The sequence below is a fragment of the Oryza brachyantha genome, chromosome 1 (genome assembly GCF_000231095.2).
Source record: "Oryza brachyantha chromosome 1, ObraRS2, whole genome shotgun sequence".
In the NCBI taxonomy this organism is placed as follows: domain Eukaryota; kingdom Viridiplantae; phylum Streptophyta; class Magnoliopsida; order Poales; family Poaceae; genus Oryza; species Oryza brachyantha.
In genome coordinates, this window is record NC_023163.2 from 10,691,079 (window position 1) to 10,835,257 (window position 144,179).

The 144,179-nt window shown below is 39.6% G+C and overlaps 6 protein-coding genes and 2 pseudogenes across 6 annotated transcripts; 2 read left to right on the forward strand and 6 right to left on the reverse strand.

Annotated features, from left to right (window-relative positions):
* The first annotated feature begins 10,674 nt into the window (after positions 1-10,674).
* Positions 10,675-11,476, forward strand: LOC102721504 (BTB/POZ and MATH domain-containing protein 1-like). Its single transcript, XM_006645816.3, has one exon. It carries the CDS (start codon positions 10,697-10,699, stop codon positions 11,165-11,167), a length of 471 nt encoding a protein of 156 aa, XP_006645879.2. The 5' UTR covers positions 10,675-10,696; the 3' UTR covers positions 11,168-11,476.
* Positions 11,477-11,752: 276 nt separating this feature from the next.
* LOC102716633 (auxilin-related protein 2-like) lies at positions 11,753-19,868 on the reverse strand. Its single transcript, XM_015832730.2, has 8 exons — positions 19,093-19,868; positions 15,968-17,630; positions 15,747-15,876; positions 15,552-15,649; positions 15,364-15,429; positions 15,084-15,173; positions 13,021-13,197; positions 11,753-12,146 (listed from the first exon to the last, which is right to left on the reverse strand). Exons 1-8 carry the CDS (start codon positions 19,680-19,682, stop codon positions 12,108-12,110), a joined length of 2,853 nt encoding a protein of 950 aa, XP_015688216.1. The 5' UTR covers positions 19,683-19,868; the 3' UTR covers positions 11,753-12,107.
* A 4,976-nt stretch (positions 19,869-24,844) lies between these two features.
* Positions 24,845-37,891, forward strand: LOC102716909 (probable phosphoinositide phosphatase SAC9). Its single transcript, XM_040520216.1, has 12 exons — positions 24,845-25,046; positions 25,378-27,347; positions 27,796-27,903; positions 28,005-28,175; positions 29,831-30,073; positions 30,195-30,653; positions 31,065-31,838; positions 32,083-32,280; positions 33,841-34,275; positions 34,362-34,595; positions 35,196-35,485; positions 37,218-37,891. Exons 1-11 carry the CDS (start codon positions 24,983-24,985, stop codon positions 35,475-35,477), a joined length of 4,938 nt encoding a protein of 1,645 aa, XP_040376150.1. The 5' UTR covers positions 24,845-24,982; the 3' UTR covers positions 35,478-35,485; positions 37,218-37,891.
* A 1,562-nt stretch (positions 37,892-39,453) lies between these two features.
* LOC102721791 lies at positions 39,454-40,988 on the reverse strand (annotated as a pseudogene).
* An 11,585-nt stretch (positions 40,989-52,573) lies between these two features.
* On the reverse strand, positions 52,574-57,420 carry LOC102722071 (ubiquitin-like-specific protease ESD4). The gene is made up of 9 exons (XM_006645817.3): positions 56,532-57,420; positions 55,216-55,292; positions 55,020-55,113; positions 54,842-54,940; positions 54,358-54,444; positions 54,153-54,272; positions 53,740-53,843; positions 53,454-53,526; positions 52,574-53,333 (listed from the first exon to the last, which is right to left on the reverse strand). Exons 1-9 carry the CDS (start codon positions 57,294-57,296, stop codon positions 53,271-53,273), a joined length of 1,482 nt encoding a protein of 493 aa, XP_006645880.2. The 5' UTR covers positions 57,297-57,420; the 3' UTR covers positions 52,574-53,270.
* A 4,324-nt stretch (positions 57,421-61,744) lies between these two features.
* LOC102722354 (ABC transporter C family member 14-like) lies at positions 61,745-76,646 on the reverse strand. The gene is made up of 12 exons (XM_040519894.1): positions 75,084-76,646; positions 70,717-71,213; positions 70,370-70,628; positions 65,450-65,857; positions 64,718-65,350; positions 64,176-64,340; positions 63,802-64,096; positions 63,494-63,708; positions 63,053-63,358; positions 62,909-62,972; positions 62,431-62,670; positions 61,745-62,258 (listed from the first exon to the last, which is right to left on the reverse strand). Exons 1-12 carry the CDS (start codon positions 76,446-76,448, stop codon positions 62,158-62,160), a joined length of 4,548 nt encoding a protein of 1,515 aa, XP_040375828.1. The 5' UTR covers positions 76,449-76,646; the 3' UTR covers positions 61,745-62,157.
* Positions 76,647-98,109: 21,463 nt separating this feature from the next.
* On the reverse strand, positions 98,110-99,596 carry LOC102722634 (annotated as a pseudogene).
* Positions 99,597-99,885: 289 nt separating this feature from the next.
* Positions 99,886-106,860, reverse strand: LOC102717192 (thiamine pyrophosphokinase 2). The gene is made up of 7 exons (XM_006644097.3): positions 106,713-106,860; positions 105,243-105,433; positions 105,056-105,152; positions 103,652-103,724; positions 102,885-102,986; positions 102,487-102,736; positions 99,886-100,433 (listed from the first exon to the last, which is right to left on the reverse strand). The coding sequence occupies exons 2-7, from the start codon at positions 105,400-105,402 to the stop codon at positions 100,312-100,314; spliced, it is 804 nt and encodes a 267-aa protein (XP_006644160.1). The 5' UTR covers positions 105,403-105,433; positions 106,713-106,860; the 3' UTR covers positions 99,886-100,311.
* Between the last annotated feature and the right edge of the window lie 37,319 nt (positions 106,861-144,179).

Genomic DNA, 144,179 nt, shown 5'->3' on the forward strand with positions numbered 1-144,179 from the left:
AGTCCTATCATTGTATGAATGTTCCTTATTTTTATGAGTTTTAAAAAATAAAATAAATACATATTTTTTTAATCTAAAACTAAATTTTGTCATGAATAATGAATTGCACGGCAAACTCATAGCTATTAATAGTCTAATGAGATAAACTTTTATATTTTAAATAATATAATTAATAAACTTTTATGCTCATCCAAAGGGTAAAATGATCAATATTATAGAAATTAGACAGTCAACTGACGAGAAAGTTGACTAGAGGGGTTTGGAAGGGATCGAAATTAAATTTTGGGGATATATAAGGAAGCAACAAAAATTAATCAGGGGCATAGAAGGGATTAGCTAAACTTTTAGGAGTATACAAGGGATTATCTTTTTTTCTTATTAGTCATATTTTCCACCCATGGCCCATAAAAACCAGATGCCTTTGCAACCTGAACGTCGTCATTCTATGCATTGATAGATAAGACAGAAGAATGAATAGATAAATAATAACACAGGGAGACCTTATGTTGTTACATACGTAAATCCATTTAAGTATGAGAAATTAGAGTTTACATCAAAGAACAAATTCAAAACAAAATATCAGCCACACAGTTCATATATCTGCCTCAGATTAATTCATGCACAAAAAACAGCACCTACATCTTTTTAATTCCTGACAAAACTTTAACCACTAAAATAAAGAAGATGTAAAACTTTAACGACTAAATAAAGGATAAGATGTATCTTAAGACCAAAAAAACCTCTTGGCTCCACAATTATGTGCATTCGATATCTCCTTTTTTATACTGCGTGAAAAAAATAGGAATTAGCAGTTGAGGCGGTGTAGAGAGAGAGTTATTTCTAAAACATATTAATTTACTTCCCCGTAACATTCAACTTACTTTTCGAGAATTATTGAACTTATTTCTAATGCGGATGGGTTGAGGATATGATACCACTACGTCCCTGGGAGAAATCCCACCCATAAGGAGATTATATAGGTTTAGAGTTTAGACTGTGCGAAGGTATAATACCCTACTACTATGGTGTTTGTTTGGGTGTTTCATCTAAAAATCAAATGACATATATGCCAACGAAAAATAATTTATGAATAAAAATTTTAGATACGTATTTTTAGCGATCTAAGAGCCAAAGCTGGAAAATTAATTTTGGTGAAAAAACTCAATTTTAAGATTGTAAATTCAATTTTTGGCTTATAAGCTTAAGCATAAGAAAAAGATGAGGGTATTAAAGCAAAAATGCCCCCTTTCTCTTTGTCCACTGGTGTTGGTCCCTCCTCCCTTCCCCTGGGAACAACCCTCCTTTTATATTCTTAGGGGTACTATAGTGTCTTGGAAAGCAAAGCTACAAAAGTCTTATTAATGTGTCGATGGTCCATGGTGGCCTATGTCCATCCGTTGTTCATCATAGAAGGCAGTCATTGCACGATCTTTGTTGACGGGACTAGACAAGGGGTGCCCCTCTTTCTACATCTATGCAAGGAGATGTCACGAGCTGTCTCGTTGTATCTAACGCATAGCATGGGAAAGAGTGTGTTAGACACCATGCATGTCAGACCTGATGCACATGCAACATTGGATGCGGTAGCTGCAGCATGTCAGGGGTCCTTGAAGACTCTCTAGGAGGACCCCCCCACCCCCAACAGTAAGACTCAGGGACACACCGTACTAGTAGGTGTCAAGAGTCGAGCTGCCTATCACTGGTGATGTGAACAATGGTTTCTGATGTTTCCAAAGGTTCTGATAAACAATCGATTTGGTGGAGTCATGACCCAAGTCAATATGCCTTCTAAACAAACACGGTCTTGAGCCTCCCAGTCACCGCACCATGTCTTCTCTATTTATCAACCGTGCTAAAACCCGGTTAATCTCGCCGAAAAGGCTAATCCCTGCTTGCGAATCAAAGAACATAAATAGTTAAAAGAAATATTGCAACCAAATTATAGATAAATGATTAAGCTCACAAGTTCGGGTCTCATAAACCGAAGGATCAACGAAACTATTCTTGACAGATTAATCTAAGCAAAACTCAAACCTATAGGTGACGGTAGCTACTAATATATAGAGTTTAGGGTCATGCAAAATGCCCCTTGATGCAACTCTAATGGGCTCCAACACGATACATGGGCGAAAAGCCAATATTCGGTGAGGCAACATGGAACATATTCTGGAAGTCAACTTATTCGGTTGATTACCGATGACTCATAATAAATTTGAACATGGGAACATAACCATTGGAAAGTTTATCTTCTTAGCTTTACATCCATATAAAGAACGCCCCTATCCAAGCACATGTGCGACCTAGATGCTTATTTTAGTGCAGATTGGTCCTGTACTCCGAATCGTACTCGAAGTCAACTTGGTTTGATTCTCTATCTTGACTTGGATGCCCTTACTGGTCCTCCACGCCTCTAAGTGTCTCCTTGTCCTCTTTGTTATTGTTGATCATAATATAATCATTAGGTAACAATCTATTCTCAAAATCTAAAGAAGAACTTAGGAATGAGTTCACCTCTAAATTCAGTCGTCGTGCGTGAGCTCTTGAGATTGGACCTTGAATGACCAATGAAGGATTTTTGTGTATATAGATGGAGTAATGTCCTCATCAACTCGCTTGCTCTTCAGGGGTCAAATGTCACGTCCAAAAATTTACACCAATTTCTGAACAATAGCATGTATTAAATCTGGGTCCAGGAATCAACCCGAGTACACACTATGATAAATTAATACACAGTTCCACGACTTAAAAACATATGAAAACAATTAACTATCGAAATACAGCAGAAAAAGAATATGAACTAAACCATATAATCTTAAGCTTCAGCTGGCGATGATGGCTCCATACCACAGGCATTCTCGACGGCGGACTGAACCTCACTTCAACCTTAGGAACAACCTTCTGAGTAAAACTCTAGCACTTGCTCTGGTGGAGGAAAAATTAAGCAAGATTGAGTACAAACCACTGTACTCAATAAGTAACACCCAAGAGAGGAGGAATAATGAATGCAATGGGGTACAAGGATAGGCTAAGGATAAAATTCACAAAAGCAGAAGTATTTAGCAAGACAGTAGATAAAATAGAATAGAACGAGTAAAGTAAACATTTAAAATAATCGATCACTGTTCAACATTACACCATGTTGCAACAAACCCAAACCAATATCCATCGTTACACCACACTGCAATAGGGTCAACCCTCTGCCTAACGTTAAACCACGTTACGACAGACCCAAACCACTGCCAATGTTACACCACATTAAGCAGGGTCAAACCAGATTCCAAGATTAATCAAATTATTAAAGGTTCAACTAATCCCAGTGAATCTGTTAGTTCGCCCCATAACCACGGGCACAGCTATTTGAATAGTTTTACTCTGATCAGAGGTGTACAACTTTACCCACAAGACATGGCTCCACAATATGTTACCATGTCTCGATGTACCACCACGATACCTTAGTACGGAAACCATGATAAGACCTTTCACCTAACCCTCCCTAGACAATCGCATCACACTTCAGGTTTCGCCCCCTTCTTTACACCAAGTCGGGCAGCCCCCTCTTGTACCTAGGTGAATCCGGAAGCAGCAGAGGCCATCGTTACACCACGATGTTTCGTCCATACTCTATCATGCCCACCCTTGCCTGGGTATGTCGAATAGGGACAAGATAGACTATAAGTCTCACCGTTGCCCACTCTGGCTTGTGGTTAGTACCTGTAAGACATCCAGGGTTTCCTCAGAACCGGTCCTTAATTGCCATGGGCACGACACTCAAAAACATGCACCTACATCCCACCATAAGCAATGTTTTAGTTGTATTAAGTCCGCATCGGGAGATTAATCATGATCACAACCATTAAAGGTCTATCAAAGTGTAATCAATAATTAAATAATAATTGGTGAGCTAGTTGAACTAAGCATGGCTAAGCATTTCCTAAGCCTATTTCTACTCAAATTAACCCTGGGATAACAATAATAATGAGTGGGAATCAACGGATATATAAAGGTAATTGCCCAATAGATAAATAAAGTAAATACATCTAAAACCGATGCATGTTTGAATGTAAAACAGGGATTTTATAATCATAATCAATATGTTCAAGGATAGGGTGCCATTTGACTTGCTCTGAACCATGAGAAACTTCGGCGACGACTTTGGGAACGATCGGAGCTTCGGTGGGTGAAAAACCTACGACAAACAAGGCAATACAAGCAAAAACAGACTATAAAACTACTAAAATAGAGAAAGAAACTATTTTTAATGGATTCTTGGTATTTTTCTGGATTTAATGAAATTTTAATGGACTAAAACGGAGACTAGATGAATTAGTTATGAATTTTAGAAGATTAACTATGTTTTCAAGAAGATTAACTATGTTTTTATTGTGCAATTAATCAGAGGCAATGATATCAGCATGAGAGGAGAGAGGAAATGCTGACATCTGGGACCCACTGGTTAGTGAGATAAGGGAGGGGAGACACACTACCAGAGAGAAAGACAAAAAGGGGAAAGAGCTGATAGGTGGGGACCACCTGTCATGGAGATGTAGAGACTGACAAATGGGGCCCACGGCCGGGTGAGGGAGGGAGAGGAGGAGACTGATGCGTGGGACCCGCGAGGAGAGACAATGAGAGAGAGGCTGACAAAGCGGGGACCACAAGGCAGAGAAGGGAGTGGATGGCTAACAGCGGGGACCCGCGGGGAGAGAGGAGGCTGGCATGCGAGCCCGGCATGGTAGTGAGAGAGAACAGAGGAGAGGAGATGGCGTCAGTCGAGCAGCGATTGGCTAGATCGGCGATGGCCAGTGGAAGGCGGCGGCGGTGGTGGACAGCGACGAAGGCAACGGTGACCGACAAGCTACGGCGGCGCGAGGCAACGAACAGTGGTGGCGCGGCTAGGCACGCAGGGCGGGCAGAGCAACACGGCGGGCGACAGCGCTACCCGAGGGCAGCAGAGATGTGCTAGCGGCAACGGCACGACAATGCGAGGGAAGGAGAGGCAGCGGCCTTGGGTGAGAGGCAGCGGCAATGGCACGCGGCTAGGCAAGCAGCGACGCAAGGCAGCAAGCGACGGCGACAACGACCACGATGATGGCGCAGGACCACGATGGCTGGATGAGAGAGAGAGAGCAAAGCGGCGAGGGCAGGGGAGGAGCATTGGAAGACGGCGGCAACCGAGAAGAGAGGAGCACAACGGCCGACGACAGCAAAGACCGATGGCCGGTGCAACGACTCGTGCACGCAATGACAGCGCATGGTCGGTGAGAGGAGAGGATGGGCGGAGGAAGGGTGGCGGTGCTGGTGACGGCAGCATGACAGCGGTGGTGGCAAAGACCAGTGGGACCGATAGGAGGTCGGCGAGTGACGGCGTGAAACCGATAACAGGTGGCACGCAGGGAGCGGCGCACGGGTGCCTGTCAAGGAGAAGACAGAAGAGCAAGGAAGGAGATAGCGGTGAGCGCTCACCTAAGGTGGTGAGGAGGGGGGTGGAGGCGAGGCGGTGAGAGGAGTGGTCATGCCCGGGCGACGACGGCGACGCGGCAGCACGCGGTGGCGTGGCCGGCGGCGCACGGGAGCGGCACCACCCGACGGCAAGCCGAGGGAGACCGAGGGAGGATAGAAGGGGAAAGGAGATTGGGGCACACACCGGCGGCAAAGGAAGACGACGATGAGGACAGGGCGACACCGAGGCGGCGGAGTCAGCGCACGAGCGACGGCGGCAACATCGCGGGATCGAGTAGGCGAGGCGAAGGGGATCGAACGACCGGTACATAGGGCAGGGAGGTGGTTAGCAACGGCGTGGCCGTTGCGGGCGTGACGTGGACGCGGCGTGGCGATTCTGCGGCGGCGGTTGTGGATTTGGCGCTACACGGGCGGCGAAGCAACATGGGCGTTGCGCTGACCAGGAAAGGCGGGGGTGGTGGTTGCGCAAGGCGCAGGCGGTGACGGCGCAGCCTAGGAACACGGTGCAGGCGGGGATTGGCGGCGACGCGCGGGCAAGGCGCGTGGCACGAGCGCGGCTCGGCGACGGTGCAAGGAGGCATGGGTGGAGGGCGGCCGGCACGGCCCAAACCGGCAGAGCGACGGCCCGAGGGCGCGATTGGCGTCCAGCGGAAAGGCCGAGCGGCGGGCGAATGCGAAGGCGGGGACGTGGGCACGCCTGGCGAGCGTGGGGAAGCAGTGGGCGAGGCGGCACAGCGCGGCGCAGCGGCATGCCGGCGAGACAAATGAGAGCGGTGGCGCACGACCGGGAGCGACGCAATGCGGATGGCATGGCGGCGGGGTGGCTCGGTGGCCAGGGCGCAGAAGAGGCGGCGAGACCGACGGCATGACACAACGGCATGGGGGAGGCACGGCCGGCACGGCGAGGGCGCGACATAGTGCACAGCTACGGCGGCGGCGAGGAGCACGCGGCGCAAGGGAGCGGGAGGAGACAACCTGAGCGGAGGCAATGGGGACTTTTAGCGCGGGTTGGGCCGCGACTCGGGAAATTGCGAACAGAACGTGTACTCGCGAAACAGAATTAAAACATGCATGAATCAGAGATTCGCACGATAAACAGATCCGAAAGGCGAAACCGTGAACTATTAGTGGAACAACGATAGTATTGAACGACCCGTTAGATCAATATTTAACAACTCGCTAAACTAAAACTAAACAACTTTAACGTAAAATCAATCTACACTTACAAAATTGAACTCCACACCGTAGATCAATCTCACGCTAGCTAATTAGATTAGAAAATCTAAATAATTACACGGTAGATAGAAGTAGATTGATTCGCAAGAGTAAAATGTATGCGAACCTGAGATTTGGTGATCAGCGGCAGATTGCTGCTGTTCCACGCTGTTCAGCTAGAAAACCTAAACAATTAAACGGTTGATAAATTTAGATTGATTCGCAAGGAAAACAACATGTGAACCATAATATCAGCGACGGATTAGATTGGCTTTGGCTGCTACGAACAGGGAGCAGCAGGGCTATGGCTGAACAGGGAGACAGTGTGGGCTGCAGTGCGGCTGAAAAAAGAACGGTAAAAGTGGGGGCTTGGGGGTCTCTTTATAGGAGAAAAGCTAGAGATAAATTTAGGAATCCATCTCGTATTAAAAAGGAAATAGATAGAGTTTCAAAGTGATAAGAAATAGAGGTCCTAATAGATTAGCAATTGGTTTTGCCGTGAGGTGGAGGTGGGGCTCGGCCTGGGGGAGATGGGGGCGCACGGCCTGGCAGGGGGGAGGAGTGCGCGTACACAGGAGAGTTGGGAGAGGAAGATCAATGACTCATATAAATTACTTAATGGAAAATGTCCCGAAGAAGCCCAACGAGAAACTAAGAATCCTGTTATAGAGAAAAAAGTAGCTATCATTCCTTTTTCTGACGAATCACGTAATCCCCCAAGTTCACGAACTAATAAGGTTATCAAATGAATCGTAATCACAATTGAAATTGTTGAGAAAGAAATATGAGTTAGTATATGTTCTAAAGTTGCAAAAAGAAATTTTGGATTAATTTGGTTAATTATCCTAACCAAGATCGATTATTGGATTACAACAATTATTTTTATTCTGAGTTTTATTCTCAGATTCTATCTGAGGGGTTTGCGATCGTTGTAGAAATCCCACTCTCGCTACGAGAGTACGACAGGGGCAGGTGGGGTGGAGATCGTACATAGGGGTACATAGGGCGAAGGGGGAGATAGGGTTCGGCCAGGACGGGGAGAGGAGAGGGCGCAGGTGGAGAGAGGGGAAGATGGGTATGCGGCCTTTTGGGCCCAAAACTCGAGCGAAACTCAGATTTCGGCCCGAAAACGAAAACTTATGGCTAAACAAAGAACGGACGGATGACAGGGAGGACGGAAAGAAAAAGGAAGGAGGAAAAAAAAGAAATTGCCTCCGATTTTGCCGATTTTTATTAAGTTGATTTAAGCAAATTTTATTGACTTCAATTCAAATATAAATCATGTTAATGATTTAAAATGCTTTCGGAACATTTTAAAACATTTCGAAGAGCTTTCAATTAATTAAATTAAATTACACTGCTTTTCTCCTAAACTTTAATTAAATAAATTATTTTTAATGTATTATTTAATTAATTTTTGGCTAGGACTCAGGGCGTGACAAATCTACCCCCTAAACAGAATCTCGTCCCTGAGATTCGGAGGAGCTATTAAAGAGGTGCAGATAAGCAGCCAAGAGCTAGAAGAAACGTCTTCTTGGTCTTCTTCACTTCCACTTGCTGCAGTGTTATTGCGGTTGTTGTCGTTCCTTGTGTTCACCATCTCCGGAGCAGAAGGAGAGAACAAAGGGGAGGAAAAAACTAAGCAAAGGGCTTTTCTGAATTATTCGACTGTAATTTTCTTATCTAGATTAAAAGACTTAAAAAGAACACACAACTTCTGGTGGTACAACTATAATGCCACTACTTGTCATGGTGAACCGCTAACCCCAAAACAAACCTATACACACAAACTACCAAGCAACGACTAAAAAGACGATGCTAAGGTAACATCTATGGCTCAAAAACAGCTGCGACGACTGACAAAACGAAGCTTGACTCTTGAACAGCTTTGTCTTCATCTTGCAAGCAGCTCCTGGAGTAGCGAAGGTCAGACACTTCACTATTGGCTGGACTTGACTCTTCGGTCATAACACTTGATTGGCTGAAGTTGCAGACGACTGCTGTGACGAAGGCACGGGTTGCGTCGATGGGATGTCACACATCTAGAGAGATCAAGGTTTGAGAAGCAAGTATGCTCACTAAATTTTCAAAACCAAAAGACGCATGCCTTGAACCTAAGGGAACCCGAACCCTCCCAAGGAAAGTGAGCCTAGGTCCACATGCATCACGAGCTACTAGTATGTGTGGACCCTGGTTTCCATAACATCGATAATTTTTATAAAAGCTTTATTTATAAATTAATTTTTAATTGTTAGTAAGATATTTTGCATATGTTTATTTTAAGTGAAAAGATGATGTTGAGAAAATGAAAATGCTTACCTACAGATAGCAATCGGGCACAATAGACATCGATAGCACATACACATACCCATACCCGTGCATATATATACCCATCACTCATAATGGGCATTATATCGTGCATATGCCCGTTACCTATGGGCATCGTAGGTTCACCAGTATGTTTATCCACCAAACACATGTGCATACCAGAAATTGTTGGAATAAATTGATTTGAACCATTTTATTCAAAATAATTTCATTGACTCACTTTCTTTGTGAAACTACTATGAAAGTACTGTTAATCTAGATGGAAGACAAAGTCACACACACATTGACTAAAAACAAAGAAAGGAATTCAGGTGACCTGGGGTCCTAGGGTCATGGCTGAGAACCAGAGGAAGGAGTTCGAGTGTCCCGGGGCCCATGGTTCTGAGGCCAGGGCCCGAGGCCGTGACCTGAGCCTGGCGTCCCGAGGCCAGTGACCCAAGCCCACGATCCTGAGGCCGGGACCTGAGGCCACATGAGCCTAGGTGTTGTTTCAGTCAAGAACATGTCGAGCTCCTAGGGATCCGAGCGAGATCTCAAGACGTGGTCCTGAGGCTAGGACGGGTCCCAAGTCTAGGTCATGTTCCTAGGATCCGAGGGTGCGTGTGTGTGGTTTAGACAGGTTAGAGTTGATTCCGCATAACGGCTTGGCGCATTAATCACGTATTAATCCAATCATTAAGGGATTAACGGTCGATGAGTTAATGGCCCACTAATTCCTCATGCAAAACTTCTCTCTCTGCATTACAAAATGGGTGAGAGCTTTCACGGAAGACGGATCAATCTGTTCTTGCGCTGTAACATTGCTCTCTCCGGTTCCGCGCACCCGTGCGCCTGAGTGAGTGGAACGAGCAAACTTCCAAAGCGTACCTGCATGGTTAGGCATGCGATCAACTGGAAGTGTTTCGACGTGACTACTCTGGCTCCTCAAACCGTTTGGCATCCTGGTCTCGACACTCGGTTTCCTAGCTCGGCAACGGCTTCCGCTCCGGTTCCGTCCCCGACTCCGCGGCGCTCGGCGACGGCTTCCTCTTTGGCCCTGACCTCGACTCTGCAATGTTTGATGACGGCTACAACGACAGCTCCTTTCTAAACCTCGTCGTTCACGTCTCCACGATGTCTAACAAGACTCCAGCGCGTGGGGCCCCGGCGACGGCAACAACGACAGCAGCAACAAAAGCAGTGGTGGTAGTGGAGGAGACGCCAATGGAGTATACCCCATCAATAATAATATCCCGTCAAGTCAGAGAACAAATTATAAACATTCTTTTACTTATGTGCTAAATATGTTTATATCAGATGCTTTTACAGAAATTAGTATATTCGTGTTTGGCATAACCAAAAGATCAATATTTTTAGATGTCATGTTTAGTATTTTATTCCTCTGAATTAAAATATACTTATTTCCAACTGAAATACTAATTAGCAAGATATCATGCATCGCTTGCCTCATTAATTAGTTGATTCCCAGTAGTGCTGCTTCCCCACGCAGTCCCTGGCTGCAGCTGTTTCAACGTTAGTTGGAAGCCGAGAACGACGGTGTACTGCAGAAGAGCTCGAGGAGTCGCCGCCGCTCGCCCGCCGGTGCACCGCACGCGCGTCAACAATATTAAACACCATGAGTATAAATAACGCAGCACCCCGAAGCAGTATTTTGCCCAGTTCTCAGCCTGCACAGACGACGTGCAGGCGACGCATGCCAATGGCGGGATCGACGACGACCGGCGCCGTGCAAACCATGAGCGTCACCGCCGCGGCGACAGGAGTCTACGACTTTCGCTTCGACGGCTACTGCCTCACCGAGGAGTTCGCCGGCGCCACCGACTTCTACCAGTCCGAGGCCTTCTCCGTCGGCGGCCACTGCTGGGCCATCCGCTACTACCCCAACCGCCAGTTCTCCTGGGTGTCCCTCTACCTCGTGCTCCTGAGCGAGCCGGCGGATGATGCTTCCGTGCTCGTTCACGTGCACGCCACGCTGGTTGACATGTCCGGCCACCCTACATCGCCCAGGCATCAGGACAGCACGTCGCAGGCCTTCGACTCCGGCGCCGGGGAAGAGGCTGAGCTGCCGATGGAATTCTGGAAGAAAGCTGTGGCCAACGATAATGACTTCTTCGTCGTGCGGTGCACCGTGTCTGTTCTCAAGGAGCCAGTGTCCTTCGAGTAGGCTAGCACCAACCCTGCAGCGGTGGCCGGCCGACTGTTAGTATCCAGTTGTTTCCTCTTATCATATTGTCGTCGTAACAAATTGATGTGTTTGGATGGATCAGCTCCAGATTTTTAAGATAAACCAATAGACAGACATTGCACAACGAGACGGTTGATGTCCATGTTGATGTTGCTGTTAATTTTACTGGCTAGAAAGTGCTGCCTGCAATAACAGAAGCATTTGCGTTGTGACCGTTAACGCTAAGTCTGTGTACGTTATTGCCAACATTATTTATCAAAATTTAGAAAAAAATATTGCAAGTTAGTTCTTAAGAGTTAATACCGGTTTATTATGTTAGTGATATTTAGTTGTGTAAATGATTATACAATATGCATTATAATTAAAAAAATATTTAACCTAAAGAACCTCGACACACAGTTCGTTTAGAACCAGCCCTGCTCAAAATAAAGTTGTTTCTCCACCTAAGCTCTCGTCTTAACCAATCACAACAATTCTTCGTTTAGTTTTTCCACCTACATTCTCTTATTAATCAATCACAATATTTATTCAATCATTTCTGCCTATGTTCTTAATATAGGCGCCCAACTCATAAATGCTTACATTTTAATATGAGGGAGTAGCTATTTACCAAGTTTGACATCATACATGGTAGAACACAACATATATATAATACTTTCCACAAAATGGAATGTTAGAATTTACAGGGTTGTTTCTCTATAACTTTACTTACACGGCCATGGGAACCAAAATTGGCAGATACAACACACAAGCTCCAGGAAGCAAACTATGGTTACATCAGAATGAATGGAAAGAATCAGGGCAAAGAATAATAAGCAAAAAGGATGAGCTATTTTAATGATAGAAAATAATAGTAAAAGCTCTACTAGTATGTCATTTATGTCCTTTCCTGTACCACCGTGATTGCCAGATGGTGGGATTAGAAGAGTTCCTCCGAGTTGAATTTGTTCCATGCTTCCTACAAATTTGATAATAGAATATAAGACATGGTATTGCTGAAAGGGTCCATCAGGTGTAGCCGACTGGTGCTATTACATCACAAACCAGGAAACTCTAGACTCTAGATGGATACACGACATCCTGTTTCTGCGAATGCTTGAGATGTAGATAGAATTCTTGCACTGTTAATTAAATAAATGTCTGCTGGCTTGTCCGAACAAGTATGTATTAATTGGCAGCAAGTTGGCACAACGGTTGAATACATATATTGCTCAGTTCTATGAGAAGTGGTCGATATTCGTTGATATTTATTAAACAGTGGTTCCTGGAGTAGTAAGTGACTGAAGATATACAAAGGAGGTTCCGATTATTAGTCCAGGATCTGCCACACTAATGATGCTTATTATTTTGAGGCATCACAAAAGTGAATATAAGATGAGGGAGGGCAATTTAAGTTGCATGAGAAAATAAGTCCTGCCAACTCTGGGGCTTCAAACATGCTCCCAAGCATGGCACAAAGCCACAAACAAGAAAATGGGAATACAATTAGATAATGTCTGAATGATAGTGCACAGGATAAATGGTAGGCTGGTAGCATTTCCATTTTCAACATATTCTAAGTGAAGTTTTGATAGAACACAGACTAGACCAGCATGGCAGCATGTGACAGAAATAAATAGAAACTCAAAAGAGTATTTATGAAATTTACCACTATTCTGCAGAAACCGTAAAATCACAATTTTCAATTTCAGTTGATACTGAAAATTTTGTGCTGTAATACTATAGATGCATTTGAGGAACTGTTACAGAAGTCTGCTAAAATAACAGCTAAAGTGCATGGATAACCTAGTCTTGTAAGAACACTGGAATGGAATTTCGCAAACTAATCATACCTTTAGAAGGTCGAAAACCTTTTCTGCAATGTATTTCTGTTGAAGATTTGCACCCTTTTGCTGCACCTTGTCAGGATGGATGCATAATGTGGCTTTCCTGTATTCTTTCTTGACAGATGCAGCTGTAATTAAATCAGTCAATGATACAGGTCGCCACCCACATTCAGGCCAAAGAACCTGGATCAAATTAACAGAAGAGCATAAGTACTGCAAACAGATAGGGGTGGAAAAAATAACTTGAAGCTTGTGGCTAGGATCAGCTCGAACTCATAGTTACAATGAACTCATAGCTCATTAATAAGCCAACTCACAAGCCAATCATTTACTACCTTCGTCCTCATCCCAAAATATAAGCACTTCTAGATGGTTAGCAGGTATTAAGGTTGAGAAGAAAAAACCTAGGATGCCCCTTAATAAATAAGGAATGAATGGGAATGGAAGAGTAGGTGAGAATAAAATCGGAACAACTTTGAATAGGAAATGATTGATGGGACAGATAGTCCTATCAAAAGTGCTATAAATATTTATATTATGGTACAAGATTCAAATTCTATAAATGCTTATAGTTTGGAACGGAGGGAATAGTTGTCTAGTACAGAGGTCACCACAATCTTATTTATACTTAGTGCGTCTTAACTAGTATTTAATCTTTTATTGATATCCAAATGATCTGTATTTATCGAATTCTTTACTAGTTAGTGTCTATCGAGAGGAAATAAAGTACAACAGAGAGGTTAAATGAACCTCACCCAAACACATCCAACACGCACTTGCAGACTCGCTATACTTAAGAAACTTAGCTGACTATGACCAGCCCACCATCATCAAACTTACATGCAATATAAATGAGATACACTCATTAATGAGCATAACGAGTTTAACAAGCAGCTCACGAGCCAAGCTGGGCTGGGGTTTTAGCTCATTAAGGTTAATGAGCAGAGCATAGCCAAGTTGACCTAGGGTTTTAGCTTGTTATCCACTCCTACAAACAGATACAACAATGACTAGGGAATTAAAATTCAGATTGTGTTCACTATAACCCCATAGCATAGCTGCATAACTATTATTAACTGTACTCATTTATTTATTTTTGCACCATTTCTTATACCTTAGACAATTCTATCAGGCATAAATTCTAGCACAGATTAATGAATAGAGGAAACATAAACAGGAGATATTAAAGGTTGCCTACAAACATATCAATGCATGATTAATTATTAAACGTAAAACCCCACGTACAATGATTTGTTTCAAGAAACCACATGTTTTGAGAATAAATGTTTGAAGGAACTCCACATTTAAGCTTATATTATCTATTTGGCTAATATATTTATGCATAATAGTTTTAAAAAATAGTATTGATATTTCTAAGTATATATACACGTTAGCCGCATTTTCAACATGTGTTAGCTATCGATAGTATAACTTTTTTTATATATAATCAGTTAATCTATCTTAGTATTAGTAGTGAGGATTGTGATAAGTTTTTGCAATCCTGCATTGCGAGAGTAAGGAAGAAAAAATAGGTGGGAAGGATGTGCATTTTGGACCTACATATATGTGAATATATATTAAAAATACCGTATATAATAATAGAAATAAGTATTTTACAGAAACATGGGGCTCCTTGAAACATTTTACCCCACAATGTGGGGTTTTTTTAAACAAATTACAATAACCGGGGTTTTGCATTACATATGCCTCAAAATCTGGGGTTTTGTGAAATTTACTCAAAGATTTAATAGCATGGTTCAGAATAAGGCATACATTACCAGACAACAGTTCATACAAAACAACTAAATAGATAAAGTGGCAAGTATTTGTAGAAATGAAACCAAAACAATCTCAACTCTTAGCTTGGCAAAATAGGGAGACAAAAAACAAGCAAGCAAATGGCAACATTCATTTAGAACGCACTACATTTTTGGAGTCCCTAGGTTATACCATATTTTGTAGCACCCCAACATTCAGCCAGGGACCAGGGTGTCAGCAAATTATTACTTTCCTTAAAAGAACCAAACAAAGACATACCATGATACTAATATCAGAAACAGAAAACCTACATATTGCAACGTAGACAACAAGGCCCGTAAGTTGCCTTCCTTCCCAGCAGCCCACCTCTTTATCTCAAAATCAAATGTTTCACTAATTCTCTGAAAAGAGAGACCATGTCACTTGAGAAAATGAAGATACTGCAGTTTGAAAATAAAAGAAGGAACGAACACAAAATATATTGTTGTGTTAAGTGATAAATTAAAATTCATAGTGGTTGAATTGAAAGAAGCATAATGACTTATGGTTGTCCGATCACACTGGGATCTAACAGTATAGTTAAAATCTTACATGTCTTTCTTCCTGCTCCCGCTGAACTTGCAAATCACGTTCATTTTTCTCAGCAAGAGCTTTTGCCTGCAAATATCAAATTGGCAGCAATAGGATGCACCAGAACTATGCTCAATAAATACTGCTTTCAGAAATTATGAGGTGATAAAATAAACAGAAAGTATTAGATTAGGTATATGTCAGCATACCGCACGCTCCATGGTCCTCTGGTGGCGCTCCAATCTTGCCTGCCTTCTTTCTTCACTCTCTCCATCCACTTCTTGAAATACATTAGATGATGAAGGTGCTATTTATGAAGAAAATTCATAAAATGATCAGTGAAAACTGCAGATATTCGAATGAAGGTATGGTAACGACAGTTCAAAATCTAGTACTAAACATACCTCCAAATACAGAAGAGAGATCATCCATAAGATTAGTTGATGAAGGTTGTGTGAAGGGAGAAGCTGAAGCAGAAGAAGTTCTTACAGCACCAAAATCAGCAAACCCTTGAGGATGAACATCAAAAGGATTCTGAAAAGTTGAAATGGTGAGAAAGCAAACTTAAATTAGGATATCCTCTCTCTTTCTCTCTCTTGCTAAAACAATCTGCATAGCTGCTTACTGTTGTTGCAGTCTGTGACCTTGGTGCACTGCTTGATCTAGAAGGCATACCAAAGAAAGAGTCAAGATCAGGTTGAGCTGTTTTCTGCTGATTTTCTCTCGCACGTGCTTCAGCTTCAGCTCTTTTTCTAGCTTCATTGGCAGCTCTTTGTCGAGCTTCCGCAGCAACCCTCTCAACAGCTGCTCTTTCAGCTCTCCTTCGTGCTTCTGCTGCAGCTTTCTGAACAGCATCTCGCTCAGCTTTAGCTCGAGCTTCTGTTGCTGCCTTTTCTCTAGCTTCTGCAGCTGCCCTTTCCCTGGCTTCTGCAGAAGCTTTGGCTATTCTTTCCCTTGCTTCTGCTGCGGCCCTTTCCCTGGCTTCTGCTGCAGCTTGAGCAGCCCTTTCCCTAGCCTCCTCAGCAGCCACCCTTTGCTTCGCTTCTGCAGCAACCTTTGCAGCTCTCTCCCTTGCTTCTGCTGCTGCTCTCTCCCGTGCTTCTGCTGCTGCTTTCTGTACGGCAGCTCGCTCTGCTCTTTGACGAGCCTCCCTCTCAGCTCGCATGCGTGCCTCCACAGCTGCCCTTTCACGTGCCTCTCGTATGGCCTTCTCCACAGCGTGCCTTGCCTCTTTCTCTTTTTCACGCCTCTTTTGTTCCTCTTGTTCCCTTCTCATCATTTCTCTTTCCCTCTCATTCTCTTCTTCCCTCTCTCTTTGTTTCTTCTCATGCTCTAATCTCTCTTCTCCGTCTTTATTTTCCATTTCATAGGCATAGAACTCTGTTTTGTCATCAATTTCTTTTTCTTGGCACTGACTGCTAGTGAACATCGAATCAAAGTTCCCTTGGTTCACCCCTTTAGAGTGTTTCAGCTCAGCCCAATCCTTGAAACCTGCAGCAGATGTAGATGAATCTTGTCCAATCCCAACTATTCTATGGTTTAGATCTTGTGTGCAACCACTGGTGAAGTTAGAAGGCTTCACCTTGACAAATTCTTCCAATTCATCAATTTTGGATGTTTTAGAAGTGTTTGTTGAAACTATAAAAGGATTGTAACCTTCATTATGAGTATATGGATATGCACTATTAGTGTTGGATTCAGTAGGTGTTTGCTTGGTGGCAAGAGGAGGTGGAGGCCTCAAAGGAGGTGGAGCACTGGTAGGCTGTGTTACTAGAACAACATCTGAAACAGTTAACCACACGTCATCAGACATTTTGGAACATTGATTCTCCTCTGGCAACTCGTCCCTCAAATTTTGAGGAAGTGGATTTAAAGTATTGAAACCGATGGTTCCAGGAGGTTCATGGATATGCATCTCTGGCATTATACTGCCAACTTTTTTGGCTGAAGCTTGTTGGACTGGTTTTTCCTGAGGTATTTTAATGGAATGGCTCATGCTGTGAATGCCATCTAAAGATCTATTTTCACCAAAAATACTTTCTTTGTCAGATGCAAATGAAAATGATGGCATTGGTTCTGTAACCCCAGAAAAAATATCAGAATTATCAGACATCTCACTGGCAGTAGAAGGGGGCTCCAAGTTTGTGCTTTCCAACTTTGTGGGCATTCCCATGTTGTCCACGTGATCTGTAAACAGCCCAAGAGTGACAAAAGGATTGTCTGGCATGTGTACACTTGTTTTAATGGATGAAATTGATTCCTTTTCTTGTCTAGTTCTAGGCTCCTCCCTGTATCAGTTTGTTCACAAATGAACAACAAAGAGAAGATTAACTTATATAATTATCAGATGAACAACTATTTTTAATCGAAATTCTTAAAATCCCAATTTCCAAGAGATAACCATAGACTGTCCATAATTAATCACTGAAGTGACAAAAGGAAAACATGTCAATTGAACAGATCGTAATCATCAATTTAGACCTACAGGACCACCAAAAACCAGACAGGCAGGAAGCTAATTCAAGGCAAACTTGCACTAGGAAAACGGAAAAGTTCTGGTGAATCATCCACATTGAAACCAACTGGAAAGAAAATAGACATTTAAGAAGGGTATGAATGTTTCTTTCCTATGATAATAACAAATTAGTACTGAAATATTTTGTGCTAGCTCGAATTATTAAGAACAGCTACCAGAACAACATATAAATCAACTGTGCACTAAATTGAAAGCATAGGAATTGAACCTAGAAGGCTCGAAGGCATAGGAATTTTGAAGATCTGACATCATAATAACCAACTAAGATGTGTGTTTTCTCAGTTTCCTTGCTTCCTTGGTGGAAAAACACAAGTCACAGATAGACCAAAAGAGACTTTAACTATAATGACAGAAATGCATAAGTTAGTTAACATAAGTTAAGAATACATGTTGGTTTTGGTTGAGTATCCCAAGTTCAAGTTGACCATAGTGATCAGAAATAACAATGCTTGGTGCTTCCAAAAAAGATAAGAATTTAAAGGAATGACTCCTACAAGGAGTTTCAAAAACAAAGGAAAACATCAACATACAAGTCCTAGGCCATAAAATATGTGCCCACAAGATGCCTGCAGATCGTAGTAGAAGATAGATGGTAATAAGAAAACCATGCAGGGAAAACATATGCTTTCTTCAAGAAATCCACCGTCAGACATGTGAACACAAAATATCTACATGTTTCAAAACATGAAACTCAAAACCTGCTATCTAAGACAATCATTGTTAATAACTACAAGGATTTAATCCTTCGGAGAATCCGAGGCAAATGATTTAATAAGAAGTAGCCTCTGTCTTGCTTGCACACCTTAATTCAGTGAAGACATTCAGATGGCAGCAGCATTGAGATGAGAAACCCAGTGCATATCACTTTGCACTACTTTCCCCCATTTTCTCCTTAGTTCAAAAGTATCAGCAATGCCAGCTCCAACTGGTCCTGAAATCTATAAAATGCTATTGCACCACATCACAAAACCCAGTATCCAACCATCCAAACCTAAAAATGTATGAGCCAAGCTTCAACTTCCAGAATTTTAGAAGCCGACATGCATCATAGTTTGTTTTTAAACCAAGCAATGGGCCATAATTTGATCCTTGTAATGATGGTTTTAAAATTTTACTTGTTCAACAACACTTCACACTAATAAATCAAGATACTACTCTGTAAATAAAGTAGCAGAAGCTAAATTTGAAATTTCAGAATCAAAGCCTCCCCATACCATGGTGAATCGTGATGGCTCGTGCTTTCGCCAAATTCAGGGACCACATCGTCTTCAAACCCCATTGCCTTGGGCTTCACCTGAGGTGCTGGCTTCGTCGGCACCGTGCTTCCAGCGAACCACTCAGGGATAAAATCGTCGACCAACCCCGCCGCTTCCGGCTCCTGCTCCACCTCCCCCACCGTAGTCTTCGACTTGGTGCTCCCAAGCCCTGGGATTAAATCATCATCAAACCCCACCACCTCCGGCTCACTCACATCTGCCCTCGCGCCCTTCCCGAGGCTATCGAGGAAGTCCTCCCCTTCACCACCACCGCCGCCGCTGCCCACATCTCCGAACAAGGGAATCGCGTCGAATGGATCGGCGGCGTCGTGGTCGTCGTCGTCGAAGACTGGCCTGTCGAACACGGGCGGCCGCAGTGGCGACGGCGCGGAGGACGAGGGGGACGGCTCGGCGGGCTCCGCCGAGCGGTTGAAGTACGAGTCGAACATGTCGTCGTAGTGAGAGGCGGAGACGGAGGCGGAGGCGGAGGCTGGGGCGGCCGGGGGCTTGAACGGGCCGAAGTCGTCGACGAGGACGAAGTCGTCCATGGCGGGCGGGTCGGGATCGCCGGCAGCGGCGGCGGCGGAGGACGGGGCCGCCGGCGATCGCCGGAGTGGGGAGGGTTGAGGGGAGGGGATCCCTGCACGGGGTTTGGGTGTTTGACGGCTTCTCCGGCGAAGAGGAGGAGCGTGCGTTCACGGATTTTGAGTATTTTCTCGAAGAAATCCGTTTTTTGCGCGTGGTGCTGCTCTCGCCGGATGGGCGACCAGGCTCGTGTTAAATGTTGATTTTGTTTCATTGTTTGACCAGCTAAATATCCGCTACTTTTACCTTTTTTCTACGTTCTCTGGATTATATAGTATAAGTTGTTTTTATATTATTTAAATTTACCTATACATCAACATTTATGTTATATATATAAATTCATTAACATCCATGCAAAGGAAAGGCTAAAAATTTTTTAATCTGAAAAGGAGGTAGGTTGCGTTCGCAAACAAAACGAGGAAAATTATTAGTGTATGATTAATTAAGTCATTTGTTTCGTAATATAGTATGTTTGACTTTTTTTCTAACGTTTGACCATTCGTCTTATTCAAAAATTTAGTACAAATATAAAAAATGATAAGTTGTGCTTAAAGTTATTTTGATGATAAAGTAAGTCACAAGTAAAATAAATGATATTTTCATAACTTTTTGAATAAAACAAATGGTCAAACATTATAAGTAAAAAAGCCAAACATCTTACATTATAAAACATAAAACGGAGGAGTAGTTCGTAAAGCATGTGCATAGAAAAAAGATTAAAAAATAGCCCAAGTCAACTATTGCAAACTCAGCCGTAATATAACATAAGGATTTCAGGCTCATTCTATTAGGAGGAACATCCATTAAGAATAAAAAAATAAATGAATATGAAAAATAAATGAATAGAAATGAACTACACACTAATTTATAAGAATTTTTTTAATTGGGTGCAAGTTTTCTACGTTTTATCTCTGCAACTCATAGAAAATGAAATTTTTGTTTGGTTTTCCTATATTTCATTCATACAAACCGAACAAAATTAAATCTAATCATTTGATTTTTCATCCAAAATGAATAAATACTTCTAGATTCTAGATTATTTAGTAAATAGAAAGATTGGATCAAAAGATATCTTTTAGTAATTTCGATAGTCAATTTTTGAATTTTGTATGATAAGATTATCTTTCCAAGCCACTGGTTGGTTGGAAATCATTATATGAAAAATATCGATATTTTGAAAATGATGGAGTAGACGGTAAACAAAATATTGTGCAAAGTAATATTTTTATCAAATATATCATTGTTATAATTTAGTCTATGGAGTAGTTATTAGGAGGGGACGGACACAATGGTCTCTCCAGTGTTAGGGGAGCCTTTTGAAGACAAGAAAGATGGTTGGGCAAGAGCACTTCACCACTAGGGAACCTCGTAACCAATTTCCCATGGTGAATTCAATCATTAGAAAATGGGGATGGTTGAGATATGCCATCCATGGGTAATCAAATGGCCTCAATCTCATCCCCGTTAAGGATGGCGGAAGCGGAGACGGTGCACCACTCCCCAACCCTATTTCACATGATGACCCGTTTGCACTATAGAGGGGCCTAATATAGACTTTGGATATGGTTTGGTCAAAAAATAAAACCTACAAAACATGGTATATAAGCCTAACCAGCTAACCCTGACCCTAGTCAATTTTGGTCAGCACTCCACCGTTCTCCATTCCCGTGAGACCGTGAGTAGTGACCAGCACCAGCTCTCCACGTAGGCACCGGTGCCGGTCGTAGCAGATTCACCGTGCCAGCGCCACCCTTCTCCGCCCAACTGCCACTCCACCGACATGTCGGCTCCCGCTCCTCTCCGCTTGTCCGCTGGCCCACTAGCACACCGCCTCCTGCATTAGTCCGTCGGTGCGCTGCCTCCTTCCGCGCTCCGCCTTAGCCAATCGTTGCCCATGGCTTCAGTCTCTCCTCCCGTAAGCTCCGACGACGACGAAGCAAGGTGAGCACATGCATGATCCCCGGTCCCTTCTCTCTACTCCATAGACGCCTACATCCAGTTCTTCTCCGTCAAGTGTTTCATCTTCCATGGTTGTGTCATTGACTCGTTAATCCACATTCAACGGTCCACGTGAAGGGATATCGCCATGGAATTGGACCTACTACCAGTAGTCGTTGCCACAGCCACGCCCAACATTGGGCCACCTGTCAGACCCATCATGCTAGGTGTTACCCCTATGGTGTCGCATCGGGTACAACCTCTATGGTCATTGGGTCAGGTGTTGGGCCCTCTCGCCGCTCCAATGCAAATGCCCTTCGCATATCGTCTCCTTTGAAAAGGAAACGTCATCCTCCACCGACGACCTTCATCTATTAAAATCCATGGGGTTCGATTTCAAAGCACTTTTCCCCTCTTATATGTTTTAGCTCGTTTTTTAAACAATTTGTCTAGTGGACCTCCACAGCACCCTGGGAGCCTTTTGACACAAGCTAGGGCGATACAATAGGACGAGAGGATAACAACTCCTACATCGTGAGTTGACCATGAGTAAATGACGTGTTTTAGGGAAGGATGAAAACTAGGGTAAGGTGAAGATATTTTAGAGCAACTCCAACAGCTCCCCATCTAAACTTGCCATCTCTGTTTTTTGGCAAATTCAAAAAAAACCGCCTCCAACAGTTTGGTATCTGGGTTTCCAAATTTTAGTAACTTGTCATATCTTCTCGTTTGCGCGTATATATGGAAGTCCAGATTTCGCTTGCCATCCAGAAAGTACGACGGTAGGTTTTTCTCGCGCCTCCGTCTGAAAAATTCACGTGCTTCGTTGTTCTTTTCTGTCCGCCGTCTCATCACTGTCCATTGGCCGAGCCGCCACCGACTGACGTTCCGTTGTCGCCGCCCGGCGTCCCGCTGGCGCCGAGGTCCGTTTCCGGCTGCCGCCGGCCGCTGCACCCCGTGCCAGCTTGCTCGCCGCCCACACCGCCCTCGTGTCCCCCGGGCCGCACGGCCGCGGCCACCACCCGCGCCGCGACCCCGCGCCCACTGGCTCGTAATAGGAGGAGAGCTGAGCAGTAGTAGCAGCAGGTGCCAGCGATTTCGGGGAAGCCATTGCTGTTCCTCAACTCGTCAAGCCCTGCACATCCGCAGCTCATCTATGCGAGAAGGTCGGTGCCTTCCAGGTGGGAGGATGCAGAGAAGTGGCTGAGGCATGCGTCGTCCAACCACCATGGCCATCGCCATGGCAAGGCTTCCAAGCTGCAGAATGGCGGCCAGAGGAGAAGAAAGCGCCGATGAGGAGGTCGGTGGATGCAGACATCAATACTCTTGCTAAGAAAATGTCTCCTGCAGCAGAACTGTTCCTCAAAGGTGAGATTCTGGAACTTCTTTAGTCGATATTTGATCTTCTTTGAGCTCTTTGATTTTCACCGTTTGATGAAATTTTTAGTGAGGTAACCGTCAAAATCAATTTCTGAACTTCCTTGGTGTGTAATTTCTGCACTTTCTTGGTTCGTGAGCTTTTGTTTTGTTTTGTGTTTTTGATGTGATTTCTATAGTTCCTTCAGATGTCATGTGTATTCAAAGTTTCAGTTGTTTGTTCTGAATTTGATAAAAATACAGTGTTGGGACGGGGCGGCGTGGGGCCGCGGCGCTGGAGTCGCGGTGCGGCACGGGCGGCATGGCGCGGGGCGACAAGAGCGACGACGAGCTGCGATCTCCCTCCCCTTCCAACCGTTTTGATGACTAAATTTGTTTTTGACAAGTAGAATATCCTTAACTGTTAGAGATAAAACAATTTTTTCTTTGCCATATTGTTTACAAACTTGTTAAAACACCAGATTTGGGAAGCTATTTTGCCTAACTGTTGGAATTGCTCTTAGCAACACAAATTCAAAGCTACAAATGGCAAAAAAGTGACTAAATTAAGGGGTTTCCCTACAAATGTTATATCTGCGAGCCCTCCTAACAATGAAACAGATACTATCTCCATTCTGAAATAAAGTAATCTTTTATTCCCTTTTATTTATCCCAAAACAAATTCATCTTTGATTTATAAATGCATTGGAGCTTGTGAAAGTGTCAAACAAATATATTGGACTAGATAAAGTAATGGACACTTACATTAAGATTTGATAAAGTAAAGAACATTATAGTATTTTTGTTTTTATATCAATATGTGCGGGATGCATAGAAAATAAAGTTATTTGGGGATGGACTGAGTGGTTTTTTCAAGGTTAGAAGGTTAGAGGTAACATATGAGAATAAAACGAGTAACTTGTAAAGTTAGATAATTTTAAAATAGGAAGCGCCCTCATTTTAACAATAAAAAAGAAAACTACTTATAATGTTTATACTAATATTTAGTTTCCACATCTTAAAATATAGAAACCTACAACCTCATATTTTTGCTTATATTAACATAAGAGAACAACTTATTAATAATTAAAATAACTTATAGGTGAAACTTTTATGATGTTTTATTAGTAATTTAAAAGTAAAGATAAAAAACAAATTACGATAAAAGCCCCAAAATTAACTTCAAATTTAAGTTTTAAAATTTAAATGTTAGCTTATAAACATAATCATAAGTGAAAAGATGAGAATACTAATACCATAATTAATCTTGGCTTGTAAACACACGAATAATTTACGCATAAAATTTTTATATACATATGGATAATTACTAAAACAATAGCCATAAAACAAACTATGATTAAATACATAAACCAAGACTAAAATTAAACTTAAAAACAGTTGCAGCAACGAGATGATGAGAGGCATGGCCTCTGCATATACTGTGTTTCTGTTTCTGTATGATTCTATCAAATGCACAGTGAGATGTACGTCTCTTCAATTTATTTAGTCTTGCACATTAATCAACGTCTGATTTTAAGATTTCCAGTAATATATATCCTGACTATATGATCTCGTTCGTTTATTTTGTAGCTTTGACTTATAAATCGCTAAAATATATACATCGAAGTTTTATTTATAAATTATTTTTATTTATAAATATATCATTTGATTTTTTTAATAAACCAAATTACTTTTGCAGCTTTGGCCTGCCGCTTTGCGGGTGCTACACGATTCGTGCGTGACCCCGCCGATCGGATCCTCCCCCTCCCGGGCTGCTGGCTTTCCAGACATCGAGGCTGTGTCCCTCCCGTCCCTTGTTTGACGGGAACCTTTTCTTCCTCCAAACTCTCCACCACGCCCACGGCGACTAACGACCGCGCCTTCGAGATCCCGACGCCCGCCTGCCGCCCGGCGCGCGAAGCCACCCGCCGTCGCGCTCCCGCCCTGCCCGTCCCGGATCCATCGCGCGATGGCGTCGCGCTCCTACTCGTCCGGCTCGTACACCTCGGATCTCTCGCCGCCGGCCAACCCCCGTACGCCCCTCCCCCACCCTCCCTCCCTCCTTCCTTCCCTAGATCTTGTGCCTCTCTCTCTCTCTCTCTCCCTCCGCGCTTCATGTTGTGTAGCGGATCGGCGACTCGGCTTGATCCTGCCAGCATCGCTCGCGCGGTTAGTTGATTAGTCGGTTCTTCTGGTTTGCTGCACCGGCACCTGATTGGATCAAGCTGTAAACCAATGCCTATTACAGGTTGCTTCCTGTTCACGCGCCGCAGGAAATCATGGCTGGCTGCTAGCTACTCGATGCTGTTTTGTGCAGATTTGACAAACTTCCATTTATTTACAAACCATATTGGGTAATTGTAGGTGGTCGGCCCAGGGATACTTCGGTTGTCGTTGTCGTGTTGGAGACGAGCGAGGTGTACATTGTGATTAGTTTGTCAACAAGAAAGGATACCCAGGTAATCTATGTCGACCCAACCACGGGTTACCTGCACTACCTGGGGAGGCATGGCGAGGACCTGTTTGATTCAGAGGCAGCGGCATTGAACTACATTACTGATGGATCGAGAATTTTATGCAAGAGTACTACATACTCTAAAGCAGTACTAGGTTATGCGGTACTGGGGAGTTACGCTTTGCTTTTGGTTGCAACGCAATTGAGTGCAACGGTACCAAACCTACCTGCAGGTGGGTGTATATATACGGTGGCAGAGAGTCAATGGATAAAGATTCAGCTGCAAAACCCTCAAGCCCAAGGAAATGGAGAGTTGAAGAATATCAAGGAATTGGCTGAACTTGACATTGATGGGAAGTACTACTTTTGTGAAACTAGGGATATTACCAGGCCGTTTCCAAGCCGTATGACTCTTCAGGAACCAGACGAAGAATTTGTGTGGAATGGATGGTTAGCAAAGCCTTTTATGGATATTGGGTTGCCAGGGCACTGTGTTGTTCTATTGCAGGGTTTTGCCGAGTGCCGGAGTTTTGGAGGTACTGGACAGCAAGGTGGGATAGTTGCCCTCCTTGCACGTCGTAGTCGGCTGCACCCTGGGACCCGGTATTTGGCTCGTGGGATAAATGCTTGTTCAGGCACAGGTAATGAGGTGGAGTGTGAGCAGCTTGTATGGGCCCCTCGGAAGGATGGGCAAGGGCAACGTATCCCCTTCAGCTCTTATATATGGCGCCGTGGAACTATACCAATATGGTGGGGCGCAGAAATAAAAAATGCTGTTTCAGTAGAAGCTGAAATTTATGTTGCTGATGATCCTTTCAATGGGAGCTTACAGTACTACCAACGGTTGGGTAGAAGATATGGAAACAAATCATCGGAAGTCAATGCAACGAGTCAAAAGAAACCTGGAATGGTTCCCATTGTGTTGGTTAACTTGCTGAGGTATGGTGATGGTAAACCTGAGACAGTTCTTGTTGATTCTTTCAAAAGTTCGCTTGAGTACCTGAGGTCTACTAAAAAGCTTGGGAAAACCTGGATTCAGTTGATAAATTATGACTGGCATGCCACTGTGAAGTTAAAAGGTCAACAGCAAACAGTTGAGGGCCTTTGGAGACACCTTAAAGCACCTACAATGGCAATTGGCTTCAGTGAAGGGAATTACTATAATGTAAAGCAGCAGCTTAAGGGATGTAAAGGATCAGTTATCTTCAATGATGACATCAGTGGTGGGTTTTGCATGGAATCTATACAAAATGGGGTGGTGCGCTTTAATTGTGCAGACTCTCTTGATCGAACCAATGCTGCAAGCTACTTTGGGGCACTTCAAGTTTTTGTCGAACAGTGTAGTCGCCTGAGTATATCCCTTGATGTCGATGCAATGTTTGGCCTATCATCAAGCAGATACCCTGAATATAATGGTAGAAATCCTCGTACTTTACCCCCTGGGTGGGAGGAGCGCTTTGATTCTGTAACAGGGAAATCATTCTATATTGATCATAATACCCGCACTACAACGTGGGAACATCCATGTCAGGAGGCTCCCCAAAAGCCATGGAAGAGATTTGATATGACATTTGATCAGTTCAAAGGCTCAACAATGCTTGCTCCAGTGAACCACCTTGCTGAACTTTTTCTTCTGGCTGGTGATATCCATGCTACGTTGTACACTGGCTCAAAAGCTATGCACAGTGAAATTCTGAACATATTCAAGGAAGAGACTGGAAAATTTAGTAAATTCTCAGCTGCTCAGAATGTCAAGATTACACTGCAAAGAAGATTCCAGAATTATATTAATGATAGTTCTCGTCAAAAACAGTTTGAGATGTTCCTTGGATTGAGGCTGTTTAAGCATCTCCCATCCATCCCTGTTTCTCCTCTCAAAGTTGGTAAACTTGCTCCCTGTTAATATCTTTCTTGCTAAGTTTACCTAGTAAACTTGGTGTTAATTTTCAATATTGTAGTACTACAAGTTCACAAGTTTTCTTTTGTTGATATGCACGTTGTAAGTTTTGATCTATGTATGAATTTTCTGAGAACTTATGTTCTAGTTTAATCAGAATGCATTGTCACCCACTTGATGCCAAACGGTTTTAATTGTAAAGATATAAACTTTCCTGTGTTTTAGTTTATGTTGAATTTGCTTGTAGCTAAATTCCAATCCTTCAAACTTCTATAGCAGTTCTCAATGCATCCACTTCAAACTTCTATATCAGTTCTCAATGCATCCACATCAACAAATTACAAGTGCAAGATTGATATTTTCTTATTGTAGCTAATTTTGGTTTCAAGCATTTTTTTTGGTTGAAACATGCTTGACGTTCACAATTCAGGTACTTTCGAGGCCATCTGGATGCATGTTAAAACCAGTTCCTAGTATCACCCCTGTGGCTGATGGTGGTTCTAGTCTTCTCAGCTTCAAAAAGAAGGATCTGATTTGGGTATGCCACTTCTTCGGATAGTTACTGTCCAGTAATGTTTCTTGATATATAACTATTGCGTTGTTTTCCCTGTGTCTCACTAAATACTTTTCCTCCTGCAGGTATGTCAGCAAGGTGCTGACTATGTTGAGCTTTTTATATACCTTGGAGAACCTTGTCAAGTCTGTCAGCTTCTTCTCACTGTATCTCATGGTGTTGATGATTCTTCATATCCAGCAACTATTGATGTTAGAGTTGGCTCCAGCATAGATACCCTTAAGCTTGTTCTTGAGGTCTTTTTCATCATTCTATCTCACTGGTTATTATTAGTCCCCTTATTTGTTATGGTTTTTACTCGTTTCATCAAATTGCTTTGACATATCAAGTTGGCCCACTCACTGTCAAAAGTCAAAACTGGAAACACATAAAAATATATCCCTTTCTAATCCTCAGCCTCTTCAAATGCCTCCTGTAATTGTGGTATCTGGTCAAGATGATATATTGCTGCTATGAGAATGCAGATTTATCATGGTTGATAACCAATGCGGATTGCATGCTCCTTAACTTCGGTGTGCTTGGCTTGAATCAATCAGCTCTTGTTTGGTTCAGCCTTGATTTTGACTGGTTATTACCCTACTACCATATGTTTTTCAATTACTGTACTTTTGGAAGCTGTCCTTTTTTTTTTCTACTTTACTATTTACCAAGTGTAGGTTCCTTGTGATACCAATATCACATGGTTTGTGGGCCGATACCCTTGACCCTGATGCATCATCCTGATTCACGGGGTGCGGTCTAGATGGGTCATTGTCTGGATCAAAGCAGGATCATGACTTGTGGCCCCTTTCCCCTCTGCACCGCCACTCTCCCTCCCCTCTGCTCTCTGATCTTTCTTCCCCTTTCCTTCCTTTGTGCCCTGCTCCCTCCTCTCCCTTATCAGCAGCATATTGTGGCAGAGATGATAGTTGAGGTGGCGAGAGGAGAAAGAGGCCTGAGGAGGGCGTGAGCCTCTGTGCTCTGCTCCCTCCTCTCCCTTGTCAGCACCAGATCGTGGCAGAGGTGATTGAGTAGAGGCGCCGAGAGGAGAGAGAGGCTGGAGGAGGGCGTGAGGAGAGGTGGTGCGGCGAGGGATCTGCGAGGGGAGGAGGTACCAAGCACAAGGAGATAAGAAGCGCTGTGCGGGAGGGCAAAGAGGGTGCTGCATGAACTGCCTGGGACAAAGCGAGAGGGAGGTGGTGTCGTGAGGGAGGGGTGACAGAATGTTGTGCTATGACTATTCATGTTATGGGCTGTATAAGGCCTTTTGGGCTTCATGGGTTCGCTGGTTGTTTGTCCTTTTCTCATGTCACATGATTATATAAAAGGATACAAATTGCATATTTATTTTACATAAAAACAGCTATTAGTTGGTCTATCATTTATCAACCCAAATTTGTCTGGTTCAAATCCCACATTACTGTCCTATAGTGGTATACCCCTATCATACCACAGATTTTTGACATAGTGTCCCGCATCCCTTGACCCAATCAACCCAGATTCCTGGTGGCCTTTGTGTGATACGTCAATTATGTGCACCCATAAAGAATGGGTAGGTCTTATGGGTACTATTATATTTATAATGGTTTATGTATTCATTTCTCTGAACTCTTTTTGTATGTACCTAGCTTACTAGAATTGATTCTCTACAACCGATTTAAGCATCTCATCAACTATAGTGAATGGTTGATATCCCATTTTATGTCCATGCTTTGTTTTCAAAATTTTTGTTCTTTCTGAGGCTCTGATCCACGGCCTGGCAATGTGTAGTAATTGCTTGTTTGTAGTGTGCTAGCTCTTTCCATTTTTGTCTCTTGAATCAGATGATTCCACATGTGCTCTTCATGCCTTTGTTTCTTTTACACTCCTTATTTGGCTAGTAGCATAGTTAACTGGAATATTACTTGTTTAGGGTGCTTGCATTCCACAATGCTCCAATGGGACAAATTTGTTGATCCCACTTACTGGAAGAATTGATCCAGAGGACTTAGCTGTGACGGGTAAAAGTGCTCGTCCAAATATTCAAGAGAGCACTAACCTTCCTTTGCTGTATGACTTTGAAGAGCTGGAAGGAGAATTAAACTTTCTAAATCGAGTTGTTGCATTATCTTTTCATCCATCTGCCAGGGCAAGTACACCCATTACTCTTGGTGAGGTAAAAATTTGATTGATTCTTCTTGATGTAGGTGTTTACATAATACCATTTGTACCACTGAAACCCCTTCCCCCATGTTTAACTTCCTTTTTTTGACTTGTTGAGCAAACTTCTGTAACAGATTGAAGTTCTTGGGATTTCTCTTCCATGGGTGGATATGTTAACAGACAGCAGACATGGCCCTAAATATGTAGAGCTTCTACATAAAAAGTTGTCTAGTATTCCTGGCAATGTTGGTTCTAAGGAATTTGGGAGTTCTTCAAATTCAAACTTGCTTAGGAATGGCGCTCTTGGTAGTGAAAGCGCCTTTTCTACTAGAGGCTCTTCGTTAATTCCACAAGGCAGTTCAGGACATTTCTTGGACTTTCTAACTGGTGATTTTGACGTGCTGAATCAATCAGCTGAAACTGATACTTTTGTTAATGTGGAACAAACAAACTCATCTGATGATGAATTTGATGTTAACCCTTTTGCTGTCGCATCAGAGATGCCTTCTGCTAAAGTGAATAGCCAAGTTGAAGAATTTGGCAGCGCACACCTTTATCTTAAGTTTTTCGAATCACTTTCTGGAAATACCAAGGTATTTTGCATACAGTTCATCTCCATTCTCTTCATATCAAGTCATTTATATTATATAATCTCATTGAATCCGTGTTGAGCTTATCTTGAATATTAAATTGCTACCTTATACAATGAATGGCCAAGAATATTCAAATTTCTATAAACTACATAAGGGTAAATAAATATGTATTATAAACTTGCTTATCTTCTGTGCTGCATTCTTATACTCATTAGTTCTATTTCTGATGACAATACTGTTGTTTTAAAAGCAAGTTGAATAAATATGAACTATTTTTGATATGCTATTTATTTCATCTCTCTGTTCATATATACTTGCTTAATATGTTCTTATTGAAGGAAAAAATGTCTTTGAACTGATCTAATAGTTTCGGTCAGGATTATTAACTGTAAACTTTGTTCACCGTTCCAGGGGAAGGATCTTAACTTCGAGCAAATGATGAAGCTTGAAATAAAACGTCTTTGTCTTGATCTTTCTGCTGCGGAAAGAGACCACGCGTTGTTATCGATTGGTGTTATTCCTGCCACAGTAGATCCAAACCGCTCGGTTGATTATTCATACCTGTTGAAGTTGTCTAGCCTTGCTGATTATCTGGCATTGCTGGGCCATACTGTCCATGAGGATCATGTAAATGCTTCAATAGGGCTTGAAAAGATCAATGACCATGCTATAGACTTTTGGAATATTTGTGAAAATGATGAGTCGTGCACTGGTGGAGTATGTGAAGTCCGTGCTTTGTCTTCATCACAAGCTTCTGCCAATAGTGAGAACTCTTCAATATTTGTAGAATGTTCCCAATGTGGAAGGACAGCATGCAAAGCATGTTGTGCTGGGAAAGGAGCCTTTCTTTTGCTTAATAACACTTACAGGGACTTGAAGATATATGGTGGGAGTCAAGGTGGTGGCTATTCAGCTCTTGCAGATAATTTTGTGTGCAAAGTATGCTGCAGTGAGGTGATCAAACATGCATTATATGTGGATTATGTGAGGGTTCTTCATAGTCTGCGAAGAGAAGGTCGTACAGAGCAAGCAGCACTGAAAGCTGTGAATCAGGTCTGCCGATTTGAATTCAGTAGAATATCTGATTTCACTCAGAGTGTTCAATATGGTCAAAGGCAATTGAAGCAGCTCCTTAACGGTGAAGAATCTCTTGCAGAATTTCCACATGCAAGCTTTCTACAAACGGTATCCTCTACCATATTTATGATAATTGTAGTCAATTTTCTTTTTTATCATCTGCTTCTTTTATCAGTATTACCCTTCTGTCAGTTAAATGCACCATGTAAAATATAACTCTTTAAACCTTTCTTGTAACTTCCTTTTTTAACTTTTTCTTTATTTGAAGATGTACTGTAACTAATGCCCCATTTTGCTTGCTTATTGAGCTGCTGAATATGCTTAGAGCTTGCTCTCATGATTTCTTTTTCAGGTAGAAACGGCTGATGACTCTGAACCATTGTTGTCATTACTGGCACCATTTGGTATTGGAGAGTACAAGTCTTATTGGAAAGCTCCACTGGATAACACATCTGTGGAGTTCTCGATTGTTCTTGGTGGTTTGTCTGATGTTTCAGGAGTTGCAATAATTGTTGGTTCCTGTGGTTACTCAACATCTGACTGCCCAATGGTGAGATGGCTTACTTTGTTTTTCTTTTTCTTCATCATGGCTTTCTTAGTTTATCAAGAAAAGGGGTACGAATGATGCTACCCTGCCTGAAATATTCACTATATATATGTGAATCCTAGGTATATGTTAATTTCCTTGTCAGTTTTCTTGACCTTCGGGTTCTTACCCACAATTAGTTTAAACTGAAGTCATTCAGTCGATCTTAGTAAATTAAAGGCAACTGAGTGCCAAGGCACCTACGTTGAATGCATGTCATAACTCTAGTGAAAAAAGACTGACAACTTCACCATCTTTACAGCATTAACCGGAGTAGCTTTTATCATTAGCAACTCACAAAATTAATTCACTATTACAGAATTCCAGGTTTTTTTCTTTATAGTCTGACCTTTGTGCAGGAATATAATATATGACGAAAAATAAAACATGACAAGAAAAAAATAATTAAATTCCAAATTGTACGAACTAACATGACATTGCCAGAGCTGAAATATTATGGATAGTTTTCATGTCAGCATGGAAAAGGTTCTAACTGGTAAGAAACATAAAAAAATATGATTTTTACAGGGGTTCAAATTAATAGATAGGTAGGTTAGGATCAAGTTTGTTAAGTCATAAAGTCTAGTTGTGTTGTACCTCTACTGGATTTTGGACTGGTCGGCTGGTTGCGCCATGTCATAATTAGTCAAGGGTTAGTAGTTGAGTTGGCTGGTCTATTAGATGGGAGGAGATCAGGAAAAAAGGGAGCATATGAGGAAACGAGGTGTGCCAACTCCTGCTTCTCCTTCTAGTCTCCCTTTCTGATGGGCCAGGCCTCCCAAACAAGGCCTACTTCCTGTCACAACTCGTCAAGTGACTCAACAACAGAGGTTTGGATCAGATGCAATTCCTGATAAATGTTTTATATTTTGAGGATGAATTACTATTGGATTAAGACAATGAAAAGAGCACAAGACTACTTCTCAGGTGGGAAGATGGCCATCTTGTGATGGCAGATTTTGAGAGTCAACCACCAGTCAAGAAATGTTGCATAAGTACTGGTAACTCGTGGAAAGTGTTTTCTTTGACACGAAAGTGCAACTCTTGGATGTAAAATCGAATCAATAGGAACTCCGCATGATTTACTATGAATTTTACTACAAGACCTTTATTCACACGACAAACCTGAAGTCCTGAATATAGGTTTGCTTGCAGTGTAGTGACCTGAGTTAACGAGAAGATGCATAGGTTTTGAAAACTTGGAATCGTTGGCATGCAGATAGCTCAAATTTTACAGCATAGAGCAGGGGCAAATTCCACCTACTTACCACTTAGCTTGCTTCAGTATTCCTTCAATTGAAAGGTCCAGCATTGAGGCAGAGGCATTCGTGCAAATGCACCTAGTTTCTTCTCATACTCCTGATCTGGATTTAAATGCAATGGGCAAGTGCTGTCCAATGTCTATTTTTATACTAGAAGATAATTTGATTTAACCATCCAGCTATTTTTGTTTTTCATGTTTCTTTTGTTGTAGTGTTTTACTCCCTTCACAGCTAAAAAATAACAATTGTGCTTCTTGTGCAGGTGGAGATCTGGGCTGGTAATAAAATACATCGAGAAGATCGCACATTTATAGGAAAGTGGGACGCACATGACATAATATCGTCATCTCCACATCTTTGTGGACCCGAAAAAACAAGTAGCATGAGTGAAGAGCCAAGGCATATTAAATTTCACTTCCCAAACCCTATCCGCTGTCGCATTGTTTCAATAAAGATGACACTCAACCATATTTCTTCTCATTCAACCAAGTTCAGTGAGGAATTCGATCTTTTATCATTAAGTGAAGGCACATTTTCTGAATCCAAGCCAACCACTCCACAGAATTCATTTATCCATGCAAAAAGGATTGTTATTTTTGGCAACACTTTGAGAAAGGAGATAAATTCTGACGCATCTGCAGGAATAATGAGGATGAAGAATTATTTAGACAGATCACAACCTCTGGGCAGATTTAGGGTAAAGACTATATCGTTTCTAAGCGTTCTGAGCTCTATATCTGAACTATGTCTGAACTTTTTTCTTCCTATTTGGCTATTTCCCAGATTCCAGTTGAAGCTGAAAGGTTGAGAGATAATGATCTTGTTCTGGAGCAATATCTCTTGCCTAATACACCTGCAATAGCTGGATTCCGCATTGATTTCTTTAATGTTGTTAGACCACGGGTTACCCATTCACCTTCCTCATTGGAGTTGGATATGAAGGAATTTTCATTGATACGTATGGAAGATAGAATTGTAAATCCTGCAGTTCTTTATTTACAAGTCACAATTGTTAAGGTAAGAAGAAACAGCTGCCTGTGTAGTCAATTTTCACTTGTTTTGGTGACTGCAGTTCAACTTTGCTTCTTGTGATCATTATTAGCCTGCTTTTTAATTGTTCAAACATGTTTGTTACTGAAACACCAAATCACATCATTACAGTGAACTCTCGTGTTAGTGAAGCTGTGAGATCATATGCAACAACTGATTCAAAAAAAAAAAAGACTGTTATCAGGCTCATTGTTTTGCTTTTTGGAAGAAAAAGGGAAACACCTTATTAGCAAACAAAAAATAATTTGTAGGTAAAACTTTTACATGCGAGTCTATAGCGATTCAAAAGCAAATGCTTTAAAATAAACCACGATGAAAATAACTACAAAATCAAGGTCAAAATTAAGTTTTAAAATTTAAAGTTTGGCTTATAAGTAGAAGCAAAAGCAAAATGATGGGGGCCATATATGCTGGTGGCTTCTAAAAGCAATCATTCCTTTGCTACGTGATGTTATTATGGAATGGTTTAAGAAGATTATTAACAAAACTTTTATAGGTTGCTATAGTTTTTTTAGTGCCAGCCGTATACTTTTTACTTTTTTTTCATGTGCTTGTGGCTTTCTACAGGAGTCTGGAAAGCTGGTTGTTGAGGAATACCGTTTACCAGAAGTAAAAGTGAATACACCACTCTATTATGATTTTCAAGATTTACAACAAGATGTCCGTTGTGTTCTCTTTAGATTACTTGGGGATGTCACCTCCTTTGTTGATGACATTGCTGAGATTGATGGCTCAAACATGCGGAATCTTCCTTTGGCCACTGGATTATCTTTGTCAAATAAGATCAAGTTGTATTACTATGCTGATACATATGAAATGGGAAAAATTGGAAGTCTCTCAGCCGTATGATATATGAGGTAATGGTCCATGACTTCCTATGCTACATCCTCTTTGTTTGCAGGTGTAATGTCTTTTATAGAAGTGAAAGAGAGCTATGATATTTAATAATTTTTTTCTCAAAAACACAAGAGAATTGCGTTTCATTTCATTAAGGAGAAGAAAAACAGAACATAAAAAGATACAAGGTAAGAGACAAAAACTCTCCTACCGCAAGCCTCACTCCACACAAGATTGGCAGACTAGCTGCCTAGGTTTGTCAAACTACTGAACAACTTTTGAAGGGCAGAAGCTCCCGCTACACACCAAAGGCTACCTTCTGTCATATGCGAGTTAGATTTTGCTGAGCTAGTGGCATTTTACTATGAGGTTGATTGGCAGTGTATTCTCACAAGCAACTTTTTAATGCCATTTCTGGATACTAGCTTTCCCTCTAATAGTTTACATTAAATCTTCCAATTTGCTGAAGTAAGCTGGCCAGAACATGCTAATTTTAGAAATTTCCTTCTATTGTTAGCTTGCTGCTATTTTGTGGTAACTGACTACTTATATGAGATTCTGGATAGGTGAAACTCCATGTGTTACTTCAGAAATGTTGTATTAGGATTTACATGAATTTCTTTGTACCTAAACAATATGACTTACTTTGTGTGTACACCTTTGATCAATTGAGATGATTTAGTTTATGAGAGAAGGGAGCAATTTGAACTATTAATCATCCAATGGCTGGAAATAATTAAAGGAGTAAATTTCACATTGGGCCATATGTTTTAACAAAAATTTCATAATGAACTAGGGCTGAACCAACTTTTCACTTAACACAACATACATTTGCACTTGGCAGCAGTTTGGACTAGGCTGAGTAAAAAAAAAATGGCATATGTGAGAGAAGCTAGTTCTAGCCATCATCTCCAGTTTCTCTATTAGTATAAGTATATATTGAAAATCATGTTAAACATGTTTTAAGCTAATCTCGGAGCAATTCTTTAAGAAAATCAGAGGAATCAGAGATGAGTAAAAGGGGAATAGAAACAAAAGTTGTTGGTTAGATAACTTTCACACTATAAAAGAATAAAGAAAACATACAACATTTTGCCTTCCTAAAATGCATCCATTGATGTATAAAATTATTTCATATATTTTCTTGGTGTGCTGCCCCTGTCCAAATTGCAAACTTGTCCAAAGATATGTGATGTTAAGTGAAGAGATTTGTTTAGCCCTAGACACCTAGTCCATTGTGAAACTTTGGTCAAAATATGCGACTCAACATGAAATTTACTGTTAAAGTGTTGTCTTTGTGAGAACAGGGTAGAGAAAGAGAGATGCAATTTGGACCATAGATTATCATTATGGGCTAAAATCAATTGAGATGAACTGTTCCGTAAGAGGAGAGATAGCATTAACTACACTAAGTTAGGGACAACTATATAGTTAGGATAAGCTACCAAGAAGTTTGTGGTGTCAAGAATCTATGCTAATCGTCAGTTCGTCACACAAATGAACAGTATAATTACAGACGTCATTTTTTCTTTCACAAAAATTGGATTATCTTATTGCTGATGTTTTGTGGAAAGGGGACATATCATCATTAATACTAAAATGCAACTTCAGAGTTGCAACAAAAAAAATTACTTGTAGGCTCAAAGATTTATATTTTTGAAAATCCCATCTTTGCAAACTGCACTCATCCAAGCAACACTACACGTGCATAATGGTCTTGCTGCTTCCTTCCTTTGTTTTACTTTGTTATAGGTTGTATCCGCCATGATGGAATATTTACGACATCATATTTGGTGGTGGTCACTGGTCAGATTGGTGTTGTAAACTATTGGTTCTATCCGGACCAGCAGCGAACTGGTGATGCAGTGGACGATGGTGATAAGCGGCCGCGATGCTGCAAAGAAACAAACAGCTGCTTTCATGATGATGTTCGTTGTCTTGATCTTCCAGTGATCCAATCCAAGGATTCTGGGCATTTACTGAATTTCTGGAAACTCGATCTTTTTGCTAGAGAATGTCTAGAAATTCAACTGATTGTAGGTTTTCCTTCGACGGGAGACTGATGGTGGTTTTCAATGTTGCAAGTTACACTCGTGATACATGTATGAAATTTGTTATGCCTGTATAGGTTTAGGAGCTGGATTTGTATGAGTTCTTTTTATCGGTAAATATTTTGGGCACCGAGTATTACAAAATTACTAGGGCCAGCTATACCATGCCAATAACTCGACGCTAAAATATTGTTCACATTGGGTTGTGTTCAGCAACGCATTTCATTTTCATGTGAATCAAGCGGCAGACGAAGGATTTGTGCTGAAAAAAGGTTGTTTCATGTAAAACATAACACACACAAAGTTGACAGTAACAGATTTAAAGTACAGATAACGGCGCAAATAATGTATAAACAGTTTTCTTTCCCATGTAGTTTGATGAATTGCAAGTTTGCAAATATATTTAGTGTCATCACTCTCTGTCTGAAGTATGCTAGACCAAACATGAGGAAATCAACCGTTGTTTCATCTTCTAATTTCTTAAATATGCACACCTTCACTACGAGCGCCCAACCGTTTATCTTCATTGCTGGTCACCCGATGCTCGACCACTTCACTGCGCAGGTGGCTATGCTGTCTGCCAATGTCTAGGGGTGGACAGAAAAACCGTTAACCGAAGACCGAACCCGAAACAACCAAGACTGAAACCGAACTACCTGAAGTGTCGGTCATCGGTCTGTACTTCGGTCATAGTTCTGAAAAGACCAAACTTTTCATCGGTGTTTCGCCATCTTCCTCGTTAACCGATATGACCGAAGTACTTTAAAGAACAGTGTTTGTACAACCCAGCTTAATTCTCAGCCCATTAGTGGCAAGCCAGCCCAGTCCACTATTTACACAGTCAACGCTTACTCAATCTTCAATTCCTCATTCCTGTCGGGCGTTCGGCAACAACTTCTGTTTAATATTCAATTCTTCATTCTCATAGTGCCTGTGTGTTTATGTGGCAAAATCTATACTGGAATACCGCTGAAATTTTGCCAAATCCTTGCTGAAATATTGCATTCTAGTTTGTTGTTCAATATGTGCTGAAATGGTGTTTAAAATGTAACAAAAGTGCCGTTGAAAATGTAGCTAAATGGGTGCTTTGCCTAAGAAAGTATATTGGGCAGTTGCCTTGCTGGCTAGCTGCATTATCTGCATACACGCATGAAGATAGTTTGGTCTATACAGTTAGACCGAAGACCGAAACCAAAGTTTCGGTTACCCGAAGTACCGGTCTGCAGATTTGGCAGCGTTTGTTTGGTCTTCAGTTTTGAAAAACCGAAATTTATAAAGACCGAATAGAACGGACTGAAATTTCGGTTAGGACCGAACGTCCACCCCTACCAATGTCAGCATGCATGTGTCGATGCCATGCCATGCGCGAACCCACAACCAATGGTCACGCCTACCTGGTGCCCTAGCTAGTAGCCGACTATGGGATAGGAGACACCGAAAATGTACTCGATTTTGTATTTTGGATGTTCTGTTGTGCCTTAATTTATTGATTGTACTCTATTCATTATGTGTTTATAATTATGGCACACAATTTGAATTTTAGAAATACTTATATTTTCGGATGGAGAGAGGAATAAACAAGTATAGTTTCGTACCAATGACACCATAGACACTTGAACAAAGCGATGGTGCAACATCAAAAGTATTTTATTGGTGACAACTGGCAACATAGCGACCATACATTATTTATACATGTGCCAATATATATAATGCTGAACAAGCAATGAGATGAAACAAGCATAGTATTATTTGTGACAATAGCACACTAACACTATCATACATGTGGTTTTAAATACCTCAACGGGCGATTACATTAATAGACATGGACATGTTCGGTTTATTGGTGACGACACAACACTCACACATACAATTCTACTCACTTGCCAATCACTTTCATAATGCTGCATTGCATGCATCTGATTGGGTGGAGTGATATATCATATGCCAATCTTCTTGGTCTTCTTCTTCCTAGAAACCATACGTGTTGGCTTCTTTATCTCACATTTAAATACACAACTATAGTATGGTGGTATGTGAGATCTCCATGCAATAACCTCGAATTGCCTTGGAGGCGTAGCAGTTCCAAACATGATATCTTGCACAGTTATCTGTGGAGTCACACTAGGACCGAAAGTTGTAACAAGGCCAGCGAAACTATCAACTTGATTACAACCTCTTTGGTAGTTATCAAGAATTGCTACCGGTTCCAAATTTTTACTTGCTCTAGGGATGTACAGTGGTGCCATCACCGCCCAAGGATCAACTGGATTTGCGCTGCCATAAACGCTTAGGTTTTTCCGCTTGAATCCTCTAATGGTTGCAAGGACAAAGCTCCAAAAGTGAGCATTGGCGTTTGATCTCAGTGGCCCATTGAACATGTTTACACTTGTGAAACATCCACTCACCTCGCTGGCCATGTCCATCGCTAGCGATGCCAGCTTGGGGTTCTCCGCTGGATCACTGCTTCCAAATGCACGCACTCTGAATAAGTACCAGAATGCCTCATGAGTCAAGAATTGTAGCTTGAGTGGCTGGGTGGTTCCAAAGCTCGCAATCTTGTCGGATCGACTTGTGACTATGATCTTACTGCCATATGCAAAGAAACTTTTTGAAGCCGAGTAGAACCTTTCCCATAAACCCTGGTCAATCTCGCCATCTAGTTCGACTACAACCAACCTTCTTTCTGATCCACACAAGGCATGGTTCTGGTGCTTGGTTAGACCACCATCGTTGAGTGTCACTATGTTTCCATCTGTAAGAGTAAGACCATCTTTACTGAAGAACACAATTTGCGAGAAGTGGTTGCGCACTCTCTCGTCAATGCATGCATGCTCGACAAGGGTGCTCTTGCCTACTTTTCCTGGACCAATGATAGGTAGAACACCCAGATGGCCAGCACCATAATTATCTCTTCCTGCAATAGAAAGTTGATGACAAATTCCATCTCCATCTGTCGGCCAAACATGCACTTGTCCAGAAGCAAGTACATGCTGTAAGGCTGACGGGAAAGACGAGGGTATGTGCTTGAGAATTTGATGAACTCATTGGCATCTCCAATGATAGTTTCTAGACTTACAACAACTTTCTCAAGCTCCTTCACCCTCTCATCACCGTCACTGTAGAAGCAGACACGTTTGGCATGACTAAATTTAGACAAGACAAAAGAGTAACTCACTCCATGGTCTTTCTCCCTGTTAACATCATGTGCTCGGAACCTGAAGGTGTCCAACGTGTAGTACCCTCTATACATTTCTTTTCTCAATATGTTGAGCTGATGCAGCATGGCTTGGTTCGTGACGTGCCGCTCTTCGGCATCCTCAACAATGATTCGGACTCGTAGTAGTAGCCGCTGCAGATTGTCCAATCTCTCCTCTTCTGTTGTTGTTGTCACCCTTTCTGAGTATTTGTCGATAAGGAAAGATATGGTTCTGCTGGCTAGTTCACCCAAAATTGCAGACACAATCACTTCCATATTGGTTGTGGATCCTCTAATCTACTTACAAGAAGGTACTGAAATACAATGGTAACAAGGTCATATATTTATAGGTGAGAGGTCTCTCGCACACAAAATAAAAGCTTAGCAAATGTGTGTTAGAGTATATACAATATTATAATTAGAGATTGACTATGATAATTTGTTATGACTTGGTCCTTCCATACCTTTACTAATGTCCAAATCATAATGTCATCAACATAGATGTCTACATATCTCAATACAAGGCCTTTATAACACTCTATGGTTCCCCTATTCCATTTTTCATAAATGATATCAGAGCTCTAGATATGAAAACATAGAACATCTGTTGGAGATGATTGTTGCATGACATGACATGGAGGGCTTTTTTTTAGAAAGAAAGTTGTACTATAATCCTAGAAAATCATGTCAAGAGGATACAATTACTCAAAAATCACATCTAGACACTGCATATCTACGATGCACATATTTAAAATTATATAAAAAATAATTACAGGACTAAAAAAATGTGTGGCAGATAGCTGCATCCACGAGCATTTTTCATCCTCAAACACCACCGAAGAAACACTTCGATTGTGATGATGGCCCACCAAAAGCAACACCTCCAAAAAGAGAATGATGCTCTCACATACCACCGTTCTCATGATCCAATCAATAAAGTACACATCATATATAGGTTTTCACCCTAGAAAAAAAAATCTTTGGACTATTGCCTTCAATAAGAAAGTGAAAACCTCTATTTTCTAATTACAATCAGCTAAGGCTAGACCTAGAGAATAAACCCCAGAGTTGATAAACCGGTACTCATGAGCACCACCTAGTCAAATCTGCATAGTCTTAAGTCTAAATTCCTCATATGCTAGCCAAAATATTTGAAATAAGGTATCAAAACATCTATAATGGGCCCTAAGAGGCTTGTAACTTTTATTGTTCGATGTCCTATTCCCTTAACTGACCTAGGGCCAATACCGTGCGTGTTCCTAGAAATTGTTTAAAGTTTTTTAGTTTGTTTCCACTAAGAAAAATATCTTTCTTTCGAGTTAATTGACCTTTACATGGTTTCTTCATAATTCAAGCACCATAGCAACTTGTCGTTTTGGTTTATTCAATTGCGATCAATGACCATAAATTACTCGTTTTTGTTAGTTTCTATGGTTGCTTGTAGGATCGAAACCCTCGTGGTAAAGTCAACCATACATAATGGTAAGTAATGACAAGAAACGTGCATATTCTATCTTATCTTTTCGTATCTGCTTATAAGCTAACATTTGAATTTTTAACTTTAAACTTAATTTTTTTTATTAAATTTTTTTAGCATTGACTTTTAGATCGCTTAGAATATATATATATGTACACATAAAAGTTTTATTCATAAATTATTTTTTATTTATAAATATACTGTGAGGACGTCCCAAAGCCTAGGTGGTGCAATGCTCCGAGACATGTCAGCGCGAAATATCTGGATGGATGGGGCCTCAAATTTAAACCCAAATAATTACGGTAACCATCCAACCTCATCGCAGACCCCGACATGTCTTGAAGAGGGCACTACAAAGGCTCTAAGCCATCGGATATGAAATAGAAGACATAACCATTGGAATAGCCACGCCAGTCATCTACGTCATACGCCCGTCAACCACTCGATGGTGGCAACCAAAAGCGTACCCCAGAGACTCGATCTCAACAAATGCATATTCCCCGGTTATCTCAACCATTTCAAACCCATCCTCATGTGGGACTAGTTGCCCAGGAATGCAACATAGTCTCACATAACTCATCTCAAGCACGATATCCGAATTATAAGTGGTTCTAAGCATAACGCATAAATAGTCTTAATAAGTTCTAAGTAGTACTTGGCGACAAGCCATACATATTGGTTCATGCGGTAAGCGTGCTACCCAAAAGCCCATAGGCAAACCGGCTAGGGTAAATCCCTAGTTAGAACCATCCTGGAAATCACAAGCTGCATCAAACTCCTCATCCAAACAGTCAATACCTGCAGCAGGGTCTAAACCAAAAACAAGTAAAAGAAAGCAAGAAATCAGTACATTAATCAAATTAATGTACTGGCAAGTCGGTGACAACCCTAGCATGCTACATGTTGGTCGTATTCAAGGACAAGCTGAGTATAGGTTAATTTGCATAAATGCCAAATTTAGTTCACAACATTTTCTCAACGGAATTTTTTTTTTACAATAGTATAGAGTTAGTAAAACTTGTAATGTAAATGAATAAATAACACGCGTCTACCCCTCAAGGTAGATCATCACCACTTACCATCATATCATCACCATTCACCGAACTTTACTTAAGTTCACCAATAAAACATTCCAACAATTTTCCAAGTTCACAAGAGTTTATCAAAATCACAAACTATACTCATGACACTTCACCATGCCGCTCATGACCGTGAGCACGGCTAATCGATTAGTTTTAGACTCTGCAGAGTTTGTACAACTTTTAAGCCCACATGATATGGATCGCTCTAGTTTGTCCGATACCCGTCGGTATCACCACACTCTACACATTGAGTGTGATCTAGAGGTCATAACAAAACCGTTACATTGTTTATTGTCTAGCCTTGCACCAGCCCGATGTGTGTTTTACCCACGCTACTAGCAAAGTAGCGCCACTAGGTAGCGGGCCCACGCTTTAACCTAGCGCCGTAAGGAACCCTACCCGGAATCCCTCACGAGGCACGGCACCGTTGTATTGGACAGACTGCCCGCTCAAATCATCACATACCACAAGTCATTAATAAACTTCATCACAAACCATAGGAAGTTCCGATAAGTTACCAAAACCCGGTAACTCATACTCTTCGGCCTACCAAGATGCAAGGCTAAACTCTAAACAACTTAATAGGTTATGGCCAGCCCATACTTAGCACATGTGGTTTGTACTGTTTTCATTAGTTGGTGACATAGAGTGAGGTCCTTAATCGACCCGGGCGAACGCTCCCCCTATCGGTGCACATCTACTACCATATGTACACCACTCGCCGCCCAAGTCAAAAAAAACAAGTTTCCTCCATTTTCTATTCACAATACTCACACATTTAAAATTCTGTCCAGCAGCATCAAAATAACCTTTTTCACATATAACATTTATCAAAAATGAGTAATTTGTAAGGCGGTAACCGAATATATAAGCATATAGCGGCAATATAAGCATAGCATAATCCCAAATAACACAATAATTGTATCCAAGAGCACCCTATGGTTACAACCAGCAAGGATTCAATATTTCAAGGTAGGTTATGCAGCAATTTGGTCATATCTACCATTCCCATATTTATAAAATTTCTTTTTCTAAAATTAATACTAGCTAACGTATGCATGTTTGCAATAGAATCATTTAGCCCATTAAAACATAGGATCAAAGTGGTCAAAGAAGGGGCTGACTTGCCTTCGTCCGCAAACACCTGAACCTGGTCTTCAACAAACTCACCCTCTTCTTCTTCGACGTATTCTTCCTCTATTCAAAATACGCGTATACGATAAATACAAAAATGCATAAAAACCAACAATGCATGAAAATGCATGAGACTTATGCCGTGAGTGTGTGCTGGTCTCAGGTGGCCTCTAGTGAAGAAATTTTTATTTTATCACTTTGTTTTACAGAGATATGCATTTAATAATTAAAAAGGTTTAAAAAGGGCTAAGTTTTATTAAGCAACATTTTTGTACAGAAGTGAAGAAAATTACTTTTACAAAGTTACAGAGCATGATTTTAGAAAATTAACAGAAGTGGTTTCATAATTTTTAGAGCTATTTTCAATTTGTTACGGATTTAACAAGCTCTAGGAGACATTTAGGGAAAAACAAAAATAAAGGAAAAGTTTGTACAAAAAGTACCAAGTTTTATATTTTTCTAAAATAGCTGACAGTTCCACGGATCTAACAAAACTGGTTTCACAATTTTCGGACTTAAAATGAATTTTCTACAGAATTTTGAAGTTCTGCTCATTCTCAGCTAAAAAAAAATAGAAATCAGTTTTCAAAATTTAATTTCAGCCGGGCCCTCATGTCAGTGAATGGCGTTTTCTGAAGTGAGGGGCGTTTTGCAGAAAGGCCCTCGTAAGATAGGAAATCAACCCGCACTCCCTTGCTACAGTAATATGTGTCTAGGCAGTTTTCGGATAGGACCCTAGCTTTAGTCGAATTCTCCGAAGGAGGTCCCTGGTCGGCTCAAACAAGGGGCAGCCATGGGTGAGTTGGATTTTCAGCTCGCCGGCGACGATCGGTGGCCCGAATCAATTCGAGCGCAAAAGAGAAAATGTAGAGGGGGTCCTTGTGCATCCGTGAGTGGTGGTGGTGAGGGAAATGCTGGTCCGTAGCCCATGGAACACGAGCAACAGCGACGACATGTCTAGGTATGGCCATGCATGTGCTTGTAGTGGCTTGGTTAGTGCAAGCAAGGGCTCGGTTAGTGCAAAATAGTTAGTGCCAGAGATGTCTCAAGATACTAGGGTGCTCACCAAGCGAAGAAACGGATGAAACGATGTCCACGGGAGCGGTGAAGACGTTGGCCGGCGGCGAGGTCGGTGACGCCCACCACGTGTTCGATAGATTGCTTCTTGGGCAAAAGAGGCACGGATGAGCTCGGCGTGATGTTTCGTCTGAGCACAAGGGTAAAATGGGTTCACTGAGGGATGCTAAGAAGGATGACGCGGACGGTTTCTCGTGAGACTCACCTAGGAGAGATTAATGGCGACGTGGGCTCGCCGGCGCCGACATGGGCGCTCGCGTTCCGGCCATCCCAAGGGGTTTCCTTCCCGGAGTTCACTTGGAACGTGAAGAGGCGAGGTAGGAGAGCCTGCTGGCGCGAGGGCTGGTTTAAAGGTGGAGTTTGGACGCGGTGCCCGTGAGCTCGGTCCATGGCCTAAGCTCTGTCCCTGCGTTCTCGAGCCGTGCGACGATGGAACAGGGCGGCTGGGCGCGTCAGGACGTGTGCAGCGTGCCGTGGAAGAGTAGCGGAGGAGGAGATTTGGTCTAGGCGCGGTGATTTGGTCGGAACGGCCTCGTCTACCTTCAATGGAGTCGTACCCGGGTGGTGATTGGGGAGAATGGCGCGAGGTGGACGATGGGTATGGAGACACGGTGTCTAGACCCATCAGCAGCGTCGGCTAACATCTTAGCTTCGTGGAGAAGGCCCGACATGGCATGGTGGGAAGCTAGGGGTGCTGTTTTCTCCACTCCAAGGAAGACGCCCGCCAGGTGTTCGACGAAATGCTTACAAAGACTGAGAGAGGGAGAGAAGGTGGCTGGTGCTGTGATGGGATTTCTTGGGCTTCCATTGGCCATGGGGGGCGGTGGAGGCTGTGAGGAGAGAGTGGGAGGCTGCCATGTGGGTCCTAGGGGTGTGGAGCCCACTTGTCATTGAAAGAAATTTGAAATCTGGCTTGGAGGCTAAGTCAAGTAGAGTTGGCTGCAAAGGATTTTTGGAGGATGAGAAGAAATGGTTAGATAGCGATCCAGCGTGTGCCACTCCTCTTGGTGTTAGAAGAAAGTTTGTAGAAGACTTTGGCTGAAACAAAACTTTTAAAAGAGGTTTTTAAATAAATTTTTTGAAGAGAGCAAGTTTGAATCTACTAACAGTTTTTTCAGGTTTTTGGAGAGATTAAAATAAATCAAAGAGTTATCAAACCTTAATTAAAAATTATGAAAATTTGTGGGTTGGTTTCTGACATATCAAGGTATTTTTCAGAATTTTTGTAGAATTTTTGGATGCACATAAATACCAAATTAATTATTTTTGTGAAACTAGGTCTATTATTGCATGTGATGATGAGATGATTAAGATCCAAAAACAATTAAAATCACTCCCAACCACATGATGCATTTAAGTTAAATTTAGTTTTCGGGTTTACGGGCTTGGGTATGTTACATATACCATTCAGTTTTTTAATGAAAAAAATCAAACAATCACCCCATCATGGGATAAGGAGTGTTATGGCATCCTGAACTTGTTCTGTCCACAGTCTATTTCATCACTTTCATGCTTTACCAATTTTAAGAACCGAGAATTTGCTTCCTGAATTTACATACCAAGAAATAAATGTAGACGATACAAAAAAAAACATATTTGAAAACATGCAAGTGCCGTGTGGATGCATGACCTGACAACTGAGGACTTGAGTGTGACTAGTCTGTTGGCCAAGAAGAAGAAAACTACTACTCCTGTCTTATAGAAAGATTTTATTTTTTTGGTCTCGTCATTTGCCCTGCAAAGACTAAAAAGGTTTGATAAATGCTTTGGAGTTTGTGCGGTCAAAATTAGGGTTTGATAAAGATCGTGCATTCTAGTTTGTGTGACATAGATTAAAAATAAAATCCTTTATGTGGGGGAAGTAGAAAGAGAAATAAATAAAGTCAATTCACACGCAAGGTTGATTTCTTGATAGACTTCACAAAAAAAAAATCCTCTCACGACAAAATAAGCAATCTATGAGTATAATTTGAGTGATTCTTATACATAAAACCAAGTTTCGATGCATATGATTAATCTTGTTCGAGTTCTTGCTCCATAATAATTAATTAAGTCAACTCTAAGTTCTGCTATAGTAATTAGCTCGAAAATCCCTCCTACAGTAGAGGAAGAATGGAAGATGATTATTGACGGTGACATCTGCGGATTAGGTCGTTGACATATACTCCCATACTCTAAACGCGGCTTTGCGTATTTCATATTTGTCGAGAGTTCTGAGAAGTTGTCTCGAGCATGACCAGGTTGTTCGTCGATCAACACAGACATGATTATTGACGCTACTCCCTCCGTTTTTTATTTAACGCCGTTAACTTTTAGATACGTATTTTATCTTAAAATGTCTCTAAGTAATAAATCAAATTGTAACAAAATAATTAATAATTATGTATTTTTAAATAAAATAAATGATCGATTATAGAAAAAATCAATGATATTAAATAAAAAAATATGAAGGAGTACTAGAAGTTTTCCATGTGTTGCCAGGGGAATTTTAGTAATAAAAATATGATATGCATTCATATGGTAAAGCAAACACAGTACATGAGAACGGACTAATACGAATTATGGACACATCGCTACTGCTTAACAGCTCGCATAGAGGGTTTAGGTCCACCCACCCAAAAACCCGACGATACCATATCAGCGCTGGTTAAAAAAAAAACCCTCAATGATAATATCAGGACCAGTCCAAAAGTGACTTGGCTATTGACCCGAGCTGAGCTATTGACAAATTAACGCCGCGTTCTTAATCAGGTTTAGTAGCTGGCCCGAAAAAAAAACATATAAAAAGATTAACATATCATTAATTAATTAATAGCTATAAAAATTTAAAAAATGAATTGATATGATTTAAAGAAAAACATACAATTTAGTAGTTTAAAAAGTCTGCACGTAAAAAGGAGAGAATCTAGCTCACTATAGCTCACTAACAGGGCACAACCAAAATTGATCAATGGAATATTTTCAAATCCTCTCTCACTCTCTTCTTCTTCCCTCGCTCTAAATCTAAATTTAAATCAAAGTTTAAATAAACGCAGTCTAATAAAATAATAGTATATGCAGATTGCAGGTCGCATCTAACTGGGAGTACATATATTCCAGGTCTTGCGCGTTTATATCTAACTCCCTTCCAGGTCATGCAGCAGCAGTGACCAGACCAGGAAAATTGCCGGCGAATTCACCATGACAGTTTTCTCCAATGACAATTGAAAACGATGCTCTATTTTTTTTTTCTATACAACCTTACCTCATTTACCATGGTTTCTACATACAGGTATCCATCTCCTTTATTAATATGATGTCACTAATCCTTGACCTTGAATTATAAATATTCCTTCCCTGCAAGTCTGCAACATGGCTGCTGGTTGTGAAATTTCGGGTGGCTCTAGGGCGAGAAAAAGAAAAAACTAGAGGCCAACAGATATATCCGAATGCGATCAATATTGGTTATTATTCTATTAGCAAATTATGTTAAATATAAGCATAAAACCATTTTAAATACGTATATTTGTTCCTTTCCACTATGAATCGCCATTGTAGGTAGAATGCTAGATGCCCGGGATCACGTTACTATTGTTTCTTTCTCCTCGTTCATATTGACCTTTTCTATTTTTTGCCACTAAATGATGAGCTACAAAAGGATTTGTTTTTTTTTTCAGGTCACAAATATAATTGCTCAAAAAGTTACTAAGAAAAGTATGCCACACTACTTAGGAACAAAACACCACAGGAAATATTGCATAAGTTAAAGATTAATTTACTGTGCAGTAAATATTCAGTAGGAGTAAGGAATAATAGGGGTAATGTGTACGTGCATGCGCTCAAATGGATGAGTGTGCATGTGCCCGTCTTAGAGCGACTACATTTGTGTTGTGTTTCACAAAAGAAAACAAAGGAGCAAAGACACCTTGATTTGAAGACAGATCAGAAAATGAAGTATAACACGAAGAAGAAGGCACATGGAGTAGGAAGACAAAATCCCCAAGCACATTTTATGTGAGAGAAGTACTGAAAATGAAAAAAAGATAAAACACATCGACTATAGAAATTTAGTGCAAAACTTCAAGAGAAATAAATCAGGTGGCAAGAAATTAAGTTTCAAACTAACCCCTGATATTAGTCCTACCATATTCTATTGAACCATGCATGAACCATGAAGCAGATGAGGAACCTTTGATGTTCACCCTAAGTAAATTAGGCCGCGTTGGTTTACAGATGTAGGTAAGTTAACTTATCTAGCACGGAGAACGTAGTAATATATTAGTACATGATTAATTAATTATTAATTATTAAAAAAATATAAAATAGATTAATATAATTTTTAAAGTAACTTTCCTATAGAAAATTTTTGCAAAAAATACACTGTTAGCAGTTCGGAAAGCGTGCGCGCGAAAAACGAGATGCTTAAGTTAACTTATAGCCTTCGCCGAACGCGGCCTTAGTGGGTTGGGTTGAATTCTCCAAATTGGGCACTCCTTAATAGCAGAAGGGGCAAATGATCTTGATCTTGGAGTCATGCGAAGGTAAAGAAATTAGGTAGGAGATGAGGAGTTACGCCAGCTTTTGTTTCCTGAAGAGAAAATTAAGAAACGAGGCGGCCTTTTTCTCACGGTGGTTGTGGAACGATTACCTTTTCTTTACAAGCCTATCCCGGCTTTGCATTTTTCCAGTTGAACACCTTGGCTAAATTTAGGTCATTTAGTGTATATGCATATGGGCTAGGACGGTCGCCCTGAATACACTAAGCAACAGTCACATCCCAAGTTTTACCCCTAGGTTTAAATTGTAAAGAAAGTTAGAATTAAAGAAATTATTTAATTAAGTTAATACGCAAATAAGCTAAAGTAAAAGGATTGAATAATGACGAAATGGGTAAGAATATTTTTCTTATATTCTTTTTGACAAAATACACTAACAAAATTTTTAGTGCAATTTTTAGAGCAAGTTAAATAATTACAATCACTTAAGTTATTTTGGATTTAAAGATAATTTTAAAAAGGGCTAAAATTTATTCCTTGGCTTCACAGTTCAGACCGACTTTAACCCACTCCATCCTTCCCAGCCCGCCTTGAGTTGTCCCTCCTCTCACCCCCTCTTGGTTCTAGGCTAGCACACTTCCCTCCTCTCCCCTTTGACGCGTGACCCAGCCAGCTGGTCCGCTCCCACACTCTCCTCTCCCTCTCTCACGCCCCACTCGACACTGCCCAAGGATCCTCGGGCTATAAATCTCTCACCCGAGGTCACCCTCCTCTTTCCACTCCTTGCCACAATCCGTCGTCGAGATCCACCCTCCAAAACCCTAAAAACTACCACAATCTGACAAGCTTTTCCATCACAATCTCGTGCGTCCGTGGCCGGTAAGGTCTCTCCTCAGCCTTCCCTCGCTCACTGCCATCTTGTGCGACACTCGATTTAGTGGTTGGAGGTCGTCGCCAGCGACTACCGACCGAGCGCGTGTATCACTAGCCATGGCACCACCGCTTGGGTTTCCCTCCTCACGTGCTGCTACTGTCGGATCGGCCCAATGACCCGCTATGCCTCTCCGCACCCGCCGCTTGTGCGCTTATGTGGTGCCCGCCTGGCCGTCAGTGGTGCTAGCGTGGTGCACCTGCTACTCCCATGCACGTGGACTTGGTTCATAGTGCACCGCCACCCTATGTTAACATTAGCTCTAGCAATAAATTGCTCAATTCAATAAATCATTTTCTATTTAATTAAAAACGTTAGTAAATTTTAAAAATTCATAACTAATTCATATGTCCTCCATTTAAGTTCATTCAAATTTCCTTGAATCTAGAATTTTGTGAAGAACGCAATAAAAAAACCTTTTTTACTATTTTAGTAGACTATTATTTTGAGTGCTTCACTCATATGTTTTAGATTTCGGTGATTCAGACGTTGCGGTTTATTGCGAGATTGTAGCCTAGGCCAGTGCAGATCCTCAAGGAAAGTCATGCTTCAATATTTGATCATGGTGTACAATGTTTTTAAATCATTTATGTGTTTTTTCTAATTACATGCACTATGGGTGAACCTTATGCTTATGCTACTATGCCTTATTACTTATCTCCTTACCTTTACCTTGTTACTTTGGGTATACATATATGTTGTACAATTTAATGCTTTGCCATGCTTAGGTTATTTAACCTATTTTGGATTAGGACGCTAATTCATTCTCGTCTAATAATTTGCTTGTATATGCCTGTGTGGGTAAGTTGGACTGACGAGGACGTATAGTGCTTTTGAGGGTGGGTGTGTGTTATCCTAGCCGAATTAGGATATAGTTTGTGTGGTCCATGAGAGCCCTGCGTAAATGTTTAATACCAACTTACTAGTTTAGCATGAGTGAAACTAACTTATAAAGCTTTACCCTCTAATCATATCGCTTCCGAGCTAACCCTTTCACAAGAAACGAAAATGAAGGGGGTAAGTGGAGTGATATGTGTAAATGGGGGCCCCTATCAATTGGATTGGGCTAGGCTGCATGGTTCTGGTGGAGGACTGGCTTGTTTACACATGATCACATCTGCTAATATCTGAGTTGCTTGAGAAGCCATTGAAGACGGAGGTACGAGGAAGCAGATGCCGCCGGACTGATCAAAGTTCTTGGGCACCAGTGAAATGGTAGACTATATTAAGTTCATCGTTTGGTAGACTATTAAGTTCATCAAAAAAGAAAACGATACAAAACATAATTTATAAATAAATTTTTTATATGTATATATGTTCTTAGCAATCTACAAGCGATGTCTAAAAAATAAACTACAACAAAAGAACACTTTAAAATCAACTTCAAATTTAAGATTGAAGATTCGAATTGTCACAAGAAAAAAAACAAAAAGATAAAGCCCATAATGTCCTCCTGGGCAGTTTTCCTGCACGGTAACACATAGATGATAGCACTACAAACTCCTTCCAGTGCTATAACGAATACATGTATGCATATCACATTCACGTGAGTGAGCAGCGTACACCGTCACTTTCAACTCTCAACTAATGTTTTTGGAGTGGAACTATAAATCAACGTAGGAAAATAACTTTTGTAAATCACTGTCACAAAGTAAATGTAGTGAAAATTTCACCTGAGGGTCAGTACATCCAAGGAACATAAAAAACACAACTCAGATTTACAACCTTGGCCCTAAATTGCTTGATTACTTTAACACACAAAAAATGATCATTTGATTTATGTCTTAATGTGTGAACGTTACCTTAATACGTTCGGTACCACCATCATGCTCAACCGATTACATATATCATAAGAAACTTTGAAGTGCACAGCACAGGCCTACGCAGGCATTCCACAAACATGTTTCTCAGGGTAGGAACACTATACATATTGAGGAAAAAGGAAAGAGAAGAAAAAGGAAAGAGATACAGAAAACTCTCGCTGCACAAAAGCAGGTCATGTAAAAACATAAAACTTGCTTGTGACTGGATGCCTGCAAGGGGGAACTCGAAAATGCTAAATGTGCACATATTAAGTCACCCTTGGCCATAAATTCAACCATACCATTCTCTGGCCCACTGTGGTCTTAGTCTACAGACGGCCAGAAAACCATATGTCATTCTCCATCAATAAATCATTGCGATGAAAGCCACCTTGGACACAGCCAAAGGAACAGTTCTGATGCAATCTTCAGCAGCACTCCCACATGTTGCGTGACAAGTGGCTTATTGGAGCAATTGTGAACCGTGCATTCAGCACTCCGTGAAAGACCGCATCACCATTTCTAAAATACATAGACAACCACTGGTGAACATTCTAGGTGGCACTGTATGTACTTCAGTTTATTCAGCCCTCAAATTCAAAATTTCCCTGGCAGTTCTCCTCCGGAAGTAACACATGTGTTTCTATGAAAGACAACCAATTTCAGATCCAGTTAGTCTCTTGTAGATAAGGATAAGTTTCATATAAACTTCTTCCAAGAAGAGCATATAAACTGGCAGGAAGTGCAAGATCCAATTTGGTACCTGTCCAAAACTAAGGTCCATATCTCTGCTGTAGAAGTCTATGTATTTGAGCATGAACATGCCACAGTCCCACCTAAATGGAAAACAGCCAAGTAATAAGTACATTACGCAAATTTTAGAAGGCAAGGTAATGCGGAGCCGTGGGTAACTACGAATGTTTTCTTACAATTGCTGAAAATGGCATGTATCTCCTTGTTTTAAGGAAAATATAACATTCTATTATTGTACAAAATGTTGGCGTAAGCTAATGATACCCATACTAGAAAGAAAATCGAGAAAAAAATACCCATTCTCTTGCAAAGGAAGGTTTTTTACACCCTCTTGCTTCCATGAAAGAGCATCAATATGTTGGCCACTCTTGTCTTTCACCTCATCCACAAGGTACCTTGCCTGGTTCAGTGGTAAAAAAATTAAAAACGCATGGCACTATGACAGTAAGAATCACCAACAAATGCAATGAACAGGATAGATCCTTGATTCTTAATTGAAGAAAAACAATTGGAATTGGGTGTTGTGATGATTCCCTCAAAATGCAATTTTAAACCTTCTGTACTTCTATGATTAAATGATCTTTCTTTGATTAACACCATCACTTCACTAGAATTGATTTAGGGAGGAATTTCAAAAGCCATCAAATTTTTTAATGAATGGACACATAAAACCAAGCTGTTGATCAGACAATTAGATTATACTACTTACTAGAATTCCCAAAGCCTTCATGTCCATGCTGCCAAGAGAATCCAGATATTGAAACTTTTTGTCCCTGATGTTTATGACTGCTAAACACCAATGTACTTCCTTGTGTATAGGAATAAAGATCTGGACGGAAATAACTAGTTCAGTCAGATAATTGTAAAATCGCAGGAGAATTCAGGATTGAAAAGAAAAACAAAATAGCATTTACCTTATCACATTCAATTAGGCTGTAACCTAACTTCCTTTTAGTTGTCCATCTTCTAACAGACTTATAATCATACCCACCAGTAATGAGCTGATAATAGGACAAAATAATGCATGGTTAGTTAGTCTGTGTCTGTTCTAGAGCATACATAATATGAGTCGCAACTATGAAATACTCAACTCAAATACAATATTGATCACCATCATAAGTTCATAACTACATCTGCCGATAAATGCACCACAAGTAATTGATACCATGAATATAGAACCATACAAGGTAAATAGCATGCCGAAGTGCAAATTTCTTGTAGACAGAAAGAAGTACAAGGAATAAACAAACAAATACAAACTCAGAAAAAACGAAGCATTTGGTCTAGTGTTAGGAACCATGGCACAAGCAAAAGCTTCGTCACTCTCACTACAATAAACAAGTTCGAAGCAATATCAAAATGATATTGTGAACCTGGATCATGGAAACAGAAGCTGACCTTTTTGTAAAAAAATGTGTTGAAGAAGTGGCACTTCAAAAACTTGCTAGGTTCTCTCAGTTCCCTCTCTTTCAGCAGCTCAAGATACAAATTTATGACCTGAAAAGGTCAAGGAACACGATGTCAAAGCCTGTACTTTGGAATCCAAAAGAAGAAAATAGCAGAAACAATAAAATACCTCATCATTTAGCCACTCTGTTTCATTCAAGCACTGCAAGATCTCTCTTGTTATAACAATATTTGATGATTCATGTACCACTAGCCTTTCACGTCTGAAGAACATATATATTAGATGCTGCAAAATAAGCTAGATATTGTGCAAGAAATGTTCTTCTGTCTAGTAAGTCTAAAGAGGAACAGAATGGGAACAAAACCTGTTACGACTGCCAAGAGCATGATCAACACTATTCTCATCCTCATTCATAAGAGGGGCAAAAGGTTCATGCACCTCCTGAAACACACATGCAAGAAAGGGTACCAGATGTTTAAGAATGAGAAATGAAATAGCATACTCTTCACTAAGATGATCTGTTATTTTCATCGTACGATTAGCTTTGTTTAACTGAAACTACAATTTCAGAAGTTAAACATAACATTACAGTATTTCCTTCTCAGTTTTCAGTATTATGTACTCCATCCGTTTTATAATATAAGACGTTTTAGCTATGTCTAGATTCATCTAGTGATTAAGGTACTCCCTCCGTTTTTTTTATTTGATGCCATTAAGTTTTGGATCTATGCTTGACCGTTCAATCTTATTCAAAATATTTATCCAAATATGCAAAATTCTAAGTCATGCTTAAAGTTCCTATAATAATTCAATTCATAAAAAATAATTAATGATTGTATAATTTTTTTGAATAAGATAAATGGTCAAACGTAGACCTAAAAGTTAATGACGTCAAATAAAAAAAAACGAAGAAGTATATCGTTCATATATATCCCTAGATTCATTAGCATCCATATAAATCTAAGTAATGCATGAAAGTCTTATATTATGAAACGGAGGTAGTAATTGCTAGCCTACATGTTCATACATCGACAACTTTGAAGGCCATAAATACAGGGAAGTAATAACAGACCAAATCATTTGCTCCACTTGAATACAAGTATCAATTGACATATATCCAGGAATGGATCATCATTTCTCTCTCTCAACTAAATAGAATACTTGGAAATTCTCACTTCAATCTTCTTTCTTCAAACGATCTTTATTGCAAGATTAAACCAATGAAACAGACACATGCCGTGGCAATGAGTAGGTTGGTACTACTACTATGCTTCAAGATTGTGGTAAACCGTGCACACTAACCACGCTATAGCTAAAGTGTACTAGCAGTTTAGCATTAATAAAAGTTAATGATGCTATCTCTGTCTGCGAGGAAAGCAGACAAAAGTTCTATTTTATCCTCATCATTATTTTCTAAAAATGCCTCTCCTTTACCAATTTCATTGTTGCAATAAGTATATAACAAGTTCATAAATTACATAAAATGTGTGGCAGTGCTTTATGAGCATGCTATTACAGCTGAGTTACAGATAACCCAGACATCTTCACCAAGTTCCAGTTCTTTTTTCGATTAAAGTGAGTAAGTTGTAAAAAAATATGCAGCAACAAAAAGCACTTTTTATGTAGGGTGTTTAATAATTCATAATACTATCTATCTATACAACAAAGAGGTAACCGTACCTTCTTCTTGGGAGTGAATCGTGGGAGGACATCAGCAAGCTGCTCAAGGCCGAGGCGGCCCTTCTCCGCGAGGCGCACCTCGAACTGAAGTGTCCTGAGCTTGCCATCCCGTAGCCGGCTGGATGCCTCGTACAGCTCCTTGTAGAGGGGGGTCCTCCTCACCACAACCCTACCCTTTACCTCCTCCTCCTCATGCTCTTCCTTGTCGTCTTTCCCCTCCTCCGCGTCTTCCACGGCGATCACCTCCACCCTCGTCCTCGGCGCATCGGCGGAGGAAGGACTTGGCGGCGGCAGGTGGGCGACGCTGTTGACGAGCTCAACATACTGCTCGAGGCCGAGAGACCGCCACGGCGGCGGCGACGAAGGGGAAGGGCCCCCGCAGCGGGAGCGGGCGGAGCCGAGGCGGAACGCGCGGACGACGCGGTGTGGCCCGTGGATTGGGCGCGGGAGCGGCGGCGGCGGCGGCAGGCGGCGGTGCCGGTAGGGCGTGGAGGAGGGGATGCCGGAAGAGTACGAGGTGGACGCCGCGGCGGCCGAGGAGGGGCCCGGCGCAGCTGCAGCGGAGGCGTAGGAGGACGACGAGGAGGAGGAGGGGAGATTAGGGGGCAACGACGGCGAGGGAGGAAGGGATGCGGTGAGGGAGGAGGAGAAGGGGAGGGGCGCGAGCTTGGGCTTCTTGGAGGGCGGCGGGGGCGAGGGAGGGAAGGAGGGGAGGAGGCGGTGGTCGGCGGAGAGGCGCTTGCGGGTGTCGGTGAGCGCGCCCATGGCCGCCGGCGGAAACCCTAGCCTGCGCCTGGATCGAGCGGGCGCCGTCTCGGCCTCGGGGGGAATTGGAGACGGAGCTCCGGTCCCGTCCCGCTCCGTCTTTTTCTCCGTTTCGTTTTCTTTCTTTTTTTTTTTCCGTTCTTTTTCCTCCCTTCCTCGAATGCGGTTTTTAGCTGTTGTGAACCTGCGGTGGTGCTCCACGGACCACGGCCGGAAATTTCTTCTCCCTTTTTCAGCTGTGGGCAGTAACTACTACTGCTCCATCTCGGGAAAAAAAATATTTCTGAGTTTTCTAGCTTTGGCGTTTGACGATCCGTCTTATTTAAAAAATTTATAAAAAAATTAAAAAAATAGCCACATATAAAGTACTATCATGTCATAACAATAAAAATCTTAATCTTAAAAAATTCAAATAAGATGAAGAGTCAAAAATTCTATAAAAAACTTAGAAATTCGTTTATTTTGGGACGGAGGTTGTATAGATATAACGGCATGTTCAAAGTCAGAGCGTACTATAGATTTCTATTTAATCCAGGTTAGCCATAAGAATCTATTTATAATGTTAAGTGTAAACCTAAAGTCAGGTATAGTTTATTTATTAATACAATAAAATATTTTTTATTACACTACTTTCGTTTTTATCTACAGTTTCCTTTAAGAAATGCTAAGAATCGACTCTAAACCATTATCATGTATGATAACAGTTTTTCTCTCCACGTCATCTATTTTACTTGTGTGAGGATTAGTAGAGTCAGCTAATAAACATCTCTGTACGTACCCTGAACTCCTATCTTTAAAGTTTGGAATTGTGGCCGTGTTTTATTAGGGAGAGATATGAGTTTGTATAGATTCACAGAGTAGTCCAATACAAAAAGGCTGTGATCAGCGGTATCATATATGGACAAATTATACATGTGATTTGGTATCCCGCATGTAGATTTAACAAAAAAAGATGCACACAACATTCCATTAGTTTAAAATTAATACATAACATAACACAAATTAATGGCTGGTTTATAATGAAAAGAACACCTTATTTTCTACCATCTTACACATAAATGATAATAGTTTTACGTGGGAGTTCTCATCCATGCACTCTAAACACATCGACAGTTCCTATCCTTCAAAAATAGATCTCATGGCTTTGATGATTCTGAGCTGCACCCCTGTCAAGAACATAAGCTAGCAAGACGACGTTCAACGGACTATTCAATTTCACTAGATGAAAGTTATAGAAAATCTAGATATATTCACAAAATGACTTATCTTGCACTTGTTTTACTTATTGGACAAATCTAACTACTCAAATCATCTACATTAAATTTCACATTCCATATACTCTCCTTCCTTTTACCGGCTCCCCAAGTCATACGCATATTCCATATATCATTCCCACATCAAATCTAATGCATTAAATCCGATGGTCAAATATACTTCTCCCTTTTATCGGCTCACAAATCTCGCTTCATTCTATCTATCCTCCCCACATCAAATCTAATGTAGAAAATCCAACGGTAAAATATAGATCCAAAATTCTCAATGGTGTCATAAAATGATCAGAGAAAGTATTCCAAAAATATTACTGTCAGCAAAAATTTCTTGTTATTACCTATTTATTAATCTAAATGTATATATATATATATATACGTGTGTATACATATATATTCATAATTTAATTTATACCTAATCCATTCTTTTATTTAACGTCATTGTTTTTAGTTTATGTATGACTATTCGTGTATATAAAGTATTTTTTTATTTGTACTCAATGCACGAAGTCATACATTCAAGTTTATATCTACACTAGAGTGCACAAACTACTCATCATACCTACTTTAGTCATCATTCAACAAGTCTGACGGCTAAAATTATATTGGTAAGATTGAATAGCCAGGACGGACTCCACTTTCTATACATCAATGACTTTCTAAGATTAGAGATTACCTTAACAATTATAGAGTTTTCATATGTTAGCAAATATTTTTCTAATTAGAAACACTTTTTATATATTAGACTTTATATAAAGATAACTATATAATTTTTTAATCATAAATATCTGTAAATATGCAATGTAAATCTTTAGAATCAAAGTTCAATAATAATTTTTAATCACAGCGTTGGAACACCGATAATGATACATATACGACGAAGTTCGTGATCATCGCTATACCACAGTTACGCTAAATATAAGGATCTAAACCACTGCTATTAAACATAGAAATAGTCAAATCACTAGCAATAATATTACATATAAATCTCTAATAAAATATAAATGAGTATATGGTATTCTAGAAATATTTTGTTAGCACCATGTTTTTATGTTAAATAGGTAAATATTTTTATCTATCAAATGGCATCACTGTAGAATATATTTAAAATATGGAAATATATGTGCACTATTGATAATAAAAAGCTGGAAACGTAACTAATTAAAATATCATTATTAATTTCACTTTGTTAAAAACTGTCATATATTTTTTAACTACAAAGAGATCGTGCCATAAATATTTTCTATAAATTATATGATCACTTAATATTTAATTTAAACATCTTTTCATATAATATAAGAAGACATGAAGAAATTTGTTTTTAAACTCATAATAAATTTAGACTTGAGAGTTGCATAGTTGTTTTGTATTTTTGATATATAGAACGTCAATAAAATTGATTTATTATAGAATAACGGAAAGGTGTATGTGATGCAACTCATATTTGTATAGAACGGATAATTCAAAGAAATTTCTCCTGGAGAGATTGAATAAAACGGGGCATTCAAACAAATCTCTCTTAGAGAAACCTTCCAAATAGCTCGCCTTCGATAGCCACTAATTATTACTTCCATCCTAAAATATAATAATTCTAGATTGTTTAATAAATATTAAGACTAGGGTACCACCTACTAAATGAGAAATGGATAAGGTAGGAGGATAGGTGGGGGCAGGGACGGAGCTACAGTGATCGTGTGAGGTTTCCAAGCTCCCTATCTAGATTTTTTTAGTTAGTGTTAATGTATTTTAATATATATATAGACTAATACGCGCACCCCTTTAATATAAGCTATTCTACACCCCCATCCTTCGAAGGCCTTCCAAGCCCTTCGAAAGCCTTCCAAGGTCCATCCCACCTCCCACCCTCCTCCTAAGGTCCAAAAATTACCCCACCTCATTTAAAGGCTGGTCAAAGAATTAACCCCATGGGTCAACCCCTTTATGAGTTTCCCCTCATGTCTATCTAAGCTCACATCTCATCTCACAGGAATTGTGCAGTAACACGATGGCAAAAATGCAGTAACACGACGACTAATTTGCAGTAACAACGTCAAAACATACCCATGAGGGATTTACTTTTTTAGAACAACTTTTTTCAAACAATATGGTACAAAAATTCTTCAAAAATAATATATGCGGTGAGAGATAAAGTTATTTAAAGTTCAAGATCTTAAGAAATATCTATAAGTGCAATAATCTATGCGGTAATAATGTTATGTTACTATAAAATATGTGTATGGTTACTGCACAATTGCAGTAACATTATGATAGAAGTGCAGAAACATCGCGATATACATACAGTAACATGTGTATTACACAATTGCAGTAACGTCGTGATAGAAATACAATAACATCACGATAGAAGTACAGTAACATCACGACTGTGTACTGTTGCTACTGTATAACAAATGCATGCGAGAAAGCTAAAAATATTGTATTCTCAATCTTTAAAGAGCAATATCTCATATGTTTTATATTATTTTTCAAAACCGTTTTCACCATATTGGTTAAAAAATTATGATTTAAAAAACTAGATCCGTCATGACTATATTTTAACGTTGTTACTACATTCTATAAGACATGTTACTGTATTTTTGTTTTCGTGTTACTGCATTTTTTAGATAGACGAGAGTCGGCAGTGGGGGTGGAGAAAGGTCAAATGACAGGTTTGACCGGTGGGATTTAGCTTTGACCAGGCTAGAAGAGGGATTTTGGACCTTTAGAAGGGGGTGGGAGAGGGTTTGAGGGGAGGGGCATAGAATAGCTTGTTCTAAAGAGGGTGCGCATATTAGTTTTGCTATATATATATACTCTCTCAATCTAATCTCAGGCATCCGTAGTAGTCTAATCGTTCAAGACACTTGAAAGTAAGTGAGAGACACATCTCTATATTTTGTTTTGTTGTAGCTCCTCTCCTGGATGGAGAATAAAATGAGAAGAATTTTGAACGAGAAATGATTGATATGACAAGTGATATTATGAATAGTGTCAAAAATATTCTAGAAGAACATTAAAACCCCAGAAATATAGTACAATGGTTTGGACATTTTCAATACTCGGTCCTGTTCTTTTCAGCTTAGAATTATAAATTATTATGGACATGTTTATGACATCGTAAACATTCTTTTTGAAAAATGCTTTTTCGTTAGCATTTTTTGTTAAACCTTTTTCAAATAAAACTTTCTAATATTTGATTCATTTATTTGTGGCCTCAATAATGGCCATAAACTCAGTTTATTTAGCGATCTAGGGGTACATGACGTGACGATACCAGCGTCTTCTCCTGATTGAAAATTTTCCATGGTAACACTACTTTAGTTGAATTTTCAGCTTCATCTCATCATTGTTACAATGTTACATATTACACAACATATCAGTGTACACAATGCACGTGCTGGAAAGTACACCGAGACCTGAGTTCTTCGTATCCCTTTTCCCGGTGCCTTCACGTTGCTTGCTACTCACTGGCTATCACTGCTCACAAAATTTGAAAAGAATCAGAGTGTGGAGAGCACTAGCTCAGCTTGGTGGCCATCCGTAGCCCTTATTCCCTCCCAAATTCTTAGTCAAAAATCAGTCCATCTCATCACTGGCTAGATGTCGGATGACCGGTTTGCGTACTCTTGAACCAATGCTCCAAACAGTGATGGCCTTTCGATCAGGTTTGCAGGACTGTCGAATTCCTTTGCTAGACCTGGTAAAAAGGAGAAAAAAATGTTTCAGTTTTTCAGATTGCTAAGATAACATTACGTTCATGAGCTAAAGTTTTGGTACTTGGGAAGTTCAAGACATTACTTCCTATTTTCAAGTTTCTGTGAGACCAAATGAAAAATTACTATGAAGTGAGTAGTGATTAAGATGGTTACCAGCATCGATGACCAGGACTCTGTCGCAGTCCATGACTGTCGGTATTCTGTGTGCAATGCTGATGATGGTGCAGGCTGAGAACTCCTCCCGGATAATCCTCTGAATAACGGCGTCAGTTTGGGAGTCCACTGAAGCAGTGGCCTCGTCCATGAACAATATCCTGCTGTGCTTCAGCATCACGCGGCCAAGGCACAGCAACTGCCTCTGCCCAACACTCCAATTCTCACCATTGTCGACAACTAAAAGCATACTCATATTAGTAGATAGTCGTAAAGTATCTAGAACTTTTTTTTTTTGTTTCAGGATTTACATGAGTGAGTTTTAGAATTATGCAAGAAAGGCTGGCATTTTCAGTTCAAATGTTCACGCAAAACAAACGCATCCAAGAATCAGGCCTAGTTTATGTCAGCTTAAGTCTGTGCACTTGCTTCTTAGGTACAGCTGTATGCAAATAACATTGAATTGTAAATTAAGTACCTGACGCGTCAAGCTTTTCAGGTTTTGAAGCCACTGCATCTTTCAGCTGACAACGTTCCAAGGCCTGAAAAGAAACATGCGTAACTTTAGAAAATAGCAAAATCTGTGCAGGAGCAAATAAATTTAAACTTTCTTGTTAAATACCTGCCAAATTTCGTCGTCAGAGTACAGCTGAAGTGGGTCGATGTTGCTCCGAATCGTCCCTTCAAAAAGGACCGGCTCCTGGGGGATGATACCGAACCGAGACCTCAGATCATGGAGACCCAATGTGCAGATGTCAATGCCGTCGATGATTATCTTCCCCTCAGAAGGCTCCACAATTCTGAACAATGCCTGGATCAGCGTTGATTTCCCACTACCAGTTCTGCCAACCACCCCAATCTTCTCCCCTCCGTGTATGCTTAGCGTGATGCCCTTCAGCACTAGGGGAGTGTTGTGCCGGTACCTAAACTGTAAAGGCAGGCAGAGTACTTCAGGTTTAGCTACTGCACGGTTTCAAGGTACAGAACATTGCTTGACATTTAGCAAAGATATTTTTTACTGTGGTATACTGAAGTAAGCAAAATGCATGGAGTCAGGAGTTACCTTGAGATCAATGATATCGATGTCGCCTTTGTGCGGCCAGTTTGCAGATGGAGCGGTGTCCTTTATCCTCCATTCTGCCTCAGATGGAATGGTTGTGAACTGCTTTATCCTCTCAACTGAAACCATTTTGTTTTCAATATTGCAACTCAACCAAATGGCCCAGAACAGCACCGAGTTGAGTGACAGACCATACGAGAGCGATAGACCAACATACTCTGCAGCAGATTCATTTCAACAGCATGTTCAGTATGAAAATTACACCTGCCACATATATCCGATGAAAGTTACAGTACGTCATTTTGTCATACCTGGCAGGACGATGTTGGACGGCAACGTGACCATGAGCAATGAAGTGACGCAGAGGACAAGGCTTCCGATCAGCTCCAGCCGTAGGCCGAGCCACTCATTGGCGCCATTGTTGTGGAAGTCCATCTTCAAGCTGGCGTTCAGCCGGCTGAGGTTCTCGTGATAGAAACTCTCCTGCTTCCCGAAGCATCGGATGACCATGACACCCTGCACCGTCTCTGAGAAGTGGTGGATCACCGGAGCCTTTGTGATCGACTCGAGCCGGGTCAGCTCCCTCGACGTCGCGATGTAGTATGACTGCAGATTAAATTGGCAATTGTGAACCAAAATAACCGTTGAATTGATGCAAGTGGTATGACATGCAGTGACAACCTACCCGGAACCACAGGTTGAGCATGAGCAGAGGGATGACGAGGACGACCGACGGCCAGGCAACCTGGCACGTCATGATCACCACTCCGATCACCGTGATGTACATGGACACGCTCATCCAGACGAAGAAAGGCAGCAACAGATCAACGTTTGTCTGGTCCGATGACGCCTGCACATTACAAGACCATTTGTTACTCAGGTACCTCATAAACATATACCCAATGGTTTAACACTATGAATTCCTCAGTGTGGAACCCTTTTTAATCTGCGAGTACACACGAACATTCAATGACTACATCTAGATGAATATATTGCCCATTGGGATAATATTCAGTCAAACTCTTGAATCTTTGGGCATTAATTTTGCATTCAAATAAGTATAAAAAAATAAAGGAAGTTTAGGTTATTATGACATTACTTTCCAAAGCTAATGTGCATATATTAGTTCATAAACATTTGAGAAATATTGACTGTCAAAATTTTAAAAATCGACCTAAATCTTGTTCTACACATGAAATATTTATTAGCATACATAGACGTACTCACCCTGGTGAGGATCCTGCCGGAGGGCGTGGTGTCGAAGAATGACATGGGCGCGTGGAGGATGGTTTTGAGGACCTGCCTGAAGAACATGTTGGCCGTGTCGAGGCCGATGGTAGCGACGAGCAGGGCCCTCGCCGTGACGATCACCACCGACACGCCGGCGATGATGGAGTACACGTTGATGAAGATGTGGGGCTCGAACACGTCGCCGGAGGTCTGGTAGGCGAGCCAGTAGTCGCCGGCCATGGTGGACGCCTGCCACAACACGGAGATGGAGAGCACCAGCATCAACCCCCACCACCCCCACGCCTCCGTCATGTACTGCTTGTACACGGTGAAGCTGACGTGCCCGCTCGCGCGCTCCTCCTCCTTGATCAGCCGCGACGACGCCTTCGTCGTCTTGATGGCGCCGTCGCCGTTCGACGTCCCCTCCTTGGGCGCGGACGGCTGCCGGGAGAGGGGCAGCTCGCCGGCCGGCGCGGGCGCGGGCGCAGGCCCCGGTCCCGGCCCCGGCGCCGCGCTCTCCACGAGCTCCATGGAGCTTTCGTGCGCCGCCACCAGCGCCGCGAAGTCCCTGCCCGCCCGGAGCAGCTCGTCGTACTTTCCAGACTGCGCGATCATGCCGTCCTTCATCACCTGCGATCCATGGCGCGCCAATCGAGAATCTTTCAGAGAAGAGAACGCGAACCAAACCGAAAGGAAAACCATTTAATCAGTGATCTCATCATCACTCACGTAGATGGTGTCGGCGTTGTGCAGGAAGTCGACTTGGTGGGTGACGAGGACGATGGTCTTGTCCTTGAGCGCGCCGCGGACGCACTCCCTGAAGATGTCGGAGCCGGTGTGCGCGTCGACGGCGCTGAAGACGTCGTCGAGCAGGTAGACGTCGCAGTCCTGGTAGACCGCGCGCGCGAGCTGGATGCGCTGCTTCTGGCCGCCGCTGAGGTTGATGCCGCGCTCGCCGATCTCCGTCTGGTCGCCGAACTCCATCATCTCCAGGTCCTTCTCCAGGGAGCACACCCGGATCGCCTCCATGTAGCGCGCCCGGTGCATGGCGCGCCCGAACAGGATGTTCTCCTCGATCGTCCCGTTCTGGATCCACGCCGTCTGTGGCACGTACGCCATGCTGCCGCGCACTGTCACCTGCAATCAGCAGTGTTTCACTTCATCTTAGATTCAGTTTCGGAGATGATTAAACACCAATATTGTCAATCGATGGATAAGTTTTAGTTTCACAGACATCCAATCCGATGCCAATCATGGTCAACAAATTTCAGGTTCAGAGATGATCAAATGTAACGCCATTTGATGCGCCAGTTTCAGTTTCAGAGATGATCAAATCCAATGTCAATCTATGGGCAAGTTTCAGTTTCAGAGATGATCAAATCCAATGTCAATCGATGGACAGGTCTCAGTTTCATAGATGATGATCAAATCCAATGCTAATGTACATCATATTCAGTTGCCAGCTTATAAACGTTGAAGCATCAACAGTAGCATACTAGCATGTTTTGCATTTTGTCAGACTAGGGTCAATATCAGTTCGGAATTCAGAAACATGTCTTTATTATATCTTAGAGCTGACATAAATTCAGGAGACAACCACAGACAAGCATAACACAGGTTTAACAGAAAATATGAAGTTTCAATTAATTCAGAGATACAGTCCACCCCAATGTCGGTCAATATACCATTCGGTGATGAACATTAATATAGATTCAATCCAATGGCAGTGCAGAAATCTATGGAACATTATAAGAGGGGTTTTATTCCTCTGAAAACCTGTGGAATGAAACACCAACTTTTCTACCCTTGCCGGACAGGAGTCAATATCAACTAGGAGTTCAGATGTCACTATCTATTGTTTCTTTCACAATATTCAGAAGCCAATCTCAAAGATTTAGCACAAGATTTTGCTATGTTTTCCCTTTCTACATCAAAAGCTAATTCATATGCAAAAGATGAACCTTGTCTTTGTATGTACATGTATCAGCTTTTGCCTTTTGCTTCTAGCTGATTGTTGTGCACTACCTACTGATAACCCCACTCCAGCTCAACATTTTGGTTTCTTCGGTACAAATAAGATTATATTTGATCTAGACAAAGGCAACAAAATTTCCCCTGTTTCTACTCAAACATGTGAAAATCATGCTTTTTAACTAATGACCTTTAATGCTTTATTTGATGTTTACTCCGATTCAATCATTTAGCTGATATTAAGAGGACACCTTTGTCCTCTAGAAATCATGGTGAGATGAATCATATCTATCAGTCCAGAAGAAACAAAAGTACCATGGGGGCATAACCCTACTTGATGAGCATCTACTATGGTTGCAGCAAAATGCACGCAAATGGGCATTATGAAAATAAGAAAATACTTTTTGAGTCGTACAACATGGCATATACAGATATACTGTCATGCAGAGTTCAACTTAACACTCATCGTGCACATGGAGATCAATTTGCTTTGATTGAATGAGCAGGCTCCAGCTTTTTCGCCTGCAGGGTTCCAGCACACCCACTTGGATGTGGGCTACAAGAGAAACAGAAACAGAACCAGCAGCAGCAATGTGGACCACAACTACTGGTCCACAAGGACACAGGGTGATAGAACTACTACAGTGTGATGCTCCGCCCTAGAAAGCGAACATTGAGCAATCAATCAATCTAACTACATACTTCTCGCATGCCTTCAAACAAGAAGCAAGCAACAAACAAGAGCCTGTCTTGGAACCAAGTCACCAATCTATCCTCAGACGACTGCCTAATTGGACCACTGGATGTTAGCTTTGCCTGATTCCATTCTGAACTCATGTCATAATTTACAAAAAGATGCAAAAATCCAACCGCGAGACGACATTAACATAGTGAACTCTATGCCACACGCTGACACGCGGATGTATTCTAATAAAGCAAAAACCTCATGATGCAAAAGGCACTATTGGGGGACGCGAACAGTGGTCCGTGCAGTTTGGAGCATCAATAATCCTCCCGTTGTCTCAGAAATGGATCACACTAGTTGTTTTCAGGCATCTGCTCCCTGTTTCAGAACGTGCGTTTCTTTTTTTTTTCCTTCAGTTTTTTCAGTTGCTGCACTAGCGACCAAGGACAGCTGACAGGGCTAACACGATCACCTCTGAGCTACCCAGCTGCTGCCGAAATTGTATGGCTGTGTCTGTGAGACAAGCAATGCTCGTAAAGGTTGTCGCTTGCAGCTTTCGCCGGTGTGACTACTGACTGGACGAGAAAGCGCCCGGCCACCCTGCTGTGCTGTCTGTGTGTCTCACGGGTGCAACAAAGGGAAGAAGCTCACACAGTTGCAGCTCTTTTTCGCACATGTTATAGTACTCGTTAAAGGCACGTCAGTAAAATCACAAGCAGATGATTTAATTCATACATCTCACAAACTATCAGTACTGTTAAAGTATATGAGAAATGTTAGATACATACTAATTAAAGGTATCAAGTTTTTATACATGTGGCGTAGACAATTTTAAAATGTGGTACCTCTCAGTATTTTCTTAATAATAGTAAAACTGTTTTTCATAATTTCCTCTCACATAACTTAATATATCATTTTCTAGTGTAAAGATTTAGTGCAGAGGTACCAATTTTTATACTAAAAATCTAGTAACGAGATATTTTCTCAAGAACTATAAAATCTCCTATGTGGTATAGCAAGGTATCATATCAGCGATAAAAGAAATCCCAAAGTATGTATATGTTGATATATACTCCATCTCTCATCGAGATATGTAGCTAGAAATGCTTATATTTTGAATAGACATGACTTTCAAAAGTGTTCTTCTATGTTATCAATAGAACAACCTTCGTTCTTATAATTTCATACCCATTTTTGCTATATTTTTATGTGTACAAATGTAAACTTAATAGTTGATGAAGGAAAAATACCTAAGGTTTCATTCGATATGGATAATGGAGCCGAAACTTGTTTTATGACAATTATTTAATGACACGAATGAATAATTTAAGTTGATAGGTTGATTTATTCTAAGAAATGATAATAACGAAAGTGTTTCATTTCATTTAATAGCTTGGGAAACATTTACCCACAACGATCCATAATCCATAAGCTACCTCACATATATATACACTTTCTAGTCCTTTTATGTTTGCATTCTGACGCCTAGAGCTCTATTGGCGTATCAAGCCGTGAATGGGACGCTCACAGCAGTACGAAATCAACCATAAATTTCCAATATTCAGAATTAGCGTGCGATATAGACTACCGACTGATATTATAAAGGATACGTACGACTGATGGAAGATCTGATATTGATGGCAGATTTGAATGATTCTTTTGCTATAGATCATATTCCTTGGAGTGATTATGACTTATATGTCGTTTCCATATCAACTAGTCATGGACTGTAACCAAATAATTCCCGAAAAGAACAAAAAATGCACCTTTTTCAAAAATGTCGCTCTCGTTTCATTTGAGAGCTGGTGTGTGCAGCATGGAACTGAACTGGAGCTTTCATAGGCTAGCATAATAGATTTGAGATTTCCTGCAGATGACCAAACTACTCGTATGTACTCAGCTTGCAAGACCTAAGTAAAGTATTTTCAATGTATGATCAAACAAATAAGAAATTATAAACTTTGCACCATTCCATTCCTGGTTGATATATATAATTTCACTGTTTATCTTTTGTGGTGAATAATTTCTTAGCGACCAATTATTTCCGACAGACATCTCAAATCATGTTAGTCCGTGTGCCTGAAACCTTGCACAGCTGGTCGAATGACGGCAGCAATACGTACTAAATCATGGTGCCGTTCCCATTAAGATCGATCGATCATTTAGGGCTTATTTAGTTCGCAAAAATTTTTGGGCTAGGCGTCATATTTGATTAGATATTAAAAGATTATTTCGGTGACTAATTAAAAAACTAATTACATAGGACGTCAGGAAACTACAAGACGGGATTTTTAAGCCTAATTAATCTGACATTAGCACATCTGAGTTACTGTAGCAGTTATGACTAATCATGGACTAATTAGGCTAAAAAAGTCTGTCTTCTCGCAAATTCCTTCCAAACTATATAATTAAATATTATTTTAACTATATTTAATGCTTTATATATATATGTCAAAGATTCAATGCGACGAATGAATCTGAAATTTTTTGAGAAGGCTTAATTACTACTAGTACGCAAGAGAGATGTAGTACTAATCCTTCTGATCTCTGCTCTGACGCTAGCTGTTGTCGGACGCAGCCGGCTCCGTAATTTTCTCTGGTCATGACCCCATATGCCAGTACTGACTCCGGGACGTGTCGATGCCTAGGGTTTTACATTAATTAGTTTGAACTTATAGAAAATTAGCATTATAATTTTATTCTGATCTACACTCCCTCTATCTCACATTATAAAATATTTCAGGGCGGCCGCTTTGCATGCGTTGCATGCGTGCCATCACGCACGTATTGACCACGCGATATATGCGTCGTCGTTCAAGCTGTCTTCTCCCCCACCAGCGTTAGGTGAGCACTAACGTACGTGACATGCATGCATTCAATCGTATATACTGTAGGACGTACTACCCAACTACTAATGCTGATCGACATGCATGATATAGGATGGGATCATGGGAGTAGTAGTTGGGGAGTTGGGGGGGGGGGGTGCACCGTACCTCGCCGGAGATCTTGCGCATCTCGCCGAGGATGCAGCCCAGCAGCGACGACTTCCCGGAGCCGACCATGCCGACGACGGCCGCCAGCGCGCCAGCCCGGATGTCGAGGTCGATCCCGCGCAGCACCGCCTGCTGGCCGGCCGCCTCCTCCTCCTCCCACGCGAACTCGCCGCCACTCACCCGCACGGCCGTCGTCCCGGGCGTCGCCGCCTGCCCCCGCTCCACGGCGCCGTCGTCCAGCTCACCGCTCGTCATGTACCTGCAATGCACACACACGCACGCATGCAGTGTCAACGTACGTAGCTGATGACGACGACGGTCGAGCTAGGAGTGCGCGCGCGGCTTACGAGTCGAGGCGGCCGAGGGAGACCATGGCCTGGGAGACCTGGATGATGGACTGGGGGAAGTTCCTCATGGGCTCCTGGAGGATCTTGAAGAAGGAGGTGGCGGTGAAGACGAGGCCGGCGTCGAGGCGGACGCCGCAGAGGACGGCGGTGGCGAAGACGAGGGCAGCGATGACGATGGGGGCGCTCCAGAGCGCGATGATGTTGCCGGAGATGGAGTACATGAAGCGGGTGAGCCACCCGAACTCGCCGCTCCGGAACCCCTCGATCCGCGCCCGGAAGTGCTCCTCCCACGCCTGGAACTTGATCACCCGCATGTAGTTGAGCATCTCGTTCGTCGCCTTCATCCTCTTGTCCCGCTCCGTCATCAGCCGGAACTGGTACCGGTTGTTCCGCCGCGCCCCCGCCAGCACGAACATCATCACCGCCACAACTCCGGCCAGCGCCGCCGTCACCGGCGGGCCCAGGTACAGGTACAGCAAGCCCAGCGCCACCCCGACCTGCACAGTACACGCATTCACGCAGTAACAAAAATGTTTACCCATCGGGTTGACCAAGTAAAAAAAAATTATTGCGCTGAACAATTCAATGGGGTGATGTTTGGTTTTTTATGGAAAAACCTGCACGACCGTAGAATTTGAAGACGAAAAATAATTGGTGAATAAAATTTATATATATATTTTTAGTGATATGAAAGCTCAAGCTAAAAATAAACTTAAATAAAAACTCCAAATCAACTCTAAAATTTAAATTGAAAATTCAAATTTTAACATATAACATGAAAAAAAAAAAGATTGTGCAAGTTGGAAAAACTGGTGCTCTGTTACAACATCGCCGGAGTTAGGGATGGTGGGCCACGTTTGACCAATGGCACGATAGAGAGTGCGGGTGCGGCTGACTAGTAGGAGCAGTACAGTACTCGGGTCTCGGGCGCCGATCACGTGGACAAATATACTATTCGGGCGCCGATCCGTGTGCTTGGTGAAGCGGATCCCAGTGCCGATGATCCATCCCAGCAGCTTCAGTAGCTGCCAGTACTGGTCAATAGCAATCTACACACAAATATTCCAAGTGTTGCCTAGGTGCTAATTTGCATTAGAACTTAGATTCCTATCCAGTAATTACGTAACTTATTTTTTAGATATACAGATGCGGTCCCATATGTATTGATTGGTTCTTGAATCTTCGTGTCTTCTCCTTTCCTCTAGCTTATTTCTTAAAAGTAAGTTCAATAGTATATAGTTATAATTTACCTATAGTCAATCTAATAACCAATTTATATAATAGCTACCTATAAAACATTAATATATGGTCACACATATCACATATATATTGTGTCTTAGAGCCCGTGTTATAGCTAACTAAAAATTAGTAGCCCACTGCTCTCTCTTCTTTCTTATCTCTTTAAAATATATTTATAGCTAGCTTATAATCTACTGTATCTGCTCTTATGGCTCATTCGAGATGGAGTATACGTGTAGGGAAAAAATCAGAGGATTTTAGGTTTCCTTAGGGCATCTTCAGTGTATGTTACCCAACTTGACATTAGTGTGGGCCATAGTAGCAGCCAGTAGTAGTTGCTTACATACTCCACAATGTTTATATAGAAGATGGGAAGTAAGGTAGGCCCACTTTGGAAAGAATAGCAAGTTTTCTAGGAGTAAGCAGTTTGATGTGTGAGAAGAAAACATTATTTATTTGCTTATACTTTGTAGTAGCACTATGATCTGGGCTGCGTTAGTTTGGAGGTGAGGAGGGGTTAGTTATTCGGCGCGGAAAACGTAGTAATAGATTAATATATAATTAATTAATTATTAATTATTAAAAAATATAAAATAGATTAATATAATTTTTTAAAACAACTTTTCTATAGAAAATTTTTATAAAAAATACACCGTTTAGCAGTTCAGAAAGCGTGCGCGCAGAAAAAGAGAGGTGTTAGATATCTAACTTGAGTTGCCGAACACGGCCCTGGTAGTAGTTATTCACCACTTCCACAATGGTTGTTTGTTACCAAGTAATAAGATAGTATTTAATGCTTACTACCTGCTATTCTACTACATTTTATGATTGGCTACTGTAGATGCTTTCCATTCGATTGATATGCTATTTTTTATTTCCAGAGGAACACCATCCCGCCAGGTCCATTGTAGCCTCTTGGTCAGAATCCTGCATTCTTCCATTCCCGTATTTTCTTGTTCTTATTATTATATTCTCTTGTTTTCCATGTTTCAATGTTTTTCCTGTCATGCACTCCGGATGAGCCATAAGGTTTTAGCCTCCCTAGATCTCGAATCTTGAACATCATAGCTCTAAAACTACACTGAACTTTCTAGCCATTCCATGGTCACAAATATATGCACTTTTAATACATTAACATGCAGTGTTATTGCAACATATTCGTAAAAATCGTTGAAAGCCACAATTATATGAAGCTCTTTTTAGGAAAAAAAAATCTACAAGTATGATTAATTGATCATCATGTTTTGTTCCACATGTGTCCTGCTCCGAAAACTTCAGAACAAATGAAACTTAAAAAAAGTTGAAATTTAAGTGTATAATGTATGTCAAAGAAAAAAAAATGAACCAATTGAGTAGTATCAAACATCTTTTCCATGCAACGGTGAGTGGTCCTTAACAGTTTAAGTACGACATCAAAACATAGGTACTGTAGTGTATACTGTTTCAAAATCTTCACTAACAAAAAAAAAAAAAAGTGGGCTCAGGCTGCCTCAAATGAGAAACTGGACTTGCCATACCTACTACGGTCTTTATTTCGCAGCAATACGAGCCACAATTGGCACCAACCACTCAACATGGCAACCAACTACCACAAGTTTGAATAACAAAACAAAAAAAAACTTATTAATAATTAAAAAAACAAAGCAAGGCGAAACATCCGTGCCGTCGACCGCTTTAGGCCAAGGAACAGGCACCGGTGAAACTGTGCCTTCCCGCTAATTAATACCCGGACCGCAAAGGACCAAATGGGGACTGTACCAAATTAGGCCGTCGTACTATATTTAAGAATTCCTTTTTAATAAAAGAAATCAAATGGGCCCGTTTATGTGATGTATAATTTTCATAAGAAATACTATACGCAATTGATTTTTCCTAGGGTGGCACGTCATCGTAGTCCCAAGCGATAATCACAAAGGGGGGCTTCTTCTTCCTCCTCGGATCACACAGTGAATGAATGCAAGTAAAAACAAAGGCCAGAGCTATGTGAACCAGAGACGAGGACGGTACGGAGTTAGTGGCCGGCATGCCCACGTACTTGAGTTGTCTCCTGGTGCAAGGATCTTAAAATGGCATCTTAATTAATTAATGGCTATAAGCTCTGTTGGATTACAAGTATGAACACATTGATCTTACACGGCGATTAGATATGGATGCATATGCCCAGTAAAAGTCATCCTATCTTTTCGTTTTCCTTCTGTTTATATTTCAACTTTAAATTTAGACTTAAATTTAAAGTTTTTTTATCGTAGTCTATTTTTTAGTCTTAGATTTTAGATAGTCAAAAAGACATGTATAAAATTTTATTCACAAATTAGTTTTGTATTTATAAATTATTTTTCAGCGGTGCATGTTACACAGATGTACGTTAAAACAATAATAGAGATGGGCTACGAACTCTAAAAATTAATACGTCGTTTTTATGCTTGAAAAAAAAGACAAGCACCTGCTTTTTTCTCGACAACGTCGATGGGATACCATGCAGCTGAACCACGTTGGGAGCTGACTAGCTGAGGACACTAATTGCTCCGAAGAATACTAGTACTGCTCTACAGAAACCAGTCCTGCCACATTAACTACGTGTCACTACCACTGGGCCCAAAGAGGCAGATACTCCAGCGCAAAGGTTCTACTACTGTCTCTATAGTATCGAAAAATTGGAGCCCCGTCGCTGCAGAAATTCAGCAGTGTTCCATTCCATAGGTACGACATATTGTAATGATTGTTATTTTTCGGTTCCATCTTCGGAGACGAGACGACGTGGTGCAAGCAAGACGTTCACACCAATGGACTTTGTCACGTTAAAGATGGTTTGTTTGTGGATGCCCTTTCTTTCAACCGGTGTATGGCCCTCCTAAATGCACGTTTCCTGTCGGTGTCTAAAAAAGTTTTTAACATCGGACAGGGAAATCTCCTACTAGAGTGCAGTGTTCCTATGCATCGTCGTGGAAGGGCAGTGCTAACTTGCACCCAAGTTTCCCTCGGAGGGTACGAATTTCACGTGAAACAGGGAATGGTCAACATTACAGGACAAAATCGGCGTGAATTTTGGAGCATCGCATAAAATGGTTGAAAATTTTGACGGTAAAATGGAGAATTTTAAGCGAAAACGTTTGGGGGTGAGGGTGTACCTGGAGCGGCATGAGCCAGAGGTAGTGAATCTGGAGCATCATGTCGGAGAGCTGCTGCGCGTCGACGGCCATGTAGTTGACGATCATGCCGAGGCCGTGCTTCTGGCGCGCCGAGCACGACAGGCGGAGGCCCTTGCGGTAGAGCGCCGTGATGAGCGCGCCGCGGATCTGCATCCCGAGCTTCTGGCAGTGGAAGTTGTACTGGTGGCTGCAGAACGCCTCCACCGTCTTCGCCGCCAGCAGCGCCAGCACCAGCCGTATGCCGTCCCACAGCGGCTGGTGCGACGAGGACGACGTGAAGTCCACGAAGCTCTGGATCAGCGTCGGCCCCACGTACATGACCGTCAGCCGGAGCATGGCCAGCGACGCGTTGAGGAGGAAGAGCGGCCAGAAGCACCGGAGCAGCGCGTGGCGGACCGGGTTGTTGTCCTTGGTTGCCCAGGCCGCCGGCCAGTTGGACAGGAACAGCTCGTACATGCGCTCCGGCCGGTGCTCTGGCGCCAGGAGTGGCACGTCGGAGAGGTCCAGCGCCGCGCGGTACCCGAGCTTGATCAGCGGGTTCATCCACGCCCATGTCAGCAGCGATGGCCACGACGACGTCGCGTACAGCGTCACGTTCTTGTTATCCTTGACGTCGCCGTTCCTCTCGGCGCCCTCGTGGCTGCTCTCCGCCGCGGCGACGACGGTGATGCCGGTGGCGGCGGCGATCGCGAGGAGGGGGAGGGGCAGGGAGAGGACGAGCACGACGATCGCGAGCGCGTCATCGGGGAGGGCGGCGGCACCGAAGGCGAGGCGAGCGACGGCGGAGCCGGCGAGCAGCACGGTGAGCGCAGACGCCACGAGCCAGAAGAGGCGGAGCGTGAGCGGGTGCGCCGCCGCGCGGAACCGCTTCTCGTGGGCGACGACCGCGGCCGCAGCGAGATGCGCCGCGCACTGCAGCGCCAGGAACACCGGCTCAACCACGTCTGCCCCCGCGCCACGCGTCACGAGCGAGAGCACCAGCAGCACGGCGTAGAACCCGGCGAGAGCGACCGACGCCGCGAGCGCGGCGAGGTACCCCGCCCCGACCCGCACCGCGGGCGCCGCCGCCGTCCGGCCGAGCAGCGGCCGCTTGCCGTCGTCGTCGTCGATCCCAGCCCCACCACCCCGTCGCCGGCCCCGCGACGAGACGGCCCTGTGCACCGCGAAGCACGCGAGCGCGGGGAGGAAGACGGCGGCGACCGCGGAGAGGAGCACCCGCTGGGAGCAGCCGGAGAGGAAGAGGAAGGCGGCCCACTCCGCGAGGCCCGCGGAGGGGACCACGTCGCACGTCCGCGCCGTGAGCCACCACGGCGGGAGGGGCGGCCACCCCGGCCCGAGATCCATGCTCCCCGCGGCTGGCTGGCGCTGGCGGCGGCGGCCCGCCCGATGGATGGATCAACCGAGGCGGCACATGCGGCGGGCGGGAGGGCGCGTGTGGTGCGGCTGGGTTTGGGTTCCGTGCGGGAGTTTGGTCCTCTTGGAAGAGAGGACAAGAAGAAGAAGAGGAGAGGTTGGGTTTGAAATGCGAATGCCAGAGGGGGGGTTGGGTTTGTTGGGTTGCGGGGCTCTGTGGCGGAGCGCTGCTTATCTGCGCCGCTTCTTGTTTCCGCCGTGCAACAGCGGGCGGCGGGCGGACGGCCGGGCCGTGTCTGCTCTGTGCGTGTGTGTGGCCTCTCTCTCGCTCTCTCTCTCTCCTCTTGGCTCCGATCCTATGGGATTTGTGCGTGCCACCGTGCCGGCTTTGGCAGGTTTGGTAGACAAATTTCACGAGAATCTTGCATGATTCGGTACTCTAGTTTAATAATTATTTTTATTTTTCACAATGGCACAGTTTTTTTCAATCTATCTTCTATTGATATTTCTATTAGTATGTATAAAACAAAATGTTTATTTTTATTAAAACAATCTTTTTGACTTATCTATACATGCTGTGCTAGTATTTCAAACTAAGTATTTTAATACTTCAAGGTTTAAAAGTTTTGACCATTCCATTGCCCAAAATGGGAGTATAAATTATGAAACTGGTACGACTACTTATCATTTTAGGTTTATCATAGAAGCATTTCCCATAAAGAACTAAAAATATATATATATCTTATAATGTTAATAAAATAATACATATTCTATCCAAAATAAATGATTACTTCGACTAACGATCACTTATTTTGATCGGGGTGAAGTATTGATGCTTAGATATTAACATCGTATTATCTTTGTAGCATGGTAAGTGCATTTTTGAAATTCTAATTTGTTAGAGCGTATTTATGGAGTAATAGTTATCCTATTAATCAACCATTTAAATCTTTATCACTATTACTCTACCAGCATCTCACTCTATATCATCTTCTTATTTAATGAGAAGAATTTGAATTATTTTTTTAACTAATTCAACTCTACATTGCGAGGGAGAAAAAAATGTGGATACAACAAAAAGACGTGGCCCTTTCCAAACGGAGCACCGTGCAAAAAAAGGGTATTACTCTTTCTAATAAATGGATGCAGGTATAAGGTTGTGAGTGTGATGTAACTGACGCGTGCACAGACACGCGTGGTAGTGCATTTGCACATTTCCATGGTCATGGATCGCACTAAATGTGCACGTGCAGGTGTTGTATGCGTGAGTGAAGACGGCAATCTTTGTTCCATGCAGTAGAGTGTGGTCAAACCGGATCGATCAGGCATTCCTGCCGCTGCCAGATGCACGTTACTACGTACGTACGCCAATATATACGGGTATCACTCCTTAATTACTTCCTCCCTCCATTTTATAACGTAAGATGTTTGACTATTTGTCTTATTTAAAAAATTATAAAAATATCATTTATTTTACTTGTGACTTACTTTATTAATAAAATAACTTTAAACACGACTTGCCATTTTTTATATTTGTACTAAATTTTTGAAAAAAACGAATGATCAAATCTTGCAAAAAAAAATCAAGCATCTTACATTATGAGGTAGTAGTTCGCATGCATTCTCACGTATTATTTCTCAATTTTTATTTGTATATTTTTAGTTGCTAAACGGTATATTATTATTTTCTTAATAAAATGTAACTATCTTATATTTGAAATAGATGTTCAACCTTATATTTGTTATTTTATTGTTTATATCATGAATTAAATGATTATTATCTTTTCATCAAGAACACAACCGTCCTCATCAGCTCGAAATATACATCACATATTTGGAGGCTATTTGTGTGTGTATGTATATGCACAGATGTTCCCGTTTTCGTTTTTTGTTTCTTTTTGCGTAAAGCACTGAGTGTTTTTTAGCTGGCCATGATAGGGTGATCGCTCATTAATCATCAATTCGATACGTACATTTTTGGAAGCTATATATAGCTACCAGCTGAGATGTTCCCATTTTTGTATTCTTGTGCAAGGCAAGGTGGTGTTTAGATTGAGAAAATTTTTGGGAGAAGTGTCACGTCAAATGTTTGACCGGATATCGGAAGGGGGTTTCGGACACGAATGAAAAAACGAATTTCACGGTTAGCCTAGAAACTGCGAGACGAATCTTTTAAGCCTAATTAATCCATCATTAGCACATGTTAATTACTGTAGCACTTATGGCTAATCATGGGCAAATTAGGCTCAAAAGATTCGTGTCAAGATTTCTTTCATAACTATGTTTAATGATTTATTTAAATGGCTAAAAATTCGATGTCATGTTTTTAGAGAAAAATTTTGGAAACTACACAAGGCCTTAATGTGCATGTATGGACACGCATGAAGTACAGGAGATTTTGGTGCTTAATTTCCGGAGGAATGAATGCGTCAGACTTATGAGGTCACCCTTTCGATCGATCGTTTTCGGTAGGTCGTATATGTGCGAGTACGTACGTGTTAAGTATTTGCGAGCGTTGGGGATTTAATTTCTTATGGATGGAATTGATGTATTCATATATATATATATATCACTCCAGTAACTGTTTTCTCTAATTTTCGGTGAAGTGTGTGTGTGTGTGTATATATATATATATATATATATATATATATATATATATATATATATATATAGAGTAGGTGAGTAGGTCTAAGCGCGCTGTCTACATTTATGATTATGATTATTCTGCAAATTTGGTGGAGGGTATAGCTTTATTTTTCGTTTATGCACTTAATAATATTTCATTTTGGAGGAACAAGATGCTGATGTCATTCTAGTATTCCACAAACCAAATAACTCGGGTAACGTTAGATCATCAACTGATCCCTCTCATTCCTCAAATCAATCGGTTCGTTTGTGATTTGCATGTACGGATGAAGTTCGTTTCTCTAAAACTAATTTTTAAATGCATTTCTTAATGAACCGCCTCTAAAAATATTTTTACAGGTGGTTCCTTGTTAAGAGAATCACAAGTCAAAATATTTTCCTTATCTAAATTTTGAAAATTTGTGGAAATTTTCTTTTAGGCCTAACTGAGTGTACACCGAAGTTCTCTTAATATCCTTATAACATTTTAATCTGGTTGCTCGCTTATGGGCTTATGGCAAGTTGCCTCTACGTCGGTTGACATGTTGTGCAGCGTGACATTACTGAATGCTTGTATTGAAGAAAATATTCTAAGGAGTTATTGACCTCATAATATGAAAGGAAATATTGTAGAGATCTCAAATAACTTTGGTTCATGTCAATCGGACTTCAAATGACTTTCAAAATATTTGGGCCCCTAAGTGATCTTAAATAAAAAAAAGTTTTACCGTAAAGTTCTAAATTGTATCTTATTGAGAATGAGAGACTGCGAGGGAAAAATAATGTTCAGGGATTCTCATTCACTCGGCGTTGAAGAACACACAAAAAGAGAAAAACCACGTGATAATTTTTTCTCTAGGAGAAACCACGTGTTTCACTTTCAGCTACACAGTTGTAGATTTCATGAGCACTATAATTTTTATAAAAGTTTGTCATCATTCAATTTTCTAGGAAAGAGTTACAATTTTGTCTTGAAATAGTATTCGTTTCATTTTCGAGACCGATCAATTTATATAGGTCTTTCCTTAGTAGAATTGCCTGTAAAAATCATCATATTTTTATATGCAATTTTTAAAATAGATCTATGTATACGTGGTTTTCTTAATGACTCTAGTATGTAAAAAAGTTTTCACACACGCTTTAGTACCCTGAGCAACCTTAACCATATTTACGGGCGGTTAAAAAATCAACACGATTGTGAAAAGGAAAAAAATATTTGACCACGAAAATCCTCTTTTTAGTGAGAATCCTAGGCATTGAATGGAACCTTGATATATTCAGGGAAAGTGTTTAATATATATATCGTAGACTCGTAGTACCACACTGCGTTTTCTCTCTGTTGAATTCAAGACAAACATACAGTAGTACCATGGATTAATTGCCAAAACACCACTCGTAAAGTGGTCACTCTCCAAAATATCATTAGTAAAGTGGGTACTCTCTGAAACACCATTAATAAACAGGTTAGTCATACCAAAACGCCAAAATTCATAGATTAGACTATTTTAAATGAAAACAAATATTTAAAGTGATCATTCTACCCCTAAGCCTTGTATCCTCCTCCCTCCCAGCCTAGCAGCAGCAGCAGGGAGCCCACGCCTCGTGCCTGGCCGCGCCACCCCTCCCTGGGAGCCTGCGCCGCCCCGAGAGCCCGCGCCGCCCGCACCCCGCGGCCCTGGTCACGCCGCCCCACCGCACCCGTGCCTGGTTGTTCCCTCCTCGTCGCCTCCTGGCCGCCGGCTAGGGTTCTATAAGAGGGAAGAGAAAAATTAAAAACATGGTCATGTTTTTCAAGTGAGGGCAAAAGAGTCCATGTTTCCCAGTAAAATGCAAGAAAAAATGAAAATGGTATGATGAAACAGACAATGGCTAAATGAGTGGTGTTTTGGAGATGCCCACTTTACTAATGGCGTTCTGGGGAGTGCCCACCTTACCAGTGGTGTTTTGGCAATTAACCCATGCAAGTTTGACCATTAGTCTCATTAGAAAAATATATAATAATCATTTTATTTTACTATAACTTGCTGTATTTTATTCTTCCTAAGATCTAGGTAAGCAACATATATGGCTAGCCGGTACATCAGAGATTGAGAGTTAATGCTTATTTTGTCTGGATATATAGGTGGTGTTTAGTTTGCAAAATTTTTTTGCAAAAATATCACATCAAGTTTTCGGATACATATTTGAAGTATTAAACGTAGTCTAATTATAAAATAAATTTCAGATTCCGGTTGGAAACCGCGAGACGAATTTTTTGAGTCTAATTAATCCGTCATTAGCACATGGTGGTTACTATAGTATTTATGGCTAATCACTCTCTAATTAGGCTCAAAAGATTCGTCTCAAGATTTCTTTCGTAACTGTGCAATTAGTTTTTTGGTTTATCTATGTTTAATACTTTATTTAGATGTCCAAAAATTTGATATGATGTTTTTTAAAAAAAATTTAGAAACTAAACCAGGCCATATATTGATGACAGGACACATATATGATACGCATATGCAATTATGCATGCTGGCTCTGCTGACGCTCAGTGCTCTCCACTCGCCTCATAATATGCATGTACTTGCCTGATTATATTCATATTAATTACCTCGGCTGTATGACTGTATCGATCCGTTAGTTCCATACTACAGCTAGCAGCTCAGTGTCGGTTCTCTCTAGCTGTGTATTTATTCCATCTAGCCTTTCTTTTATTTTACATGTAGTCCCACAGAGTTATTACTTATGTTTTCCTATTCATGGTAAATATTAAAAATATATTGACACACAAAATTAGTTTTTAGGAAATGTAATGTTAAAGGCATGTACAATAGTATAGACTATCATTGTCTATTTGATATACACAGACAACTAAACATTGTACAATGAATAGCAGCCTACTTGCTTGTCTGTATAATATTTAATACACTATTTTTTATATCTTGTATTTGTTACATACAACCAATGCATGACGTTTTTCTCTAAAAAATATTGCATGCAACTTGGAAGCACGTGTCTAAGCAGTAGACGAACAAAGAGACAATGTCCAAGTTTTTGTTGAGTTAATAATGTCACGTAGGATGATTAATCTGATGTGGATGTATATAGACGACTATCGTCTCACAGTTATACATACCCTAATACTATTTCCTTGGCAATCTTGATATTTAACTCTACCTATGGCCATTTTTTTATGGGGTCAAGAATGCTTTTGACTATCAAATTCGAATTTGCTGGATTTTCACCCATTAGTTTTAAAACTAGACAAATTTTACCCTGAAGATATTTTTCAGTGGTTTGTTTGAAATGGAGCTGGAAATATATTGCATCCAATACACGTTTGTGTTTATAGAATATTAAATAATAATTTTATATCAAGTTCAATTTTTTTAAAGTCTAACTTTGTACAAAATTATGCTAAAATTTGTGGAAAACTCCACACGATTTTTTTGTTCATCAGTCTCGCGAAAAATACGAAGTGATTGAGTTTTTATTGAGATAAGCTTTCCCTTTTTATGAGCAGTTTTCCTAATTCGTAATGACTCGTGTAAACCAGTGGAGACACTACTCTGATTGCTTCTTCTTAATATATCTGGCAAAGCTCCTACCCACTTTTAAAGGAAAGGGAAGAAGAATTAGGGCCTCCGATTCCAAATATATAGCATTTTTAGACTTGTCCTTGTGCATATATAGGAATTAGGGAAAAAAATAACACAAATAAGTTATTTACCCATCACACAACACTATAAATACGACCATTTATCAATGGAAGGTAACGTTATTTAGCCTGAAGAACAGGGATTAATACTGTAAGGAAATGTGCCACGAGTTTTAAAACACCCAAAGTTAGAAAATATATGATAAGACTAAAATGACTTATACTTGAAATGGGAAAGAGTGAAATGTGCTTTTTTTTTAAATACTAAATGCTCGTATAATCGTTAAATTAACCATCTTAGCCCGATGCAACCCCAGAGGGCCAGAGTATTTCGCAGATCACTCGGGGGTTATTTAGATGGGGCCAGAGTATTAGACATAGACTATTAATAAAACTCATCCATAATTTTAGACTAATTTGCGAGACGAATCTAATAAGCCTAATTAATCCATGATTAGCCTATGTAATGCTAAAGTGAACATTTACTAATTATGGATTAATTAGACTTAAAAAATCGTCTCGTGGATTAGCTCTCATATATGAAATTAGTTTTTTTATTAGTCTATATTTAATACTTCAAATTAGTGTCTAAACATCCGATGTGATTAGAGACTAAAAATAAGTCCCTACGAAAAAAACCCTCTCAGTTAAACACCCGTATCCCGATGCAACAACTCCAATCAGGGTCTAGAAGCTCAAGTGAAACAGTATTGGATCATCTACTTAATTTATAAGCAAGATCACTGCCAAATCAAATCCAGCTTGATCTGCGAGATTTAACAAACCCCCTAAACAATGCCACATTCTGTATTAGCCTATCACATCCTCACACACCTACTTCTGTTATACTAGTCCACGTCCATGTAATCAGAGCTAACTAATTTTAATTCAGAAACCGGTAATCGACAAAGATATATATTCTCAACCACATGCATGCATCATGGTCTGACCAGCTTCATTAATATATATGGGATTACATCAATTACCACACATATGGTCCATCTGATGTCTAGCTTGTTTAATTTACAATACACGCATAACAGGCCGCGAGACAAGCTACACCAACGCCGAATTAATATATAGATGCGTCGAATATATAGATGAATGTGTTCGACGTTGAAAATGTGATCCAACGTGTCACACACGAAGATCTGAGAGTCAATCTTAGACAGCTCCAGTACAGACCTAAATTCTTACTTAGAAGGTGCGCGGACGTGCCAATCAGTTTGATCCTGCAACTGACAAGATAAACAATAAAACAAACCGATCCGCTATTGAGCCGATAGGTAACTAAAAATCTAGCCGATCAGATGTTGATTCTGCAGTATTTAGCCGATAGGCTGAGCAATCGACTGTTGAAAGCTTGGATCGGCCAGAAACTCGATAGAAACAACTTTGAATTAAATATTAAACCAACGTAATCCACCGAGTTACCTATTAACCTTAATCGATCGGATGAGTCTCTATAACCAGATCGAACCAAACATATAGATCGGACTTAACCAAGACAGTATGTAGTCAAGCACGATATAATTATAGAAAACACGAAGATCAATAAGGCTAATAAATAATCCGACGAATTACTTAGAATAAACAATAAATCATGTGTTGCGATCGGCCAAAACCAATTAACATGCAATCCTCATAAGCTGATGCAACATAAATAACTACCGATCTAACATAATCAAGCCGATTGGTATAAAGATAATGCAGTAAGGCAATCAACTACTTTATTGATATAAATATGATGAACATGCAGATCGACAACTATCATCGGCTATAGTCGGCGGACAAACAACCAAGATCTATAAAATATCTAGCCCAGATTGCTGAGAATAATCATAGAAGATCGGACCCAACCGAGACAGTTCAACATTACGCTTAGCAATGTTAGGATAGATACTAAATAGATTTAGATTGCTATCAAACCAATGAGCCGATGACTGATAGCTTATCGGCTGGTACTCTGATAAAACAATGAATAAGATACATCAATCTGATATAAACTATCTGATAAATGCAATCTACTAGATCGAACCGAACCGAGACAATACTAGATTGAATATGTTAAACAACAAATATCAAATCAACGTAAATTACCCAAAGTGGTCGATCATATCAACCCGAGATACAGAAGTAACTCAAGTTGAAACCGATCTGATAACTGGCAATCGCACAACCAGATTAGTAGATCGGACCGAACCGAGACAGTCCTAATCTAGCCGATGCGACTATCGTGGTCTGGCGGAACGTAGGACTTACCCCTCCACCGGAGATCGAAGCGATGCAGCCCCGCGTTAGGTGCCAAGTTTCGCCAGAGTTGAAAACCTCTGAAGAGGCTGGCGATGCGCCAAAAGTAGTTGATCTAAATTGTGATGTTGATAATTTACAATGACCCCGGGCATACATATTTATACCCTAGGGTGGATGCTAGTCCTGTTGGACACGACATATGATTCCTATATAAAAACAAACTCTATCTCTAACGCGACACGGTTTCTAATAGATAGAAGAAAACAAACAAGTCATGATCGGACTCTATTCTCTTAGAGATAAAATCCTAACTAACTCTAATTAATAGATAAATTTATGTTGTCATGCCTTGATCTTCACGATTCCCAGTTGAATTCGAACTCTTCTGAATAAAATCTCTATCGCGATTGCACCTTTTCTTATTCGAATCCAATAAGGAAATTACCAAATTTTGGTGTTAACAGAATGATGTAGGATAACTCCTAGGGGTTATTAATAAATGAATTAAGTATTACTATCTCTGTATTTTAATACTACCTCCGTTTCATAATATAAGATGTTTGACTTTTTAGTTGCAACGTTTGACCATTCGTCTTATTCAGAAATTTAGTACACATATAAAAAATGACAAGTCATGCTTAAAGCTCTTTTGATAGTAAAGTAAGTCACAAGCAAAATAAATGATATTTTTATAATTTTTTAAATAAGACAAATGATCAACGACTGCAAGTAGAAAAATTAAACATCTTACATTATGAAACGGAGAGAGAGTACGTAACACTATGAACATTTTAGCACATGTTTGATTATTCGTCTTATTAAAAAACTTATGTAATTATCATTTATTTTGTTGTGATTGGATTAGTACCAAATATCTGTTAATTTAACTTAAATTTTTACATATGTGCACTATGTTTTCTAATTAGACAAATAATCAAATGCGTGATAAAAAATTCAAAGTTGTTATCCATTAAAATATAAAGAGAGTATAAAGTTAAATGTAATCATAAAGGAATATAACATATTTTCTTCGTTTCACGATACAAGACATTATAAGTTTAACTAGATTTATATAGATGCTGATGCGGGCATGCATGCTCGCGCACACACGTATATATAACATATGATCAATCAATGGATGAATCTAGATAAAACTAAAAAATCTTACGGTACAAGATGGACGAGTATAATTTTTTTAAAAAATATTAACAAAACCTAGGAGTTTAAGTAATCAGAGCTAACTAATTTTAATTCAGAAACCGGTAATCGACAAAGATATATATTCTCAACCACATGCATGCATCATGGTCTTAGAAGAAATCTCTTCTAAACCCAAGAAAAAAGCACAGGACAAATAAACAAATATGAGAAAAAAGGCCATGGTAGCAGCCCAGCTTTGACTCATTTGTCTATGCCTTGGAGAGCAAGCACGGGGTCAACTGGGAGCAAATCGATCGATAGATATCACTTGCGTCGAAACTGCTTAATGCTGACGAGTCATGATCTTGAGTGAGCCTAGCTAAATTACATACTCCCTGTGATGTGATTTTTTTCGTTTGACGCCATTGACATTTTATCTACGTTTGACCCTTACTCTTATTCAAAATATTTATATAATTATTGACTATTTTATTATGATTTGGTTTATTGCTAATATAACTTTAAGTATTATTTATAATTTTGTATATTTGGATAAAATTTTTAAATAAGAGGACAGGTCAAACGTAAATAAAAAATAGGAGTATATATATATATATATATATATATATATATATATATATATATATATATATATATATATGCAGTCTAGTCTCCAGTAGCCAGTGGACTCAGCCAATGATAGAGAGTGCTCCTGCCTTTTAATTATCTATGTGATCGGTCGTCATCCTCCTCGAGCCAATTAAGGCCAGGGACAAAAGACAAATGGAGAGCCAGACGGAAGGAGAAGCAGCAGCAGTTAGCTAGCGGAAAAAGATGGGGAAATAAAAATTAAGAGATTTGTTTCAGTCAAACAAAAAGTACCTCGTGGTACTAAATCATTTCTAATCGTTGGATCTAACAGTACACATCCTACTCAGCTAAATCTAATGGTGAGGAATGATTTGTTATCTCGAATTACTTTTTATTGGACCATAGTCGCATGATCGAGAATATCGACCATCGCCTCCCTTTTACCCAGAGCAGCTTTGCATGCAGCTTGAGTCGTACCACGCACGTGGTCACGAAAACGGCGTCTACATATGTACGATCCAATTGTACTACCTACACTGAAACGGCGTCTACATATGTACGATCCTTGAAAATAGTTTAGTACTCCGTCCGTAGGTATTATCTATCCGATTAGTCCTTCATATAGCTTAACACATATTAATATGATCATTAAATTGATGCTAATTATATTAGTCACATCATTAATTTGGCCAACCTGGACCAGCAGGCTAGGGAGAAATGGGTTTGCTTTGTACGTCTTCCCAGAGCCAGGCCGTGTTGTTGTCTGAATGGGAGAGCTAGGCTCCAGCGCACGTACTGCCCCTAACCAAACACAAGAGTTGTTATACGTCTGGTCTGGCTCGATCAATCCCCACACAGCAAACCAAATTCTCACTATATTGCTCCCTCCTTTCAGATATGTTCTTCATATTAGTTTTCTTTTTCTTTTTCTCGAAATTGATCTATAATAGCACGTGCTTAATTATTCGGTTTTATTGCTTTATTGAATGGATATTGCACGCTTTGAGCATACATGCATGCATGCATGCCACACTTGATGCATGACATTTTCGTTCTAATATGCATATGATTTCACCTTGAAATTAGGGATGTGGGGATAATTCAATGCTAGACAATGCATGTAAATTGTTTTGGCGTAAATCCAAATACGTATATCATTTGTGGAAGTAGGTAGTAAGTGTATTTCTCGAGTTTTAAGATTAAAATAATTGAGAAAGACAATACCCTAAATGAAGATTAGTTAGGGCACTCACAATACTAGAAACTAACTTTGTTTCTATGCTCTATGATATCGTGTCAAGAAACTATCTTTCACAATACAATTTTTGTATTTTATTATCGCATGACCCACTTGTTTCTCTCACAAGAAGTCTTGTTTTATGTGAAGACACTAGGTCTTAATTTAGAACCAGTTTTTTCATTTTTATATCTTTCACTTCAATGAATAACCCGTCATATCAGTAAATTGTTTACATGGCATTGCAATAAATACAGATAGAAACTATCCTTAGGTCTGTACTGGGGTGACATTAGGACGTAAGAAGTAAATAAATTTGAACTACACGTGGATATACACCTGCTAACGTAAAAGACAAACGAAACAACTAAAAATAAATTATCGGATAAACATTAATCTCTCACTTAGCGGTTTAAAAGCAAACCCAGTAAAAAAAAAAAACTAAAATCATCTCTACTTTTTACTTGAACGAAGACAAAAGTTTTGTCGAAATATATTAGGAGGAAGCAAAGTTTGTAGCAAGTAACTGAAAGTTACAAGAAGGGTGGTAGTGCAGCTAAACCGAGAGAAGGAAGTTAACCTCAAGGAGGTTCGAAAGCCATATGTGTGGTACAATCGATCTTCTGAGGTGAAAAGGAATACTTGTACCATGCTCTCTCTCTTTTTTTTTTAATAATTTGGAATACTCTTCTGTTTCTCTCAATCGAGACGTGCCACCAAGACGTGATGATTGCCCTCAAAACCTTTTATCTCTCGTCTTTCTAAATGTTCCTCGAAACAGATGTCCACCAATTGGAGATGTCCAAGTTGTTAGGGGCGATTGGCACTCTAAGCTTATGCCAATGGAATTTTTTTTTGAGAACTTGTTTAGCGAAAGCACAATCTTTGAAAAGATAGACCGAGTTCTTTCTCCTCTCTTATTAACTCAGATTTTCTTGTTTTTTACACGCACGGTATCGAACTGCTAAAAGGTATTCTCTTCATTTCATATTATAAGACTTTTTGAGTTTGTCTAGATTCAAACATGCATCAATGTTTATGTTTTATATGTGTGTCTAGATTCATTAGTACATATATAAATCTAGTCAAGCTCATAAAGTCTTATAATATTAAACTGAGGGGATATGTTTTTTACAAAAATGTTCTATAGTAAAGTTTCTTTAAAATATCATATAATTTATATTTTATTTTTATAACTAATAATTCATTAAATATGTACTAATCTATTACTATATTTTTCGTGCCAGATAGCTTACCCTAAAACAAAAGCGGCTATAGCTAGTGTTTTCAAAACGCTTCTTTGCATAAGGAGCTTGGCCAGTGTCTCTGCAACAAGTTATGAACTGTGAGTTTTTTTGTTTTTTTGTTTTGGGTGCAGAACAAACCACTCTCACTTTCTAGAGATTCTGAAAAATCTTCGCAGGCAAAGATTGAAAGTTTGGATATACGGCTAGTTAGCCGGTAACAAACAAACAAACAAACAATAAGGGCCAAAAATAGAATTACATAATGATATGGACGTGATGCATACTGGTGGCTGTAAAAGATTGCTGCAGGTTAATTGCACACTGATTGTGTTGGGCGTAGCTGCGTAGTTGATGATCTTGGTTTTCTTCTTCTTCTAGCTATTATTACACTATGAATATTTGGCTGTCTGTCCATTCTTCTCTTAGCTATTAAGGTCATGATGTTGATGCCTACAATATATAACGTACGCACGTGGGGAAGGAGCTGGGTGACAAGTTATTGTTTATCCAATTAACCTTCTAATCGTATTTTTTTTGTTAATCAACACGATCTCAGTTTTTGGAAAGACCAATTATTTTTTAAAGAGGGGGACAGAAAAGATCAATGGACTAAAACAAGAAACAAAATCATGTAAGATTATGGTCATGATTAATATTTTGTGATAAATAATTGACTTTGTAAATAGTTTATTAATATAAATTGTTTGAAAATATTTGTAGTGTTGGTATGAATGCGTCTGACTAATGTGGGCCATGTTACAATATTTATGACCGAAAATGGTTAATTTGTCTTTGTTTATTAAGGGTGTGTATGGTTCAAAGAATATAGGTGGATATAACATGACCGTCAGGGTTTTGATGGTGTTTAGTTTCTGGATAAGGGGTGGGCATGGTGGCATCCAAGAAATATTTTTTAAATATGGTGGACAAATGAATTTGGTCAATTTGACTATATAAGACCATTCACCCTCGCCAACCAGGATCATTAGCTAATAATTAGTGATAATTACTATATTTTGTGGTTTATGGAACGATTTAATTACCTTTAGGAGCAACTTGACATGGTCAAAATGACTTGCATTTGGAAGTATGATTTGAGTATTACATAGACAGATCAGCGGGGCAACCTGATATTAGGTGCGGAAAAGATACTCAGCATCACTTATGCTTATTCTTGTATATTAAAATTTGAATTTTCAATATTAAATTTGCAGTTAATTTTAAGGTTTTTTAACTAAAGTTTATTTTCTAGCTTTAACGTTAGATAATTAAGAATAGGTATATAAAATTTTTATTTATACATTATTTTGTATTTACAAATATACCGTTTGGCTTTTACCGAACAATCACCAACTTTCAAGTATGCACCGATAGTGGTCAGCAGTTAAACTCGACAGAAGTTTCCCGCGCAACACTAAAATCAAAGTTTTAGGACATGTACAACGCATGTCTTTAAGCCGTCTGTATGTTACGAATTTTTTTTGAAAAACCCTTTTTCATCTAACAGACGACCACAACGTCTAGACGTCAGGGGTGCATGTCCAATGCCAAACCGACACCGTAGCACTGTTGTACGCTGCGTCTCGTCTATTCGCTAGTATTATTAATTACCTTAATTTATGTGTCAAAGGATAAATTAAATGTTTTACAGACAAACAAATAAACAAACCATTGTATAAGCTATCTATGTATATCAAATAGACCATAACTATATACACTGTTGTACTTGTCATCGTATGCATGACATGATGTCGCCGGCCAGCCGCGAGTATCTTCAGATTCCAACTAGCCGGATCCGGATCAGAGACCAATCTCAACGTATGCACAGTACCAAAAGATCCATGGAAATTAATTAAGGGGGTTAAAAAAGTGCACACGCACGTACGTACATTATTCAGGATGATCACCCGTCACTATTTTGCGTTACCTAGTCATCGATCGGCATAATCATATATGCGTCTATCTGAACAAAAGACCGGCCGATCGATGATCTATCATGGGACTAATTAATTAAAGAGATCGAATCCATCCAGGGACACCCGGCCGTTCAAACTAATCGATGCATATATTAGCGGAGACGCCATGATCATGCATGCGTGCTGCCATGATGACGGATGGGGTTGATGGATATATATATATATATATATATATATATATATATATATATATATATATATATATTACGCCAGCCAATTAGTGGTCTCTCTCATCAGTGAAATGATCCGAACGGAGATTAATTAGAAAAAAAACATATGCATGCATGGATATGGGGATCGATGCAAATGGTAGCTTGCTGTCCGGGACAATGGCGACGGGTGGCCGGCGATGGCGTCAGCTCTGACGACCAACGCAAGCGGGGAAGACGAGGACGGCAGCGACGTATAGCTAGGTTGATCATGATGACGACGAGAGTAATAAGTACGGCCCTGCCTGTCCACGCCATCGACTTTGGCTTCTGTTTTTTCCCGGTTGCTTATATTTATATTTAGAAGCTAAAATTTAAATTTTAAATCTTGATTTTAGAGTGTTTTTTATTTATGTTTTAGTCTTTACTTTTAGATCACCAAGAAAAAATATATATAAGTTTTATTTATAAACTAACTTTTGTCAGTAGTTATCCTATTTAACTTTTTCCATATAAATACTAAAATATGAACATTTTTGCTATTGATTAAACGTTTGATTTTTTATTTTTCAATCAAACACGTGCACAATGTATGAGATGAGAGCGTGTAAGGCCTGCACACCTTCGAATTATCATCCAATGGTACTAACTGGAATTGATTTATAAAATTAAAATTTTCAAACATTTGATCACTAGGTGGTTTCAAAGATGAATCTCTTTGCTTGGATTTGGCTGACTAGATATCGATCTACCTTTAATTTTCCTCTTGTCATGGACTGCATGCGGGGGCCAATAATTCAGGCGCAGCTAACGCATTGGAACACTGAGAAACGATGATGATATTGCGATTTCTCCGACAACCGCGGGACAGGTTAGGAATCATATTCAATTCATATGGACTATAATATACTCCCTCCCTTCGGTTTCTTAGGATTGACATGATTGATTTTTAAATATGCATTTAATAGCTTGTTTTTATACAAACAGATTACGTAATTATCATTTGTTATGTTATAATTTATTTTATTATTAAGTAAACTTCAAACATAATTTATATTTATATTTTTTAATAAAACAAATATCTAAAAGCAAAAAACATCAAAGAGGGAAAGTATTAATATCATAGTGAGATGTACTTTGTCTTATAGAGCTAGGAGCGAGCTACATAATTAATGGTGCAAATCTGTTATAGGTAAAAAAACAGATAAGAATATTAAACAAATTAACTCGCATCACTACCGGTTTACAACTAATTCTATTGCCAGTTTTTAAACGAAGGACCTTTTTACCATTATGTTGATGTACCAAAAATTTTAGTATAAAAATTTATACCAGGGTACTAAACTTTTACGAATAAAAACATGGTACCTTAAAAAACTCTTAAGAATGGGTTTTCTGATAGTAGTACGCTGCTGTATCATGGCCAGTTGCCGACCAGGCAGTGCTGCCTACTACTTTCATCCCATAATAATTTTATTTTTAGTTTTTTCGTATCCAATGTTTGACCATTCGTCTTATTTGAAAAAAGTTTGTTAAAAAACTTAAAAAAATAGTCACGCATAAAATACTATTCATATTTTATCATCTAGTAAAAATAAAAATATTAATCGCAAAAAAATATAAATAAGATGAAGAGTCAAGACATTGTATCAAAAACTAAAAAATGATTTTACTTCAAACGTAGCATTCATTGGCCAAGCAAAGGTGTTGGTTAATTGTCTTGAACATGCAGTGATATCCACTATACCGAGTATAGGCTGCGTTCCAAGGTGAGTGTTGCATAAACCGATTGCTACATAGAAAACAATAAATGTAATTATTAGTATATAATTAGTTAAGCATTACTTATTAAAAATTTGAAAATTTGATCTATTTGATCTTTTAAAACAATTTATACGTAGAAAATTTTCGTACGAAATACACCTTTTAACAGTTTGAAAAACATACTAACGAAAATTAAGGATTAGTATAGTGCCAGATAGGCCGAAAGAACGCAGCCATAGTCTTGTTCGGAAGACCCTTTTTGTGGTAGTGTAAGCTATGACACAAATTATCTTTGAATCGTATAGTACTATGTGAAAAAACTAAACTATAGACATAGCTGTTACCTAAACATTGTTAGTGTGCTAATTAGGAGCAAGTTTAGTGCCGCCATAACATGACATGGAGCTAGCTAGTGGTCTGTGGATGATATATTGGAGTTGCAGAGGAGGAAATCAAGAACGATATATAGGCTGCACGATGATTTAATTTCACCAAGCCCCTTCTTCTTGTGTGTGGCTGCCTACTAGCTCTATCGAGGCAGCAAGCATGCATGACGTCATCGCTTGCGTCACCTGCTAATTCTCTTACTCCTATGCCATTGCATGGTCCGGTGGTGATTAGATTGAGAAAATTTTTGGGAGAAATGTCACGTCAAATATTTGACCTGATGTCAGAAAGGGTTTTCGAACACGAATGAAAAAACGAATTTCAGGGCTAGTCTGGAAACCGCGAGACGAATCTTTTGAGCCTAATTAATCCATCATTAGCACAAGTTGGTTACTTTAGCACTTATGGCTAATTATGGGCTAATTAGGCTCAAAAGATTTGTCTCAAGATTTCTTTTATAACTGTGTAATTAGTTTTTTAGTTCATCCATGTTTAATGCTTTATTTAGGTATCCAAAAATTCGATGTGATGTTTTTGGAGAAAATTTTTAAAAATTAAACAAGGCGTTAATTGTACTGAGTTACGGCATATAGTACGTACTGTCTGTCATGAGATGATCGAGAGGATGTGTACATGTCTAGGTCCACAATGTGTCGCGAGCGTATATACGCACGTGACATCGATGTGTATTTAAGTTCCTGACACCTTCTCTGTCTCGCGTTATCTTCCCCGAAATCATATCCGACGTGGCACGTAATTAAGTCGGGAGATGAGACAACTAAAATTGTAACTGTGACTTTGGCTGTGCGCGTTCGTTTGTGCAGCTTATCCCCGGATTATACATTGGCTTTGCGCGTATATTTTTTTGAATTATTAAATGATTTATTTTCTTTAAAAAATCAAAACTCAGATAATTTTTCGTGTAAAAAACACATACTTGTATGTCTACACAATTTATGTGCGCATGTTCTTTTTGGTTCCGGATGTAACACACGTGCATGGTTTTCTTTATATATCATTAGGCCAATAGTTTGACGAACGAATAGACAAGGACTTTGAAATATAATCCAACGAAGAAAGCAGAGCCTTTTCAGAATCCCAATGAGGCTTCATAAACCTCCAAATTCAAAAGAAAAATTACAAACACCATGACAAGCAATATAACATATAGGTAGAAACACACAAATTAAGTTTCAAAAAAAGAAAAAAGTGGCATCAATGATCTATAAAAAGGACGACGAGTCACCGTCCCTTCGCGTCGGGAGATCTACTGGTAGGTGGTGAGACAACATTCGCATGACATGTTTATTTTTAGAGAGTTTGGGCAACGCAATTACGCAAGCAGCTGGGTGTGAGATGGAGTCGCCGTCTTCACTGAATTCCAAGGTCCATTTATTTCGGTGAAATGCAGGTAGCCATCCAGTGATCTTATTTGATCCTTTTGATTAGTCTCCCTAGGCCGCGTTGTTCCCCCTCCATAAGTTAACTTATCCGTCTCGTTTTCCACACGCACGCTCTCGAACTGCTAAACGGTATATTTTTTATAAAAATTTTCTATAGGAAAGTTGTTTTAAAAAATCATATTATTTTATTTTATTTAATAATTTATAATTAATTAATCATATACTAATCTATTACTATGTTTTTCGTGTCATACATAAGTTAACTAACGTGCCTTGGCCGAAAGCGGCCCTAGACAGGCGACTAGTAGGCTGCGTGTGGTAAGAGTATCTCCAGCAGCCTCTCCAAATCTCACTCTCTAAATACCTATTTGGCAACTCTCTATTTCATTTAGCCACTCAAATTCGTTTTTTACTCCAACAGTCTCTCCATCCACCCTCTCTGTTCCGAGTCTATGACACCTGGGCCTCACGTGTCATCCTCTTTTTTTCTCTCCCTCTCCCTCAATCTCTTTCTCTCCCTCTTTCCTTTTCTCTTTCTCTCTCTCCTTTTCTTCCTCACGGTACGAGGACAGAAGAGGCGATGCGGGAGGCCGGGCGACGCGGGCGCGGGAGGTGCCGCGTTGTCGGCGCGGGAGGGTGGGCGGCGTGGCTCGGGAGGCGGCGAGGCGGCGGCCCCGAATCTGGGCGCGGAGGCGGCGAGCTGGGACACGACGGCGGCGACCCTCCGACGGCGGTGGCGGCCCTCCAGTGACGGCAGCGGCTCTCCGACGATGGTAGCGCTGTTGGTTGGTGTAGTAGTAGTATAGTAGTAGTACTAGTACAGTTTGTGGGCCCATATGTGGAGCCCATGTTTGGCAAGTGTGTTTTGGCTGGCCAAATTTGGCCAGTAGGGGAGGAGTTTGGCCGGCCGAATGGCCAAGCCATCCGGTTGGCTATTTTGTTGGAGTATAATTTTTAGTGAGAATGACCAAATTTTAGCTTAGAGAGCCATTTAGTAAGTTTGTTAGAAATGCTCTAAGGAGGGAAACGAGTTTAGGTTATCCGGCATGGTAAAAACAATAATTAATAAAATATCTAAAAATATATTAATATGTTGTTTTAAAACAACTTTCCTATAGAATTTTTTTTTAAAAACATAATGTTTAGTAGTTTAGTAAGGGTGAAATCTGGGTTAGAAGTCTGGTGCCGAAAGCGGCCCTAGGAGTGGCTGGCCGCATGTAGTCGGTTCGACGAATATTCTATGAATAATATTTTTTGAACCAATATGCTTTAAACTACCAAGAAACAGTTTAAGATGGTCTTGCAACTACAGATCCCTATGGAATAAATACATTTATTTTTCGAGTGATTCATATCGTCATCATCTACCCATTCAAATTTTAATCCAATCAAATATAGATCTCGTGGTATCAAGAAGAGGTGTTGTTAAGACTTAATTAATATCTTTGAATAAAAGGAGTGCTAAAATATGTGTCTTGATCCTCAGTGACGAAAGGCATGACCACTTTGCAGCAAGCCACGGAGGGTGGTAACTATGAGCTAGCAAGTGTTTCTTCTAGAAACAAATTAAGCAAATCAAATCAACTCACGTTCACATAAGCTCAGGATTGATCCGATTGACAATAACACTTGGAGAGACCACGACACCATAGTTATTGAGGTCGGTAGCAGCACAGTTTATGGTGAGTTTGACAGAAAGGAAAAGAAGAACAAACGTACAACGAGATGAGCTATAAGCGAAGGATCAATTGAATATTAATTTTATGTTTAGAAACGATCAATATGATATTTTAAAATAACTTATATATATATATATATATATATTAAACAATACACTAGGCTTTTGCAAAAGACGTTTTTTTTCTTGGTGCCTTCGCGCCAGACGCAGCCCTAGCTTACTTGCACCCGCTAGTTCAGAAAATGGTCGGACATTTTCAATGCGGAGTGCCTAGTATATCCACGTAATTAAAGATCTATTATATAATAATCTTTTTGCTCCTTTATACCAAGAGCTCGTACCAAGATGTTTATTAATAGACTCTTCTTGTTATCACATAAGCAAATATAATTATATAGGAAAGAGGTGAGGAAGGAGAATGTCGTTGCTATCTATGAAAACGGGTTAGAGTCAGCTTTCACATTTATCGAAGAGTATTTTGTTTTATAATAATGAATAAAAAGGAAAGCAAGGTAACAAAAAAACCATTTTATTGATTGATTAAGAAGTATGACTCTTCCATTCTATATATATTTATAAGATGGGTTCTTAATGCTGACGTGTGGCTTAGAAAAGAATCAATTCTAGCTCTACCTTTGAATATGTACAATACTTTACTTTATATATTTTTAGATTTTCTATATATTTGATTTGGTAATAGATATTTAAGGATATAAGCAATTGAATTAAGTACTATAAAACTAAAAGTTTATTTTAAAAATACCAAATGAGAAAGTTTTATAAAAAAAAATTTACACAACGCTCCGATCAAAAGCTTAGGAATGATAAATACACGATCCAGAAAATGACACGACCCAAGCACTTTAAAATTCTAGGCAAGGTAAAAACATATTTGGTACCAAAAATGCGTCCGTACGAGTTCAAAACAATTTATCACCATTTCAGCCCGGTTGGTCGTAAAGGCCATGGTTCTTTGTAGTACATGAAAGAGAATGGAGTGCTGCAACATGTTGACCAGACCTAACAAATGTTAACTTAACCTGAGATTTTGATGTAAACTGCAACATGGATAGACGAGAAGGCAAACACAATAACTCGTTAAGAAAGAGAGGAAAAAAAAAATGAGAGACAAGGCAAACATATTCCTGTTCTCACTGTCCTAGTAGGCCATTAGTGCAAAATCAAACCTCCGCTTTTTTTTGACAAATTGATCCTTTTCATAAATTTTTCTTAAAAATAGACCATGTCGAAAACTTCAACCAAAAGTAGGCCTTTAGGTCAGCGATGCGATATGAGGATATTTCCAACCCATAATACTAGATATGGTTTCTATAAACTTTACATCATCAAGAAACTAGTACTAGACACCACTCTTCTAATGCAAACACTACTATTCCACACTTAAATTTAATGCTACTTATCTCACATGATATCTTAGATGTTATGTAGAAACCATGTCTCATGTAAGACATGGTTTTATTCTCTTTCCTCATTTATTCACTTGTCACATCATTTTTTTATCATATATGGCAACTTATTTAATGCTATAGACACCATCCTAGTCATTGGGTTGGAAATGCCCTGAATGATAGCGTTAAGGTCTTTGACGCTGAATGCCTGCCAGCGTGGAGGGCGACTCCCGCGAGAAGCCGACGTGGCAGTGGGTCAGCGCCAGAATATTTGGCGCTGACCTTGGGTGAATGGTTCTGCAAGGAATCATGGGCAACCTGTTCCAGCTCCTTAATCCTGTCCCGAAGTACAGATTTCTCATGTAGTGTTCCCTGTATCTGGGCTTCTAGGTCCTTTATGGTTTCTGGTAGCTTTGCAACCTCCATGCCTGGATTCTCAAAGTCCCTCAAAAGTTGCTCAAAATCATGTGCACGCTCTCTGAGCACTTCTCTCTCCTGTGAAACCCTTTTCTAATTCTGCTTGTGTATTCTTCAAAAGTTCTTGTTGCTTAACCATCTCAGAAGCCGAATAATTTAAGCTGTCAGCTGACTGCTCAAGCTCTTCAACCCGAGACTCAAGTAGTGATTTCTCATGTGATATTTTGGCAAAGTCCTCTTCAAATGTCTTGATAACTGCCTGGAGTTTTCCAAGTTCAGCAGCCGCAGATACATCATGCACATACTTTTCTGAAAGCAACTCAAGCTCCTGCCACCATTGATCAATTTTAGTATCACGATGTGCCAACTCAACTTCAAACAGCTTGGCTGCTGACACCATTGATTCCTTCAGCCTATTAATCTCATCTTTGTTCACCAATAACACACCTTCCAATGCTTCCTTTTCACTTTTCACTTCATCAAGATCCTTCAGCAGGCTTTTGGTTTCCACGTCTGAATCCTGTTGCTTTTCCTCATGCTCAGACACTTCTGAGTTAGCACCAAAAATTACATTGGCAACGTGAGTTCTTTTCCTCTGAAGCATCAAGTTTCCCCTTTACTTCATGAAGCTCATCCTCAAGCTCAATAATTTTTTGACTCAGGGCATACAAAATGCTGTTGTCATTTGCTTCTGTAACCTCATCAAGCTCTAAATCAGATTCTGAAGATGATGAAGACCCATCACTCCCCTTCTTGGATACATCAGAACTCGCACCAGAGCCAATAGAAACATCAAAGCAATCTGATCGCGGTTTTTGCTTTTGCTGTGACATCTTCTCTTGCAAGTCAGGCTCTGGCGATGAAGGAGACTGTGCCTCAGAATCAGATTCTGAGATGCCGGAGGAGACATGTGATTGCAGTGATGCTGGGATATTTTTGCGCAATTCTCCAGTCACATTGCCATACCGCTCAGAAAGAGCACGATACATCTGATGAAAGTTTTGTACGTGAGTAATAAGAACACCAGCCTTTTCTTCAGAGGATTCTCCTTCCTCAACAAGCTCCCATGTCTCTTATCTGTGTTTCCATCTCTGTTCATATAAAGAATAATTATGTTCAGAGAATAACTGACATGGGAGTTAGATTAGAGACTAATGTTAAAACTACCATGACCGGTTCCTTGAATGAAGCTTGACCTTCCTAGTCAGAGGCTTATTCCTCATCTTCAGTTTAATCTTACAAATTATCGTAAAGGACGTGGAAACCCAGATACAGGGAACATTACAGGAGAAATCTGTACTTTAAAACAGGATTAAGGAGCTGGATCAGGATGCCCATGATTCCTTGCAGAACCATTCACCCAATGTCAGCGCCAAATGGCCTGGCGTGACGAGAGTCGCCCTCCACGCCGGCAGACATTCAGCGCCGAAGACCTTGGCGTTATCGCACCTGGCGCTGACCAAAAGGCCTACTTTTGGTTAAAGTTTTCGGCAGGACCTATTTTTGAGAAAAGTTTGTGAAAAGAACCAATTTGTCAAAAAAGCGGATCAAACCTTCACATTGATATGTTACACGTGCAGAGCACACATTGCCAATCAGATAGAATTGTTCAGAGTAGAACCCTGCAGTTCAGGGATCATTTTGCTCATCCGATCCCGCATAAACAAACCAACAACGGAATTACATCTTATCTGCCCGTGTTATTCATGCAATCCACTGGCAGTTTGTCCTTTTCAAGTTGAAATTAACCTCATGAGTATGAGTACCATGATTTTCATTTATCACGAAGCAGGCAAATCAAATGGCCGATGCATCATGATTATGATTTATCGTGAAGTAGGCAAACTACTGTACAGGAACTGAACTGATCAGATGCAGCACGAAGATATGCCAGAGTAAGGGGAAAAATGGGAAAAGATGCAATCTGGAGGCGGCTCTTCAGGTCAGATTTCGGAGGGAAATTGTCCAGAGAAGATCCGCGTCGGACTGTACAGTTACCTTTTCTTCATGCACAATGTTGGATGTGCTTATCATACTCCCAAATCTCATCTTTGCTTCACCTGAATATATAAAAACAAACAATGCATTAGCCAAGTGATAGCAAAATCCATTTTCTTTCTCGAACACGCAGGAGAGCTATGTATCATTTGTATTAAAGTAGAAGAAAGGGGAGAGAAATCCCAAGTACACCCAAACACACTCATACCCAATAATAATAATAATAATAATAATGTTTACACCCACGACTGAAACATGAATACACAAGCGAACACAAACAAAACTAACCACTAATCCAGTAGATGCTAGGCAGTCACTGTCGAAAACACAGCGCTTTCAAAAACACAAGAGCAAAATCTTCCAAATAGAACAGATAAGCACCTCCATATTTCAGTAATTTTTATACTGTTCTTATACCTTCCCATGGAAACTTGCAAGGCACATATAAATGATTCACATAAAATTTAATATTTTGTGCTCGTGATGGCAGAAATGATTTTACTTGAACTCTGGTTATGTTAGATTTCACTTTTTATCTGACAGAGTGATAGATAAGTTGACAAGGCCTGTCTGTTTGCTTTGGCCCCCAATTCAGTAAGTTGATTCAGCGTTTTCATATTAAGTCAATAAGACAATGAAAAACATCAAAACCTCTAATATGTACCTTGTGAAATTTAGGTTTAGGAAAATCACAGAGCCATCAACAATTCATTTGTGCTTGCATTTAACACTAAACGTTAATCATGTACATATGAGGTGGCAAGTCACTGAATAATGGTACCTCTGTACGATATATGTCTGTCAAGATAGATATGGTACTGAATAGTGATTATTCGAGGAGATTTTCTTTCATGCGTACAAGGAGGCATGTAGCTTGATGGGGTGATTTAGGCCAAACTAAGATAGCAATATCCTCACTAGACCTGTCAAGATACCTGTAGGTATTAAGGCTCAGTAGTAGGTAGCCAACTAACCAGCGGCAGTGGGACTTAGCCTAACTAAATGTCTGATGTTTCAATTGATAGGTTCACCCAGCCTGATGACATTTCAACTGATCTGTCCTCATAAACTACATCAGGTGGCCCTAAGGAAATTACTTCAGCAGATGTACAGCCCAAGCATTTCCCATCAACTATAATGTATGATAAGGGAAGTCTTATTTGACTGGTTCAAAACATTGCTGCCTCGGATTTTAGTCGGGTAGGTTGAGAACTCTCAACTCATGTGAAACTTTGTGAAATGTTTAGGGTAGATTTCCAGAAAAGGAATACAATGTTACAATACTATGCTAAATACTAAACAGAATGTAGTATTGTAGTTAACCTTGCAGTTCTTCATGGACAAAAGAAAAGGAGTAAATTTCACAAAAACCCCATGTTTTGAGGCATCCATAATGTAAAACCCAGGTTTTGTGATCTGTTTCATGAAACCCCATGTTTTGGGGCAAAACTTGTTGCCACTCCTTATTTGGTGGGTTTAATCACTCACAACACTTTGTGAGAGGAGAGTGACCAATCTATTAGCACTCGCCCATAAGAGTGGGAAAAGTTAATTTTCCCAGATACAAGCTATATCATCTATTTGGCTAATATATTTATCCATAATAACTGTGAAGAATGTTTTGAGACATGTTTTAAGTATTTTATTCACGTTAGCTGCTTTTGAACAAGCAGGGTTATCAATAGTTTGGTTATTTGTGTGTACATGTAACCGGTTATCATTTCATTAATAGTTGGTATTATATTGAGTTTTTGGGATACTGTGGTGCAAAAGCGAGGAAAAAAGATGAAGTATACAAGAGGTAAGTTTATTTTTAGTCTACTACTATTATAGGAATATATAATAATGGAATATGCGTGTTTCACATAACTCTTGGGTTTCTTGAAACATTTTACCCCAAAACATATTGTTTCTTTGAAACAAATAGAAAAAACTGGGATTTTATGTTATGGATGCCCCAATACATGAGGTTTTACAAAATGCACTAAAAAAATATGATGACAAATTCAACAGAAATGTTCTTTAATATCTTTTGTTAGAAAGTTTGATGCATATAGTTAATCATGCAAAACTGCACGAATATGCAACTTCAAGCAACATGGGAAAGAAATGTACTCAAGTTCCACTTCAGGCCAGTGGTTGTAGTGCTTCCAGATGGTGCTCCAACAGGAAAAAGTCCACAATGTGGACCTTCAACAGATGACTCAATATAGATCTCATGCTTGTGTGTCTTGGGAAGAAGCCGAATCAAGCAATCATCGGATAGAAGAACAATCCTCATGTCCGAAAATAAATACAAAACGTTGATATTGGCAGCCTCGTGATCAAACCTTCCACCAAGTGCTCCAGTCACAAGAACGCAAAGCTGCAGTAGTTGAGGAGCATAATTTTCAAAATATTAATTGGTATCTCTGAAGCTTGTGCAGCTTTTGAGTTTTGATGTTGTAAGAAGATACAAACAAGTTGGATACTAGAACAAAGGTATCAAATTTAAAAGGAAGACATCTACTCACATTTGATTTTTCATGATCAGGTGTACAACGATGGATTCGAGAAATACACTTATGTAGATCTGTTGTCTCTTGGTTATGTGATTTATCTGAAATTTTAGATCCCTGCACATAGCGCAATTCAGCAAAACAATAGTATCCTGAATTCCCGATCATATTAGCACCTCAATTAGTTCACCTGTACATATTCCACACACACACACACACATAAGAGTGGTAATGGGCCAAGGCCCTTAGGTTCTTTCACAACCCTATTTAATTCTTAAAAGTTTTTAGTTTAAAACTCCATAACATTTTAGCAAAAAAATTAGACCCGTTACCACCCCTTGACACGCACGCTCTTGGCAGTGGAAGATCTAGGTTTATAGGATTTTTTTTTTGGGGGGGCGGGGGGGGGGGGGGGGGGTTTGCAAAGTGGACATGTTTGCTTGCATATTGCGAATTTTGGTCATGTACACCTAACCTAGTTTTGACTGGCTGATATAATGTGAAACAGTTCTGATAAAGATCACAATACATGTAATCATAAAATAGTTGCAGCTTTGTTCAAGGTCTACTGCCGATTGCAAGAGTTCATCTTTTGTTATTATACTGTCACTTTCCAACTAAAAAATGCTCTCACTGCTATTGGAGTTTCACTCTTATGACTAAAATTATTGTCATCAGATCTGTTTTTTCACATAATAGCTGTATTGCAGAAATCTCCTCAGATGTCCAGATAGTGCGAAACATTGTCAAAAACTAAAAAGTAGAAAGCAATGAAAAAAGACCTGGCTAGAGTAAAAGTTTTTCACTTCTGGCCTTATAGAATCCATATCTCCCTCAATTAACTCCGGAATATACCTGAATATCAGCAGCCAATTGTAAGAGTGAGGAAAATTTTAGACAATTAGATAAGTGCCAGCAAAATAGAACGCAAAATTATATTTCATCAGCCAATTGTAGGGGAAGTATTCATCCTCAGGGGAGAGTAGAACAAGAAAATTTATAACTTGCTTGGTCTTAGAAAGCTGTCCTGAAAATGAAATACATATATACAATACAACGAGGCAACCTTAGATTCATCTCCATGATCATTTTTTAAGAAAGACATCTCCATGATCATAATACATATTGTAATACATAGAATGTACAATACTATTGAGTGGCCTTTAGAGAGCATATACAAACTGTCTTGGTGGATTGTTCTCTGTGTGACCAGTGAGCAGTGAACAGTTACATGAAAATAAATTGGCACATGCCAATCAATCAATAGTACCTAAAAATGCATTCTGTATGTAGAACACATCTAAGAATCCAATCACTATTACTATTATCTATTATCTCTACTGCAGATATGCTTAAGCTTAAGTCACATGATCAAGTCATGTGAACCTTGGCCTGTATAAGCCGGTCGGTGCTGAAAATTTTTGGAACTTAAGTAATAAATTAGCACTCTGGATACAGAGCATGTCACATGGAACTTTCTGTATTGATTGATATATCTATCAAGTCTAAAGTTAGAATTTGGGAAAATAAGGTCTAATACTTCATACAAACCACGTGAACAGATTAACAGGTGAGCCTGTCAGGCCTTCAACATACTACTGTACTAAATTTCATCCACAGTGTCATTGTTTTTTAAACTACATTTTCTATTTCTGGTTGTTTTCAGTTCTGTCATGCACAGTTATTCAATGAGTTCAACTGGCATTACAATGTTGGCTTAGGAATAAAGCCATCCTAACACAATCCAATAAGTTAATAAAAAAAATCAATCCATAGTAAACTTTTTTCTGTACAATACACCAAATACTATGTATCTATTTATGTGCCTAATGCCTCATAAAAGAACCTCATGAGGAGTATGTTACAAATAATATTGTCAAGAAACTTAATTTCAGTACTTCCTGTTCAGTGTTACTACCTCTGTTCATTAAAAAAAAGTAAATTGTTGGATTTTTTTTAAGTCAACAAAATGCCACACTGACTTCTAAATTGTATCAATTTTCAATAAAAAAATCACTGGTATGAATTTGATATAACTAATATAGTTTGAGTGGAAGCATAAAAGGGGAAGCATATTTTTGTGATCAAAGGTAGTAACAGCTATAAGTTATCATTAATCAAGATATGCAATGAATAATTTAGGTTTCATAAGAACGATAATCCAAAATGAATGAGAAAGTAGTTACCTATTTCGGGTGCTTTCATAGTCTTGCTCATTAGTCATCTGAAACATCTCATCAAAAACACGATTGGCTCCTCCATCAGCACAGATTCTTAGCTTTGCTGCTCTATATCACAATCAAAGCAACAGAGTTTTAAAGATACATGACCTACACAGAATGTCAAAATGACAATGGAGAAGGGGACAGGTACCATGAGTCCATAGGCGAGGCATGAATCGTGGAAGGTTTTGATTAAGAACAACTAGAGCATAGTTCTTTGGAGGAGTTTTGGCAGGCTGATACAACTTTGGAAGAAGGAAAGTAGAAGAATGCACCATAACGTCCATACTGCGTATTGCGCGGCCCAACATCTTAACCTCAAGAAGGTGATATGCCGAGCTACTGCATAAACAAAAAAAACATTATAAGAATAAGAAATCTATTTATAACAGAGAATATCAAACTACACAAAGCATCCATATTTCAGTACACAGGCAAAGAGAAATCCATTGTGCATGTGTTTAGTTCTAACTACTTACACCGTGTTCGTTTGTACCCCTTAACAACCCAGATCCCTCGTTTTTCGCACGCACATTTCCCGAACTGTTAAACGGTGGGTTTCTCGCGAAAAGTTTTTATAGGAAAGTTGCTTTAAAAAACATATTAATCTACTTTTTATTTTTTAATAATCAATAATTAATTAATCATGTACTAATCTATTACTACTTTTCTGCGCCGGCTCATAACTCAAGTGCCGAACACGGCCTTAGTTGTTTCGTCAACAAGTCAACAAACAATAACCTGTTGTTAGACTGCAACATAAGTTAACTGGTTCTTGGCTTCTTGCAGCTGGAAGTAATTATGTACTTGATGTTTAATTGTATGGAAGAAGAATATTATTTCCTATCCTACAGAATTGTAGAGTTTATTTATTGAACTAAGAGGTGAACAGAATGGAATAGAAAACGATGCATATGCATTATTTCTCATCCTACTACTTTGGCGATGATATAACACACCAAACATGATGAACCGAAATGCTTAGTGAAATTCCGCTTCAATCTCCAACAATCTGCATTCCGCCACTGCAGGAATCACCTAAATTACGCTAGTCTAACCTTAAATTATTTAATGGAAAATTGCAATGCTACCATTATAATTTTGTTAAATTGGAGATATGTCATTTTAAGACACATGTCATTGACTTATGAATGCTTCACATGTTATTGAGATACCAATGATATTTCTCCAGCTTTGCAAAATTATAATAGCATGGCTGCAAATTTCCCAAAATTTAGACAGAACAATCTTTCTTGAACTAAGAGGTGAAAACGAGAGGTTAAAGAATCAGAGAAATTTAACACATTTTACTCAATCATCTCATTTTCGGGAACCAACGCCGAGCACCGAGCCAAGTCAAAAACAAAAAGGCATTTTCTTTGGAACACCCCAAGGGAACGAATCCCACGAAGCTCCGTCCTTCGGATCGAATTCTAAACCATCAAATCCCCTAAATCAAACCGATTCGCTACACTAGTCTGACCAGAAAGACTCGAGCCATGTTCCCAAAGGACACGAATGAATCTCTCCTCAAACCGACGACAGCCTCGCCTCTCCCCGAAGAGACGCGGAAAGGGGAAGAAGAAGAAGAAAGAAAGAACGGCGGCCGGCCGGCACTAACCAGCGAGGCTTGAAGCCTAGGAGACGGAGGCGCGCGGTGGGGAGAAGGCCAAAGGCAGAACAAGGGCGAGAGCGAGGCCTTCCCTTCCGTCTCCGTAGCAAGGGAAGGGAAGGGAGGGGAAGGGAAGCGATTCGATTCGGGAAAGAACGGCACGGCACGGATTCCAGAAATAGTAAACGCACAGCTTCTATTGGCTTTTCATAATTGCAAGCACCATGTGCGGTGCTCGTTCATTGACCAGCGCTCCCGCTACAATATGGGCCCCACCAGGCATGGCCACGACCGAAGGAGCGAGAGCCTCCTCGTTAGCCCAACCCAACACTCTCACCTCCATCCTCGCACTACTGTAGTAGGACATAAAACAACCCCCGTATAGCCAACTATCGATCACTGGCTCTACTATCACTGTCTTATATTAAGTTTATTTTTCAGTTTTAGATATAATATTTTGGTTCTTTGTTTTATTTAATATTTTTGTGATTAATATTTTTTATTGTTACCGAAACGTAAAAGTAGAATAACTTTTTTAAGTTTTTTATATATTTTTAAACACAGAAATCGAAAAATAAAGTTATTATGTGACGAAGATAGTAGCCAATTTATACAATAGTTACCTATTAACTTTGTATCACATTATAAGACTTTCTGGTCTTACCTAGATTCATACGTATGCTAATGAATATAGACACATATACAAACTATATACATGGATACATAAATGAATCTAGGCAAACATAGAAAATTTTATAATATAGAACAGAGGGAGTACAAAACATATACTACATTGTCACACCTGCAATACATACATTGCGTCTTGGAGTTTGTGTTCATTGTTCTTTTCTCTCCTCTCTTATCTCTTTAAAATATGTTTATAGCTAGCTTATGATCTGCTATTATACCGGGCAAAGATGGATAGGTATGAAAGTCCACCCAGATTTGTCGGTCAATATTTGTGCCGGTTAATAGCGGTAACCACCAGAAATATTCGGTCAATATATTTGTGCTTGGTCTCGGCAAGCACGGGCACAAATAACTTCATCGTTTGTCTCAGGGATTTAAAATATCTCGGAGTAACGAGAGGGAATAACTGGCACAAACGATAACCTTATTTAGTAGTCTGGTTTGGCTCATGTGTTTCAGGTTTGGGCCATTAGGCCCAAGTGTTCATCTGAAGTGATTAGTCACACATAGAGAGTTTACATAGGTTTAGGCTAGCTTATTCAGTCAATTCACACAAAACATAACCATAAAATACCTCTAGATTAACCCTTTTATATGGAATGAGTATAAAAACCTAAGCAGGTTGCTATATGAATGTGGACACACTAGGGGATGGGCTGTTACGGTTGTGCGTGGAATTTTTAATGTATAATTTTGTTTCTATGACTCCGAAAAGGTTGAAAGTAGCATAGTAATTACTTTAGCATTCCCTATTAATAAATACTTACCTAATCTTCAAATACTATATTCTAGTTAATAAGATTCAAGTACAAATGTGCTCCTAAGGGTTCACTTAAGTTTGAATTGTCCAAAAGGATATATTGTTTCTACTCTGACCAGCAGAAAGCATAGTCTCCATACATAGTTGCATCATTCGTATGGACTTTAATGTGTTTGTATTTTCTGCTGGGTGAGAGTAGAAATAGATATGTAGATGTTTCTTTACCTTAGACAAGAAGGGAGTAACTGCACCGGATAGGTAGAATCTTATATATATATATATATATATAGCAAAACTAATATATGTACCTCCTTAAAATAAGCTATTCTATGCCTCCTCCCTCATAAGGCCCAAACCCTCTCCCACCCCTTCCAAAGGCCCAAAACCCTTCTTTTAGTCTGGTCAAAGCACTCTCCCACCGGTCAAACCTGTCATTTAACCTTCTTCCATACCCCACATTTGCCAACTCCCGTCTATCTGAAAAGTGCAGTAACACGAAGCCAAAAATACAGTAACATGCCTTATAAAATACAATAACAACGTCAAAATGTAGTCATGACAGATCTATTTTTTAAATCACATTTTTTAACCAATGTGGTGAAAACGGTTTTGAAAAATAATATAAAACACATGAGATGTTGCTATCTAAAGATTGGGAATACAATATTTTTAGCTCCCTCACATGCATTAGTTATACTGTAACAACAATATAAAGTCATGATATTACTGTATTTCTATCGTGATGTTACTGTATTTCTAACACGACGTTACTGCCATTGTGCAACACACGTGTTACTGCACGTATATCGCGATGTTACTGCATATCTATCATGACGTTACTGCAATTGTGCAGTAACAATACATATATTTTATAGCAACGTAACGCTATTACTGTATAGGAGGAGTATCATTACTGTACATATAAATATTTCTTAAGATTTTGAACTTTAAACAACTTTATCTCTCACCTCATATATTATTTTTTAAGAATTTTTGTACCATATTGTTTGAAAAAAATTGTTCTAAAAAAGTAGATCCCTCATGAGTATGTTTCGACGTTGTTACAGCTAATTAGTCGTCGCGTTACTGTATTTTTGTCATCGTGTTAGTGCACAATTCCTGTGAAACGAGAGGTGAGCTTAGATAGACATGAGGGGAAGCCCAACCCACGGGATTAACTCTTTAACCCGCCTTTAAACAAGGTGGGGGTGATTTTTGGGCCTTGGGAGGAGGATGGAAGGTGAGATTGGGCTTTGGGAGGCCTTGGAAGGGAGGGGGTGTAGACTAGCTTATACTAAGGGGGTGCACATATTAGTCTTGTCATATATATATATATATTTATGTGTGTGTGTGAACGCATGAGGTTTGTTCCTGATGTTTGGATGACAAATGAAGGATAACTCGATTGGTGGATGGAGGCAATGTTCATGACCCAGATAGAACCTTCTAAGGACGTTGTGCCTTAGCAATTGATACACAATCTCTAAATGTCATCGTGATCTTGCAGTGCATGAGCCACTCACTACGGTACTCGCCCTAAGAACAATCGAAGTACTAGCAAGAACAAGTAAAACAAGCACTGAATTGCGAGATGTCTATGATGATCTCAAACTAAATCTCAATTATAGTGGGGATATATATCATACTAATTCTAGGAATCCATAACATACAATAGGGTATTGTATGCTATATAGATTTTAGGGGTGATTTATATGTCGTAACCTATACACTTTACAATATATCGAGGTTAATATTTTGAGTTCACTAGCCCATTTACATACATAACTTTAGACTTAAGGTAATTTTAGGGATTTGTAACAGTTATATATAAGGGTTAATTGCATTCATGCTACTACAATTATGCTTGATTAGATAAATGTCATTACAATTTCACTATTAGCATATATGCCATTATAATTCAGCCGAAATGAGATGGACACCACTATATACGCTGGAATCGGCTATGTTGACCATTGTTGACTATCGGTTTTTTTATTGACCAAAATGCCCTGGGCCGTGATGATTTTCCCATAGATGGGGTCTGCTAGGCCACTGAAAAAAATCCCCAGAGATCAGCGGTTGTGGTGACGGACAACCAACGTGGTGGCTATCTCAACGTGGTCGACGGTGACATCTGGTGTGGCAGCGGTGCCGACCCCATTCACAATTCCCATAGGTCGACGATGACGATGAGGTCCATGGTGTGGCGGTGGTACCGAACATGTGGCTAGTCGACTTTGGGTCAGCGAGAGCGGCGGCAGCACCGAGGGGCTCGTGGGATGCCCTACTATGTGACGCTCGAGGTGATGACTAGCGGGGAGTACGACGAGAAGGCCGACGTGTGGAGCATAGACATGGTGCTCTACGTGATGCTCTTCGGCGGCGAGACTGCTGCCAAGGTGATGGCTGTCATGCTCTGATACAACGTCAGGTTCCTCCTAGGCTATTTTCTGGCGTGTTGCATGATGTGCCGTCGACTCCTCCCGTCTGTGCGCCAGGGGCGGAGGAGAGGGTCAGAGTTGTGGGAGAGGGGCCCACATGTTAACGAGGTGAAGATAGGGGCATTTTAGGTAATACAAAATTATAGTGCCCTGCATGTGGGTCTAGTGGTCTTCAGGACATAGAAAATGATATGTCTAAAATAAAGAAAGAATTGTAATGACATCTATGAGACTACATAAATTTTAATACATTTTTTAAATTAGCATATTTATAATGGTATAAATCTAATTAGCCCTATAGATAATTGTACACATGCGTTAAAGCACCATTCATGTATCTTTCTTTGAAATTTGTTTTATACTAAAATGTCTAATCAGATTAAGGTGGACATTTTATGAATTAAGGTAAACTGGTTTGACTATTTTTGGAGCTAGGATTAAATTTCTACATGCTTCTACAAGTAAGTTATACGGTTGTTAACACCAAAATTTGGTAAAATTTCTTATTGGATTCGGATAAGGAAATGCACAATCACATATGGAAATTTTATCCAGAAAAGTTCAAATACAATAGGGAATCATGAAGACCAAGGTATGGCAGCATAATTTAGCTATTAACTAGAGTTAGTTTATGATTTTTCCTTTATCTCTAAGAGAGTTAGTTCGATCGGGACTTGTTATTTCTTTTTATGTATTATGAAACAGTGTTGTATTCAATATGAATTAGAGGTGGAGTCCAAATAGGATTTGTTATTTCCTTCTTCTATTAGTAGTCATGTGTTGTGCCCAATATGGACTGTATCCACCCATGGGTATAAATATGTACACTCGGGGTCATCGTAAATCATCTACTTCTATATAATATAGATCAATTACACTCTTGATTGGTCGTCAGTCGTTTATAGCCAATGATCTTTGTCGTTCAACATGCTTGTTATCAACAAAGTAGCCGATTGTTTTACTTTACTGCTTATACACCAATCGGCTTGATTTATTTAGATTGGTAGTTATTTATGTTACATTGGTTTATGAGAATTACATGCTATTTGGTTTTGACCGATCGTAACACATGATTCATTGCTCATTTAATTATTCAAGTATATCCGTATTGGATCTCTAGCCGATCCAAGCTTTCAAACAGCCGATCATTTCGGCTAAACACTGCTATATCAACATTCGATCGGCTGGATTTTCTGTTACCTATCGGCTTGATAGCCGATCGACTTGATAGCCAATCGACTTGTTTTATTCTTTATCTTTTTAGTTACGGGATCAAACTGATTGGCATGCCCGCGCACTCAAATAATTTAGGTCCTGGACTGGAGCTATCTAAGAAGAGACTCCCAGGTCTTCACGTGTGACACGTCATCGGGTCAACTTTTGACGTCAACGTTGGTTCACACCCACATAATTTATACACCTTTTTAAAGTACAAACTTATTATGTCCAATTTTATAGAGAACATACTATAATTTACTCTACCAGCAATTAGTATGATATTTTATGAACTCAAAAAAATTATTCCACAGTTTTTGAAGCTATATAGCAATTTCCTTTCTATCCAAAATCATTTTCCTAGGTCTTATTTATTAATTATATTACCTTACTGAACATGCAAGATTTTTCTTACTAGAATATTCTACACATTTTTAAGGTTCTAACATAAAATTAATTTCACTTCATTTGGAGTTATATTTATTTTTCTATATACGGAGTATTTTATAGGTTTGAGCAATTTTTCAGTTTAACAGGAAGTATCGCTCCTTTCAATCCTTTTTTTTTCTCTTACCAGGTGGGCCCTACCTGCCAGGGAGAGAAAAACAAAGGGGGGCGGGGGCGACCGGCGACGGTTACAGGCGTCGCCGGCGGCGAACTGCCGGGTTTTGTGAGACCCGACCAAAATAGTAAACATAGAGGGGATCTGGGCGCATCCGTTTGTGTGGTCACGCGGTGTCCGGGTTTGGGTTGATGATACTTGTGCACATGGAGGCTTGATTCGATGGGGGAAAAATCAACATGAAGAATAGCCAGTGGGACGTTGCTAAGCCTGGACGATGATGATGACCCGAGCAGCGATGGTGGCGTCCTGTTCTTCTCACTGGCCGGCGACCGGATCCATGGCGAGGTGGGCGACGAGGGCTCGCCCTCTGCTGTCTCTCGGCTCTGGTAGACACGGGAGGAACGGGCGATGTTTTTTTAAACAAAAGGCTCAAAAGTGAGCTCTGCTTTTACTGAAAGCAAAATATGGTTTCGCTGGGGTTACCAGCTTACATCATCAGTCTTAAAACTGGCAAAATGGCATCCGGGGCGCATTCATGCAGCCCAACACAACGTATCAGATAACCAAAACAACTCATAAACTAGATCAGACTAAACTTTATTAAATTGAACTATCCAATTCCTGTTCTGCTTCCTGGAACCAAAACCCCTGCCATCTTATGTAATTTCTAAATCAACTTCTCCTGCATGCTCCTTTCTTGCATCTTCAGAAGTGTCTTCCAGTTCCTGAGAAGGGAAATAACACGATAGATAATTGTTATAGGAGAAGAAATAATTTTTTTCTTGAAGATCATATCATTTCTAGTCATCCATAAACTCCAACTGACAGCCGCAAAAATACACAGACCAATTCGAGTTTTTATTATTCCCTGCTTCCCCCAAGACTAACCAGTGAAAATGTTCAAAATTTCTAGGAATACAGTTCCAACCCAAGGCATCTCTGCAAACTCACCAAACAAAAATTGCCATGGGACATTCAAAGATGATATGATTTGTATCTTCAATCCCATTACACAAACAACAAAACTCTGAACCTTCCCAACCTCTTTTTTTCAAGTTGTAAGCCGTCTGAATTTTCTCCTTTTCCGCTAACCATACAAAGTGTTTAATTTTCAAAGGGCAAGGAGCTTTCCAAATGTCTTCCATTCTAGCCGCTTTTACTCCCCGAAAAGTTAAAGCTCTGTACATAGACCCAACAGTGTAGTTTTTATTTTTTTTCCAAGTCCCAAAAAACCAAATCTCTTTCATCCAACAAATTTACCTCTCTAATCTAACTCTTGCCAACAACTTAGATCATTCATACTAAAGGATCTTCTAAAGGTTAGCCAATCAACGGAATTATTAACTACCTCTCTAACTGTCACCTCTTGTTGGTTACAAATTCTAAAAATGCTGCAAAACTCCACCTTCAAAGGGATTTCTTTAAGCCACACATCATGCCAAAAGCTAATATGATCACCTCTTCGTAACTTCCATTTACTCCCCAACTTAAACCAGCTCCTAATATGAATCACACCTTTCCAGAATTGAGACACACCACTATCATCATGTTGAAACATACCTCTATTTTGAAGATATTTTATTCCAAGCATTTTTTGGCAAGGACTCTCTTGATCAGAAAACAGATCATAAATCCACTTAGATAACAAAGCTATGTTCATCTTCCTATTATTAGTGAAGCCCAAGCCTCCATAGTCTTTGGGCAAGATTAAATCCCTCCATCTAATCATATGATATCTCTTTTTATCACCTAAACCTTCCCAATAAAATTTCCCTCTAATAGAATCAATCTTTTTATGAATCCCCTCACGGATCAAAAAATAAACCCATTGTATAATTCGGGAGCTGATAAGCATGCATTAATCAACACATCTCTACCTCCATAAGACATATTACTATATCTCCAAGCTCCCAGCTTTTTCTCAATTTTTTCAGTGATATACTTGAATTGTACGTTAGTAATTTTCTCAGGGCCAATGGGGAAACCAAGATATTTCATAGGAAAACAACCTCTAGGACAGTTTAACATATTTTCAACTCTAGCATGCTCTTCATTAAAAATCCCAACACCAAAAACTTCACTCTTATGAAAATTGATTTTTAAACTAGACATCTCTTCAAAATAATACATAAGAAACTTAGTAATACCTATCTCTCATCACACATAGGAATGAATATGACAGTAACGAAGCATACTGGAGATGAGTCAGCCCACCCTGCACCAAATTAGGAACTAAACCAGACAAAAAAAACCACAATCTTTAGCATTATCAAAAATTGCAGCTAAGGCATCACTAGCTAAATTGAAAACTAAAGGAGAAAGGGGGTCTGTTGATGCTGAAAATGACAATCAACGGTCAAACACGTAGGCCTGAGAGTCAATCTTAGACAGCTCCAGTGTAGGACCTAAATTCTTAGAAGGTGCACGGGCGTGCCAGTCAGTTCAATCCTGGAACTGACAAGATGAATGGTAAAACAGATCGATCGACTATCGAGCTGATAGGCAACAAAATAACCAGCAGATCGGATGTTGATGCTGCAGCGTTTAGCCGATAGGATGAACGACTGGATGTAAAAAGCTTGGATCGGTTAGAAACTTGATAGACATAGACTTGAATTAAATATTAAACCAACGTAATCCACCAAGTTACTTATTAATCTTAATTGATTGGACGAGCCCCTATAACCAGATCGAACTAGACGTGCAGAGATTGGACTTAACCAAGACAGTATGCAGTCGAACATGATATAATTATAGGAAACATGAAGATCGATAAGGCTAATAAATAAACCGATGAATTACTTGGAATAAACAATGAATCATGTGTTACGATCGGCTAAACCCAACTTGCATGTAATTATCGTAAGCCGATGCAACAGAAATAACTGCCGATCTAACTAAATCAAGCCGATTGGTATAAAGATAATGCGGTAAGGCAATCGGCTACTCGATTGATGTAAATATAATGAACATGTAGATCGGCAAAGATCATCAGCTATAGACGACTGACAAACGATCAAGATCTATAAAATATCTAGCCCAGATTGCTAAGAATAACCATAGAAGATCGGACCCAACCGAGACAGTTCAAGATTATGCCTAGCAATGTCAGGATAGATACTAAATAGATCTAGATCGCTATCAAGCCGATGAGCCGATGACTGATAACTTATCGGCTGGTACTCCGATAAAACTATGAGCAAGATACATCAATCTGATATAAATCATCTGACAAACACAATCTACTAGATCAGACCTAACCGAGATAGTACTAGATTGAACATGTTAAATAGCAAATATCAAACCAATGTAAATCACCCAAAGTGGTCGACCAGATCAACTCAAGATACAGAAGTAACTCAAGTTGAAACTGATATGATAACTGGCAATCGCACAACCAGATTAGAAGATCAGATCAAACCGAGACAGTCCTAATCTAGTCGAAGCGATTAGGCGGAACATAGGACTTACCCCTCCGCCGGAGATCGAGACGATACAGCCCCCTGTCAGGTGCCAAGTTCCGCCGGAGTTGAAAACCTCGGACAAGAGGTTGGCGATGCGCCGAAATTTAGTTGATCTGATTGTAGATGGTTTACAATGATCCCGGACATACATATTTATACCCTCGGGTGGACACGAGTCCATATCGAATACAACGCACGACTCCTAATAGATAAAAAGAAATAACAAACTCTATCTCTAATACGAGACACATTTCCTAATAGATAAAAAGAAAACATACAAGTCCCGATCGGACTCTAACTCCTTTAGAGATGAAACAAAGATCCTAACTAACTCTAATTAATAGATAAATTTATGCCGCCAAGCCTTGGTCTTCACGATTCCTTCTCAAATTCGGTCTCCTCTGGATAAGATTCTTATCCACTAATTGCGCCTTTCATGAACCGAATCCACCGAGAAAATTTACCAAATTTTGGTGTTAACAAGGTCACCCTGCTAAGACCTCTGTAAGTTTGGAAAAAAGGGATGCTTGTCATTATTAATTTTAATGCTCACCTTCCCACCTCTTATGCAGTTATTTATCCAACCTATCCACTTTTGAGAGAAACCTTTTTTAACCATCGCTTCAATAACAAAATCACATCTGACCCTGTCGTAAGTTTTTTCAAAATCAATTTTCCAAAGAATCCCACTATCATCACACAACCCTCTAAAATGTATCTTCTAGAGATAAAAGCTGTTTGAGAGGGCGAGATAATTTTCGTAGCCACTTTGGTAAGTCTATTGGTAATAACTTTACCGACAATCTTAAAACACTCATTCAGAACACAAATAGGCCTAAATTGCTTAATATTCACTGCATCTGTAATTTTTGGAATTAAAGTGATGAGACCAAAGTTCAATCTCTTCAAATCAAGGTCCCCATGTTCTAGCATAATAAGCATCTCTAAAAAGATCATGTTTCAGATCAGACCAAAAGGTTTTATAGAATTCTATAGGGAAACTATCTGGGCCTGGAGCCGTGTTACTTTTAGCATTCTTAATAACATTATCTAGCTCTTCTCTAGTGAAAAAAGTAGAGACATCTCTCAGATCTTCTTCCTCTAATCTAGATCTATTGTTCCAAACAGACTCTTTCAAGTGGATGGTAGCCTCTTTATCATCTTTAAACAATTCTTTATAATAACTGACAATGTGATCTGTCAACTCTTCCTGGTTAGAAATCACCTCATTATCTTTTTCTAGAGAGAAAATAGAGCATTTCCGTTTTCGACCATTAGCTATTCTGTGAAAATAATTAGTGTTTCTGTCCCCCTGTAGAACCCATTGTTCTCCACTTCTTTTTTGCCAAACCAATTCCTCTCGCTCAAGAAAATTTTCCAGCTCTATTTCAATCTCATTTCTCTCATTCCATTCTTCCAAAGACAACTCCCGGCCCTGTCCTCAGCTGTGCTATCCAATTTCTCAAGTTTATCTATCAATAAACTTTAACTTCTCTATACTTTGTCTTATTGTTCAAACTCCAACCCTTCAAAAATTTCCTCATGTGAACTAATTTTTTATTCCAAAAATCAAGAACATAAGTTCCATCTCTTTTTAGAAACTTTCTGAAATCATCTGTTTGAAACCGTCTGCCAAAAGCCAAGCCAGTTCAAATCTGAAACTATTACTTGCAATTTCTTTCACATTGCAAGTATTTACAATGAAAGGAGAATGATCTGACCCAACTCTAGTAAATGATTGTAAAGAAGTAAGAGGCCAACCATTTTCCCATTCTATATTCATTAACACTCTATCTAGCACAACTCTTACGGGGTTATGCTTATTGGTCCATGTAAACTTCTCCCCATTTCTATATATCTCTCACATTGCTATATTATCTATAAAATTGTTGAACAACTCCATCATGTTCTTATTAATATTGCGGTTAGATTTTTCATGGGGAAACCTGTACATATTAAAATCACCTCCTACAATAATTGGGCAAGGCCTATTTTCAAGGTGTGCAGTGAGCTCAGTGACAAAACTAGGTCTTAAAGGGTCTGAAACTGGCCCATAGACATTAACAATATCCGTACTTTTCCTCAACTCTTTGACAAAAATAGTAATACTAAGATAAAAATCTCCATAAGCATTGGGCAATGTTTTTTTGGGGAAGGATGGAGAGAACAGGAGGTGGAGGGGGTGAAGGGCGGGGATCGGCGATGACTTATCGACGACGTGTCGTCGCCATCGAACACCTCCTCGGGAGGTGGTTAGCTCTCTGTCTCGCGCGCCTGTGGTGGACAGGCTATAGACCGATGCCGGGTGACTGACTGGTGGGCCCCCACTTGTTGCATTCTGAGTAGTTCTTAAGTTTTTTTCCCCTCTTCTCTCTTGGTAATTCAGCAAGATATTTCAAGAGGTACATACCCTAAAATTGTACTCCATCCATTTTTTCAATTGACACCATTGATTTTTTATCTACGTTTGATCCTTCGTCTTATTCAAAAAATTGATATAATTATTGATTGTATTGTTATGATTTGACTTATTACAAGTAATATTAAGTATGATCTATAATTTTGCATATTTGGAAAAAAAATGAATAAGATAAGGGTCAAACGTAAATTCAAAAGTCAATGATGTTAATTAAAAAAATTATCGGAGTACCAATTTGCAGGATGGTAGTATTATTTTCCTAGTTTCCATTTTTCGAAGTTGCAACTAAAATCTTATGTATTTTAAAGTGGAAAAATGCAAGAAGAGTCCTCGTTGGGGCTTTAAGGAATTTGTAAGGGGTTAAAACTAACTAAATAAATTCTGAACAAAAATTATTATTCATGATAATAATATAGTTTTTGAATAATTATTTTCCATGCCCACCTCTCTAGAGTTTTCTATACTTTTAGCCGTACTTCTAATTTTGCCTATTAGGGTTTCATTTGAGTTCCCATGAGATGATACTATAAAAGTATAAAATATACTTCCTAATAACATGAGTAGAGATAATTAGTTGATTACTACCAATCTATGAATGGAAGAAAGGTAGACCCCTATGGCCTTTGGGCCCATTTGTCATAGATAGATAATACCGAGTACCACTATAATCTGTCACATGCTGTTAGGATCTAGATAAAACTTAACATGGGATTGATACTTTTGATTAGAGTATATGGTGGTCTAGCAGCTATAGTCAAAAGACAAATCTAGATATGCTATAGATATCAAATCGTAGTGGTTGAAAGTAGACTTTATGAATCAGTCTTGCATAAGCCTGAAATGGCTATGATTTAGCAATTTTTAGTCTTCATCTATCTGGTGTTTCATTTGGGCTCGTTTGCAAACGCCAATCCTATTTGGTTAATTTACACACGCAAAACAAGAAATGCTATTAGAGCATGATTAATTAATTATTAGCTATTTTTAAAAATAATTTTCATATAAAACTTTTTTACAAACAACACATCGTTTAGTAGTTTAGGAAGCATGTACACGAAAAAGAGAGAAAAATTAAGCGCCATCGTCATCTGCAAAAGCACCCATTATAACGCCCTAACTATAAACATGCTTATGTAAAAATCACCATGTCCAAAAGCTAATAAACCTATTTGATGACACATATCCTATAAAGGAGGTACCATGAACAACCTACAAGACATGGCTCAAATAACCACAGCAATCTAATCATGGAATAAAACATTATAGAGGCTTGCATAAGTATGACGGTGAAAGGGTGCTACTTCCTGACCAGGCGTATAGATATCTCATTGTAACTAAAAACCAAATAAAACAAAAGAACAACTATCCAATACTCAAAATCTACATTATGGAACTAGAAAAAACAAATATATCAAACATGGGTTCGCGGCAGCAGCAGCACGAATCTAAACGATGAAGGCAAAACAACTCATGATCGAATAGCTATTGAAGACTTGGATCATCTAGGAGATCGATATAAATATACTCGAATAATTAAATCAACAACGAATCCTTTTGTTACGATTGGCTAAAACCAATTGCATGTAATCCTTATAAGTCGATGCCACACAACTAACTGTTGACCTAAATAAAGTCGATTAGTATAAAAGCAATGAAGTAAGGTCATCGGCTATTCTATTGATATAAATGCAATGAGTATGCAGACTAGCAAGGATCATCGGCTATAATCTACCGGTGATCGATCAAGATCTATCAAATATCTAGCCTAGCTTACTGGGAATAATCTTAGAAGGTCGAACTGAACCAAGACAATTCAAGATTACATCTAGTAATGTCAGGCAAGATACTAAACATATCAAGATCGCTATCAAGCCAATAAGTTGATGACTTATAACTTGTCGGCGGGAACTATGATAAAACACTGATCAAGATACGCCAACATGATATAAATTACTTGATAAACACAATCTAATACATCAGACTGAACTGAGATAGTATTAGATTAAAGATATCAAGCAACAAATATCAAGCCAAGGTAAATCACCCAAAGTGGTCGACTAGAACAATCTTAAGTTGAAACTAAAATGGTAACTAGCAACCGTACAACTAGATCAAAAGATGGGACTGAACCATGCCAATTCTGATCTAGCCGATACGATAGCCAGGGCCGGCGAAACATATGACTTATCCCTCCGCAGGATATCAAAGAGATCTAACCCCGTGTTAGGTGCCAAATTTCGCTAGTGATGAAACCTCAGTGGAGAGGGTGGTTTGAGATGGTTGGGCTTGGTTCTTTGAGATGGTTGGGCTTGGTTCTTTGTACCCATGGGTGAATACTAGTCCATATTTGGCATCACACATTTACTAATAGACAAAAGGAAATACACAAGCCCTATTTAGACTCTAACTCTGGTCTCTATTGGATGCGATACACGTTTTCTAAAGATAAAAGGAAATTTACTAAAATAGACTAATTAATAGATATATTTAATATACTATCTCATGGTCTTCATGATTCCTTCTTAGACTCAGACTATTCTAGATAAGTTTTTTATGGGCTGATTTCGTTCTTTTCTTAAGAAAACCCATGAAGGAAACCTACTAAATTTTGGTGTTAACATGTGATGGCGGTGCACAGCCAGGGACGAGTAACGGTGGGTGGCCACACTAGCTGCGGTGGCTTGGGTTAGTGGCTTGGCTAGTGGCAGCACATGGAGGAGGGTTCCTGCAGGGTGGCATGGAAAGAAAACCTTGTGGCTGCTTTTATAGGGGGGGTGGGGGGAGATTGGAGATAGGATAGGAATCCGGTAGGGACATAAGATCTTAACTGAATAGGAAACCTACCCCTATATGAAAGTAAATATTTATGATAAAAGGAATAGATAGAGTCCACACAGATTAAGGAATCATATGCGACGACGAAAGAAAGGGAGGGGCGGCACATGATAGGGGGAAGAGGGCGACAACTTGGTTGTGGCATGGACTCCTCCCACACACGTGAAAGCCAACTTTGGCCCAAGAAAAGAAAGAAAATGCCTGAGGCCTAGGAAAATCAAAGGAAGAAAAGGAAAACGGCCACCGGAATTTAATCGAACATTAAACAACTTTTATTCGTTGAAACTTTGACCTTTTTCTCTGTAGTTTTCACTTTATATCCTATTAATCAATTTTGACACAACGAATACGACAAAAGTATTTGCAGCCTTTGAGTCCAATTAATTAAACAATTTGATTCTAAACTAGTTAACTCTTAACTTATGCAAAAATAATTTCTTTAATTCTTTTTCCATTTTGATTTAGTCTTAGGGAAAAACTCAGGATGTTACATTGATGTACTATATGGACTAATAAAATTATGCTATTATTCAAGTAGGCTATTTGTGATATGCGTTATTTATGAGAATTTAGTTTTCAAAATTTTCATCCATTTTCAATGCATATGATGATTAAAAGATATTCAAAAACCCTCTAAACAATACGTTACACAAACAAATGAGCGAACAAACACATAAATAGCACACTTTATTCATTAGTAATTTCATTTACATTTTGTTGTAGAAATGATCTATTACACTTTTGTAACATACCCAAGCCCGTAAACCCGAGAACTAAATTTAACTTAAATGCATCATGTGGTTGGAAGCGATTTTAATTGTTTTTGGATCTTAATCATCTCATCATCACATGCAATAATAGACCTAGAATCACAAAAATAATTAATTTGGTATTTATGTGCCTCCAAAAATTCTGCAAAAATTCTGAAAAATACCTTGATATGTCAGAAACCAACCCACAAATTTTCATAATTTTTAATTAAGGTTTGATAACTCTTTGATTTATTTTAATCTCTCCAAAAACCTGAAAAACTGTTAGTAGATTCAAACTTGCTCTGTTCAAAAAATTTATTTAAAAACCACTTTTAAAAGTTTTGTTTCAGCTAAAGTATTCTACTAACTTTCTTCTAACACCAAGAGGAGTGGCACACGCTGGATCGCTATCTAACCATTTCTTCTCACCTTCCAAAAATCCTTTGCAGCCAACTCTATTTGACTTAGCCTCCAAGCCAGATTTCAAATTTCTTTCGATGACAAGTGGGCTTTACACCCCTAGGACCCACATGGCAGCCTCCCACTCTCTCCTCACAGCCTCCACCGCCCCCCATGGCCAATGGAAGCCCAAGAAATCCCATCATAGCACCAGCCACCTTCTCTCCCTCTCTCAGTCTTTGTAAGCATGTCGTCGAACACCTGGCGGGCGTCTTTTTTGGAGTGGAGAAAACAGCACCCCTAGCTTCCCACCATGCCATGTCGAGCCTTCTCCACGAAGCTAAGATGTTAGCCGACGCTGCTGATGGGTTTAGACACCGTGTCTCCATACCCATCGTCCACCTCGCGCCATTCTCCCCAATCACCACCCGGGTACGACTCCATTGAAGGTAGACGAGGCCGTTCCGACCAAATCACCGCGTCCAGACCAAATCTCCTCCTCCACTACTCTTCCACTGCACGCTGCACACGTGCTGACGCGCCCAGCCGCCCTGTTCCATCGTCGCACGGCTCGAGAACGCAGGGACAGAGCTTAGGCCATGGACCGAGCTCACGGGCACCGCGTCCAAACTCCACCTTTAAACCAGCCCTCGCGCCAGCAGGCTCTCCTACCTCGCCTCTTCACGTTCCAAGCGAACTCCGGGAAGGAAACCCCTTGGGATGGCCGGAACGCGAGCGCCCATGTCGGCGCCGGCGAGCCCACGTCACCATTAATCTCTCCCAGGTGAGTCTCACGAGAAACCGTCCACGTCATCCTTCTTAGCATCCCTCAGTGAACCCATTTTACCCTTGTGCTCAGACGAAACACCACCGAGCAACGCCGCCTCTCCGACGTCCTTCGCGTCGAGCACAACACCGTCGCCGCTGCCCTTACCATTGTCGACGCTTTTCCTCCCCGGCTGGCCGTGTTGTAAGCTCCCTGGAACCTCTAGGTACTCATTTCATGCCTCATTCTAGCCGGATCAATCAAGAATAGCAACATGCACCGTCGCTCAACCGAAGGCCGCCGCTCGCCGTCGTCGTCGGTGCTGCACAGGCCACCGTCGTCGTCGCCACGACCACCATTAGATTCGCCTTGACCTCCTCTCCATTTTCTCTGTTGATCACGACCCCACCCGAGCTTCGGTTCACCGCCGGCGACCTCTAGATCGAGCCAGGCATGGCTGCCCCTCCTGTGAGCCCGACCAGGGACCTCCTTCGGAGAATTCGACTAAAGCTAGGGTCCTATTCGAAAAGTGCCTACACACATATTACTGTAGCAAGGGAGTGCGGGTTGATTTCCTATCTTACGAGGGGCTTTCTGCAAAACGCCCCTCACTTCAGAAAGCGCCATTCACTGACATGTGGGCCCGGCTGAAATTAAATTTTGAAAACTGATTTCTATTTTTTTTAGCTGAGAATGAGCAGAACTTCAAAATTTTGTAGAAAATTCATTTTAACTCCGAAAATTGTGAAACCAGTTTTGTTAGATCCGTGGAACTGTGAACTATTTTAGAAAAATATAAAACTTGGTACTTTTTGTACAAACTTTTCCTTTATTTTTGTTTTTCCCTAAATGTCTCCTAGAGCTTGTTAAATCCATAACAAATTGAAAATAGCTCTAAAAATTGTGAAACCACTTCTGTTAATCTTCTAAAATCATGCTCTGTAACTTTGTAAAAGTAATTTTCTTCACTTCTGTACAAAAATGTTGCTTAATAAAACTTAGCCCTTTTTAAACCTTTTTAATTATTAAATGCATATCTCTGTAAAACAAAGTGATAAAATAAAAATTTCTTCACTAGAGGCCACCTGAGACTAGCGCACACTCACTTCATAAGTCTCATGCATTTTCATGCATTTTTGGTTTTTATGCATTTTTGTATTTATCGTATACGCGTATTTTGAATAGAGGAAGAATACGTCGAAAAAGAAGAGGGTGAGTTTGTTGAAGACCAGGTTCAGGTGTTTGCGGACGAAGGCAAGTCAGCCCCTCCTTTGACCACTTTGATCCTATGTTTTATTGGGCTAAATGATTCTATTGCAAACATGCATACGTTAGCTAGTATTAATTTTAGAAAAAAAGAAATTATATAAATATGTGAATGGTAGATATGACCAAATTGCTGCATAACCTACCTTGAAATATTGAATCCTTGCTGGTTGTAACCATAGGGTGCTCTTGGATACAATTATTGTGTTATTTGGGATTATGCTATGCTTATATTGCCGCTATATGCTTATATATTCGGTTACCACCTTACAAATTACTCATTTTGATAAATGTTATATGTGAAAAAGGTTATTTTGATGCTGCTGGATAGAATTTTAAATGTGTGAGTATTGTGAATAGAAAATGGAGGAAACTTGTTTTTAGACTTGGGCGGCGAGTGGTGTACATATGGTAGCAGATGTGCACCGATAGGGGGAGCGTTCGCCCGGGTCGATTAAGGACCTCACTCTATGTCACCAACTAATGAAAACAGTACAAACCACATGTGCTAAGTATGGGCTGGCCTTAACCTATTAAATTGTTTAGAGTTTAGCCTTGCATCTTGGTAGGCCGAAGAGTATGAGTTACCGGGTTTTGGTACCTTATCGGAACTTCCTATGGATTGTGATTTGTTGAAATTGATTAACGACATGTGGTATGTGATGATTTGAGCAGGCAGTCTGTCCAATACAACGGTGCCGTGCCTCGTGAGGGATTCCGGGTAGGGTTCCTTACGGCGCTAGGTTAAAGCGTGGGCCCGCTACCTAGTGGCGCTACTTTGCTAGTAGCGTGGGTAAAACACACATCGTGCTGGTGCAAGGCTAGACAATAACCAATGTAACGGTTTTGTTATGACCTCTAGATCACACTCAATGTGTAGAATGTGGTGATACCGACGGGTATCGGACAAACTAGAGCGAACCATATCATGTGGGCTTAAAAGTTGTACAAACTCTGCAGAGTCTAAAACTAATCGATTAGCCGTGCTCACGGTCAGGAGCGGCATGGTGAAGTGTCATGAGTATAGTTTGTGATTTTGATAAACTCTTGTGAACTTGGAAAATGGTTGGAATGTTTTATTGGTGAACTTGGGTAAAGTTCGGTGAATGGTGATGATATGATGGTAAGTGGTGATGATCTACCTTGAGGGGTAGACGCGTATTATTTATTCATTTACATTACAAGTTTTACTAACTCTATACTATTGTTAAAAAAAAATTCCGTTGAGAAGATGTTGTGAACTAAAACTGGCATTTATGCAAATTAACCTATACACAGCTTATCCTTGAGTATGGCCAACATGTAGCATGCTAGGGTTGTCACCGTCTTGCCAGTACATTAATTTGATTAATGTACTGATTTCTTGCTTTCTTTTACTTGTTTTTGGCTCAGACCCTGTTGCAGGTAATGACTGTTTGGATGAGGAGTTTGATGCAGCTTCTGATCTTCAGGATGGTTCTAACTAGGGATTTACCCTAGCCGGTTTGCCTATGGGCTTTTGGGTAGCACGCTTACCACATGAACCAATATGTATGGCTTGTCGCCAAGTACTACTTAGAACTTATTAAGACTATTTATGCGTTATGCTTAGAACCACTTATAATTTAGATATCGTGCTTGAGATGAATTATGTGAGACTATGTTGCATTCCTAGGCAACTAGTCCCACATGAGGATGGGTTTTAAATGGTTGAGATAACCGGGGAATATGCCTTTGTTGAGATTGAGTCTCTAGGGTACGCTTTTGATTGCCACCATCGAGTGGTTGACGAGCGTATGACGTAGATGACTGGCGTGGCTATTCCAATGGTTATGTCTTCTATTTCATATCCGATGGCTTAGAGCCTTTGCAGTGCCCTCTTCAAGACATGTCAGGGTCTGCGATGAGGTTGGATGGTTACCGTAATTATTTGGGTTTACTTTGAGACCCCATCCATCCAGATATTTCGCGCTGACATGTCTCGGAGCATTACACCACCTAGGCTTTGGGACGTCCTCACAGCTTTTATGTCAAAACAACTAAATTTTGATACAATCTCTTCTAATATTAAAGTGTTGTAAAAGCATTTACAGGGATACAAGAAATTAATAGAATATATTACTTAACATTCAAACACATCGTGATAGGTAAATAAACATGATAAATCACATGAACAATAAGTGTTTAAACATTGAACTCACAATAGTTATAATCAATAGTGTAACTACAACTCTTCTTGCATGCCTGCTCACACATTAACACAAACCTGGGAATGACAATTATGGTGATATTGGGTAATCTCAACAAGTGAATTGTTTAACAAACAATTGAAATATAGTATAATTATATACGAATTAATACAAATAGATCAAGAATTCCATAGGTCACTCTCAAATACTATTGCGGAGATTTATAGGGAGTCGGTCCCCCTCATCTCTAGGTTTTAGGTGGTTTGAGATTGTTGCGCTTGGTTCATGGGCGTTCGGCCTAGATTGTGATGGCCCACTTCCAAAAATATTTTTTTGGTTTATTCCCAACTATTTCTTTGTTTCTAAGAAACAATCCAATGTCGAAAACATGAACTTTTGTTATCTTTTTGGGGCTATTACAATCTCTCCCGATTTCCCCTCTATGAACTATGGGTGTTCTTTTTACAGTTTTTCTGTATGTTTCATCTAGACAAATTCAAGTTGCACGTTGCTTTCTACCTATAAGAAACAAATCTAAATAAAAATTGAATTCATTCTATCGAACGAGCAGTTCTTATCTTTACTAGAATGGATCATTCTGGATATTTAAACAATAGTTGTAATTTTTGGGTGTAACGCTTCTCCTATGGTTTCTTCGCCCTGTCTTTGTATGCATATTAGCTATCTCAAATATTTCTTCTACTTGAAACCTTTACTATTGTTTATTGATGAGTTTCCCACATTTTTTTCTAGGTATTGTTTGTCTTGATGGCTTTACTATCCAACAATATGAGACATACATCTAAAATATATCATGTCAGATGTGTATTATAGAACAACACACACGATAATATAGGCAAAATCATCTTAATAGTTTATCCACTTAACTCAGATAAAAGGTATGGGCTACCTTATTGAAAACAATTGTGCTTAATTATGTCATATCTAAAACCATTCATGCAAGGCCATATTTCTTACAAGCATCTTCTAAATTGTATCAGTAAGATTTGATAAACTTTGATGCTTCTATAAATTTACTTTATTTTAACTAATATGGAAAGTAAGAATTAAGAAGTATATCAAACACTTTCTGCATGTATCTTATATCTAACTAGCACACCCTAATTCATATGGAAGGCCATATAGAACCGCATGTAAAGGTTCTAAAGAAATACTAACCAACCAAAAATTTCTACACAACCTGCAGTGTTGTATACTATGATAATAACGTAAACATAACTTGTAAGCTTGATTTTACCTTTTTTACTAATATAAATAACTTTTAGATAAAATCTCATAGTCATTGAAGGCTCTTTGTTGTTCTTAGAAAGCTGCCTTAGTTTATGAATTTTAACAAGCAACAGAAAAGAAAAAAAATCCATCCACATCAAATTTTCTTTCTTGCAAGTATTGCATAACTTTTAGGTACTTCAAGACAAAAAAAAAAGAGTATTAACACTTTTCCATTTTTTTCCAATTCATTTAAGAAGTAAGAGGTACCTTATAAAATACATCTGCCATGTCATATATCACATGCAACTCCACTAGAGACAAAAGAAAAGAAAAAAAAACACCCACTAAAACCCAAAAACCATTAACCAAAAGGTTACATGCACAAGTACAAAGGCATATACAAACAATATATGACAACATCAAAACACAAAGATCACAAGGCAAGAAATCATATTAAAATACAAAAAGAAAAGCCACCTAACCTCAGGAGTCCTATATAAATAGAATGCCACCCTTGGCATTTATAACAACCAACCAAACACATAAAAAAAGAAACATTCATCCGCATAGCTAGGATCCAATATTGTATATCCTTTATTTTGTGCAATTTTAATCCTAGGTAATTATTGTAGTGCGCGCTCTCTCTCTCTCCCTCAAAAAAGATAGCTATTACAAGGACTAGAAGTATATTTTGAGCAAGATCCATGGCACAATTATTGGTTACTGGTGTGCCAGTAGTTGATGATACTGTGTACAAGGAAAATAATTCATCCAACATGGAGTATTTGGAATCTAAGAAGGTGAAATCTGAGGAGGATCATAAGACCATGTTGGAAGATAGTGAACACTCTGAAGCTAGAGATGGCAATAATTTTGATCAGGCGAAGCTACAATACTTAGCAGGGAATTCAATAACAACGGAGTCAATTCAGGTGAGTTATCCTAAACTAAGGTTATCCATCACTCTTCATAGTGAAGAGGTAATGAACTAAAATTCATTAGAGATTATTTGGAAAGGGATTGCGTTATAATTGTTGAAGCTAATATGCAGAAACAGACTACTCTAGATAATGATGAAGATGAAGTGGTCATTCTACCAGACATAAATGGCCATGAATTGGAGAATGATGTTTTGGGAATGGACTATCAAAATATTCAATGCACACGAGTGGAAAAAATTGAGGATAAAACTAAATTTGTGCCTAACGAGTACTGTGAGCAAGATTTGGTTCATGGTGAGTTGGAAAAAATGAGCATGCATGAGGAACATGATGCTTTATCTAAACTGGTGCCCTGTGCTAGTAAGTTGGATAATGAGAAAGAAACTAATATTCGTGAAGATGATAAGTTGGCTCATGGTGAAGTGGGATCATTAGAAAAAAATGGAAGGTTGGAAAAAATATATGTGTTGGAGGACAAAAGTAACTTTGTGTCTGATGAGTGCTTTAAGCTAGAAAAGGTTTCTACAGAATTTGAAAAGGGAAAACATGATCGAATGGTAGTGCCAGCGCTACACGAAAAAACCAACACACCAGAAGATGAGAAAGACAAGCAACCTTTCGATGATACCATCCCAATTGAACAAGATGTGGAATTGCTGGTGAAAGATAATAACATAATGATAACAGAGAAAGAGAGAATTGGGCTTGAAATTATGGAGTCGACAGCTAGCACTAATCCAGAGTTATGGTCAATTGAAACTCTTAGCCATGTAGATAGTGATCAAGTGAAATTGGCGACCAATTATTTAGAAAGTAACCGCAAGACAATACTAGAAGCAAGTATGCAGAAAGAGGGAACTCAAGACGATGTTGAATATGAGGTAGCTGACCTACAAAACATAAATGACAATAAATTGGAGTTGAATATTTTGGAACTAGAATGCTCGCAAGAGAAAACATTCGAGGATAAAATCAAATTTATAACCAGGGGGTATCCTGAGCGGCATGTGGTTCATGTTAATTTGGAAAATTCAATGATAGTAGACACTCATGGAAGTAAATTCAGTGACGAGAAACATATCATTATTGAAGAAGATGATAAGTTTGTATATGCTAAAGTGGAGTCACTTGTGAAAGCTATTAGTTTGGAAACCATGGAGACAAGAAAAAACATTATGTCAGAAAGTGAATCAGGGATAGATGTTGTGCATGTTAATGACTCGAGTCAAAAAGATGTGGAGTTCCGGGTGAATGAACATGCCAACCAAAATGAATTTGATGCCGGGTCAAATGTAAATATCAATTGTCAGATGAACACAATACAAATTAAGACAGAAAAAGATTCTATAGCAATTGAAAAGTTGAGTTATGAAATAGAAAAGCAAGAACACAAAGTAATAGAGGACAAAAGTAACATACAAAAGGATGCAGAAGACAATGAAACTTGTTGTCACAACAATTCAACTAAAGGAAGTATTGATTTACTCTTAAAAGATGTGAATTTAATGATAGTGGAGGCAAAGCAAAATAATCTTGAAGTTGTGAGGTCAATAAGGGATAACTGTCCTGAGTTGCAATCAATTGAAACTCTTTGCTGTGATGAGAGTGATGAAGTCAAATTGGCAAGAGATAATTTTCGAAGTGATTATGTGGCAATCGGGGAAATGTTTATTAAAAAGGAGATGTCAACTCCAGAGGATGTTGAAGATGAGGTAGCCAACCAACAAGATGTACATGAACCTAAATTGGAGGTGAATATTACGGAAGCAGAGGGACAAAATTTATTCAGACGGTTGCACGAAGACAATTTTGAGAATAAAATAAAGTTTGTAGGTGAAGAGCACCATCAACAAGATGAGTTTTATGCTGAATTGGAAAAATCAGATAACAATAAGGAGCATGATACAGTGTCAATCATAGAGAACAATGCATGTAACTTTAAAGAAATGAGAAAATCTAGCATTGAAGTAAACGATGAGTTGGTTCATGCCGAGTTGAATTCTCCATTGAAAATTTTATGTTTGGAAACTATGGAGACAAGAAAAAACATTATGTCAGAAAGTGAATCAGGGATTGATGTTGTGCATGTTAATGACTCGAGTCAAAAAGATGTGGAGTTCCGGGTGAATGAACATGCCAACCAAAATGAATTTGATGCCGGGTCAAATGTAAATATCAATTGTCAGATGAACACAATACAAATTAAGACAGAAAAAGATTCTATAGCAATTGAAAAGTTGAGTTATGAAATAGAAAAGCAAGAACACAAAGTAATAGAGGACAAAAGTAACATACAAAAGGATGCAGAAGACAATGAAACTTGTTGTCACAACAATTCAACTAAAGGAGGTATTGATTTACTCTTAAAAGATGTGAATTTAATGATAGTGGAGGCAAAGAAAAATAATCTTGAAGTTGTGAGGTCAATAAGGGATAACTGTCCTGAGTTGCAATCAATTGAAACTCTTTGCTGTGATGAGAGTGATGAAGTCAAATTGGCAAGAGATAATTTTCGAAGTGATTATGTGGCAATCGAGGAAATGTTTATTAAAAAGGAGATGTCAACTCCAGAGGATGTTGAAGATGAGGTAGCCAACCAACAAGATGTACATGAACCTAAATTGGAGGTGAATGTTACGGAAGCAGAGGGACAAAATTTATTCAGACGGTTGCACGAAGACAATTTTGAGAATAAAATAAAGTTTGTAGGTGAAGGGCACCATCAACAAGATGAGTTTTATGCTGAATTGGAAAAATCAGATAACAATAAAGAGCATGATACAGTGTCAACCATAGAGAACAATGCATGTAACTTTGAAGAAATGAGAAAATCTAGCATTGAAGTAAACGATGAGTTGGTTCATGCCGAGTTGAATTCTCCATTGAAAATTTTATGTTTGGAAACTATGAATACTAAGGAAGATATTAAGTCAGAAGGTGATAAAGAGATAGAGGTTGTACAAGGTAATGGATTGAGTCAAAACATGGTGAACTCCTTTGTGAATAACGAATATAATAAGAATGAATTCCAGTTGGTGGATGCAGATGCAATACATAATTATGACCTAACAACCTCAGAAATTCGTATGTGCAAATATAGAGATGTGTTTGACAAGGACGATTCAAAAGGTTACAATTTATCAATGGTAGAAGAAAATATTGAAAAACAAGAAACAGTGACAGTAAAATGTGAGGAAATTGTCATAAGCCCACGCAGTGTAGATGACCACAAAAATATTCTAGCAGAATGGGAAATAAATGAGTTGGTTTCTAAAGAATTTGAAAGGTTGAGTTCCAAAATGGAAGAGGAGAAAAAGAAAGTACTAGAGCTACATGACAAAAAAACTTATGATCACACCAACTCAATTGAAGGAGATATGGAATTGCGGCTTAAAGGTATGAATATAATGACAATAGACAAAGAGGAAAATGACCTTGAAGTTGTAGAATCATTAGATGTGAATGATCCTTATTTGAGGTCAACTAAAAGTCTTTACTATGAGGAGGGTCCTAAAGTGAACCCGAGCATACATTATTTGAACAGTGATGGTGTGATAATACTAGGATCAAATATGCAGAAAGAGGAATCAACTCAAGAGGGTGTTGCTATTGAGGTAGTTGGCCTACAAGATATATGTGATCATAAATCCGATGTGGATGTTTTGGGGCTACTGGATCAAAATGTTAAATTCTCACGTGAGAAAAACATTGGAGATAAACCTAGGTTTGAATCTGACGAGTTCTATGATCAAGATATGAATCATGTTGAATTAGAAAATTCAATGAACAATGAGGGACATGATCCGTTGTGTGTCATAGAGAGCAACACAAATAAGTTGGAAGAAAAGACAAAACATAGCGTTAATGAAGATGATAAGTTGGCTGATGTAGAGATGGAATTATTGGTAATGACCGCAAATTTAGAAATAGTAGACACTGAGAAAGGCATTATGTCGAAAGAAGAGAAAGATATAGGAATTGTACAGCCTAACGAATTGAACCAAAATGTTGTGCAGATTGTTGCAAAGAAAGGGCCAGCCCAAAATGAATTTCATATGATGGAGTCATTTTTAGTGAGCAACTATAGCAATGAATTCGAGAATGATGATTCACAAAGTAATTGTTTACCATCGGTACAAGCCAATATTGAGAAAGAAGAAACCCTGACAAACAACATCGTGGATAGTGTTGTAAGTCTAGAAAGTACGGAAGGCCAGATAAATGTTCTATCAGAATGCAAAATGATTGAAGAAAATACTAGTTTGCAAATGCATATATTGGAGGATGAAGATCACTTTGTTTCTTATAAACAATTTGAGCAAGAAAATATTTGTACAAAATTTGGAAAGATTAGTTCCAAAATTGAAAAACAGGAGGAAAAGATAGTAGTAGAGCCACAAGACAAAAACAACTCAGTGCAAGATGTAAAAGACAGAAAAACCTTTGACCACGCCAACTCAATAAAAGATGATATGGAATTGTTGCGTAAAGATGTGAATTTGACGGCAATGGACATAGAGGAAAGTGAGCTTGATGCTGTGGAGTTAGTAGAGGGAAATAATCATGATTTGAGGTCAACTGAAACTCTTCGCTATGAGGATAGTGATGAAGTGAACCTAAACATAGATGATTTGAAAGGTCATGGTTTGACAATAGTAGAATCGAATACAGAAGAAGAGGTACCAACTCTAGAGGGTATTAAAGTGGAGCAAGTCAGCCAACAAGATATATGTGTCAGTAAATCTAATTGCGATGTTTTGGTACTACAGGAACAATATTTGAAATACTCACTTGAGGAAAATACTGTGGAGAAAACTAAGTTGGTAGCTAACGAGTTCTGTGAGCAAGATATGACTCATGTTGAAGTGGAGGTAGTCAGACAACAAGATATATGTGACTTCACATCTAAGTTGGATGTTTTAGGACTCCAAGATCAAGATTTTAAATTCTCATGCAAGGAAAATATTGGGAGTAATACTGAGTCTATATCTCACGAGTTTGGTGAGCAAGATATCGTTCATGTTGAATTGGAGAGCAATGCCAATAAGTTGAAAGAAAAGATAAAAATTAGTGTTAAAGAAGATGATAAGTTGGTTCAAGCGGAGGGGGAGTTATTAGTAATGACTACAACTTTAGAAACAATGGAGACTGACAAACACGTAGCATCAAAAGAAGAGAAAGAGAGAGAAATTGTAAAAGCTAATGAATTAAGTCAAAACATGGAAGCGTGCTTTCCGAACGAAGGGCCCAATAAAAATGAATTTCAGTTGAAGGAGCTAGCTACTGTGAGCAATCATGTTATAATGACCAAAGAGACAAATGAATACGACTACATCACTTCCTTAGACAATGATAATTCACAAAGTGATTGTTTGTCACTGAAAGAAGTCAATATCAAGAAAGAAGAAACCCTAATAAGGAACATCTCAGAAAGTTTTGTATTTCTAGAAGGTATAGAAGACCAGATAAATGTTCTATCGAAACGAAAAATGAACGAAGAAAATACTAATTTACAAATACAGACATTAGAGCACATAGATCATTTTGTGTTTGATGAACAATTTGAGCCTCAAAGTATAGAATTTGGAAAGTTGAGAACAAAAAATCAAAAGCATGAGGAAAAGATGGTAGTAAAGCCAAAGGACAAAAGCAAAACCTTGCTAGATGTAAAAGACAGGAAAACTTTTGAGCACACAAACTCAACCGAAGCTAATATGGAATTCCTGCTTAAAGATGCGAATTTGATGACAATAGAGACAGACGGAAATAAGCTTGAAGTTATGGAGTCAGTTGGGGTAAACGATCCCGATTTAAGGTCAACTAAAGCTCTTTGCTATGAAGAGAGTGATGAAGGGAACCCAAACACAAATTATTTGCAAAGAGATGACTTGTCAATAGTAGCATTACATACGAATAAAGAGACAATAACTCTAGAGGGTGTTGAACTGGAGGTGGTCAACCAACAAGATCTATATACTGGTAAATCTGATTGGGATGGTTTGAGATTACATGACCAAAATTTGACTTGCTCACAACAGGAAAATATTGTGGATAAAACCGAGTTTGTTGCTAATGAGTCCCGTGAGGAAGATATTGTTCATTTTGAAGTGGAGGTAGTCGACCAACAAGATATATGTGACCATAAATCCGAGGTTCATGTTTTGGAACTCATGGATCAAAATTTTAAATTCCCACAGGAGGAAAACAATCGGGATAGAACTAAGTCTATAGATGAGGAATTCTGTGAGCAAGATATGGTTCATGTTGAATATGAAAATTTGATGAACAATAAGGAAAATGATATGATGTATGTTATACAGAGTAGTGCCAATAAGTTGAAAGAAAACACAGAAACTAGCATAAGAGAAGACGATAAGTTGGTTCATGCAGAGGTGGAGTTGTCGACGACGACTGCAACTTTAGAAATAATTGAGACCAAAAAATGCATTATGTCAGAAGAAGGGAAAGGGGTTGAAACTATACATGCTAACGATTTGAATCAAAATGTGGAGTTCTTTGCAAAGGAATGGCCCAACAAAAATGAGTTTCATTTGGAGTCGGTTGAAGTGAGCAATTATTTTCTAATGAACGATGAGATTCTTGAATGCAATTATAGTAGTGCTTTTGAGAATGATGATTTACACAGCGATTGTTTATCATCCGTACAAGCCAATATTGAGAAAGAGGAAACCCTAACAGAGAACATTACGGAAAGTGTTGCAAGTCTAAAAGGTATAGAAAGCCAAACAGATGTTTTGCCAGAATGGGAAAGAAATGAGAAAAATACTAGTTTGCAAATGGAAATTTTGGACAACAAAAGTCACTTTATGTCTAATAAGCAATTTGATCTAGAAAAGATTTCTACAGAATTTGAAAAGTTGAGTACCGAAATTGAGAAACAGGAGCAAAAAGTAGTACTAGAACCACAAGACAAAAGCAACATGTTGCAAGATGTAGATGTCTGGAAAACTTTAGATCACGCCAACTCAATTGAAAGGAAAATGATATCACTTCTTAATGATGATAATTTAATGGCAACTGAGACAATGAAAAATAAGCTTGAAGTTGTGGAGTCAATAGAAGCAAAGGATCCTATGTTAAGGTCCATTGAAACTATTCGCTATAAAGATGATAATAAAGTGAACCTGAACACCAATTATTTTAGAATTGATGGCTACACAATAGTAGAATCAAATGCAAAGAAAGAGGCTTGGAATGCTGAGGGTGTTGAGCTGGAGGCAGTTGGCCAACAAGATATATGTCTCGGTAAATCCGATTGGGATGTTTTGGGACTACATGAACACAATTTAAAATGCTCACAGGACGAACATATTCTAGATAAAACCATGTTTGTAGTTGACTCAATGGATGGAGATATGGAATTGCAAGTGAAGGATGAAAATTCAATGGTAATGGTGGTGGACAGAAATCAACTTGAAGTTATGGAGTCTATAGAAGATAATACCTCTATTGTATGTTCAATTCAAACTCCATGCGGTGAAGAGAGTGGTCAACTGAAATTGGTGAGAGATTATTTAGAAAGTGATTGCATGGTGATAATAGAACCTAATATGCTAAAAGATACGCCAAATGATGTTAAAGTTGAGTTAGCCAACCAACAAGATATTGGCTTGGTTCATGCTATGGGGGCTAATGAGGCGAAATTCGTAAGAAATAATGGGGAAAGTGGATGCTTGTCACTGATAGAACCAAATATCCAACCCGAGATACCATTGGGCAAGAAAGAGGATTTCATAAGGCTAGAAACAACAAACGAACATGAGTTAATGTTGGAAGACTTAAGACTAGAGAAGGAAAATATTAAATGTTTTCAAGGGGAATGTCTCCATGATAAGTATGATGTCAATGAAAATGACAACCATTTGCTAGATGTGGCGGATGGAGAATATGAAAATTTAAGATATGGTGAGGATCATAATCCATTGTTGTTCCAAAAGACTATGACAAGCATGTTGGAAGATGAGAATGAAATTTTTGGAGAGTCTCTTTCTTTGGAACAATCAGTTGATAAGGGGAGTGTTGACATCATGATTGAGATATCCCCTATGGAGAGTGTTGAAGATCCAGTGGACTTCGTTAATAATATTATTGTTGATGAAAGTCAAGATGGATTGAAAGACAGTATAGTGAAACAAAAAATGGCTCTTGTTGGCCAGTTTGACATATCTGATATATTGGAAGACAAATCTTCTATCATGTTGGATTTAGATGATGAACATCATGATCAGATAGAGAAGAAAATTGCAAAAGGTGAATGTGAAATGGAAAATTTGAACCTACTTCATTTTTCTCGAGAGGATATTAATTCAGAAGTCAAAGCAGAGGTTGAATTAGAAAGTACATTAGAGGCAAAGGATGATGAGCATGCATATCTAGTCGATTCTAAATTGGTTCAATTTGATAAGACTAATGATACATTGTTTGAGTTGTGTAGCTCAACAATTAAAACGGAATTTAGCAAAGATGAAGTACACAAGATCTTAGTAAATTCATGCAAGCAAGATAGTTATTCCGACTTGATGAATTTACAAGTCAAAGGAGAGATGTCACTGGACCAAGGGAGAAGCAATAATGACATGATGGATAAAAAAGGTAACGAGCTAGTGTTTCTCGAAGAAAATAAATCAACAAATACTATGTGGACTAGCCAAAAATGTGAATTTGTAAAGAATGACACCGGGTTGGTATCTCAAGATTTATCTAGGTCTACCTTGAATTTTACTTTAAATGATGTGAAAAAGGAATGTTTTATGCATCAATACGAGGATACTCAATCAATGCCCTTAAGTCCAAATATGCTTGAAAAAGACTTGAATCTCACTCTTGGCAAGAAGGTTGTTCCGGAAATTTCTCAGAAGCCAACTAATGAAGAGATGTGGTCAAGTGAAAAAGCACTTGCAGAAGATAATCATACAGGTAAAGAGGCTTATATAGAAGGAAATATAGATAGTGATGATATACAGATGACTTCCCATAACTATGAAGTATGTGACAATTGTGCTAAAACAAAGAAAGATGATACAATTGAAAGCTCCGACAATAATCCTGCAAAGGTCATGGATAGCCCAAATACTCTGATATATATTATCAAGCAATCAATAAATGGTGATGAAAAGAATATAGATATAATGGCTTCAGATCTAAAGCCTGCAAGTAGCGTGTTTCATGGAGAAAATATGTTCCCACAATATTTAAGTATCCCTTCATGTCATGCAGGCATCTCTAGTTATAACGATACTGAGCTGCCATATAATCTTACTGATATGATTTTGACAGAAAAAGAGAAGAAATTGCATCATAAGCTTGAGTTAATTAGATTGAAGTTTCTATACATTTTATCCAGAATGGGAGCAAACACTATGAGTTTTAATCGTGACCATCACCATCATAAGGCCTCTCAACAAGAACATGATAGTCAAAAGAATTGGACCTTCTCGTGCAATATACTTGTCCTAGGGAAGATTGGGGTTGGTAAAAGCTCGACTATAAATTCTATCATCGGAGAAGAAAGAACCAAAGTTGGTGCTTTTGATGATGCCACTGCTAATGTGAGACTTGTCTCAAGTGTAGTGGATGGAATGAAGATAAACATCATAGATACCCCTGGACTTAGGACCAATGTGATGGGTCAAGGGTGGAATAAGAAGGTTTTGTATACTATCAAGAGTTATACCAAAAAATGCCCTCCAGACATTATTTTATATGTGGACCGTTTGGATAGCTGGAGCAATTATCTTGACGATATTCCTCTTCTTAGGACTATCACCACTGCCTTCGGTAAATCGATATGGATCAACACCATTGTTACTTTTACTCATGCAGCTTCTGTACCTCCTGACAACTCAAATGGTGATCCCATGACTTATGAAACATTTATAGCACAAAGATCTCACATTTTCCATAAAACAATCCAACAAGCAACGGGGGACAAGTGCCCAATCAACGCAATTTCTTTTGTGGAAAACCATATAAATTACTGGAGGAACTGCCTAGATAAACAAGTGCTAACCACTAGCCAAGATTGGAGGAATCATTTACTGATCTTGTGCTACCCTACAAAGGTATTAATTCAAGCAAACACTTTTGTCAAACTCCAATATTTTCCTCACATAAGATGCATTGTTTTCTGTTTTCATTCCTTGACAATGTCATTCATGCTATCAAATTTCTTGCAGCCAAAGTATCAATCAAAGGTTTCATTTAATCAAAAAGGCATGAAACAAGATACTTATATCGATGTCGATGATTATTCAAAGATTTGTGATGATGAATATGAATATGGTCAACTATGTACTTTGTTGCCTTTGATGAAAACTCAATTCAATAAGCTCATAAAGGGTAAGAAAAATGATGGGTGTGACTACCATATCAGGCTTGTCCAATCATCACTTGACTCTAATGATCCTCCTGTAAACCAATATTATTTCCTATAGCTAACAACAATTTTTTTCTGGAAATCATTTGTTAGGTGATGATATTTGGGAACATGAGTACAATATTGATGGAGCTAACCTTGAAAAAGCCCTTATCCTTCATGAGCCTAAAAGGTTATTTGCGGATAAGTTAGTTGAAATCACTAAGGAAGTGAAGAAATGTATAATCCATTTTAACTCCGCATTCACATCAAAGCATGTGAACAGTGCATCAAACTGTCTAGGGAATAACATACAAAATGCTTGGAAGCAACTTGCATATTGTCTTTGGGGTGAGATCACAACTAAGAATGCCAAGCACAAAACTATTGGTGGACTCTTGGTAACATTCTTCGGTGACACTATGCTTACTAGACTAAAGGTTGAGGACTGGATTTCTATTGGAGAAAGTCTATTATTACTTGGTAGAATAGATGCAATGCGAGCTAAAGGAACCACTACATATGGTGTTAACATGGAGTCACACATAAAGACCAAATATTATCCTATTAATCAATTAATGGTGTTATTGTGTTTATCCCTGATTAAGATGCATGGAGAGATTGTTTTTGGCATTGACTTGCGGTCACAATGCTCACTTGGAAAGCATTCTAAGATGGCACTTCACATTGGCCTAAACAATATGTTGTCTGGGCAAATCAATCTAAAGATGAGCAATTCAAAAAAAGTCTTGATATCACTTTTGGGACTTGTTCCATTGGCAACCTCCATGTACAAGAGCTCCCCCTATTTTAGTAAGCATAACTAGCTTATCAAATTGCTAAAAGGAAAAAAAATAGTACTTGCCTTACTACTATTTCCTTATATCTTGGCATATTTTCCTATTTACTCAACCCTAGTTTTATTTGATTTCTCTTAAGCATGTATAGTTAGATTTCTGCTTTGATCATTTAGTATGGAGTTGTGCAGTTATTTTTGTTCCACCAATGTAATATTGTAGTGCTTTTGCTGTAATAAAGTTTTCTTTTAGGAGTGCTTCAACTCTCATTGTATTAAATTTCACTGAAGCTGCATATCTCACTATTGAATTGTTTGGGATGTCAAATTAAGCATGATATATATTTGGAAGCCAATATTTCTTCATTTCTCAAATTTATAGTTGACGGACCACTACCTGAGTAACTATCTCATGAGAAATTTGTCAACTGTTCAATAAAAACTATGTTATTTAACTATGTCATTATTTTCTAGAAAACTTGTTATAGAATTGTATAGCTTAGAAGATCTCCAACAACTTTGCTAAATTTGGCTTTCAAACTATCCATATGGCTAGCTGTTCAAAATATTTCCTCTATATTTCCTATGCACTCCAATAAACTCTCTGTATCCTAATGGCTAGTCTCCTCTTCATATCCCAACATCATTTCAACAGCATATAATATACCTCTGCATTTGCTATAGTGATTATTTTCAGCCTATCAAAAAAATGTACTTCTGCATTCATGACAAGTTGGGTGTCATATTTGCTTGACTGAGGAATCCAATAAATCAACCAATACTTGCTATCTACTTCCACATACAAGTGCTGGACAATCCTACCGGCCATCAAAAGCCCAAAAATCAACCATGAGGGGCAGCAAAACTGCAGGAGACATAAGAGATGGATGAGCACTTGGGTAAGCGATAGGGGTGGTGGAGACAAGCACGATCTTAGGGCAAACCGATGAGAGCCACAAATGGGCCTCGCTGCTCACTCACTGTCATCTTGGACCTCCTTTCTCACATGTTGCTGATGAGCTTGAGAGTCATGAGCAAGCCCTAGGACCCATGGAAGTTGACAGCATGCTGGGATGAGGTGGTGAATCCTGGAGAACAAGGTGATGTTATATATGAGAAGGTGTATGCTAGAGGATAGCTGAGGAGGTGGAACGAAAGGATGGAGGGGAGGCTAGAGAAGTGGCACTCGGGCTTTGCCTCACTGCGAGCAGGGGAAAGAGAGTAGAGGAACAGGTATTGGTGGGATGGCCACTGACCAAGGTAGGGTTGGCAATATCCCTTGCGGGGCCAGGCACCTGCTCCCACAGGTATGAGGTCAGGGGTCATTTTTCCCCAATGGGATTCGGGCCGGGGCTCCAAAATTTTTGGGAAGGGGGTCAGGGCAGCAGAAAGTGTCGTGTGACCTTGATTTCATGTGTACATATTGAATAGTGGGCCAGTGACACTAATTAAAGGTTTTTCGCCAAAGGCCCATTTAACAGGTAAATATGTGAACACTAGACCACAACGGCCCAAGTCACACATACAACCTCACCAAGACACCAACCCGGCCATACTCCCATCCCGTGATCCATGCCTCTACCACCTTCGTCTTCCCCTACCAACCCGCTTCACTGCAGTGCAGGCACACTATCACTGCCTCGGCCTTCCCTACACAACCCCGGTGACATGCGTCGCTGTCGTCCTCCACCTCTATTCGGGGCCCAATTCTAGGCTAGGGCTGAGGCCATTCTAATTCTGCCCAGCACCGACCCACCCCATTGCCAAACCTGAGGCTGGCTAGTTTGGCCAGTGTTGTGCCCGGTTTGGTCATGGCCATGAGATGTCTAGTCTTTTGGAAACTAACGTTTTCCCTAGGTTTTGCCCACCGGACTTAGTATTTGTTGGAGATGCTCTTACATACATTCTTGCATTTTCACTTGTTCTTACGCTTACAAAAACCAAAATTTGAATTTTTAACCTTAAGTTTGGAGTTGTTTCTAGATTTTTTTCATCATGGTTTATTTTTCAACCTCTATATAAAAGTTTTATTCACAAATTATTTTTTGGCTTGCAACTATCCTGAAAAGGCCAAAAAAGTTGACCCCTTTATTAGCAAATCCTCAACACTGTCATAGTTTGATCCTTCTTTAGCTACAATGTTTGAAACAAGAAACATAATATGCCATTTGTTTGGTGAACATGATGCATATTTGTTTCTTATTTCTAGTTTTTTGAAATTTTGAAAGTAGTCATGGTTTCCTGTACCAAAATATGTACAAATTTGATCATTGCGTTATTTATTTATAGCATTTAGGTATAGGAAATGGAACAGTTTAAGTGCATCAAAGAGCTCCCAACAATGGTGCCAAAAGCAGAGCAACTGCTTTTGGCAATCAAGGGGTAGGCCAGAAGCGACTACGGTTGTTGGTGCAAAGGGTTGAGGGTGGATGAGTGTAACCGACTGTGTTTTTCCCCTAGCCTAAATCATAAGCTGAAGCAATAAAAAAATTATTTTTTCTCACGTCAAGAGTTAACTAAGTAAAAATAAAATCATTCAATTGAAAGGATCTAAATGCCGTGAATTTTTTGTCGTATTCATTGTGCTAAAATTGATCAACATGAATTACAATGGAAATCACAGAGAAAACAGACTAAAGTTTTAACAAATAAAAGTCGTTCAAAGTTAATTAAATTTCGGCGACTATTTCTTTCTTTTTCCTCTCATTTCTTCCTAGATCCTGGGCCTTTTCTTCCTTGTCTTGGGCCGAAGTTAGTTTTTGCACGTGTTGGGCCAAGGCCAAGGCACCGTTGTGGCTGCCCTAGCCACAGCCAGCCTCCCTCTCCTGGCCGCCACCCTTTCCTACCCTTCCTTTTTCTTTCGCATGTGTGTTTCCTTGTCTCGCACAACAGTATTCCTTTCTATCGATACTTTTTCTTCCATACGAGGATAGGATTCCAAGTTTGTTAGGATTTCTTGTTCCCACCAAACTTTCTATCTAATATGTTTCCGCGCTATATAAGCAAGACTACAGGCGCGTTTCTGTGTCCCTCTTTTTCCCTGTTGTCATGCCTAGAAATTTACGCTAATTTCCTACCAATAGTTTGTACATTATCGATCCAGGACTAGCCCAAGTACACACTATGACAATTTAGTATAGATCCATCATCTTAATAAACAAATATAATAAACAGAGTCTTAACAATGCATCGAAAAACAAAATCTAATGTAGCTTTTCAGAGAAGTGAGGGCAACCACACAGCCCCACATTCAACACTGAGCGTAGCAACCCACCTAATCTTCAAACAAATCCTCGTCTGACGCAACTTCAGTTTCTGGGGAAAAAGAAAAAAAGCAAGGCTGAGTACAACCACAGTACTCAACAAGCTACCAACAAATGCAAAAAGAATGCATAAGGGTGTACAAGGTAAATACATCTAAGGCTCACTTTTGCAAAGACAATAGTTAAACAAAAGCAAAAGAAAATAAATAGACAACCAAATAACTAGTAATTAAATAATAGTATTAAACCATCCTTGGTCAGTGTTAAACCACACTGAACCGGGCCCAACACTAATACTATTATAAACCACACAATACCAGCATTCCCACCACTATGATGTTGAACCACATGATACTAGTGATTCCACTTATACCATGCTAAACCACGTGATACCAGCTCCCACTAATATCATGCTAAACCACATGATACTAGCTCAACTATCTCAATAAGTTTTACCATATTCATTTAATTATGAAAACGTGGCACTAATCACAGTGAATCTCTTCAATCACCCAATAACCACAGACACGGTTGTTTAAACATTTTTACTCTGATAAGAGGTGTAAAACTTTACCCACAAGACACAGCCACATGTACGTACCCACACATCGGCATGTCACCACAACATCCTACAATGAGCCTGTGACAAGACCCTTCACACAACACACTCCAAACCATCCACACCACACTAAGATTACATCTCCCACATCTTAACCCGGGTTGGCATGACTACCCTCTTTATGCCACGACAAATCCAGCAGTCAATCAATCCATCCTCGAGCCAACCCAACTCCTTTACTTCCACCCTTTCCTAGGTGCTTATGAGAGGAATGAGCTATACGTCAAGTCCAGCTATTGCCCACGCTGGCTTGCGGTAACTACGAATATGTCTCATGAGGGTTTCCCATGAAACGGTCCTTAACTACCATGAGCACCACTTGATGAGGACATCCCTCATGTCACTCCACTGATCACCAATGAGAATCCTACTTCACCGATCAATGCCGAAGAAGATGGAGCTTTCTATAAAGGCCCTTTGACTCAGGCTAGAGTGAAACAGCTACAACATGAAGTGTATCTAGTCCTTAAAGATTATAATCATACATCTTCTAAGAATCATGTACTACC

Coding starts and splice junctions, on each gene's coding strand:
- LOC102716909 (XM_040520216.1), top strand. CDS start 24,983: ATGGCGTCGCGCTCCTACTCGTCCGGCTCGTACACCTCGGATCTCTCG. Junction 32,281..33,840: donor CAACATCTGACTGCCCAATG/GTGAGATGGCTT, acceptor CTTCTTGTGCAG/GTGGAGATCTGGGCTGGTAA. Junction 34,596..35,195: donor TACAAGTCACAATTGTTAAG/GTAAGAAGAAAC, acceptor GGCTTTCTACAG/GAGTCTGGAAAGCTGGTTGT.
- LOC102717192 (XM_006644097.3), bottom strand. CDS start 105,402: ATGTTGGGCCGCGCAATACGCAGTATGGACGTTATGGTGCATTCTTCT. Junction 103,725..105,055: donor TATGAAAGCACCCGAAATAG/GTAACTACTTTC, acceptor GCTGATATTCAG/GTATATTCCGGAGTTAATTG. Junction 102,987..103,651: donor AAAACTTTTACTCTAGCCAG/GTCTTTTTTCAT, acceptor CGCTATGTGCAG/GGATCTAAAATTTCAGATAA.
- LOC102722071 (XM_006645817.3), bottom strand. CDS start 57,296: ATGGGCGCGCTCACCGACACCCGCAAGCGCCTCTCCGCCGACCACCGC. Junction 54,445..54,841: donor ACACATTTTTTTACAAAAAG/GTCAGCTTCTGT, acceptor TCCTATTATCAG/CTCATTACTGGTGGGTATGA. Junction 53,527..53,739: donor CTTCCTTTGCAAGAGAATGG/GTATTTTTTTCT, acceptor TTTTCCATTTAG/GTGGGACTGTGGCATGTTCA.
- LOC102716633 (XM_015832730.2), bottom strand. CDS start 19,682: ATGGACGACTTCGTCCTCGTCGACGACTTCGGCCCGTTCAAGCCCCCG. Junction 15,430..15,551: donor AGAGGACCATGGAGCGTGCG/GTATGCTGACAT, acceptor TGATATTTGCAG/GCAAAAGCTCTTGCTGAGAA. Junction 13,198..15,083: donor TGTTGTCTACGTTGCAATAT/GTAGGTTTTCTG, acceptor AATTTGATCCAG/GTTCTTTGGCCTGAATGTGG.
- LOC102721504 (XM_006645816.3), top strand. CDS start 10,697: ATGCCAATGGCGGGATCGACGACGACCGGCGCCGTGCAAACCATGAGC.
- LOC102722354 (XM_040519894.1), bottom strand. CDS start 76,448: ATGGATCTCGGGCCGGGGTGGCCGCCCCTCCCGCCGTGGTGGCTCACG. Junction 64,341..64,717: donor CCGGCAGGATCCTCACCAGG/GTGAGTACGTCT, acceptor TGTAATGTGCAG/GCGTCATCGGACCAGACAAA. Junction 63,359..63,493: donor TCGATATCATTGATCTCAAG/GTAACTCCTGAC, acceptor CTGCCTTTACAG/TTTAGGTACCGGCACAACAC.